Genomic DNA, 132,624 nt, shown 5'->3' with positions numbered 1-132,624 from the left:
GACACTTTTCTAAACTCCTCCTATGAGACAAAATTGATATTATTGATACTCCAACTGTAAAAGAATAGAGTAAAAAATGATAAATATACATAAATGTCACTAAGGAATATTGATGCAAAAATACCTTGTGAAATGGGCTACAGCAATATATCTAAAGTTATTCATTATAACAACACTATTCAAAACATGAAAATAGTTCAATTTAGGAAATCAGTAGGATAAAAATCATATTAATTACAGAACAATGCAACAAATTATTATAATAAATAAGAAAAAGACAAATAGATTTTAAGACCCATTTGCTTTTTCAAAAAACTTTAAAAATTAATGAACACATCTTACCTTAATGTAGCTTTGAAACTGTACTTTTCAAAAACCAAGTTCAAATATAATTTACAAGGAAGAAATTATTGAAGCTTTCTCAATAACATCAGGAATAAAAGATACCCACTACCATTGGTATTCTTTGCCTTAGTATTATAAATTTTGACTGGACCAAAAAAAAGTAAATTAAGGCAATGAACACGATCAAAAAGACAGGAATAACTACGTATCATGTTAAAATATATCTAAAAAACCTTAGATCAAACATTGTTTAAAGTAATAGGAATCACAATATGCTCTCAAAAATGTTACAGACAGGAAAATAGACAAAGAAATAACATTTTAGAATACAACAATATTTAGGAGTTAACCCATCAAGGAAAAATAAGAACTTATGTAAACACAACCATAAAATATAACACAAATCATATGGGGGAACAAAAGGTCAAGGATATCAAGGTAAGCAATTTTTAAAAATCAGGACAGAAGAGAGACTGGTAGCATAAACCGAGGTTACAAGACTTTCAACATAAAGTATGCTATTGGATTTTTTAATGACCAAAAAGTAAAAATTATACATACATACACGCACAGGGACACACACACACACACACACACACACACACACACACACATATTTGATGGGTAAGATCTACAAGCAAATTTGTGATGTTTACAATTTGATGGATCTAAGAACACAATTACTGAACAGTTCTTTATTCAATAAAAACCTTAAGGGAAAGTAGAAAGTTATTTATAGGGGCAAGTGGTCTTAGACCATATACTACAATAAAACCCCATTTCAAAAAAAAATATCAAAATATATACATTCACATCATACATGTACAAAAGATGGGAGATTATGTCTTTCAGAATTGTAGAAGAAGAATTCTAAACAAACGGATGGAATTTTTTTTTACAAAGTAGCATATTTTTATTTGTATAAAGTTTCCATTATATAAAACTTTAAACAAATAAAAATAGAACCAGATGAAGAAAAAGAAAAAAATGCTTACTGGAAAAATATTTGCATTAAACACATTTCATAAGTATGTGGCATCCAAAATTAATACATAATTTGCATAAATCTATAAGATTGACTTATTTTCTAAAGGGCCTTTGGTCGATGAATACAAAATGGAAGTTTTCAAAGGAAAAAACTCAAAGAATTAAAATGTATTCAAAGTGATAAACTGAGAAATGCAAATTCAAGCAACTTAAAACCATGATGAAGAGAGAAAAAAGATGGAAAAAATCAGAAATGCTGAAGATATAAGAAAGAGACATTAATTTACCACTGCTATAATTATGAATTGCCCTAACCATTTTGGAAATCAATATGAATTTAGGCAAGAAAAGTAATAAATTTATTCATACCATTAGAACCAGAAATCTCACTAATAGGTTCTTGCCTTGCTCACCTCTAAGCTAGTTTTTTTCTCTGAAAATACTTTCAATTTATCATGTATGTATGTATCTACACATGCATACTTGTATTTGCATATGTGTATATTTACATGTATGTATGCAAGTATGCGTGTATACTATCATGACTGATTTTTATATCAAAGAATGGGATATAAAGTATGTGCTAAATAAATGAAGATGGCAGTAATTGGCCAAATTATAATTAACTATGATGGAACACTGAAACTATTTTATTAAAATTAGAGCTTATAAAGTTTACAACCACCCTTTCTTTTAACAAATGATAAATTCATAATGTATATGGTTGCCTGATCTATAATGGCACATTTGTGTTCTTCTGATTAAATATTTGGGGGAGTATGTTTTATTCCTCATGATGTTTGTTAAAAAACAAACTTAGTAATGAAAATAATCCAAAGGCTAAATATGTTAACACTTACTGCACCAAAAAGAGGTCATATATATTAATGCATAGTTAAATATCATAAGTACAGACAGCATTTCTCAAGATTTATTCCATAATTTTCATCTGTAGTATTTAATTAAAGAAATCCTGGTGATTAACAAGGAAGAAAGAGTCTAATTATGCAGTCAGCCAACAGGTTAGTATAATCTAGCAATTCAGGGAATTTCCATTAATGCAAATGTTACACAACATTCCACTGTCCTCGATTTTTTTGTAGCTGGAGAGAAAATTGCTTCCCAGGGATGTTCAGAGATAGTCTTTTATCAGCATTCAAAGGTTTCTCCTATTCATGTTCTTGACTCCACCACCACCACCACCCCACTCTAAGTAAACAGATCATCTTACCAGTGTAGTGTACTGCATTTCCTTGAATCCATGTCTTGAAAAAGCCATGCAAAGGTGAATCAATTTGTTGGTCTTGTACATTGCTCAGCAGGTAATTTATGAAATTATAGAAATAATGGAATCTACCTAGGAAAATAAACAATTTTTTTCTCCAAGACCTGGTGGCTACTTGCTCTTAGCAAGTTGTTAGTCTGTTTAATTATGGATGATTATATCAATAATTTGTTTCCAGTGAGAATGTAGTTAAATGGTATAACTTTTGCACAACATGATTTTCCTTTTTTCTTAAATCAATTTCCAGGAAGCAAATTATTTTTAGTGAGTTATTCCATGTGTTAAAGTATTGGTCTGGATCATTTTTGCTCCATTTTTAACATGCAATTTTGTCAGGATGGATTCTAACAGTCCCTGGAAATAAAACAAAAATAATGCTGAATAACATCTGTAGTAGGCCTAGGAATTAGCCTGGAACAAATTTTCATTTCTTTTCCTTCTTCTGTACCTTTGTTTTCTGAAATGAGTGAATATTTCTACAGGGGATTATCAAACCTGGGCAATGACTAAATATATTGTTTAGCTTGTCACTAACTGATTCTTGAAGATTCACTCAGTTTTAAAAGTTTGAAAGTTTTCAACGAAGTTTCTCTTGTCTTTAAGAAGGTTATACTAGATGAGAGATAAGACGGATATTCTGGGAGTAGGTAAATTTGAGGTGATCAAAGAAAACTTCCTGTAGGAGGTATATGTAAACAATTTAAAACTTACTCTAGGAGAACTAAAATATTTATGTGAAGGATTTGAGGTATGTGAGAGGGTGAAATAAATAGCCATATGTATGTCTGGGTCTAATAGACGGTGTGGGGAGGTAGTTGGTATTGCATACTGAAATCCAAGGGACAAAATGTGCACTTTATGATTTTGGTGTCAGAGAAGTATTTATTGCAGGGATTTGAAAGGATGGTGACATAACCTAATGTGGTTCAGTGGAAAGAAGATCAAACTTGGAATCAGAAGACAAATATCTGTGTTGTAGAGAATGGAGAATAAGGTACTATTGAATCAAAGGGATCACAGGTTAAGAGGTAGAATAATTACTGTCATGAATTGCTTTGTTGTTCAGTTATTTCAGTTATGTCTGACTCTCTGTGACCCCATTTGGGGTTTTCTTGGCAAAGGTCATAGGGTGGTTTACCATTTCCTTCTCCAGCTCATTTTACATATGAGGAAATGAGGCAAACAAGGTTAAGTGACTTGTCCAAGGGTCACATGACTAGTAAGTATCCACCTATTTTCACTCCTGAGGCCAAGGCCAGCAACCTATCTACTTTACCACATAGCTACTCCAGTTATGAATTGTTCAATAGTGAGTATTTTATTAAGGAAGAGAATGCAAAATATTAGGGGACCAAGAACAAATCTCTCCGGATACTCATTATGAAAAAGATGGGTCATTCTAGTCAAAAGCTAATTGAATCCAAAATCTAGAACAGAAAGGGACACTTTTGAGTTCATTTGGTCCAATCTCAAATTTTCACAGTCAAACTGAGACCTAGGTCAGTTAAGTGACTTGGTGGCAGTCACAAAAGTACTAACGAGGCAGAACTCAAACTCAGATTTCCCAACTTGCTAACATATTACATTGCCTCTCCTGAGTGAAATGATCTGCCCCAAATAGTTAATTAAGTGACAAACTATAGATTCAAAAACTCAAGTAAGACACAAATCTCTTTGAAACTCAACCTCTTCATCTGTAAAATGGAGATAAACATGTTTGTAGCACAAATCACACAGCCTTCTTGGAAGGAAAGTAATTTACAAAATTTAAAACACTACTTAAATCTCAATTATTAAAGAAATTCAATCAAAATACTAATATGATGTATGAATCTGACAAAAATCCTATTGAGTATTAAGTGCTAATCAAAGAGCATGTTTTTCCAAAGGTTTAGATATTAGATTGATATACAACTGAGGAGAGAAAATGTTGGAGTGTGAGTAACTTGTTTGATATTGTCTCCTCACCTCCCAAACAACCTTCACAATTTATCATTCCATTCCTATAACTTATACTTTCCTATATTTATTTATTTGCTCGTACTGTTTCCACAACTTGAAATAGTTCCCTCTCTCTCTCTACTGACCGAAATCCTGCGCACAGTTTAGGGCATCGATCAAGTGCTCCCTCATCTACAAAGCTTTCCCTGAGCGTAGAATCAAGAACTTGAAGAGAACTCCCTCATTTGACAAATGTGGGAACTGAGGCACATACCAGCCAAAAGTGATCCCTCTCTCCTCTGAACTTCTAGAGCAATTTGTTTATATCTCCTCTATGCTGCATAGCACAGAATTGTATGTATCATGTTATAGTTGCCCAATTTAATTCATTTCAAAATGTTTACTAAGTGCCCACTATGAGCGAGGTAGGGCAGGTAGGTGGGACAGTGGATAGAGCACTGGGCTTGGAATGAAGAAGACTCATCTTCGTGAGTTCAAATCCAGCCTCAGATACTTGCTATCTGTGTGACTATGGGCAAGTTATTTAACCCTGTTTGCCTCAGTTTTCTCATCGGTGAAATGAGCTAGAGAAGTAAGTGACAAATCATTCCAGTATTTTTGCCAAGAAAACCCCAAACTGGGTCACAGAGAGTCAGACACATCTGAAAATGACTGAACTCAACAACAACATATGCAAAGTACTAAGATAGACAAGAGATACAAGGACAAAATCAAAATAGTTCCTGTTCTTTGAGGACCTTACATATTATTGACCAGGGATGACAGAGGTCCTATAGAGCAACCTCTTCATCTTACAAATAGATGAAGAGTCTGAAACCCAGTAATATTGGTGGTTTGCCCAAGGTAACACAGGAAGGAAGGAAATAGTGGAGCTGAAATGGTCTTAATCATATCCCCTGCTCTGTAATGTCAAGTGATTATTTGCATACATTTTTCTTCTCTATTAGGATACTGACAGAAACAGACTTTTATTGATTGTTGTATTCCATGAAAAGCAGTGCAGAGTCTCACACCTAGTAGCCATTCAATCAATATTATTTGAACAAATGAATGAATGAATGAATGAGCTTTTCCTCTATAAAGCCCTAGTGGGTTATGCTAGTCTTTTCTCAGAGTTTCTACAACCTTTAACTATCTGTACACATTTTAACATTTAAGTATGTTCTGTTTTGTACCATTCTCTTCCATTTTAATTTTATCTACCTTGTCTAGGAAATAGACTGTAAGATCCCTTTGACCAGAGAATCTGACATATCTCAGTACCACATGGTGTGTAACATAAGGTAGACATTTAATAATTGTTTATTGGTTACTCCCCTGTTGAGCCTAGCAAGGCTGAGCAACTGAGATCTTTGATGTTCTTTTCTTTCCTCTCTCTTCCCTTTGATTTTACTGGAAAGATAGTTTGTTCAGGCAACTGTGTTTACAATTACCAGAGACTTAGCCTATTCATAAAAATGAATGATCAAAATGGGAAGGAAATTGTTCCTGAACTGGGTTTACATGATTGAATAAGGGTGAATATATGCTAATGGTGTCAGCGATAAATAAATCTCCTAAAAACATGGGAAACTTTCCACTGTGGATAAATGACAAACATAAATGAAAATGTGATTCAACATTACAGAGAATATTATTTTCATTGGCAAATAGGGCTAATGTTGTCCTGAAACGTGGACAGCTCTGTCCGAAGAAAGCTTTAACTTCAGCTGATTTTTCCTATTATAATCCTGATATACATCTAAGAAGCTTTATTTCCTATATGCTGATAATTCCACACAATTTCCCAGGAGTCACACAGGATCTCGTTTCCTCTACTGCTGCCTAGAAGCAGACATCACCCCATTCAGCACTTCCCAGGTCTACACTTTTTATCTGTCCCTGACTTTTCCATGTTGGCAAATCTCCACCACAATGTCAAGATAAACCTATATTCCTATACTTGTACATTAAGTCTTAAGCTTACTATAGTACCTTGGGAAGCCAGTCAAATTTCTCAGAATTTCAAATTTTCTTTTCTCTCTTAGCAATATTGATAATTCTTAGTGTTTGATGCTCAGCACTCACCAGCGCACTCATGATCCCACAAAATTACATATACATATGCATGCATATTTGTATTCTCTTTCAATCATTTTCAATCAGATCTGACTCTTAGTGACCCCAACTGGGATTTTCTTGGTAAAGATGCTACAGCAATTTGTCTTTTCCTTCTCCAACTTATTTTCCAGATGAGGAAACTGAAGCAAAAAGTGACTTGCTTAGGATCATAGCTAGTGTCTGACACTGGATTCCAACTCAGGTCTTCCTGACTCTAAGTCTAATGTTCTATCATCCACTGCACCACTTAGCTTCTCACACATATATGTATTATATATAATATATACTTAACCTCTATATGTGCTGCCCTCATAGACCTTTAACTATGAGCTCTTTGCATTTTTTTCTGTGTATTCTTAGCTCCTATATGAGTGCTTGCACATATTTTGCCCTTAAAAATATGTTTTTCTTCATTATTTTTTCCTCATTTCTTACCTAGAGAAGTCAATGCTGCTTCCAGATAACTACTCATTAATTTTGGTTAAGTTTTCATAAACTATACCAAGCAAGGATTGGAGAAGACAGAAAAGAATTCAGAGATTATTCCAAGCTAGCATTGTATGCTGTATTTCCTTATATTTTTTATGTCTTAATAATTATGTAGTATTTGCTAAGGTCTACCTGCTTTAGTAGATCTACCCTTACTTTGATCTAGTCTAACCTATTGGCCATTATTGTATATTTTTGGTCTGAATATAAGTCTTACTCCCCACTCGCCAAAAAAAAAAAAAAAATGACGTATAAAACCTGAGTGTAGGTCATAATAAATATTATATTTTAATATGAATGTCTATTAACATTTCAAGCATACCTCAGTTTAGAACATGAATAAAGTGTTATCATGAAATCCCAAAAGGTAAGATACAGTATGTATCATGGACATCTATTTCCATAAATGATAAAAAAAAACCAAAGCATATATTTGAACATCAAACATTCCTTTTCTTAATCAAAATTACAGATTTCAAAGTAAACCCATAATTGTACAGAGGGGTAAAGTTTTCCTTTAAACTTAAAAAAAAGCTTTTAACAATACATAGTATATTTTATAAGTACTTAATAAATGTCTTCTAAAATATATTAAATTAAGCAAGTTGAGTTTCTTCCATTCCTTTCCATTTTTCTTTAATTAGTAAGAAATAGCACAACTTTGATACACAAAATTTATGTAGTTTAACATTGTGTCTGTAAGATAGAGGAGAAAATCAATTCACTGTAGAATTAATCTGTAGGCTTGCAAAGGAATGGTTTATAGGACATGTAAGTTTTGATATGAAGGTAGGGGGAGAAAAGATCATGAGCATGAAGCACTCCCCATCCTCTATGAAGAATGCTTGTGACAACCTTTGGGAGGTCAGAATCATCCTGGATTCTTGGGATAGAAGAATGAAAATTCAGGAAGGGGACATAAAGGTTCACATGGAGTGACACAGAAAATACCAAGAGATGAATTACGGTATAGTGGAAAGAGTCTTGAGCTTTGTTGCCACCTTAGTGCCCTTGTTTATTAACTATTGACTTTGGACGGATTGTTTAACCAATCTTTCTTCATCTTCCTGAGCTGAAATTCTTTCCTGTACAGAAAGGTAAGAAGCTTTATCACAACAGTGAAGCTCCAAATGATTCTCATTCATTAACAGGCAGAGCAATAACTAGAGTAGAATATTTTGGATTTTGACTCAAATGGTCTGAGGCCCATGACATTTGGAGGAATGACATATATCTTTGTCATGGAAGATACCATTCTCTACTCAGTTGTATAATCTCCTGCTATGTGTGGACCTCTTCCAGCCTGCCCATACTATGAGGCATTCCTTCCCTTTATCTAGACCCAGAGGTACCACCAAGAGTTCTCTTCCTCCAAAACTTAACCTTCCATTTCCTCTTGATTAAGTTAAGAAAAAGTTGACCATGCCACAAGTGTACGAATGACTATGAGCAGCATGTGCTATCCTTTTAATTGTACCTTTCCCTCCAGTGAATGTTTCTTAAATTTAAGAATTCCTAGTTGTAGCTCTGTTGGCAGTCACCAATGGTTAGAATAAAGGAAGGATGTTTTATTAATTCAAATAAAAATTTAGTTGAATGTACTAATTAATATTTTTTGCTATGTAAAATTCCTCTCTCTGTGTCTCTTTTTATCTTTGCCTGTCTCTGTGTCACTATCTCTGTCTCTATCTCTCTCTCCCTCTCTCTCCCCCACCCCATCTCTTCCTTTTTCTCCATTTCTCAGTCTTTCTCTCCCATTATTAAATTCATATTAAGAACATTCCATTTTGTCTATATATTTTAGGAACTGAAAGAAATATAGACAAGGATATAAGATACCAGGAAAAGTTACATGTCAAAACAACATTCATCAAAGAAAGCAGAATATTTCCTGAGTGAACCTTAATTTACATTTGAAACAGTATTCTAGAACTGTGAAATAGCTCCCAAATAGTCCTTTTCTATTAAAACAATTGTATAGTCCAAAATCCTTTTTATCCTTTTTTTAATGACAAAATACATGTTTAAAAATATGCTAAAATACTCCATTGTATTTAAACTCTGTGTTTTAATATGCCTCATGCAAAGAGTGTAATGCTAATCAGAATGGTAAGTGAATATCAAGTGGCCCAATGTTTGCCTGGGGTAAAATTTATTTTCATAAGAAATATAACATTTATATTCAAATGTGCCATCTGTTCCAAACTTCTCAGAAGATTAAAAGTTGAATATGATATTTTATTATTTTATTTTGGCCTCTTTTGCTCTCTTTTACCCATGGCAAGAATATACAAAAAGTTTTCATAGTTTTTCTTTGTCACAAATATGGCCACATTGTATTTCTTTGAGCAATATTTCTAGGTTTAGCCTTAAAAACCAAAGGTGGAAAATCATGCCAAGATCTCACAATATCTCTGGGGCTCTAACAGTTAGAAAATATCCTAATAAAGCAATAATTTTTTTCATTATTGCCTCATATCCACAAAAACCACAGACAAGTTGATGGTAGACAATTCAGATGATCATGTGGCAAACAGGCACAATTGAAAAGGTTACCAGATCCACAATACCTTAATTCAACTGCACAGAAATGATTTCTGATTCAAAGAAAGGAAAATTTAAATTTTTTCAAGATTACTTACAGAGGCTATAGTCAACATGATGGTATAGTGAATTCAGTTGAGCTCTTCCAACATTCCTTTCCAAACAACTTTAAAATAATGCCTCAAATCAAATTCTAGAGTGGCAGAGCCATAAAAAGGTTAGAGTGAGACATCCTTACAGTCCAATAGAACGTAGGAGGTCTGAAACAGAGATCTGTGACACAGAGGTGAAAGCTGAACTGGAATCTATGTGGATGAAACACCAGTAGTAAGACCAGATGATGGGACCAGAAGAAGCAGAATCTTCCACACTTCACAAATCACAGATGGTAAAGGGACCTGTCAATGGTCAAAAAGAGACTACAGGGTACCCCTGTGCTATCACTGATTGCAGGACCAGATGGCACTTGGAAACTCCTTTGCCTATGTCAACTTCAGGGTCATAGTTGAACAGCAGAGAGAAGCACTTCTACTCAAGTGCTGGGGGAGTCCTGAGGGGAAACTATTTGGCAACTCTATTGTTTCTACCCACTTCCAGAGTTAAAAAAGAAAAAGGTAGGACTAACAATCATGATCTCACACAAAATAAAAGCAAAAATACAACTAATTAAAAGGGAAAAGCAGAGGAGCTAGTTCTTGCTAAAAGGCTCCATAATGAAGTGATATCAATACTAAATATATATTTGCCAAATGACATATAATCCAAATTCTTAACAGAAGAGTCAAATGAATTACAGGAGGTAATATATAGTAAAACTATATTGGTAGGGAACTTTAACTTACCCCCTCAGAGACAGATAAATCTAACCATAAAATAAATTTGAAAAGTCAGGGAGATTAATAAAATCTTAGAAACGTTATATATGATAGACATCTGAAGAAAACCGAATGGGAATAGAAAAGAATATACACTTATCTCAACTGTTCATGGAACTTTGGCAAAAAATGACCATGCATTAGGGCATAAAAATCTCACAATCAAATTCAGAAAAGCAGAAATATTAAAGGCATTCTTTTCAGCTCATAATGCAATTATAAGTACATTTAATAAAGAACCATGGAAGCACAGAACAAAATGTATTTGAAAACTAATTCAATAATAAAAAATGATTGGATCAAAGAAAGACTCAAAGAAACAATAAATAATTTGATAAAAGAGAATGACAGCAATGAGATAACATTTATTTATGAGATTTATGAGATGCAGCCAAAGCAATAATTAGTGAAATACACACACACACACGCTCGCGCACACACATGCACACACACAGGTACATATATGTGTGTGTTTTACCCACACACACACATATATGTACCTGTGTGTATACATATATATGTATGTATACATACATATATATGTATGTATATATAAATGAATACATAAATAATAAAAAGTTGATCTATAAATTAGACATGAAGGTAAAAAACAAAAATGACAAAGAATAAATTAAAAATCTCAAATTAAATACTAAAATGGAAATTCTGAATATCAAAGGAGTAAATAAATAAAATTGAAAATAAGAAAACCATTAAACTAATAAATACAACTGGGACCTGCTTTCATTTTAAAAAACAATAAAATAGAGAGGCAGAGCCAAGATGGTGGAGTAGAAAGATGCATATACTCCAGCGCTTCCCCACAGCCCAAAAGATACATATAAAAATGACTCTCAACAAAGTCATCAGCAGAAGCCACAGAACAACAAAGTGAAAGAAGTTTCCAGCCAAAGGTGACCTGGAAGGCCAACAGGATAGGTATGAGCAGAGCAGAGCACAGCCCTGGCCATGCTCCACTGGGAGGAACAGGACCCAAGCAGAAGTCTGGGCAGAGTTCCTAGCATGGAAGGTCCCAGATACCTCAATCCACAAGCAATAAAGAAAGCTCCAAAGGTCAGTGGGGGAGAGCTTTCCCAGCTGGGCTAGAGAGAATGGGGTTTCTCCAGCAATAGGCCCCAGCTGACAGCAAAGGCTGTGGCAGCAGACTGCAGGCAGCTACTGAGGCTGGGAAGCAACCTGGATCCATTGTTCAGGCAGCTCAGTTTAAAGTTGCTGGAAGTAGGGAGCAGCTGATCTTAACCCCAGCCATGAGTGATGGCCCTACCCCCACCCAAAGCCCAGGGGAACCCAGCAGCTGAGTTGAATCTCTTGACAAAGGATTCAGAAGACAAATAACTAGCTGGGAAAATGCCTGAAAAAGGGGGAAAAAGTAAGACCATAGAAGGTTACTTTCTTGGTGAACAGGTGTCTCCTCCCATTCTTTCAGATGAGGAAAAACAAGGCATACTGTCACAGGAAGTTAAGATCCCTGCCTCCAGGGCATCAAAAGTGAACTTAAACTAGACTCAGGCAATGGAAGAGCTTGAAAAGCAAGTTATCAGCTTGCTAAAGGATAACCAAAAAAATGCTGAGGAAAATAATACCTTTAAAAAGAGGCTAACTCAATTGGGAAAAAAAGATCTGAAAAGCCAATGAGGAGAAGGAGGCATTAAAAAAGCAGAATTAGCCAAATGGAGGAGAAGGTTCAAAAGCTCACTGAACAAAACAGCCTCTGAAAGAGAGAATTGAGTTCAGGGAAATGAACAACTATGACATAAACCAAGCAGTTAGAAAACAAAACCAAAAGTTTGAAAAAACATAAGATAATGTGAAACATCTCATTGGAAAAACAACTGACCTGGAAAATAGATAAAGGAGAGACAATTTAAAAATTATGGGACTACCTAAAAGCCATGATCAAAAAAAGAGCCTAGACATTATCTTCCATGAAATTATCAAGGAAAACTGTCCTGATATTCTAGAACCAGAGGGCAAGATAAATATTAAAAGAATCCACCAATCACTTCTGGAAAGAGACCCAAAAAGAGAAATTCCTAGGAATATTGTGGCCAAATTCCAAAGTTCCAAGGTCAAGGAGAAAATACTGCAAGCAATTAGAAAGAAACAATTCGAGTATTATGGAAATACAATCAGGATAACACAGGAACTGGCAGCTTCAACATTAAGGGATCAAAGGGCTTGGAATAGGAATAGGCTTCCAGAAGTCAAAGGAACTGGGATTGAAATGAAGAATCTCCTACCCAGCAAAATTGAGTACAATATTTCAAGGGAATAAATGGTCATTCAATGACTTAGAGGACTTTCAAGCATTCATGTTGAAAAGATCAGAACTGTATAGAAAATTTGACTTTCAAACACAAGAATCAAGATAAGATTGAAAAGGTAAATAGGAAAGAAAAATCATAAAAGGCTTTCTAAAGCTGAACTGTTTACATTCCTATATGGAAAGAAAATATTTATAACTCTTGAGACTTATCTCAGTATTTGGGTAGGGGGAGGGATTGTACATACACACATACATATAGACATAGAGTACAGGCTGTGTTGAATCAGAAGAGATGATATTCACATAAAAAATATGTAAAATAAAAATTAAGGGATGAGGCAGGAAAATACTGGGAGGAGAAAGGGAGAAATGGAGTGGGGCAGGCTATAACTCATAAAAGAGATAAAGAAAAATCTTGATCAATGGAGGAGAAAAGGGAGAAGAGAGGGGAAAAGTGAAACTACTCTCTCCACATATGGCTTAAGGAGGGAATAATATACTCACTAAATTTGGTATGAAAATCTATCTTATACCAGAAGAAAGTAGGGGAGGAGGAGACAAGTGGGTTGAGGGGGATGATAGAAGGGAGGGCAAATGGGAGAAGGGAGTAACTAGAAATAAACACATTTGGGAAGGGACAAGATCAAATGGGGGAATAAAAAAATAAGGGGGGGTAGAGTAGGATAGAGGACAATACAGTTAATATTATACAACATGATTATTATGGAAGTCTTTTGCAAAATGACATATATATATATATATATATATATATATATATATATAGCCTGTATTGAATTACTTGTCTTCTCAGTGGGGATGGGTAGGGAGAGAGGGAGGGAAAAAAGATGGAATTCAAAGTCTTAGAAACAAATGTTGAGAATTACTATTGCATATAACCTGGAAATAAGAAACACAGATAATAGGGTATAGAAATTTATCTTGCCCTACAAGAAAAGAGAGAAGATGAGTACAAGGGAAGGGTGGGATATGATAGAAGAGAGGGCTCCTTGAAGAAAGGGGTAATCAGAATGCAAGGTATTAGGGGATAGGGGGAGGGAAGACATTGGGAGAAAAATTGGACATGTTACAAAGTGATGGAAAAGCAATTAATATTAAAACAATTGACTGAATTAATTACTGAGACTCAATCAGAGACATCTTTAGTTTGGGGAAATGAATTTTAGTCTAAATCTCCTAGAGGCAGGTAACTTCGGGTAAAATTTGGCATTGATGGAAAAGTTAAGGTTTTAATGGTAAATTTGATTTTATGATTGTTATTTGAGCAGGAACTAGAACAGGTATAGAAAGACATGTAAACCACTTAAGACTTGCCTCAAAAGATGTCCCTTAGCCAATGTGAAATTACAGTCATATCTGAAACCTGGTTATTGGAATTTGCTATTTTAAGATGCTGTGGGACTATTAAGTGACTGTTCTTCTGAGTCTAACTCCAGGCATGAATAGTGACAAAGGTGGTCTGAGCTTCCTATCCATGATGCCTGCACACCTGTGAGATGCTAGCATGAACTGCAAAAGGTGATCTCATGGGAAGGGTGGGAGAATGGCTGTTCAGCCTGGGCTGAGGTAGGATTCTCCTGACTCAATTTCTCCACTGACACATGGCAGACTGTAAGCCCCACTGAATGCAAGTTGACAATCTACCCCCGCCTGGAACTGACATGAAGTTGGGGAGATATTGTTTCCCTGCTCTTAGTGGCAATTCCCTATAGTCAAAAGGTTTGTAAGCTTAATACCAGATCTATTAAATTATAGATTGTTGGTAGGGGAACATCCGAGGTCAAGTCTAAAATTAAGCTATTAGGCTAAGAACTTTAGACCAACAACAATAAGTTAGGGTCCTTTAATTCTTAGTAATAATGTGGAGATAATTAGGTTAAGGGCTTATGAAATTAGCATACATAGTTATTATTTGTGTCTCACTTGGTTAATGTTAAAAAAAATTCATTTGTAGTCTATATTGTAAATGCTTTAAAAGAAATATCACCTGACCAAAAGTTGGAATTATGTTATGTGATATGAACTGTGCTAAAAATGAAAAATAAAAAACAATAAAATAGATAAAACACTGATTATTTTGATTTTAAAAAATTAAGAAAACCAAATTATTAATATCAAAAATGTAAAGCATAAATATACCACCAGTGAAAATGAAATTAAAGCAGTTACCATAAAACTTATAATCTTATAAAACTTATAATCTAAATGAAATAGATGAATATTTACAAAAATATAAGCTGTTGAAATTAACAGATAAAATAGAATACTTAAACAATCACATCTTAGAAAAAGAAGTGAGATGAATTAACGCCTAAAAAAATGTCCTCAGGACCAGATGGATTCACAAATGAATTGCACCAAACATGTAAAGAACAATTCATCTCAATACTATGTAAAGTATTTGAAAGAATAGACAAAGATGAAATCCTATCAAATTACTTTTATGACACAAATATGGTTTTAATACCTAAACCAAGGAGGATAAAAACAGAAAACTATAGACTAATTTCATTAATAAACTTTGATGAAAAATTTCAAATAAAATACTAGCAAAGAGATTACAGCAATGTATCACAAAGATGATACATTATGACCACTATGACAATATGGGATTTATTCCCTATACAAGACTGCTTCAGTATTAGGAAAACTGCCAGCATAGCTGACCATATAAATAACAACAAAAATCATATGATTATAACAATAAATGAAGAAAATCTTTGACAAAATACAGTACTCATTCACATTAAAAACCTGCTAGAAAGCATAAGAATCAACGGATCCTTTCTTAAAATGTTAAGCAGTATCTAAATCCAAGAGCAAGCAATATATATAATGGGAATATACATGAAGTCTTCACATAAGATCAGAAATGAAGCCAAGATGTCTATTATCATCATTATCATTCAAAAGTATACTAGAAATACTAGCTATAGGAATGAGAAGAAATGGAAAAGAAAAAATAGAAGAAGAGAAAAAGTGAGAGAAAAGAAAACTTAAGAAATAAAAATAGCCAGTGAGGAAATAAAACTATTACTCTTTCCAAATGACATAATGGTATATTTAGAGAAGCCTAGAAAATCAACTAGAAAACTAACTGAAAAATTAACTAAAGCAAAGTTGCAGGATAGAAAATAAACACACAATTCATTAGCATTTCTATATTTTGCAACAAATTCCAGTAGCAAGAATTAGAAAGCAATTCCACTTCAAAGAATAATAGAAAATATAAAATACTTGGGAGTCTACCTACCATGAAAACAAGCAAACAAAAAGGGATTATATGAACACAATTCCATAATACCTTTCACACAAATAAAGACACATCTAAACAACTGGAGAAATACTAATTGCTAATAAATCAAGTATATCAAAGGAATCAATGGGAAAAATGTTAAGGAGACAACCTAGCAGTTCTATATTTTAAACCGTACTACAAAGAGGTAATCATCAAACCAATCTGGTACTGCCTGGCTCAGTGGAGTAGATTCAATATGCGGTATACAGTAGTAAATCACCATAGAAATCTAGTGTTTGGTAAATCCAAGTTTCCAACATTTTGAGGTAAGTACTCAATATTTGACAAAAATTGCTGGGAAAACTGGAAAGCACTTTGGAAGAAACTTGGTATATATTAATCTCATATGATATTCCAAGGTCAAAATGGATAAATGATTTAGACATAAAAGGTGATATAATAAATAAATCAGGGGAGATTCATATTGTCTCAGATTTCATATGACTATAGACAGCTTTGATTACTTCTTCTGAAAACTGCCTGTTCATATCTTTTAACCATTTGTTGATTGAGGAATAACTCATTTCTGTAAATTTGACTTAGTTCTCTTTATCTTTGAAAAATGAGGTATTTTTCAGAGAAACTACTTTTTTCACAGTTTTGATTACTATGTAATTTCCTCCATCCCATCTTCCCATTTTTCCTATTCTCTCTCCTTTCATCCTGTCCATTTTCAAGTATTTTGCTACTGACTTTTACCACCTGCAATCTGCCTTCCATTCTATCAGCCTCCCAATTATATTACCCTTTTCCCCTCCTAATTTTCTGTATGGTAAGATAGATTTCTATACCCACTGAGTGTGCATATCATTCCCTCTTTGAGTCAATTCCAAGGAGAGTGAGTTTCATATGCTCCCCCTCCTACAAATACATTCCTCCCTCTATTGTAGAAGCTCTTTCATGTCTCTTTTATGTTAATTTACCCTATTCTACATATCCTTTTCCCCTTTTCCCAGTACATTCCTCTTCTCATCCCTTAAATTTATTTTATTTTTTGATAATCATCCCATCACATTCAACTCATACCAGTGCCCTCTGACTATGTAAATTCCTTCTAACTGCCCTAATAATGAGAAAGGTTTTAGAAATTCCAAGTATCACTTTCTTATGTAGGAATGTAAGCAAATTAACCTTATTGAATCCCTTATAATTTGTCTTTCTTTTTTACTTTTTTATGCCTCTCTTGAGTCTTATATTTGAAAGTTAAATTTCCTATTCAACTCCTGTCTTTTCATCAGGAATGCTTGAAATTCTTCTGTTTCAAGGCAACTAGGTGGCTCAGTGGAAAGAGGCCTGGTCTTGGAGTCAGGAAGATGCGAATTCAAATCCAGCCTCAGATACTTTCTAGCTGTGTGACTTAAGGCAAACCAATTAAACCCCAAATTCTATATTTCAATGAATATCCATTTTCCCCCTGCAGGATTATACTTAGTTCACTGGGTGGATAATTCTTGGTTGTAATCCTAGCTCTTTTGCCCTCTGATCCTTTAATGGATAGCTACAAAATCTTGTGTTGTCCTGACTGTGGCTCCATGATATTTGAATTGTTTCTTTTTGGCTGTTTGCAATATTTTCTCCTTGACCTGGGGGCTCTGGAATTTGTCTATAATATTCCTGGGAGTTCTCATTTTGGGATCTCTTTCAGGAGGTGATTAGTGGAGTCTTTCAATTTCCATTTTACCTTCTTGTTGTAAAATATCAACACAATTTTTCTTTGTAATTTCTTGAAAGATGATGTCTAGGCTCTCAGGTAACCTAATAATTCTTGAGTTATCTCTGCTGGATCTATTTTCTAGGTTAGTTGTTTCCCCAATTATGTATGTCACATTTAATTCTATTTTTTCATGCTTTTGATTTTGTTTTATTGTTTCTTGATGTCTCATAAAGACATTAGCTTCCACTTGCCCAGTTCTAACTTTTAAGGATTTATTTTCTTCAGTGAGCCTTTGTACATGTTTTTTTCATTTGACCAATTCTGCTTTTTTAAGGAGTTCTTGTCTTTAGCGAATTTTTGTGTATCTTCTCCCATTTGGCCAATTATGGTTGTCAAGGCATTCTTCTTTTCATTGGATTTTTGTGCCTCTTTTGCCATTTGACCTATTGTATTTTTAAGATACTGGTTTCTTCAGTATTTTTGGTTTCTGCTTTACCAAGCTATTGACACTTTTGCCTGCATTTTGATCTGTGAGTGACCACAAGTACTCTTTTCCATCCAGCAACTGTGACTAGGATCCCAGCTCCTCTGTGGCTATAAGCTCTGGGGTGCTAGTGCTCCTCCCTGCCCTGAGACTGAGACCCACAACCCAAATCCAAGCATGAGCAATGCAATAGAGTCCTACCTTTGCTACCAACAAAGAAATCCCTGCAACCTATTTCTGGTTGGTTGTCTGACCCCCTTGCCATCTGTGGGCTGAGACATCTAGAAACTGTTATTTCCACTACTTATTCATTCATTCCCAAGGGCTACTGATAGTTTTCTGGGCAGAGCCAATGCCAGATTGTGCTCCACTATCACCCCAGTGCAATAGACCTTTCCTGATGACCTTCTCGTTGGTCTTTGGCTGAAAACTGTTTCACTGAATCTTTTTGTGGGTTCTGCTACTCCAGAATTTGTTTTGAGGCATTATTTAAAGTTTATTGGAGGAGTTTGGGGGAGAGTTCACAGGAAGTTGACTCCACACGCAATGGAATACCATTGGGCTATAAGAAATGATGGGAAAGATGTTTTTCAGAAACCCTGGGAAGATTTTTATGAAATCATACAAAGTGAAGTGGGCAGAATGAGGAGAACATTGTACACAGTAATAACAGTATTATAAGGATCAACTGTCAAAGACTTATTTACTTTGACCAGATGATCATCCAAGACAATTTCCAAGGAAAAAAACGATGAAAAATGCTATCTACCTCCAGAGAGAGAACTGATGAACTCTGAATTCAGACTGAAGTATACCTTTAAAACTATTTTTATTGTTTTATTTTGTTTATATTTGACAATATGGCTAAAATGGAAATGTTTTTCATAACTTCATATGTATCACCAAAATCAGATTTTTTTGCCTTCTCAGTGATGGTAGAGTGGTGAAAGAGAGGGAAAGAATATGAATTTTTTCTATGACTGTTTAAAAAAATTCCATGTAATTGGAAAATATTTAGCAAAATAAATTTTTTTTTACAAAATTAACTATTTTTTCAAGATGAATTGGAGGGGAGACAATCTAGCTACTACTAAAAAATAGATTTAAAAGTACATTAATTATTTAGATTCATGTCTGCTGCTGCTGCTACTACTACTACTACCCTTACCATTACTATTATTAAAGTGAGGGTAGCAAGGGTATTACCATATCCTGATTTGTGTCCATTTATTTTTGAGAGAATTTGATGATATTTATCATCAACATGAAGTCCTCTAGTATAAAACCTCAAGGTTATACAAAAAAACTTTGGATCATCTGCTAACAGGTATGCTACATATTTGGGTAACTATCCAAAGGTGGTGCCTTTTAATGATCTCATAAAATAAACACATAAGTTTTACTTAAATGTAGATAACTATAAATTTGCATGTATTTCTAACAGAATATATACATTTGCATACACATTCACATAGATATAAATTTATATGTACATATATATGTGTGTGTCAATATTAAATATCCGTAGCTTCACTAGTATGGATACTCAATTCAACTCAGATCAACATTTTTAATTATCTACTCTGTGTAAGGCACCAATTTGGGATTTGCAGAGACAAAGACAAAAATCAACCCTGCCTTTGAAGACTTTATGTTCTACTAAAGCAAGGGTATTTAATATTACGCATGCCATGAACAACTTTGGCAGTGTAGTGAAACTTAGAGAATCTCAAAATGATGATCTCATCTACATATAGTAAAACACGTTAAATTACAAAGGTAACAAATTTAATTGCAATTCAGTTATCAAAAAAATTAAGTTCATAGATCCCAGGATTAGAACTTTGTAGTGCCAACACGACATTTACAGCACCTACAGTGGCTATGAATAAGCCAACACAGTTCTGAATCACAAAATGTAACAGACTCTCCATATAGAATGCAGAAGAAAAACATTTATTCAGACACCAGAAAGTCAAATTCCAACACCAGAAAGCCAAATCCATCATAGTAACAAAGAAATCTATATACAGTAGTAATGCAAGGGGCATTGCCATCCCCCCACCCAAGCTTTCCCTCTCTCAGGCTTCCCACAAACCAGATCCCTTAAAGAAATCCCAAACAGACTCCCTTAAATAAAATCACAAAATAGCTCTCTCAGCTAGTTGCTGTCCTAGCTGCCTACTTTCTCTGTCCTTCCCAGCTCTGACTAGTCTGACCCACTTTCTCTCAGCTCTGCTCCAGCTCTGCCTCTTCCTGTTCTATCCTTCCTATTCCACCCTTTCTTGCTCCACCCATTCTTCAAGCTCCTCCCACCACAGACTCATGTGACTCAGGCTTCAATGTGACTCAAGCTGGTCTCATGGGTCTATTAATAGGTGGGAAAGATCTTCCCATTTAGATTACCATTACAAATTTCTGGAGAAAAATGATACAATATACACATACGTAAGTAAATACAATATACTAAACAAGAGTAAAAGAATGTATCACATACTGTGCGTTCTCTTCAGTGAGCAGGATGTAATTTGCTCTAGCAAAGCACACATATAGACAGCTAGAAAAATAAATTAATAAATATATGCATACATAAATACTAAAATAAACAAGCAAAATAGAGTATGCAAATAAATGAACAAATAAAATACACTGACAGATGAACAAATAAATGGATAAATGAAAAATATATTTTAATAGCTACATAGTTTAAAAAGAGAAAAACTGTGATGGGAAAGAAATTGTCTCAGGCTTGTTACTGATATTAAGATAAGAAGAGAACACTACCCCCTTTTTCTATTGATTCCACATGAATACTCTTATCTTTCTACTTTGTTTTCTGCAAAATTTCATTTTTCCTTTGCTGCTTATATGTTCACATTCTTTATAAGGCTGCTATACTGATATTCAGGGCTTTCTGACCTTTTTGATACAGATGAGCCTACACTCTGAATAAAAAAGACCTGTAAATAAATATCTCTGCAGCTTTGATTCAGTTATTGACACCAATACTGGAATCTTAGATGAGTTTAACCACAATAGAAAGGCAGACAGACTGACAAACAGATAGATGCAGAGATACATAGATAGGCAGACATATCAAATAAAGATAAATAAAAAATAGCATTGTTCTCCTGGAAGTCAATGTTTTATTGATCAATCTCTTCATAACTTGGGACCATCGTTTATTGGTTAAGCATATTCTCTATTATAATCTAAATGTTTCTAGCTTAGTAATACCCACCACAGCATGTACTCAGTTGGTATAACCTTGGGGAAGGAAGGAAACATGAATTATTAAGCACCTTTCATGTGCCAGACTAGGGCAGCTGTATGGCATTGCAGTTAGAGGGCTGAGCCTGGGTTGAGGAAGATCTATGTTCAACTATAACTCCAGATATTTATTAGGTATGTGACTTTGGGTAAGTTACTTAACCCTGTTTGCCTCAGTTTCCTCATCTGGAAAATTAGCTGGAGAAGTGTAATGGCAATCAAAATAGGATCTTTTGCTGTTTATATTTTAGTATAATCAAGTGCCTTTGATTGAATCTTGCCTTTATCAATCAAGAGTCTTTACAAGGAGTAAAGTACAGAAAGAAAAGTTTCTCTAACTAGAAATAGTATATGTATTTGTATTGTTCATTATTTCAATGTGATTAAAGATCTTTCCCCACCCATTAATGGGCCTGTCCATTAAGGGGAGTTTCATTAGGGAAGATTAATGGGAAGGACCAAGCCTTTTGTTAATGAGGCACTGGTTCTCAAGGGTTGTGATGCCCTCTGACTCTAGAAGAGGTATAAATACTCTGAGTTGAGGTTTTACTGTGGTGCTTAGTTTTTGGTAAGAAGGTTTGAGTGGTAGATGAGGACTCTGGGAAGCCCCTGAGTATCCCCGCAACTTTGGAAACCCAGATGTTGTATTTCCCTCTCTGGTAACGATGGTCAGACAGCTGTAACTGTCTGTTGAGTTATGATCAGGCAGAGGAAGCCATGTCTGTCGATTACTTTGAGGCTTACTGACTGGAAGTGTTTGGCCCGATGAGGACTCTGGGAAGCCACTAAGGAGCCCTCCAGTTTTGAGAAACTGGATGTCATGCTTCACTCTCTGGTAATTATGGTCAGAGAGTTGGGGTCCAATTGTCTGTTGAATTCAGGCAGAGAAAGCCATGTCTGTTGATCTTTTGATTTCTCTGTATTTTCTTTGAAGTCCAGGGTGCTGACTCGCCTGAATTAGGTGAATGATATATGTACTTGGTTAAAGGAATGATACATGTACTTGTTCAAAATGATTGTTAACCCCTCAAAAGTTGCCTTTTCTTTTATGAATACAGATCTAAGAACCTGTGATACCAGGCCCCCCTGTGCATGATGGGGTGCTTACTGCTACAAGAAGGAAATGGCAAACCACTGAAGAATCCCAAATGTGGTCAGGAAGAGTCAGACACAATTGAAAAACTACTGAACAACAATATGCCAGATCAATGAGAGTTGATGTATCATTATGTTAAACATTTATGTCATTTGAGCCTCACAACCCTGGAAAGTAGGTGATATCATTACCCCCATTTTAGAGGTGAGGAAACCAAGGCAGATACCAATCAAATGGCTCATCAAGAGTCAAATAGCTAGTAAGTGTGTGAGTCTAAATCTGAACTCTGATCTTCCTGACTCCAAGCCGAGTTCTCTATCCACTGTGTCACCTAGCCTTTATCATCTCCTTACCATGATGAGATTGTTTTAATGTTATATTCCTTTTAATACAGTTCACTACCACCACTGACTTTTTTCTTATAACATAGGTCAGAAAACATAGTGGCAACATATCTTAAAGAAAAATTTCCAGATGTTCAGAGGATAATGGAAAATGTTGGTTTAGATGATGTTATCTCCATGGGAATAGCTAACCCTACTTGCCCTGAATCTTGTCATTGCAGATGAAAGTAGCCAATATTGACTCCAAGTTTCCAAACACATTCTCCTGGATGGATTTAAGAAATGTATGCATCTCTTGTTCTTGCAGACTTTTCCTAGGTCTTTTTTTTAACCTATTTTCTCAATAATCATAAAGGCCTTATAATTTTTCTGGAAGTCAGCATATTATCTTTCTTGCTCTGAATCTTGCCGATGCAACTGACAGCAGTCATTACCAGTTCCACCACAAAGACAATGGTGAGTCAGGATGGACTTTTATTTAACATTCTTGCAAGAGCAAGAGCCTAAGAAATAGGTGCACCCATTGCGACAAATACACAGATTTTTACCATGATGAATTTTTATAAAGTTCAACTTTAATAGGAGGTTAAAAACATCTCTTTGTCAAATATCATAACATTCAAAAGTTTTAAAGTCAATTATATTTGCTCACAGACCAGAAAGCAAATATCGATTTTTTTCTAAATTCTCTTTTTATTTCAAAAATATTTTTAGAGAAAAATGAACTTGAATCTGATTTGAACAAATCTGTGAACATCATTTTGTACAAATTCAGCATTGCAGGAAGGCACCAGATTTAGGGACAAGACCACCTGGGTTCAAAGCCCACTACTCATATACGAATATTGCATGACTGTAAGCAAGCCACTTAACTTCTCAATGCCCTCTAAAAACTAAGTCTATAAATTTTAGAACCTTGCTGATATGAATTGGTAGATGAGATTCTGTCACTTGAAATTCCTTGCACTTATCTACCCATTCCTTTCTAAATCACTTTGTGGGGTATCCACATTGACTCCTGGGTATGTCTTTTTCTAATTCCCTACATTGACCAGTGTATGTAAATGTGTACTCGATATTCTGGTAGTGGAATAACACTGCAATTATTGCCAATGAAGCAAAATTGAACTACAAAATCAAGAGACTTTGGTCTCACTTTGCTGTTACCTAACTTTTAACTGCCCAGTCTGTCTGTGTTTTGGTTTTCCTTTCTGTATTAAAATATTTAAATAAGTTTATGGTGCTATTGATTCAGGATTTTTCTCTAATGTTGTAGATGGCAACCTATTTATACAGCAAGCTTCTCTGACAGGAGCCTCATTTCTCAAATACAGCCAAATTTTAAAAAAAAGCCATGCCTCAGTTGATAAATGATCAAAGGATATGAAAAGGCAATTTTCAGAAGAAATAAATCAAAACTAGAAATAGTCATATGAAAGAATCATAAGGATTAGAGAAATGCAAAGTAAAAAAGAAAAAACACTGAGATACCACTTCAGACCAATAAGATTGGTTAATACAATAGAAAAAAAATGAAAAATGTTGGAATAAATATGGAAATACAGGTATATTAACATATTGTTGTTAGAGCTGTGAACTGATCCAACCATTCTGGAGAACAATCTGGAACTATGTCCAAAGGACTATGTAAATCTGGGCATAACCCTTGACTTAGCAATACCACTAGGTTTGTACTCCCAACAAGATCAAAGTAAAAGAAAAAGAAAAGGAACTCGTATTTACCAAAATACAGCAGCTCTTCTTGTGATGGCAAAGAATTGGAACCTGAGGAGATGCTAATCAATTCAGGAAATGGGTGGACAAGTTTTGGCATATGATTATGATGAATATTATTGTAGTACATGAACAGGAAGATTTCAGAGAGCCCTGGAAGGACTTATATGAACTGATGCTGAGCGAAAGGAGTAGAACCAGAAGATCATTGTACGCAATAGCAACCCCAGTGTGCGAGGAATTTTTCTGGTAGACTTAGTCCTTCACAGCACATGCAAGGACCTAAAACATTCCCAAAGGACTCTTGAGGCAAAATGTCATCCATATCCAGAGAAAGAACTATGGAATTGGAAAGCAGAATGAAGCAGAATATTTTCTCTTGTGTTGTGTTTTGTTTTGTTTGGGTTTTTCTCATGGTTTCTCCCATTCATTTTAATTCTTTCATCCAACATGACTAATGTGAAAATGTGTTTAATAAGAATGTATGTGTAGAATCCATATAAGATTGCATGCTGTCTCAGGGAGGGAGGGAGGAGGAGAAAATCTAAGACTTATGGAAGTGATTGCTTAAAACTGAAAACAAATAAATTAATAATAAATTTTGAAAAATTACTAGCAGATTAGTTTCTTGAAAACCTGGGAAGACATATAAAATAAAACAAGAACACTGTGTACATTAACAATATTTAAATGATAATCAACCTTAAAAGACAGCTACAATGATCTACAGGAATTCCAGAGGACTCATGATGAAAAATGTTATCCATCTCCAAAGAAAGAACTGATGGACTCAGTGAAGATTGAATTTTTTTCTCCATTTATTTTTCTTTCTTTTATTTCCCCACAAAGTACCTAACATGAAAATGTTTTAAATGACTTTATATGTATAATGAGCAATTTGATTGCTTTTTCAATGACTAGAGAAGGCATGGGGAGAGGAAAAAAAAGTGTAACTGAAACTAAAAATAAAAAAAAACTTTAAAATTAAAAAAAATTCATAGAATTTCTGTAATTAGCTGAGAGGTTAATTTATAAACCTCATCAGGAAATTTCAACAAGGTTATTCAGAGCAGTTTTACATTCCATCTCTATGCAGTACAGCCTGTGCCCATATGGGCTATTCTCTTCCCCAAGATTTTCTCTGTCTATGAGAAATCCTTTCTTGCTCTGACTTTCTGCCACTACCTGTTTCTGTTGCTTCCTCTAGCTATTACTATTTCCACCAACAGTCTGAAAGCTTATAATATCCCTAATCAATCATGTGCCTAGAAAGGAAGAACATGTTAACTGACGTTTTAGATCTCACAAAACCCTGTACTAAAGGAAGGAAGATACAAATAAAAGGCACCTCCATCCAAGAATCCATGCGCTCTTGGATCAGCCCACTGGGTAGAAGGGCGCACACACACACACACACGCATGCACACAGTGCTCAGAGAACCAAATTTACATCTTATGACCAACTGGATTCAGAGGCCTGATGGGTGAGTCTTCTCTCTTCAGTATATCCCAGAGTTCTGGCTCAGCAGCCAATTAAACAAGTCCTCAGGAAGGGCATCTCTATTGTGCATTTCCATGGGAGTACTACAGGGATAGATTATCTTGAAAGCATCATTGGTAAACCTGGAGGGAGAACAACAACCATGTGAAATGAAACAGATTGGCAGAAGATTCTGTACTGAGTAATTCTCATTACCCACAGTAGTGAAAATGAAAAATGTGAAATCTGTCCTGTCAGTGTTCTGTCTCAATGTATATATAAGGAAGTAGTAATGAGACTTAGCAAGGTGAAGTCATGAAAATGACTGGTTCTCACCAAATACAAACATTTAAAAAGTTTCAGATAGAAATGCATCAAAATTTTAAAGTTTTATTCATGTCTCTTTTACACTATATTTACTTTAAAGAAGGTTGTACACATATTTAAGAATCAGCAGAGTAGGGATGAAATCTGATCCTTTTTTTGTTAATATTGGTTAACGAATCCATCTCTCCTGTAATAGAAGAACTCTCCCATAGTCTCTAACCTTCCTTTTTTCTTCTCTTTGGTGACCATCATGCCCTGTGAATTTTATTATCTACTCTATACAAATGATACCCTAATATACATATGAGTGTACATAGTTGTATGTATGTGTGTATACATACACACACGTGCACATGTCATAATGTATGTATGTACAAAAATGTATGTCAAAATGGAAAATATTCTTTCTCCAAACTTTCCTATTCCTGTTAAGCATACCACCATGAACCTTTGACTGAGTTTCATAATCTTCAAGTTATCTTTGACTCCATTTTTTGCAAATCTCCATAAATAATTTTTCAGGATTCTCCACTTCTTTCCTTACTGCCATCTCCGAAACACCTATGATCTTCATCCTTTTCTATTTATTTACATCATAGAATAGGTGCTGATGTTCTCTTACATGAATTATTGTGAAAACCTCCCCATTGGTCTCTTTTTTTTCCACCTTCTTTGTTCTCCAATCCTTCCTAAAGTCAATGGGCAAAATAATACTACTTAGGCAATGGTCAGACTATACCATTCTCTTCATCAAAAATGGTTAGTCACTCCCTAATCCTCTATGACAAAGCAGAAGCTCCTGAGAAGGACATTTAAGACTCTTTACAATATGATTGCAAGTTATCTTTCCACATTTATTTGCCATTATTCCCCTTTATGTATTATATTTTTAACAATATTGTCCAGTTCCTATTCCATGAACTTAATATTACATTTATATGTTAGCTGCCATGTTTCCCCATAATTTTCATCCATCCTTATCTCCTTCAAGGTTTAGCTGAGAGATTAGCACTAGGAAAATAATTATATAAATAAATCAACAATTGAGAAAGTTTAGAGGAAGAAGAGGATAGGCTCAGGACAGAACTGTGTGACATCCACAGTTAACAGGGCTTGGTCTGGAAGAAGATTCAGATATGACAACATCTATTAAACCAGAGGGAAGTACAGAGATCTGCCCAGAGAGGTTCCCCAGATGTTTGCCTGCTGAGCATCTTTGCACAATATCCAAAGTAACAGAAGTTAGATTCAAGCCCAGATCCTCTGACTTCAAATCATGTGCTCTTTCCACTTGACTGATACCATATGAATATATGGTTATGACATTTTATTCCTCAGGGTTTTAAGTCTGTAAAGGACACCAGTGCTATTACTTACAGACATCTACACATTTGGCATCCTAAGCAGTCCCCAGCTTCTGTTCTCACAGCTGTCAATGTAATGATACACTGGATGTAACCATAGATAAATGAAACCTTTATTTGCCGAGAACTCACAGACTGACGTTCGGCAAAAATTGACTTGACTGAAAAATACATAAGGAAATAATACAAAGTTTTGCTTTTTGTCTGTTTTTTTTTTAAATAAGTGAGAATATTTTTCCTAATAAGCAAAAATTTTCAGTAAACTTTTCCATCAAAGCTGCATGTTTTGTAAATCACAAAGTTCTGGTTTATATTGTTTTCATAAAGTTCCTGTTTATTTTTACACTTTAATAACTTAAGTTGAACTCATAATAGCACTTTATCTACCTTTTACATATATATGATTTATTATTTTGTATTATATATATTTGTACTTTTGAGTTCTGTAACTGCAAAGAGTGACTTCGAGCAAGTCATTTCCCTTCTTTGTGCTTATTTTTCTCATATGGACAATGAGGGAATTAGACTGGATGACTTATCAGGGCCTTGTGGCATGGACTTCCCTTGCTATTTTAATCTGTAGAATTAAGACTTATGTTTTATTATAGAACCCACCCCTCTCAAGTCATGCTTCACCAAAGAAAGTCTCATCAAACTACTCCAAGCTTGCATTCATCTTTGACTCTGCCTTCCTGGAGTTCTTCAAATAAATTCCTCATAATGTAGTATTTGATTATATATTTTTTGTATTCTTGTTTCATGATAAGAATATATTGTTTCTGCAACTTGACATATATATATGTATATATATATACATATATATATATATGTATATATATATATATATATATAGAGAGAGAGAGAGAGAGAGAGAGAGAGAGAGAGAGCAGGGAATGTAAGATTATAGATAGATACACATGTGTGTATATGCAAGTAATGTACATGTGCAACTGTTATATTTATACATTTATCCATACATGAATGTAAGTATAAATACACATTAATATACATATATATGTATATATCATGTACATATACATCACAGCATCAATATCATCATTGTTACTCAATCAGTGCTCCATATATGTTGGGCAGGTACTATCATATAATTCTCTTTGTATTTTCAGTGCCTAATATAATACCTGACACATAACAGGTATTTTATACATTTATTCAATCATTTATCTTGCAACAAAAAAAAACTCACTATGGAATGCAAATTTCTTTTCTCTTTATGTGCCTTTGTCTAAATTTTTCCTCTCCCTATCTCTCTATGGTATCTATTGCTTTAAAAAAATGATGCCTTGACAGGGCTTTTTGTATGTTTTTTTTCTTCCATGGACCAAAATGGTACTAATAGGTACTTTTAGTAAAGCCATTCAAGCTTTCTGATTTATAAGACTATAAAATCAAATTTACTTGAGTTTGAGATGTGCCCTTCTGTTCACTGGAACTCATGTTATAAAGTTTTTCTTCATTTCTTGGAGTACTCTGTATACCCAGAATAAATCCAGTAAAGCACCACTTACATAGCTCTTTTATATACACTGTATCTCTTGCCTCTGAAACCAATAAAAACATATTAAGGAGAGAAAAAAATCATTATTTGCTCTTGGGAAAAATACCTGATTAACAGCACAATGGAGATCATGGTTATATAAGTTGCAAAGTCAAAGAATGTTAGAGCTAGAAGGGGTCTCAGAAGTTCTATGGTACAACTTGTATCTGAGCTATAAGTCAATGAAACAAATAAGACTTTATTAAACACCTACTATGTGACAAATTTTGTTAGTCTCTAGGAATAAAAAGACAAGAGAAAGAAAGAGAAAGAAAGAAAGAAAGAAAGAAAGGAAGAAAGAAAGAAAGAAAGAAAGAAAGAAAGAAAGAAAGAAAGAAAGAAAGAAAGAAAGAAAGAAAGAAAGAAAGATAGATTAATTGCCCTCCAGAAGCTTAAAAGAGCAATTCTTCCTATAACATTCCCAAGAAAAGCTCACTCAGACTCTGCTTGAAGACCTACAGTATTGGAAAACTTACTCCTTTATAAGACACCTTAAAAGCTAGAAGGTTTGGAAGACTGTGTTGGAAGATTTACAGCACACTATGCACTTCTTCTAGAAAAAAAAGGTTTATCTTTTATACCAGTATTCTATTTGTTAAGACGTATATACTTATTTCCAAAGAACTTAAAGTGAACATCATTTATAGTGAATGTAATTGATGAAGGCTCAAAAGAGATGGTGAGTCTGAGCAGGTCACAGTATACCAAAAATGAGGATCTTCAAAGAAACAAAAGAGAATTGAATGATGGGAAGAGAAAATGGGCTACTTGACAGACATAGCTGAAAAATAGCAAGTGGACAGCTCAAGTGTTTGACTGAGATGTTCTCAATGCACAGAGAAATCAAGGAAAGCCTCCAGTATGCTTTATGGACTCCCCAGTAGTAAACATATAGAAGGACATGAACAAGAGCTGCTCCAAATGGTCATTAGAGAATAGATTAAGATTTCTATCATTAGAAGAAACAGAAATCTATGAGATCATGATGGTGGAGAGACAGGAACTCAACTGAACTCTCTCAAAATACTCCTCTCAGCAATGGTAAAAGGTTGCCTCAAAGAGAATTCTGGGGCGGCAGAGCTAGCAAAACGTCAGGGTGAGATATTTTTTTCTAAATTAAGACAACTTAGAAAGTTAACGGAAGAGGTCTGTATCACCAGGGTGGGGACTGGCCCAGAGCACAATGCACTTGACAGCAAAACCAGCAATAGCTTTGGAGGTGGCTGCAACAGTGGCAGCAGCACCTTCAGAAGCTCTCAGACCAGAGATCTGTAAGAGGTGGGAAAACTGAAAGAGATTAGAGGGGAGCCTTTACTGGCACTAGGTGGAAGATCCTGTTGAAATGCCCAGAGACAGTTCCAGGTGACAGTTTCAGGGTGAAGAATATTGGGGAGCACAGGGGACACAGGTCCAGGGTGGAGAAAAGTGTTAGCAATCACTCACAAAGGAGCAAGGGTCATGGTCTCAGTTCTAAGGCAGGAGGAAGCCCTAGTAGCACTTGCAGCCACTAGAGAATAGGGGACCTGGTCACAGTTCCAGGGCCAAGAGGAGCACTAAAACTTGTCATTGTAGGAGAGTAAGGTCCCTTTCTGGGTAAAGATCTGAGTATAGGACAGGAGAGCAGTGACCACACTTTTTCTTGTATCATATCTCCTGGGAATCACTGAAAACTTACAGACCCCCAGGACTTACTTGGAAAATAACAGCATAAAATTCCCTTATACTTGGAACAGCGCCACTCCCTTCAGTCCCCCTCCAAGAGCAGAACCTGACTTTAATGAAAAGTTAAATTGGCTGGGAAAATGAGCAAACAACAAGAAAAAGACAAAGAAATGGCCACAAAAAGCTACTATGGTGACAAGGAAGATCAAGAGACCAACTCAGAAGACAAAAATGTCAAAACAGCCACCAGCAAAGCCTTAAAAGAAAAAAAATAGTTAATTCCACTCAAGTCCAACAAGAATTCTTGGAAGAGCTTTAAGAGGGATGTAAAATCAAGTAAGAAATATAGAGAAAAATTTGAGAAAAGAAATGAGAGTCTTAGAAGAAAATTATGAAAAGAGAGTCAATAGCTTTGTAAAAGAAGCACCAAAAAAGTGGGGGGAAATGACACTTAAAAAAGTAGTTTTCAACAAATGAAAAAATAGGTACAAAAAGTCACTAAAGAAAATAATTCCTTAAAAACTACTCGCAACAATTAACAACTTCAGAGAAGTTGCAGGATAAAAAATAAACCCACATAAATCATCAGCATTTCTGTATATTACCAACATCATCCAGCAGGAAGAGATAAAAAGAGAAATTCCATTTAAAATAATGGCAGAAAATATAAAAAGCTTGGGAATCTGCCTCCCGAGAAAATCCCTGGGATTATATGAACATAATATTACAAAACAATTTTTGTTAGGGGGAAGTGAGGCAATAGGGGTTTAGTGACTTGTGCAAGGTGACCCATCTAGTGTCAAGCATCTGAGGCCACCTTCAAACTCAGGTCCTCTTAGACTCTTTTACTTTTCTGGATATCATTGATGATACCTTTTTTTACACCTCCCATGCCCAAGTAATTGTTGTTTATATCCTGAAGTCTACTTACACCTACTATAAGTATTCTAGCATGTCTTTGGCCTTATGGGATGTTGATTCTTTTATATATGATTCGTCATGTTTTGCAGCCACACAGCATCACAGGGCGAGTCTTGGTGGGGCGGTCAATAACTTGGGTATATTAAAATGGTGACATGTACTTTCTTTTTTTAATTTTTATTTTAAACAAATTAAGTTTAAACTTTATAAACTTAAATATAAAAGAAAAAGAAAAAACATGTCATGTGCACAGCAAAACATAGGAGAGGATTCAGGATATACAGCAATAACTTGTCATTTCAAAAAAGCCTATTTACTGAATTCTCTGCTTTATGTTGAAGGCTGTCCATCTTTTCTTTGCTTTCCTATAGGCTTTCTTTTGTTCTCTGCTGTATACTTCTTACTTTGTTCTTTTTTTCCCCCTTCTTCCTCCTTCTTCCCCACTACCTGCCACCCCAAGGCTACCACTGAGCATGGATATATTTATATTTTGGTATTGCTCTATACATATACATACATAAACATATACTTTCCCCAAGAGATTCTACTCTTAATCTTGCTTTCATGTTTGTGCATATCTCTTTTCTCCTATCTCTCCTAACTCCTCTCCTTTACTTCTATTTGCTACCTTGCCCTTCTAATACTTAACCTACCCCAACTCCAGCAACCCCTCCCTTATTCTCCCGTTCCCCTAAATCTAAACACCCTTTTATACACTCCTTGACCTATTTTGTCCCCCTTGCCTTTAAAGCTCCCTCCCTTATAATCCCATTCCCTTAAATCTAAAGACCCTTCTATATCCCCCTTTTAACCTTTTCCCTCATCCCCCTCTAAAGATTCCTCCTTTATCCTCTCCCTCTCCCTAGAGTTTTATTTCTTTCTAAATTTAGAAAACTTTAATATTCTTCTAGATGTATATATTTTTTCTTTCTTAAACCCATTTCCAATGAAAGTAAGTTTCCAGAACTAATAGCCCCCTCTCCCAATCTAATTTCTCTTTATTAGTTCTTCCTTCTGTACCTCATTTATATAACCATTCTTTTATCTATTCTTGAATAGTTTTACTTTTCAAAGTTATATAATACTCAAGTCTACCCCAGTCTTTCTTATAAGCTACCTACTTACTACTAACAATCTTAGACATAGGTTTTACATTTTCCATACATAAAAGGTAAACATTCTATTCTTATTTAGTCATTGGAATGTACCTTATATTTCCTTTGACTCTTGCATGTCAAATCTTCCATTGAGTTCAGAGTTTTTTGTTTTTGTTTTTTTAACAGAGTCCTGAAAGTCTGACAGTTGATAAAATGTCCATTTTTTCATTCAGCATTATGCTTAGCTTTTCTGAGTATGATATTTCTGACAAGAGATCTAGTTTTCTTGCTCTTAGATACATATTGTTCCAAGACTTCCAATCTTTTTCAGTATTGCCAAATGCTAGGTCTTGTGTGATTCTAATAGTAGAACAGTTATATGCAAATTATTTTTTTTCTTGTTGCTCGGATTTTGTCCTTGATCTGAGGGGGTTCGGAATTTAACTATAATATTCCTGTGAGTTTTCCTTGTAGGATCTCTTTTAGATGGTGATCAGTGGATATTTTCCATTTCTAATTTCCCTTCTAGTTCTAATGCTTTAGGATAATTGTCTTGTGTCTTACATTATTGAATCAATTCTTTTTTTGATCAGAAGTTTCAGATGGCCCGATTACTGTTATGTTTTCTCTTCTTGATATATTCTCTAGGTCCACTCTTTTTCTTATGAGATGTTTAATATTCTCTTCTATTTTTTCATTACGTGTGTGTGTGTGTGTGTGTGTGTATCTTCATAACTTATAATTTTGCTGTCTTCCCCTTGCCCAATTCTGGTTTTCAAGGAGTTGTTTTCTTCCTTAAGATTCTGGATCTCCTTTTCTAATTGGCTTGAATTTCTTGTCATAATCTTATTTTTCTTGTATTATTCTTGTTTTTCTTTTTAAATTTTCTTCCATCTCTCTCCTTTGATTTTTAAAGCCTTTTTTTTAGTTCAACAATGAATTCTTTTTAGGCAGGTGACCATTTTGGGGGGGTAGAAGAGGATTTCTTTGCTTCAATATTCTCCTCTGAGGACCAACATTGGTCTCTATTCCCAAAGTAGCTCTATAAGGTTGGATTCTTTCTCCTTTGCCTGTGTATCTTTTTGTAATAATTTATTTTTTTTAGTCCTGGAATGTGGGAGATGGCGCCTCTGGCCAATGATGCTCTTCAGTTTTCCCCTCTCCCCTTGAACTCATAACAAGACCTTTAGCCTCCTGGAAGTGCCTGCAGTTAGAACCTTTCTGCCCCACTGCTTCTGCATTCACCTGGCTTGTGCTAGTTCCTTCTCACCTACACCTCTCACTGTAGCACAGCTAGGTCTTGTCAGCAGAGGTTCCCTAGATCTTCCCCAGGCCAGATGCCCCAGTCCAAGCACTTTCCCCTGGGGTAAAATTTTCTGTGGGCTGGTGAGTCAGCCTCTCAAACCAACTAATCCCAGGGCTTGCTGCTAGTAGTTAAAGCGGATCCTAGCCTGGAGGTGTTTACTCTTCACCTTGGAATTTTTCCTCAGGTCTTCTCTAATTGTCCCAAGAGAACTCTAGTTCCTCCCTCACTCTTCTTTGTTTTCACAGCTCTATGTTTGCCCAGAGGTGTTATTTCATCTTTTTTTTGTGAAGAAAAATCTTGAAAGCTTTAAATTTTTTGCTGTACTTCACCATCTTCCCAGAATCCTCTTCTACAAAATACTTTTCACACAAATAAAGACAGATCATTCAGAACCAGTTGTTCAAACTGGTGAAATCTTAATTGCTCATGGGTAGGCTAAGTATATTGGCTTAAAAAACTATTGTCATAAAAATGACAATTCTACCTAGATGAATTTATTTTTTCAGTGTCACACCAATCAAAAATACCAAAAATTATTTTATAGAGCTAAAAAAAATTCAACAGGAAGGACAAAAGTTCAAGAATATCAAGAGAATCAAGGGAGGGCAGGGGAGTAAAGGGGAAGTGTGAAAAAAGATGTCGTGTAATACACAATGGTAATCATCAAAACAATCTGACACTGGCTAAGAAATTGATTGCTGGATCATCAGAATAGATTAGGTACACAATAAACACCAGTGAATGACCACAGTAATCTGTTGGATAAACCCAAAGATCCAAATTTTGAGGAAAAGAGCTCACTAGTTAACAAAAATTGTTGGGAAAATTGGAAACCAGTTTGGCAGAAACTAGGCATAGACCCACATAAAAACCTGAAGTCATTTTCTGAAACAGAGTGAGGTTAGCAAAACCAGGAACTCATTTTACACAATAACAGCAATTGTGTACAACGATCAGCTGTGAATGACTTAGACATTCTGACCAATGCAATGATACAAGATAATTTCAAAGGATGTAAGAATAAAAAAAATGATCTCCACCTCCAGAGAGATAACTGATGGAATCTAAGTGCAAATTGAAGCATTTTTTTCTCCTTCTTCATTTTTCTTGGATTTGTTTTACTAATATTGAAATATTTTGCATGATTTCATATGTATAATGGATGAGACATTTCTGGCCTTCTCAATTTGTAGGGGAGATGCAGTAGAGATAGAGAGAATTCAGAACACAAAGAAAATTTTAAATGAATTTTTTAAAACAAAGAAAAAATTTATTTTTTGAAAAATCTATGAGATCATTAGAGTCATTGAATGTGATTAGGACATTTAAATTTTGTAATGCATGTGTTTATCAAATAACTACAATGTTTTCAATCTAGATTCCCTAATACCTGGCAAAGTCCTTCTGGAGACCTTCAAATAAAATGTCATATATTGCATTTTTTCTCAACTACATATATATATATAAGATTTAGATAACTTAAAAAAGGGTTCAATTTTTTATTCATGCTGTTGAGATTTTTATCATTAGCTCTCTGGATAGCTTAGTTGGTAAAGTCTGAAATGTTTAATCTCATAACCATATGCCTGAGACTCACATCCTATTTTGCCTTTATTAAGGTTATTAAGACCTAACATGGCAGATTTGCTTACTTCCAAATCATGAAAATGGTAACAATTATATAATCTTTCCACTTAGACTTACTAATATAAGTTTAACACTTGATTATTCCCCCCGAATCAGTGTGGTTTCAGTAAGAGTCAAGAAATGATCAATGTGATGATTGTTGCCCAGCAACTCCAAGAGAAATATCAGGAACAGAATAGAGTTCTATACACATAAATTGTAGTTGACCAAGGCCTTGGATACTGTCAGGCATGAGAGACTGTGGAAGATCATGGCAAAATTTGGTTGACCAGAGAAGTTCATCAGTATTGTAGGCCAGTTCCATGATGCCATACTTGCCCAGGTTCTGGATAAAGGATGATGTTCTCTCACTTTCCCAGTCAACGATAAAGTGAAACAGGACTGCGTGCCAGCTTCCATGCTTTTTAGCATGCTATTTTTAAGGTTGTTGTCAGACATTTTCAATGAGGATGGAACATGGCATCGAGGTCAGTTATAGCAAATATAGTAAATTATTTAACTTGAAAAGGATACAAGCCAAGACTAAAGTGGAGGGAGAGAGTTGGTGCATGACTTCTGTTCACAGACGATTATGCATTCAGTGCAGCCTGTAAGGCTGAAATGAAACAAAGTACGGATTGATTCTCTGCTGCTGGTGCTAATTTTGGCCTGATAATTAAGACTAAGAAAACAGATGGTCTCCACCAACCAGCAGAGCACCATCCATACATAGAATCATTGATTACAGCAAACGGAGACATTTTGAATATTCTGGATAAATTCACTTACATGGCCAGTACTCTTTCCAGGGATGTGGATATAGAAGATGAGGTTGATGCACACATTGCCAGAGCTAGTTCGGTGCTTGGGAGACTCTGAAGGAAAATGTGGTAAAGAAGAGGTATTAGACTACCTACCAAACTGAAGGTCTCAAGAGCATTATGATGGCCTCGTTGTATGTCTCTGAAACCTGGAAATTATACCAGGACTATAACAGTAAACTGAGTCATTTCCATTTGAATTATCTTAGGAAGATTGTAAATATTATCTGGAAAGATAAGGTACTGAACACTGAGATCCTTTCTGAAGCTGAACTGCCAAGTATTCAAACTCTACTGCAGAGAATGCAGCTTCAATGGATTTGCCACATTATTCAAATGCCAAACTTATGTTTGCCTGAAAGACTATTTTATGGAGAGCTCTCACAAGACAAGTGCTCACATAGATGTCCGAAGAAATTATATAAGGACATTCTTAAGTTCTCTCTGAAGAACTTTGAAATTGATTGTGAGACACAGAGACACTGGCAGAAAACCACTCAGCATGGTGTGCAAGCATCAAAGAAGACACTATCAGCAAAGCAAAATTGTGGTAGCTCAAAAGAAATGTGAGATGAGCAAATTTAGAAATATCTCCACATCATATGTTCATATGAACTGTTTTACCTGACCTGTGGTAGTGTCTTCCAAACTGATATTGGTCTGATCATAGTCAGACACACTGCACCTTGACCCCAAGATAATGATGTCATTTTGGTCATCTTCAAGCATGAAGATCAACAACCAATGATATGTGAAGCATAATTACATGTTAATGGTATTTTATTTTATGTTTTATTATATTAATATATTATAGCATTAATCATATTATTAATAAAACTATGTCATATTATAACATATTAATAATTCTATATACATAATATTACATATTATATTATACACTTGTACAATAATCGCAAAGACATTTGGAATAAAATTATTCATCTGTCACTTCCAGGAAGACCTGCAGGTCAAAACAGATCAAGGTTTTTTGAAAGGTCAGGTACCCTGGTTAATATAAACAGTGCACTGGCCTTGCCAAGCACATAATTTGTTTTCATTTAGTTTTCAAAGGATTATTTAGATTAGAAAGACCTTCTCAAAGGTCACATAGTGAACTCTCCTTGGGCTCTTAACTATATTTTGTGGTCCTAAATGTATTTAAACTTCAGGAGACTACTTGATAAAAGTCAGAAAGTAATATCCCTTCCACAACTGTCTCTTTCCTCACCTTCTATCCCTAAAAATAGTCATAATTTTTCCACTGCTATTGTGTGTGTTTGGATTCTGGCGGGAAAATCAAGTGTTAAATGTTATATCAGTAAGCCTATGTAAAAAGATCATTTCTCAGCAATACAATTCTTACCACACCCATGGTTTTGAACATCATAAAATCACAGGATTACAGCTGGATCAGAAATCAGAGTCTATCCAATCCAACCTCCTTACTTTATGGATGAGAAAACTGAGGTTGAATGGTTTACTAATATCAACCAAAGAGCCAATAGTCAATCCAAGATTTAAATTATGGTCCTCTGACTCAAAAGCTAGTATTGTTTTCCATGTGTAATAGTAACTAAGGATTTGGTCCTGAAAGTGACCTTACAGATCAAACAGTTTAATATCTTCATTTTATATATGAAGAAACTAAAGACTAAAGACAGCAAAAGAAATATCTAAGGCCTCCAACCAAGCCTGGAGTGTGTGTGTGTGTGTGTGTGTGTGTGTGTGTGTGTGTGTGTGTGTGTGTGTGTGTGTGTGTGTATGTGTGTAAGTAAGTGGAAGGAGAATCTAGATTGGTGGAGAATATGCTGATCAAAACATGATTCTGCATGCATGCATATGAGAAAAAGTTTGGGTCAACCTCTGGGAAAAGATACATGTGTGATTCCAGAGACACCTTGAGAGAGACATACATAGAGAAATATCAACATTTAAGAGAAGCTAGCTCCTCAACAAGTCCCTTAATTTCAGTTTGCCTTCTTAGAGATTTCGAAACTTGATCTTCTTGAGTGAGAAGGGGGCCTCTCTCCGGGATTAAGGTGACATCTCATCTTCTGTATCCATCTTTATATTCAAATATAAAGTTTCTTATTTGCTGTTTGCTTGGATAATGGAATTGCTGCCTATGCACTCTTTCTTATGATGTTTTCCATAGCCAGTATTTTGTGGGAGGGAGTTAGGCTAGTTGATGGAAGGAAGGTTGACTTTACCTTTTAAAAGTGACTAGGAAATTTAGTGACTAATGAATTTGGAATATATTTAAACAATACATGACAAAGAAACGTGGAGAAATTTTGTTCCTTTGAAAATATGCTTGTTGGCTTGTTTGTACCTGAAATAGGCTCAAATCTGGCAGCACTTTTGTTACTGTTCTTTTTTCCTTTGACATTTCGAAATATTTTTTGTCTTCAGCATCTGTTCAAAATTTCCAGTGGAAGTACTTATTTTGTCACAGTTTTAGATGGTTTTAGTGAGCTTACTGTTCCTTTCTCTTTCTCTCTCTCTGTCTCTCTCTGTCTCTCTGTCTCTCTGTCTCTCTCTGTCTCTCTCTCTCTCTCTCTCCCTCTCCCTCTCTCCCTCTCTCCCTCTCTCCCTCTCTCCCTCTCCTTCCCTTCCTCACTACCTCCCTCCACATCCACTTTCCCTGCCTCCGTTCACATTCTCTCTCTACCTAGAATTGTTATATCATACACCAGTGCACAGGTGGAACTCTCTTGGTGTGTTTGCATCATTACTAGGTCCGTCTTTCTTGTTTTTTGTAGTGTTCCTTTCCCCAAAACTGCCTCTTTTCATCTGGATTTACTGGCTACTTCTCTTGCTCAAAGATCAAGCCTCAAACCCAATTCACTCTGGAGCTCATAAACTGGACAACAGGTCTCCACCCACCTAGAACAGAGTGGATTTAAATACTAAATACAGATTTTTTTCTCTTTTACCCAGGAATCCTGAGGTTCTTCTCCCAAGACTGATTTTTTTTTTTTATTAAAGGGGCCATCCCTTGATGAACTACTTAAAGAAACCTATGCATTGAATGAGTGTATTTCACTCAAAGCAAGAATTCTATAAGACCTTAGCCTGAAAGGGCCAGAGTCTCACACGGCATCCTGGGCTATCTCTAGCCTTCCTGATGAATATCAGGTTACTGCATCCAGATGGTTCAGGAGAAGAAAGTAAGATTGGTGACTTTACACAGCTCTCCCTCATTCAAATCAAAGTCAACCGCAAGTCATGTCATCATCTTGATGTCATGGATCTCTTTGAGAATGAAGGACAAACACAACTATATGCATATTTAGTATTTATGTATACAAATATATATGCATACACACAAACATATATAGACATATGTGTATATGCATATTACACAGAAAGATATTATAAGGTAAATGGAAGATGAAAAAATAAATGAGAAATTAAAGAAATACAGAAGCAAACAATACCATTAAAGAAATGTATGATAAGAAGAGAAGATGGAATGTTCACAGGGAAGGAATGAGGTATAAAATATGGACAGATCAGCTTTGATCTGGGACCTTTGCCGTGTCAGCATAAATTGTGAAAGACTTTCCTTATTTTGAATGGATGTAATATAGTAAACACAGAAGAAGATATGCACAAGAGTCACAAAGAGAAAAGAAGTATGAATGAGAAGTCAGTTGTGATTTAGAGGACTAGAGAGAACTGCAAAATATGCAATCTCCATGAGTATGTATACATATGTATGAGAAATGCATGCATGTACACACATATATGTGCATATATATGTATATAATATGCATGTGTAATGTGTATAAATACAAATTATATACATATATGTAAATAAATATTGTATATACATAATACACATGAATATATTTTAAGTGTATACCGTATATAATGCATTTTCCTTTAGACATGCATACATGCATACATGTACGTGTATACACATGCTTTTAATAAACTCTAATTGAGGAAATTGGATTTTTAATGGGAAGTAAACTTGTGAGGATGCCTGAGCTACAGCTTTAGGAGTGGCTATCATATGGTTATCCCTAGATCATCTTTTCTTTCTTTTTTTTTAAATTTATTTTTAGTTTTCAAAATTCACTTTGACAAGATTTTGAGTTCCAAATATTCTCCCCATCTCTCCCCTCCTCCTCCAAGACAGGGTACACTCTGATTGCCCCTTCCATCTTGAAATTGGAAGAGACCTTAGAGGTTATCCAGTCTAACTCCCTCATTATATTGATGAGGAAACTGAGGTCTAGAAAGCCTGAAAAACTTTTCCCCAGTTTACACAGATAGTAAATGGAAAAGAAAGTATTCAAACTGAGATTCATTGATTCCAAATCCAACATAGATATAGAAATATGCCTAGGATATTAAGAAGTAAAGTAACTTGCCTAAGGTCAAATACCTGGTATATCCAAAGTAGAAATCTTCCCAGCTCCAAGTCCAGCTTGCTAAGCACTACACCTCGATGAATTTTTGAGCTAGACAATATGAATTTAACTTCAATGCACTGAATTAACTCTATAATCCACTATTTCCAAGGATCCTACTGATAGCAATTCTGGTAACCATTTACCCTGAGTCAGATAATTCAACATCTCACTGAGGGACAAAGGTTATTGTTCCTGCTGTATGTTTTGGAAGAAAACTAATCTTTTCAAAGGTTAATTTTGACTACCAAATTTGTGGCTCTGTGATTTTAATTCTGAAACATCATTGCTTATAAACTCACTAAAAAGAAATATAACAGTCTAATGGTAATCAATGTACTTGCATTCACAGGAAGAATACAGGCATACATTTTTAAAACCTAGCACAGAATTTCTGAGGTGATCAGGATTTTAGTGGCCATGTGCCAAACAAAATGTAAAAAAAAAAAAAAAAAAAAAAAAAGAATTCCCATACCCCACTCACGCAGCATAAATGAGAAAGATTCATACAGTTTCTGCTTAATAGCTTCCCATGAAGGGGAACCTACCAGTATGTCCCAAGGTATCCCAGTGAACCTTAGGATAGACGTGTTGGAAAAGGTTTTCTGATATCAAAGATCACATTAGCTTTTTTTTTAAATCTCTTGGCATTGTCCTCACAGGACATATTTCATGCCTTTTTCAGTTGTCTTGAGATCATAGATATAGATACTTGAGATCATAAGTATAGAGTGGGTAGAAAATTTAGAAGCCATCTAGTTAAACCTCCCTCATTTTACATAAAGGAGAATAATGACCAGAGAGATTAGGGGACTAAAACACACAGAAAATGAAAGTAGGCTTTGAACCATCATCTTCTAGTTCAAATCCATTACCCCATCCAGTGATTCATACAGGCCTCCTTGACTAAATGCCTAACTCTGGACAGCTCTTACGTCACCTCCAACTCCTTAAAAATTCACAGTTCTTTCAACCATTCCTCATGTACCATGAGTTTGAGGCCCTTCTGCATTTTGCCTGCCCTCCTTCGGATGTTCGCCAGCTAATCAATGCACCGAGGAAGAGCCCTGCGCATTGAGAAAAAAGGACCACTCCTAAAACAGCAATGATATCAGGTACTTGCTGACTGTTGAGTTTACTTGCATGGGAAGTGTGTGCTCCACAGCTTTTAAAGGCACACTTTAAAAGCTGATGCAGCAAAAGAGAAAAGAATTTGAACTGTTCTTTCAAGTAGCACTTGGCACAAATTATAATCACTTCAGATATGTACCTAGAGGTTGAAGAACCAAGAGCCATTATCTTGTGCCTTCAAGGAATTTGATTTTTTATAGCTACTTCTTTATCTGAGTGGCCATTGTTTGATGAAATTGGCAAGTCTAGGTAAAAGTACGTAAAGCAAAACAAACAAAAAAAAAAAATGTCAGTTCAATTCAGTAGGCCTTCACTTAAAGCTTGCCAGACATAGTACTAGATGCTCTAAGTAGGGTAATGGAAATAAAAATACAAAATATAAGCACTCCCTCCCCAGAGACCTTACATTTAATGGGAAGATATGACATGCAAACAAATAAATGCATGAAAGTGAAAGAGAGATGTGAGAGCAATGAGGAAGGATTTATGGAGAATATGGCACCTGAATTGAACCTTATAGGAAGACCAGAAATCTGAGAGGCAGAAATGAAGAGAGAAAGCTTTTCCAGCATGGGAGATTGTATGTGCAAGTGCAAAAAATACTAAGAAAAACCAGTCAAAAAAATGGGAAGAGATGAAGGACTTAGAAACAGTTATCAGATTTGCAATTAAAGAAAATCCTGAAGTCCTTGAAAAAAAAAAAAAAAAGAAAAGGACAGGGTGATAAAATAGGCTTACAAAATGACAATAGAGAGCAGGGTCTATACTCTTGGTCAAATCACCAGAAGACATTAGAAAAGGGGCAACCAGTGATAAAAAGAGAAATCAGCTGTGAGGCATCAGATGGAGAAAACTAGGTCTGTGGGAGTGCCAAAAAACAGTAAGGTGTTTTTAAAAAGATAGAGATCTAGGATGAAGGGAATTTTTTGCCAATTTCAAAATGGATTCCAGAATATAAAGTGAAGGATAAAGAAGAGAAAGATCAGTTGATGGTTGGGAGGCACTTGGGACATGGAGAATTCTTGACCAAAAAAGTGAAAGAGCAGAGAGAGATAGCAGGGCATTAACCTCTGTTTGCTTCAGTTTCCTCATGTGTAACGTGGGGATAACAACAGCACCTACCTCCCAGGGTTGTTGGAAGATAAAATGAGATAATAATTGTAAAATGCTTAGTACAGTGTCTGGCACATAGGAAGCACTCTAACAAATGTTACGTTTTTATGATGATGATGGGATTCACGTAAAAGGTGGCATTTGAGCTGAGCCTTGAAACTTGAGATTCTAAGAAGCAGGATTGTGGAAGGAGTATAGTCCAAACGCAGGAAACACATGATACATATATAGGGAGTTAGGATATGGAGAGTCATGTATGAGGCAATATAAGGAGAGTTTGGCTGGACAACCCTGTTCAAGAAGGTGAGTAATATGTAATAAAATAATGAAAGGCAGATTTGGGCCAGATCGTGATGGGCCTTAAATGTCACAAACAGGAACTTATATATGATTCTAGAGGTAGTAAGGAGCCATTTGGAGTTTATTAAGTAGGAAAATAACATGACCAGGAGTACAGTTGTGATGCTATGGTATCCCTGGAGACTCAACATATAGTTAAATGAATGATTCATGTGATTCCATAAATACCCAGAAAAGGATTAGAATTCCTATACTCTGTACTGGGAAGTTGCCATGCAATCAGGAGAAAATATTTTTCTTCTACTTAAGTCTATAGACAGACACTTGGACTTATATGTCAGAAGGCATATCCTAGGTATATGACCTTGAGTAAATCACTTAACTTCTGTCTACTTCAGCTATAAAATGAAGATGATACTTTTCCTATTTTCTTGGTGGGATTGTATTATCCAAGGTGTCATTTTCTTTTTCAAAACAACAAATAGAGCACGTGTGGAGCCAAAGAGAAAAGTAGGGCTCCGCTTCTTTTCTTTCCTCTCTCCCCTCCCCCTCTCTCCCCGCTTGTACTTCTACTTCCATTCCCTTAAGCTTAGCCTTCTTAGGAAATCTCCCCCTCTTCGTCCTAAGAAAGAAGAGCCCCTGCACTTGTAACCGAAACCCTGTAATAAAGCTCAACCCCTGTTTGACTCTGGAACGTCCTTTCTCTCATATGTGCATCCGGCGTGGCCAGCCGAAGACCTGGACAGGTAAGAAAGACTCGGGTAGCCCAATACAGGCCTCTAGGCTTGGCAGTTGTCGCCCCAACAGGGATTGGGAGCGTAGATAACCCTGGGTGCTTTTGGGGTACACCCGGAAGGGGCTGTGAAAGAAGCGAGTCCCGAATCCTAGATTCGGAAGGAGAGAAAGGGGAGAGAAGCTTCCCAAACCCCTGGGAAAAGGGCGGAGATGGGAAATCTATTGCCAGTAATAAAGCCAGAGGAACAGGAGATCTGGGCTGAGACACTTCACAGGGAATGCAGGAAGGCGGGGGTCACAATAGAGTTAGATGACCTCCGAGAATTTTGTGAAAGGATTTGGAAAGTTTCTCCTTGGCTCAAGCAGGCAGGAATATCAAGAGAAAAATGGGGAGCGGTCGGAGAGCAAATGACTGCTTACGAGCAACAATACCCTGGGGAGCTGGAGGATTTAGATTTCCTGATATTCGGTGTAATTAAAAGCCTGCTGGAAGGGCCGGAGAGGCCAGGGTGGGATTGGGATGAGAGTGGAAGCGGAGAGAGGGGAGGGGAGAACACGGGAGGGAGGGAGAGTCCAGGCAAGCAGAAAGTTAAGCGGAAAGTTAAGGAGCGTAAAGAAAAAATAGACCCGGAGCTCCATCTAGCGGATGGAAAAGGCGAGGCAGGGGAGAATACGCCGTGCCCTTCCCTCCGCGCCTCCTTATAACCTGCTCCATTGGTCAGACAGTTCAGGGCCACAGTCCAGTTTGGAAAAAGGAATAAGAAAGGCTATAGAGAATGGAGAAGATGTAGGGACATTTCCTGTGTTAGAAATAGCGGACCCCAGTGTCCCCGGTGGGGTTCGGAGGAGCCACATACCTATAGAGTGGAAGAGAGTGGCGACTCTTAAAGAGGCTTGTACCAAGCATGGCCCTAATTCACCCTTTGTTATAGCCATGCTTGAAACTCTCAGCGGTCAGTTCATTCTGACTCCTAATGACTGGAAGAGCTTAGCCAGAGCCTGCCTTACCCCTGGGCAGAAAGAAATAAGTACAGGGAGGGGCCAGGATCAGCTTCCCATAGCTATTGCCCTTCCCTTAAGGCACTGGAAGCTTAAAGAAAGCCAGAGACCAGTGTGGGGAATAGGAGGGTGCCAAAATACCTTAGAGACAATGCACCCAGTAAAGTGGGAGGCAGAGGATCGCCAAGGGACCGTATGGCCGTTGGTGATTCCAGGACTTAGTTTTAACATCTGGGGCAGGGACATTATGAGCCGCCTCGGGATGAAGCTATCAAATTTTTAGTAAGGGCCATTGCAATTGCACTGGAGTCCCCACCCTTGAATTGGAAGTCAGACACCCCGATTTGGGCCTTGACTCCAGAAAAACTCCAGGCACTACAACTATTGGTTAAGGAGCAATTAGCACCCTGGAATGCTCCTGTGTTTGTTAAAAAGAAAAAATTCTGGGAAAGTCAGGTTCCTTACAGATGTTAATGAAGCATTTGTAAGCACCTGGCAGCAGCTATACCTAAGTAAAGAGCCACTATGCATTCTTATCATCTTTACCTTAAAGGCGATCCTCGCTAAACAAAGAAGGGGAAAAGGTCGCCTAATACAATCAGAGCTAAGATCAAGAGGCCTAATACAATCAGAGCTTGATACAGCTGTCTCAAGGAGCGCACATACTACTCCAGCTATGAGACATTTTAAGATACTAATAGGGGGTCGAGGGTATGTTTGTGTCTCCACAGGAAAAGGTGATGCGTGGATTCCCATTAGAAGGATCCGTAGGTGGGAACCGAGGTCGGAGACGGCGGAGACGCAGGAGGCGGAGAGCCCGGAGACCCCGGAGAAGGATCATACACCACCTGAGCCTGCTGCTGACAGCTTTAACCTTGCTGCCCAGAGAGGAAGCAGCCCTCATCACAACCGCAGACACTGCTGCTGACAGCTTCCCATCTAGGCATCCTTTTTTCGCCAGCTGAATGAGGACTTTGATATCACAAACCCAGGACACTTGGGTGGGGAGGAGGTGACCAATTTTCCACCTGTATAGATCCATTTGCAAGATTAAGGGAGTGGTGACGTGTAAGGCGCCTACACCACCTGCTTCTCTTAAAATATGCTTTGGGATTTTAGTTGATTGCACTTCCCCTGTTGTAACTCAGCCATTTAGTTTCATCTTTGTTTTATTTGATGCCTCCCTTTGTCAGTTGTGCTAGCTGCAGATTTCTGTGTGAATGAAGTCTTGTTGTAAGGTACTCATATGCTAAAGGCCTTCCTTAATCCACTCAGCCTCCAGCCACTGTTTGCTCTAGAGCCAGGTGCGCTCCGCGCATAACAAAGAAGGGGATATGTTGGGACTGGAAGCTCAATTCCGTGTGGACAGTCTCGGGCAGGTAAAAGTGGGACTTCTAAATCTTAGAGTCTTACGAGGCCCTCCATGAACAGCGGGGGTTCGAGAAGGTCAGACCGAGCTAGCTCGGCTAGCTCGGGTATTTCCGCCTCTCCCCCGGAGATACCTGATGGGTGGAGTCTCCCTGCCCTCGAGGTCGTCCCGGATTGGAGCACACCTAGTTACCTAACAGCACGGTATTGAGATGCAAACTGTGTGGCTGAAGATTGAGTAGGATTGAGGAAGCCTAAAAGCGCTTAGCACGTGTGGAGCCAAAGAGAAAAGTAGGGCTCCGCTTCTTTTCTTTCCTCTCTCCCCTCCCCCTCTCTCCCCGCTTGTACTTCTACTTCCATTCCCTTAAGCTTAGCCTTCTTAGGAAATCTCCCCCTCTTCGTCCTAAGAAAGAAGACCCCCTGCACTTGTAACCGAAACCCTGTAATAAAGCTCAACCCCTATTTGACTCTGGAAAAAAAAAAAACAACAACAAATAAATGATCCCTTTATTAAGAGAGCCAACAAAGTGAGGAAATCCAGGCCTGGCTGAGATCAGCTTCACCCTGGAACTAAGAAAAGTAGTCAGAACCCAGGTCCTATGGTCCTTCTTCTTAGGTCGCTCAGGAGGTTAAGTGCCAGACCTTTTGAAATTATATTGCTACTGCAATTGATACTACAATCATATTGTATACGAGTCATTTTGTAAAGGTAAAGAAGTATACGCAAATGATTATTTGAAGAACAAGCATTATAAAGGATTAGGTACAAGGTTCTAGGCCAGGTACTGAGAATATAAAAGCAATGAGAGAACGTGGTAGAAAAGTCCGGGAGCCTCTCACTGCCTTTGACTTCCCAATCTTTTCAAGCATTTTCACAGCATCCTGTGGGTGTACCACAATGCACAGTTCCATCCAACTAGACAATTACCACAGAATGATTTATTTTGAAGTATTACCTACAGAACTCAGACAATTGTCTCTGTCATTATTCTCTCTGTGTACTAATCACAGCCCTGGGTTTTAAATGTCATTATGATCACACTGTAGTCCTAGATGTTTTCTTTCCCTTTCATTGTCCCAAATACAAAATTGACTAACTTCAAGGAGGAAACCTATCCTGCTACAGAGATTTGTGCACCTGTAAATCAGGTGGATGTCTCCGGAGGTTATTAGTTCCATTATGTGACTTTGTAGGTAGGAAGCAATTTGCTTTCTTTGTTGTTTTTTGATCCATGTTTATCATCTGCTCCAAGCTGAAGTTATTAATCCAAACAGTACAAGTAGGAACTAAGAAGGAGATAGATTAAAATAAAAAAGATGGTCCTTGTTGTTGTTGTTTTTTTAAACAAGACATCATCAGAATATATCTTTGGAGATGAAGTGAAGTAGTAGAAAATCTGGGCTAAAGAGGATTTAATTAAAACTCAGAATTAGGATGGGGAATTGAAAGGAAGTTTTATTATTAGTAATATTGTTGTGAACAGGCAGTGAACTGGAAAAGGACAAACATAAAGTTTAAACACTTTTATTTGGCCAGATGTGAAAACAACACAAAGTCCACCTTACAAGAGATTAATTAACACTTCAAACCATAGGTAGGTTAGAATTGAGAGTGCTTCAGAGATACATTTGAGAAATAGATATTTAACGACTAGCAGTGGTGAAAATTCACTTTTTTATACCCATGTTAAAGGCTTTAATACAAAATAAAGAACATCACCTTCTGTCTATACAGCATCAGAAGAATAGTAAGGAAGGCAAAGGAAATTAGTTATTTACACGGTTATCTCCAGACTATGACAACACTAGAGTTCTGGGGACCCTAGCTCTATTTAAGGATCCCTTGGACCTCAGCTTGAAGGCTTCATTCATCCACCGTCACCTGTGTTTTGTATATGTTAGTAATTGTTTCTGATTCCTATTAGCATAATATTCCAGTACAAGAAAATGATCTGATTATATTTTATTCACCAGATCAATTTACTCATACTTTAGAAAGGGGAATATTCAATTCAACAAAAAAATGTATCTACTGGTCTTGTACTAAGAAACAAAAGAAAAAAAAAACCCTACTACCTAGATTCTGGCACCCTCGAAAGAGATTTATTAGGAAGATATCTTAGAGATCTATTTTACAACAGGGTAACTGAGGCCCAGAGGGGGAAAATAAGTTGTCCACAATCTTACAAGAGAGGACAACAGGATTTGAACCCAAGTTTTATGATACCAAGTCTAAATCTAGGTCTCTTAATAAGATGCCATGCTGCCTCAACTCTTTATTTTCATTGTGATTCATTCATTGCCCCTTTTCACATTTTTTAATTGTGCCTAATACATGTGAATACTAAGAGAGAAATTACAAGAGATAGAACATTGATTATAAAGCGATCCCTTCACTGAACTTAAAGTCTAGCTAGGGACATAAAATATAATGTAAACTGTTCCTATTACTGATTATTTACTTCATGGGCAACTTTTATTTGCATTCATACGTCAGGTTCAAGAGGGTAATTGCTAGCAGACCCCTTCCAAGTTTCCAGGAGCATCTGTGAGCAACTGCAGGCTTTCTAGTACTGTGGCTAGTTAATTCCCATTGGCATGCTTCCTCCTTACTAGTTCTCAGACAGATAGCTTTAGAAAAGATATTCATTAAGTAAGCAAGGCAAGGAGTTGTTTTAAAAAATCTCTCTAAACTGGTAGCACACACTCTCTCCTTACACATACAACCTTCCAGGGAAGGGTGAGCAAAACCTTAAAGGGCACATGTGATCAAAAGCTAAAAAGTCAAAGCTCTTACTGTAAGTCCTTTTTCTTTCTTTGTAGAGTCCTCATTAAAGTGCTTTTATAGAATCTTTAAGGTGGCTTTACTCAGGGTGTCAAGCCTGTCCTCAGTGTCTCTCAGGTCTCAAAGCAGACACTGCTATCTACTGCTGCTGCTCTGGGACACTGTTGAGTAGTCTGATCAGTGCAGGGAGAGAAAGACAGAGAGACAGTGACAGAGAAAGACAGAGAAAGAGATACACAGAGACAAAGAGGCAGCAAGCAAAGAGACTCAGATAGAGAAGTACAGACACAGAGAGACAGATGGGTAGACAGACAGACCACCATTCAATTGTCTTGCTAATGGAATATGATTCCAAATTGATTTTCTTTGTTAAACATGGGTACCCAAATGTGCTCTATTAATTTTGCCAATCACAACATATTTCCTGTGTGACATTATCTGCTATTGTCCAGTGACCACCCCTGTGATATTTTTAAATTGTTTAAAGACTTATTTATCGTTAGTTTACTTTGATTGATTCCTTTGAGAAGACTGAACGTTCTGTAATTACATTAATTGGTATGGGAGCAAAGTAGTACATACACGTACTAGATAAATATCAAAGATAACAGGGTTTTAGGATGTCTAAGGAGGGAGGAGCTGCTGTGGACCATAGAGATAAGGGGAAAATGCAGGGAAACTGTTTGATCTGAGTTAGACTTTGAGAAATGGGAAAGATTTGAAGAGGTGTGGAGAGGGAAGCATTTTAACAGCTTTTATCCCATATGACATTCTGCCACCAGCAATTTACTTCAATTTATTTCAATAAGCTTTATTTAAAAACCTTGTATATATAAATCATTCTAGGTGTTAGAGTTATAAGGTCAAAGAATAAAATAAAATTCCCTGAATACAAGATGCTTAACGTTCTTCTACCAGAAACATTTACAAAGAGCACTAATTAGAGGCATCAGGAAAGGTCTCTTGAAGGATGTGGCACCTGAGATGAGGCTTAAATAAAACTAAGGATTTTAATAATCAGAGATAAGGAGGGACAGTGAGCCAGGTGTGAGACACAGACTAATCAAAGTCACAGAGGTGGGAAAGGGAATACTCAGGTCAGAAAACTGTACTTCTCCATATCATCTTCCAACTCTTCCAAATAAAGTAGAAGATTCAAAGAGCCAATTTGTCTTTTTCTATTTCTAGAAAATACATAAAAATGTATTATAATATTTATTTAACAATCTGAATTCTAATTCATGACATCTTCCTAGTACTTCATAATTTACAAGGTGGGGAATTTTCCTACAGCCTGACAAATAACAATTTATCATTTCCAAGTAGATCAATGAATTTGAACACAGAAACTGGAATTCAGAGGACAGCTTGAAGAATTTAGCTCCCCAAAGTATTTCAACTTCCCAAAAATATAAATGAATTCCTCATGTTTTCAAACAGAATGAATATTGATCTGTGCTACTATAAAGATAAGACTTTATAGTTCCTTACAGAGGGATAATTTTTTTCAGCTGTTAAAAAAACAGTTTAGGGAAAACAAACCTGTGAAAGGTATGATATATAAATGAATCCTGGGGTGGGGAGCAGGAGTGAGGGGGTTATATATACAGAGAGATATGAAGCAGCAGAGAACCTTGAGGTATCAGGAATATGTACAGTGGATATCCATGCCCTAGTACAAAACCCTGTTTGCCTTATGCTAGTTATATTATTTTGATACAAAGAATTAATTATTTCTTGGGTCAATTTCATACATTTTAATCATTTAATGCATTTAAATCAAGGGAGGAAGTCAGTCTAAATTCATATAAAATCAGAAAAACTAATATTAAAGTAACAAATATTTATTTGGACACTTGTTTGATGCAAAGAATATAAATGTATAAATTCCTCATAGGGATATTGTAAGGATTAATCAAATAACTTACTTTTTAAACATTAAAGCACCAGATAAATGCTCGTTGCATTGTTGTTGTTATGCATGGCTCCAAGCTCCAAGTAGCTTCAGGACGCAGTGCAGTTATTGTTGACTCTTCATGATCCAATTTAGAGTTTTCTTGGCAAAGATATTGGAGTGGCTTTCCATTTCCTTCTCCAGTTCATTTTACTGATGACAAACTGAGGCAAATAGGGTTGAATGACTTGCCAGGGTCACACAGCTAGTAAGCTTTTGAGGCCAGATTTGATCTCATGAAGATGAATCTTCCTGACTCCAGACCCTGACCTCTATCCACTGTGCCACTTAGTTGCCCCTTATGAGGCAACCAAAAAACATAAGCCTCTTATTTGCATTAAGACAGACATAGTAGTCCAAGCTAAAGAAGTTGACAGTCTTGCAGAAAGAACGTTGCCTCTGTCAAATTAAGATCTGGAAAACAGTGCTCTCTTTGAGACATAATATTTTAGAAAAATGACACACTGAAGAAACCAGAAAATGACCAAGATAATAAAGGACCTTGCAATCATGCCATAGGTGGAATGATTGAAGGAAGTGGAGATGTTTATCCCGAGGAAAGAAAACCTGAGAGAGGGAAGACTCAATTGATAACTCTCTTTAATCAGTGTAAGCGGTATTAGGTGGAACTAAATTTAGACTGGAAAAGGGGGGGGGGGTGCGTATTTCCTAACAAGTCTATCCAAAAAGAATCAAAGTGCTTTCTTTGTTAGTGGGTCTGCTTAGTTGATGTAATGGAGTTTGCTGGTGTAATGGGCAGGCACAGATCTGCTAGCATGGGTAGCTGTAGCCTTCCCATATGGGTAGCTGTAGCCTCCTTTAATTGGTTGCATGACCAGAACATGCCAACCATCTTTAAAAGTGGTCAGAATGAGATATGTATGGTCTGTTCCTTTCTAGAGTGAACTAGAGCTCACTCTCTTACTTGCATTCTCTTTCTTGCTTCTTGCAGACGGTAAAGATTCCAGTTTACACACAGCACAGACATCATTACATAAAATGAGATGGGGAGATACTTTCCCCCTCTGGATTTTACTCAGCTCCAAGAAAGGGGTCTGGAGTCTCTTTTCCATGTTATTTATTCCTTCTCTGTTGGAGACGCCTGGAGCAGACCAGAAGTTCAAACCATGGAAACTTTGGAGCAAGGATTCAGGCAGGATGCTGTAACCAGTCTGCCCAGAGAAGGTAGGGAGCCTGAGACTCAAGAGTGAAGGGGTTTTTAGACTTAGATCTAGGACTATTTGCTCTATAGGAATGGAGGTAAACTATGAAACTAATCCCCTTCTTCTCTTCAGAGGCAGTACAAGTAGGGAGGAAGATTAAGCCCCATGTGGTGGATAGTAAGTTTGTATATTTGTGATAATACTTTTTAAGTGAGTGCTCTTTGTAAAACCTAATCCAACTGTTGAGTGACTATATGGAATTTAGGTACAGAAGATCATCCCGATAATTGGAGAAACATCATCAGTAGGGACTGGAGATATTTACTGAGAGCCTAGATAACCCCAAATCCCTTAAGTGTACTGGAGAACCATGGAAGAGGAGAGATGTAATATATCTGACTTTCAGACAATGGGAGCCAGGGTAACAAATATTATACTAGAAGGTTTCATGAAAAGGCTGGATGACAACTCAGTATAGATGGAATAACAGTCCTAGCACAGAGTACACCCTTGATAAATACTGTTTTTTGATTTGACTTGATTAGTGATCTCTTTGAAAGCAAGGACTGCTGTTATGCTTTGCTTTCTATCCCTTGCACCTACCACAGTGCCTGGCACATAGTACATGCTTAATAAATGTTTCTTGATCGACCAACTAACTGTAGGAGATTCTCATTTAGATATGGGTTGATCTGGTCTTTAAGAATCCTTACAGTTCTGAGAATCCAAAATTTTGTGATTCTATTACAGACAGCATGGAGGAGGTACAATTTGCACAACTGAAGAGATTATTCACATCAGAGTTGACACAGTCAGGTAAGACTGGGAGAAAAGAAGAAAGATAACAGATGCAGCCAGAATAACTAATAAATCAAGGTGATGAACCACCGGGAGCCCAAGGAATTACAATAACCCAGGTTTTCAATATTATTGCTACAGTCTATATGAGATTTATAAAAATATATTCAAGGAGCTTAGTGACTTTGGAGTATAAGAGAAATGGAAATAAAGAAAAAGGGAGAGAAAATACAGAGTCATTCTTACCTTTTGGGCTGGTTAGCAGCTGGAGTTTTACTTTTGTGGTGCACCAGGTTTAGGTTAGTTCAAATTCTCACTCTGGCACTTACTTCTGATATGATTGGCAAATTACTTATCCTCTCTTACCTTCAAGTCAGCCTCCTTTTAGCTCTGAAGTCATCATCCCATGATCCTGTTTTACACATTCTAGTATCAGGACAAAAGGCTGGAGAGCAGCTTGACATGTGTCCTTGCGTTATCTTTGTGTTTGATCTCAATGTATAAAAAGCAAGTATGTTTCCTGAGTATGAACAGTCTGTCTCTTCCTTAGAATACAGAACAAACCATTAGAAAAATAGAAAAAGCCATTTCTACCTTTGTATCTCACTTCTTAGATTGACACTATAAAAGTTATTATGAAATGAGTGGAGAACACCCAGCATACCATGTAAGCTATTTACACTGTATTATGTACTGTGTACAGTTATATGAATCAGATATTAATTCCTGATGACAAGAAGATGGTGAAAACAATATTCTCTCAGGGAAACGGCTTATAATATTACAGTAAACCTTCATTAATATTGATGGAAATTTTGTATTTCATTCAGAGAGTTCACCTTAATCTGGCCATCAAAAGAATAGCTCTTACAGGTCATTTAATTTTTTGAGTTTTAAAATAAAGGTATTAGTTTTTTCTCATTACAAACTTAGGGGGGTAAAGTTGGGCAAACAAGGAAGAACAAAAGCAAAAATGCTGTATTAATTATTTGGCTACTTAAGAGTGACATAATTATAACAATTTGCCAAATGATATATACACAGTATTTCCAGTGTTTATTAAAAAAGGAATTACTCCACCAATTATATAATGAAACTAACCTGTTTATATTTGAGCAGAACATTTCTTGGTGAGTATAGTATTTTTATGTATTTTCTTTAATTTTCTTTAATTCATTTTCAGCTCTTAATTGTGCTTTCCACCACTTATTTCCGAGGTTTCATTTTAACTGGAGATCTGTATGAATAATTCGGGTGATGAAGTAGGCAATATCTTTAACGTATTAAGGACTTAAAAGAGACCGCAGAGAGTTTTATTTATTTTTAATTAAAAAGTATGCCATCATACAAACTCACTTGCATACATGAATACTTTCTGTTCAAAACTTTGGCTAACAACATCCAATTCTTTAAAATTGTGTCTGTATTAGAAACTCGAAGTCTTTTACACAGTATGGAAGGATGATCACAGATGACAGTTGTGTATGAAACTAAATATCTGAAAGACTTCATGAGCCTATGAGTCTAGAAATTTCTCTCAGTTAAAAAATATCTCATATCCTAGAGGGAATGTAGTCACTATCTCTTGCTCTACCTTGGAGTCTATAAAAGTCTAAGGGTACTAGGGAAAAGAGGAGAACATGCTTGGATGGAGAGAACTTGGATTCCATTTCCTTGAATAAACAAATAATCTTCTGGAAGTTCCCAGAGACATTAAAAAGGAACTGTAAGCCTTAGAACAAACACACTATTGACAAGAGACGCAATTAGACTCATAGGATTTAAAGCTGGAAGGAATGTCAGAGATCACATAATCCATCCAATTCATTTTACATATGAGCAAATGAAGGATCAGAAAGGGTCCATGACTTGTCAAAGATTACACAGAGAGCAGATTGAAGAACTAGGATTAAAATCTCATCCTCTGAATTCCAACCCAGAATAACAAAGAGAGACCTTAACAGGAGAGGTGGAATTGGCCTATTTGCTACTCCCCAAAGATTACATTCTATCCCTGTCCTCAAATGTTCGCATGTCACTAATATGCTAAGTAAAGGCATCATGATTTAGTGGCCTGGTTTCCAAAGATATTGGTTAAAATCTCCAGCCTCCTCTGAATAACTATTGTCTAATTACTTCTCTTCTCTGAACCTCAATTTCTTAAAACGAGAAGTTTGGATTCAATGGTCTTTAAGGACCCTTCCAAAAAAATTCCAGTATTCTAAGAGGCCAAAGTTTAAGGAGCTGGGCAAAGGAAGCAGCCTTAGTACCCTGAGCCAGTCACATGTTTCAGGGAAGTTTTGTTCTTTTTTGCCCAGGCTAACCTGTCTCTACATTCCCAGTAGTAAGTTACACATAAAAGACATTTTTAAAAAATGTTTGTTAGATTGATTTCTTCTCCCCACCCCCAACTCTTAGAGCCACTTGTTTTTTTCAAGATTCAGCTCAACTATTACCCTCAACAAGAGGTCATTTCTTATTCTCTCAGATATTAATATTTCCCACCAACACCATTCCCATATACCCCCAAATTAAACTGTATATATTTTGAACCTACTTTAAAGGCAGGGGATGTTTCTTATTTGGCTTGATCTCCCCAATACCTAGCACTGTGCCTGGCATGTAGTTGGCACTTAATGAATTCTCATTGAATTGAATTAAGACAAAGTTGAGTTCCCCATACTTCATATGTAGAACCAAGTTTACCTAAGATGTTTTTAAATTTATAAATTCCCTTTTATCTTAATATCCACTTGTGGCTCCAATGTAATAAAATTCTTCAGAACACATGAAATAAGGAAAACATGATATTTTCAGGAACAGGCAAGGGGAAAGGGAGAAGTCTGTCTTTTCCTTCACTATAATCTGAGTAATAAGAACCCAGGCCACAGAGGAGAAGTGATAGCAACAAAAATCTAGACAGGAACCTCTCTCCTGGAACTTGTTTCATACAAAAGAGCAGAATCATGAGTTGTTTCTGTTGTCAAAGGTAGTTCTAAAAACAGTCTCCAAATATGGTCTCTCAATACTCTACTTTCAGTACCTCAGGGTCACCAATTCACACTACTTTGTGTGAGAAATTTGGAATGGCAAAGATAGAAATCTTACTGTCTATAGTGGGCTCACCTAAATGGACTTCTTGTGAATGAATTATGTGACATTATTTTTTCTATTAATCATTAGCTTCTTTTGAATGAAACTTACAAGTTAGGCTAAATTAAATACAAGTTATCATCTGCTGTATTGTTTTCCACCTAGCAGTAGTGCTATCAGGTATAATAAATCTGCATTTTCTTAAGATGCATACCTCAATTCCTGCTCTATAAAAGCATTTAATTAGAATACTATCCTTCTAAATGGATGAGAATTTCCAGGTTTTCATTATCTATTAGAGTTGTTGGCAGTACAGACAATTGCTTTCTTTGCTACTCTTAAATATTGGCAATGTGAGTTATTTTTCTTTCCTCTGATCCTTATAATCTAAAAAGTCTTACCTTGTGACTATGAGCTAAATTTTCTGAAATAAGATATAAGATTAGGCATATAAATCAATATAGTAATACCTGTATTTCCTGAATGAGTATGAAATGCATAAAACTGGATCCCAGTACATAATGAAATGCCTACTATTATGTGTAATCCTTAAATCCCTCCAGTACACAGCATTTCAAAAAATTATAATAATAACTATGTATAAAAAGCTTACTTTAAAAAAATTATTTTAGGACAGAGTGTCAGGTTTTCCTTTTGCTTTGCTAAAGACCTATTGTCAGGCCAGTTTCTCTGCATGTGCACTTGATCTCGTCTTCCCTTCCGCTCCCATCTTTTTCAGCACTGAATGAATTTCAAAGTCATCTCTAAGCAAGGGCAGTGTGTACAGCTTTGTTCCACAAGTAAGGGGTGACTAATGGTAAACAATGTCAACATGTGATGCAGGAAAGAGAAACTACTCACATCTCAGACTCCATGAAACCTAGACACATCTTTGGGTATAAGGATTGGTTGAATGGACAATGCAGTTACTAAAAAAAAAAACAAAACACACACGGAGGAAAAGTAGAAGGGGAATGGAATAAACATTTATGTAGTGTTTTCTATGCGCCAAGTGCATTTTAAAGAAATACCTCGTTTGATCTTCAATCAATTTGATCAAATGAGGTGATATTTCTTAAAAAGCACTTAGCACAGTGCTTGGCATATAGTAGGCACTTAATATTAAATTATTGAATTGAATCTTTATTTTACAATTAAGAAAACTGAGGCAAACAGAGGTTAAGGGACTTGTCCAGGGTTATATAGCTAGTAGTGTTTGAGGCCACATCTGAACTCAGGCCTTCCTATATCCAGATCCAATGCTCTATCCTCTGCATCACCAGCTGTCCTCAGTATTATCAGGTCCAGAAAAACAATCTCTCAAAGTACTGAAATATCCCAAAGTGTTAAAAACACAGGCAGGTATGATTGCTAAACTACTGTTAGTGATCTTTGAAAAGTCTTGAAATAATAAATAGGTTAGATATGTGAAGGCAATTCTAGTTTTCAAAAAGAGGGAAGAGCTTTTTTCCCTTGAACTTGGGTCAGTAAGATTTTCTTAAATTCATGGAAAAAAATTTTAGAATGTATTATTAAATGGGCAGTTAGGTGGCACATCGGATAGAATGTGGGGCCTGAAGGCAGGAAAATTCATCTTCATGTGTTCAAATCTGGCTTCAGGCATTTTCTAGCTGTGACACCCTGGGCAAGTCACTTAACTCTGTTTGTCTCAGTTCCATGCCTGTAAAATGAACAGGGGATAGGACATGGCAAACTCTTCCAGTATCTCTGCCAAGAAAACCTCCAATGATGTCACAAAAAGATAAACACAATAAAAAAATATCTAAACAATTAAATCAGCAATGTGTGAGAAACATAAGGGAAAGTGACAATCAATAAGAGCCATCTATAACAATTCATGCCAGCCAAATATCATTTTTGTTTTTGATGGGGTAACTAGGCAAGGCAGAGAATTCCTGTATGTAATGAACTTGACAAAATCTCTCAAAATTCTTACAGAGAGGATGGACAGTATTAAGTTCCGTGATGTCTTAATTAGGTGGACTCAGAAACAGTTGAATGCCCAACTATTGATTCTAGGAAACCACAAAAAAATCAGCCTCCTTGCTGTCGCCTGTCCTTCTCCTTCCTATCTAAAATAGTGATTCTTGAGACTGGATCTCTAGAAACCATTCTCCCCCTTCCCCTTCAGGACCTCACTACCTTTCACCTGGTCTATGACCATAACATCTTGATTGGTTTCCCTGAATTGTCTTTTCCCCAAAAGAATTGATCCTTTATTTAAATGCAGATCTTAATGCAGATCTTACCATATTGCTCCCCTACTCAATTAACTCCAGTGACTCCCTAATCCTTCTAAGATAAAACAAAGTCTTCTGTTTAGTTTTTAAGGTTATTTAAAACCTGGCCCCAATGTATTTTTTCTATATTCCTGCTGTGTTAATCTCCTTTCCATAGTTTATGGTCTACCCAATTTGGTCAGTCTGTTCGACACTACTCCTATACTGAAATGTACTCATTTCTAATTTCTCTCTTTTATAATCCATTAGCTTTTGAGGAGATTTCCTGATCCAGCACTTTCCCCTATATCTCAGCCGATAATATCCACCAACTTAAAAATTAGCGTTCATTCTTTTTGTATGGTGGTTCAATGGATAGAGTGCTAGACCTGGAATTAGGAAGACAAGTTCAAATCTGGCCTTAGACACTTACTAACTGTGTGATTCTGGGCAGGCCACTTAGCCTCTATCTGAGCAAATTTATCTGTTAAATGAGGATAATAATGATCCCTACCTCTCCAAGTTGCTGTGAAGATGAAATGAAAAAAAAATTATAAATAATTTTGAAAACTGAAAGGTTATATGAATATTAGATGCTATTAACTGTTATTATTCTATGTATGTATATATATATATATATACAATATAAGCATTTATTAAGCACCTGCTATGTGTCAGTCACTGTGATAAGATACAGGAATATAAAGAAAGGGGAAAAGACAATCCCTGCTCTTGAAGAGCTCACAATCTATTGGAGGAGACAACAAACAAACACATTGGTACAGTAAGATAACCATACGCCCAATAAATAGGAAATAATTAACATAGAGAAGGCACTAGAATTAAGATGGAATGGAAAGAGATTCTTTTAAAAGAAAAGAACATAGGAAGATAAAAGATAAAAAGAAAGGAAGGAGGGGAGAGAAGAAGGGAGGAAAGGAGGAAAGAAAGGAAAAAGGATGGAAAAAAGAAATGAAGGAAGAAAATGGAAGGGAGGAATAAAAACATAAGAAGGAATGGAGAAAAGAAAAGGGGAGAAGAAAGGAGGAGAGAGAAAAGGAGGGAGGGAAGATGTTCAAATGGCAGTAGCAACAGAAATTATGGTGCAATATTCCATTTCCCCAGTCTGTCAGTGTGAAACGTTTTGCCTTTAGATGAGCAGGGAGGTGAGGGGAAAGGAAGGAGATATTGCCTGTGTTAGTACAGTACAGAGATATTATTCCAACAGGACAAGGTCATTACTTTTAATGAGATTTCTTGAAAAGAAGAATGATGGCTTAATTGACAAACTATATTAAAATGAGAATATTTGTTTGGGAATGATAATAATAAAAAGAAGGAGCACCTGTATTTACTCATCAGGAAGAAGACATACACACCACAGATTTAAAGTTTTTATTTGTTTTCTCAGTGTCTTTAGAAAGATCTAATGGTGGGCAATGAGTCAGGAGCCTGCACTTTAGCCCTAAGTCCGCCAGCGTTATCTCAACCTAAGTCAATAGCTTTACCTTTTTGAGACTCAGTTTAAAAAATCTGATTGGATGATCATTGAGGAATATATATTGTGTGTGTGCAAGTATGTATGTATATTCTTCACATATGTATATTTCTCAGTGATCATCCAACTAGATTTTTATATATTGTTTTATATTATTTTATATATTCTGAGCTGAAACAGTTCTAGGAAATAGGATTAAACAAATAATGTGTGAGAACTTAGGAAAAGAAGAGGTGACCATGATGAACCAGGATAGTTTCAATGGGATCAAGTCATACGGGACTAAATACCTAAACTATTTTGACAAATATGATAGTTTGTCTCTATATTTTTGTAGACAAATAGAAGAAATGTGGCTTAGATTGCTGATTAATGATTGTCTATCTGTTTTATGTATGATGAAGTATCCCAGAAATCTGTTTTTGGCTCCATTACGCATGTGTAATGACTTGGATAAAGGTATTTGTGGTATATTTATCAAATTTTCAGATGTCAGGAAACTGGGAAGGATAGATAATATGTTAGATGAGAGAATCAGTATCCAAAAACTTTATGGAAGATTAAAACTATCAGATAAATCTAATAAGATGATCTTTAAAAGAATTAAATGTAATGTCATAAGTTGAGATTCAGAAAAATCAATGTCATTCATGTTAACTCAAAAAAAAAAAAGAAGTTAACATCAAGACTTGTAGGACTTTAATGGCCTGAAAGCTCAATACTTTTATAGCAATAGTGTGACATGACAGAGAAAAATTAAAATGTTTACTAAATCCTACACTAATTGGCTCAAATATAGTGTCCAGAATGAGAGAGGCAATTATATTATATTCTCATTATATTCTGTATGGTCAGGTTGGATTCCACATTGGAAATACTATGTTCAATTCTAAGTGCCACATTGTGAGAAACAGATCAACAAGTCTGAACATACCCAAGGAAGGGAGGCCAAGACAGTCAGGAGATCCAAAACAATGCCACACAACTATCAATTAAAGAAATCCATCTGAGACTGCTGCTTTAACTTTAGGAAGTTGCTTCAGTGCCCAGATATAAGGTGGCAGATTGAGAAACTGAGAGAATTTCCACCAGAACTTCATCCTGAACCATCTGGATTTGAATTCATAACCTGAGTTGAACGATAAGTCATCCAATGTCTTTCAAGCTATAAATCTATTTCCCTTTTTCTTTCATTCATTATTTTGACCTAAGATTTTTTTATACTAATCTCATGGAGAAGTCATTCAAGGTAGCATCATCTAGAAGCTCCAAAGCAACTGGATAACCAGTGAAAAGACTACTGAGTATCTTGCATTTGAGAATGCAGGGAGAATTTCTGAGCAGCTGATTCCCAGCACTAAATTCCAAATTAAGACAATAAGATAAGTGGCCAAGTACAGGCAGTTTGTAGTATTGAAAAAAGTCTTATATATGCAGTCAGGAGACCTGGAAATAAATCTTAGATCTGCCATTTTATCAATCTCTAAATTAATCAGCAAGAATTCATTGCTTATCTGCTATGTGTCAGGCATTGTGCTTTGTTCTAGAAAAATAAATATAACAAAGGAAATTGTAAAAAATTTTTGTTTTAAATGGGGGGTAGGAGGAGAGAAAAATCAAGGGCATGTATAAGTAAATATGGTATACATAAGATGTTAACTACCAGACAGTTGAAGAGGGCAAGTTATGAGCAGTTAAAGGAATCAGGCGAGGATTCACATAGAATTGATTGATTTATATCTTGAAGGAAGAGAGGGATCCTCTGAGGCAGAAGTAAGAAGAGAATACTTTCTAGGCATAGGAATCTGTCAGTGTAAGGGCACAGATCTGGGAGATGTTGTCATGTGGAAGGAATAGATGAAGGAATAGGAATAAAGAAAGGTTGTTTTAGCTGGACCATAGAAAGCAGAAGGGAGTAAAATGTCCAATATAGCTAGAAAGATAGGTTGGAGCAAAGTTGTAAAGGACTTTAAAAACTAAAAGACCAATTCACTTAAACTTTCTTGCCCTTGTGGCTGGCAGTATAAAATAGAAGTTATACTCCTTAGTCTCTGAAATGCCTTTCAGGTCTAAATAGTGAGATCCTATGAAGACATTCTCCACAGAGTGGCCTGAAAGCAGTGATATTGTGTTTGACTAGAAAACATGCTTTAAAACCTTAATTTCAATTTACTTGCACCTATAACACTTTCACCCCACACCTCTCAGCACACTATTCTTTAGAACTCGAAAGAAGATAGGAACTTGTCTTATGCCCAAAGCCCTCTGCTCCAGAGACAGAGACATTTAAGAAACAATGAAAGGGAAAATGATCTATGATTTGCAAGGGAAGAATTAATATTTCAGTACTCTCCTGCCTTAGTTCAGAGTCTTATACATTGATCTTCCCTGTCAAATGAGACTAGATTCAGTGGACAGCCTTCCCTCTTTACATCAAGGCAATAAGAAGTAAGAGGGTAATGATACTGGGACTAGGAGGGGGAGCTGTGACAGATCAAGAACAAGAAAAATATAAAAAGAGTCAATGGAGAAACAAAGGATAAAGTTGCAGAGAGACTGCTTGTCTGCCTTGGTAGGGAGAGTTTCTGCATCAGGGGACTGCTTATATTGCTGAAATTAGATGCCTGCTCTACCACTTTCTACAGGACACATTCCCTAACCCTTTTTCATCTAGTGATTTCCCACTTTTAACTGTTTCTTATTTATCCTGTATAGAGCTTCTTTGAATATATTTGTGCAGATGTTGTCTCCCACCACTAGATTGTAAGGTCTTGAGAGCACAGACTATCTTTTGCCTCTTTTTATATCCCCAGAGTTTAGGACAGTCCCTGGCACATTGTAGATATTTAAAAATTATTTATTGATTGACTGATCAATTGACTGATATATCTATCTAGAGAGAGATATGTTCCACATAGATGGATATATAGACATCTATTCATACACGTGTTATGTATGATATGATAAATGCGTTATATGTGAGGCAACATGGTGTAATGGATACAAAAATAGCTTTAAAGCCAGGAAGATCTGGATATAGGTCCTCTTTCTGTTATATACTGACTGTGTGACCACTGAAAAAACATTTAACATTTTGTGCTTTAGGAAACTCTCTAAGACTCTAAGACTGTAAATCACAGTAAATCACTCTGAGTCAATGGGGGACATTTCTTTTGCCCAGGAGTTCTCTACACCAGAAGACCTCCAGATATAGTCTTTAATGCTATCCTCATATAATACTTATGCACATAAGTACATAATATATATAATATATACAAGTATATACATAGGTATATATCCATGTACACATGCATTTATATAAAGATATGCACTCTCCCCAAACATAGGTATATATATGTAAAGTGAATGAAACTTTACCTCCTTACTATATGCAAAGCACTGGGCTAAGTGCTGGGACTATAAATATAAAAGCCCAGGTAACCCTTGAGAAACTGACATTATAATATGGGAAGAAGACACATGTAGAAGAGTAATGGCCAGGAAATGGTATTTTAAGGAAAGACATAGAGACAGTTAACAAGCAAGAAGGCAGCAGATTCACATACTATATTCCTTAGCAGTAGCAATATTGATTTGATTATGATTGTAAAAATTGAAACTGGGGTGGGGGGAGCATTCAGTGGCAGGATGGTTACTGAGAAGATGACATAAATAAAGTGAAGCATAGCTAGGGCTACAAAGGTGTAGTGAGTCATGTGAGGTACTCACCATTGAAAACAGTGAGGGCTCAAGGCAAGATTTTGTGGTTAGAAGGAGGGAGGCAAAGAGGGGAAAAGGGAGAGAGGAAGACAAAGAGAGAGAGATAGAGAGAGAAGAGAGAACTTTTCAATCGCATATAACCTCAAAAGCTAAACTAATGGTTCTCTTGACCCACATGACCCATAAATGCATCCTTTTGTAATTTTTTACACATACATATATTTATTTTTCCCATCTAGTTTATAAATTCCTTGAGGGCAGTGATTGTCTTTTGTCTCCTTAATGACTAGCGTGGTGCTTTACACACTAAAAGAGTGAGACAATGGGAAAGAGCTCTGATTTTTGTTGTTTATTACTAATATGATCTTACCTAAGTTATTTCATATCTCTTGACCTCAATTTAATCATCTGTAAAAATAAAACCTAGATAAACTCTAAAGTCTCTCTTCAGTCATCTTTTAGTTGTGTCTGACCTTTTTTGACCCCATTTGGGGGTTTTCTTAGCAAATATATTGGAGTGGTTTGCTATTTCCTTCTCCAGCTCATTTTCCAGATAAGGAACTGGGGCAAATAGGTGCCCAGGGTCATATCTGAAGCCAGATTTGAGCTCATGAAGATGAATCTTCCTGACATCAAGCTTGGCACTCTATCCAAGTGCCACCTAGCTGCCCCAAGGTTTCTAGCCTTAAAACTGAAACCCAAATCTTTCAAAGAAAATATGAATTCGAAAGTAATCATCCCAATTCAAAGAACATCTAAGAGCCTATAAACTGTGTGCTCAGCACAGTTATGGTTGGTGGAGGAGAAAGAAGGGCGAGGTAGACATTACAGAAGTATAAGAGATTTTACTTGGCCTCTGGGAGATTATTATCTTATAAGGAAGCAAATTTGTGAGTATGTGAAGGAGATAATAAGAATATTTGATATTTACGTAGTTCTTCATTGTTACAAAAATCTTTACAAGCATCTCATACGATACTCACAACAACCCTGTAAGGCAGTGGTCCTAGAGCTCCTTGGTTTACTAAGACTCTGAGAGGTAAAGTGATAAGACCAGAGCCAGAATTAACAATGTGCACAACTCACTCTATGTCCAACCCCAGTACAAGGGACGTACCCATAAAAATAAAACAAAAACATGATGAAAGCACAAACTGCAGCCTAAATTCCACTGGGAGAGGAGACTTACAGAGGCCCCAGGAAACACAACCCTACTTGTAGGAGTCTATAATATAGTGACAGCAATAATAATAAAATATTTATATAGCACTTATTATGTGCCTGGCACTAAGAATGGTGCCAGTATTTAATATATTCCTATTTTAACCAATTATTCTTGCTATCTAGATAGTATGGTTACTTGTTTCTAAGCCACTAAAAGACAGAAATACTGGCACCATTCCCCTAAAACCCCCCACAAGTTTCTATGTTCTCAAACAAGTCATGGTTGCCCCGCCTTTGTTGGAGTTCTAGCTTGTACTCTCCCTATCTCTCAAAGAGAAATAGAGATAGAGAGACAGAGGGAGACAGAAGGGGGAGAAAGACAGACAGAGACAAAGAGAGAGAGGAAAGAGAGAAGAGGTAACTCTGATAACTATAGTTTCATCACTGGGAAATTGTTGGTGGAGAAACTCTTCCATAGATTCTAATCAATATAACTTATAGTCTTAAAGAGTTTCTTGGGACATTGATAAATTAAATCACTTGCAATGATCCCACAGCGAATACGTGGCAGGGGTAGAACTCAGTCTCAAGGTTTATTTGGTTTATTTGGTTTGTCTTTCAGTGTTATTTTTTTATTCATTGTCCATCTTGTCTAGATGCCTTTTATATGACACAGATTATTTCATCAGTAATCTTAAGAACTGTGATTTTTAAGAAGTTTGAGAGACATCGTTTCTGGGTAATTTAATCATTTTATTAATAAGGGTTGAATGTCATTAATAAAAGAGGACACTAGCACTCTCAAATGCCAAAGACCCCTCATGGTGGTGAGTTCACAGTTTATATGCCTTTGGGAGTGTGACTGTTCCTGGGGGTGGGCAATCAATTCTGACTGGTTAACAGTTAGTGAAAGAATGGATATTACAATGAGGGGTAAGTTATATTACAATGAGGGTCTTGAGGTACCTGACACTGGGCACCCAAATCTTGTTCAAAGAGACATTAATTTCCATAACACCTGTTTGACAAAAGGTAGAATTCATATTTTTCCAGACCTAACTTAGTAAACACAAGTAGGAATCTACCCATCAGCCTAAACTTAGAACTTATTTTACTGTCTTTGATTAGATCTTTAGCCTGGGTGAGTTTTTGAGAAAGATTTCCTACACTGGTAGACTTCTGGATGAGGACATACAAAAGGAGAAAAATTTTGGTTTTAATATCATAATTACTTACTAATGCAAGAGAGAAATAATCATTTCTTTCATAACCTTGGTGCCAATAAAATGTGCTAAATCTATTGGATATTCCAGGGTCTATTACTTCTCAATCTGTTAGCAGGGTAAGAAGAGTCATTTGTTTGTTTGTTTCAATAAATTCCTAAAGTTTTACTCTCATCACCTCTTCTGTTTGCTCCACTTCCACACTTAATGATAATTCATAGAATCAATCAATGCGATTTTAAAGTGAATATTTGTATAATGTGTAATAGCAGAAATGGAATGGCCCTTAACGGTTTTTGAGTCCAACTACCTCAAATAAACTGAGACCTAGAATATTGAAGAGATGTGATGCAGGGTGAGGGGTGTCAGAGGATTAATAAATGTAGCTTCAGAGACTCAAACCCAAACCTTGTGACTTAGCATTTAATATTCTTTTCACTTTAGCATATTGGTACCACTTCTTTTTCACAGATAGTATATACTCCTTGGGAAAAAACCAAGAGACAGTAGTTTCTTTCCATTTGATTCTAAGCCTCTTCAGAAACAACAGTTCATACAAATAGTTAAAGACATGGTTCAGTTTGGGGAAGTAAAAAAAAAGTTATTCCATATCTTGATTACTACTTGGTAATATTTGAAAGCTAGAAACCTCTTCAATATTTTTTGGATGAGGAAAAGAAAATTGTGTTGGAGTCCTAACTTTGTATCTCAGTCTAACCTTGTTTCAAAATCAGGAATAAAGAGGAAATTACCTGAAATGTGTTTAATATCTTCTTTATCAGGTTAACATAATTAAATCATCATTTCCATCCAGCAGCATAATTTGATGAAATTTTCAGTCTAAATTATTAATCACTGTACAGATTTGTTTCAATTGTAAACAGTTTATGATTCATTTATAAGAATTTTCCCTAAGTAAATACATAATGAATGTTGCTGGACTGTTTGGCAAAGACAATATATTATAACAGAGAGATTGTTGGATTTGGACTCAAAGGAACTAAGTTCATATCAAGAAGCATCTGTAAGTTAAGTACACTGTGACTTTTGGTTAAACAACTTGACCTCTGTCAACCTCATTTCCTTTATTTGTAAAATCATCAGGTTGGATTAGATCATATGAAAGTGTTTTCCAAGCTTTAAATCTATATACTTTAAGAAGATACTAGAGACTTTGTTCCTATTTGGGGATCCACGTTTCCCTAGTACCTCTGAGAACTTAGAGGAGCGAGTCTAGCCCATGGAAGAAAAAAAGCTTGCTCCATGTTAAACACCAGCCTTGCAGCCATGAGGACATCTCCCACTTATACAATTCCATCTATAACAGCTGCAGGATGCTTAACACCAGCCTGCAAATGCTACTTTATGCAGGACACATGTTTCTATGAGTGTGTATTGTTAATGTATGCTTAATTTAAAGATATTTCCCATCCATTGGTTAGGATCTATATACTCAAGGGAAAAGTTAGTTGAATTTCAAAGAGACATACATAGCAAAATTATAAGAATGAAAGAGTTTGATATACCTTCTTGCAGTTGTGGAAAAATCTAACAAAAAGATAAATGAGAATTAAGTTAATGACATGGATAGAACCTTAAGAAAGTTAGATATGATAGATGTCTAGTAATTATTAAATGACAAAAAGAAGCTTACATGTTTCTTATCTGGGCATGGAATCCTTACAAAACTTGACCATATATTGGCATAAAACCCAAAAAATAAATTCAGAAAAACAAAAATTAATGATGAATCAAGCCCTCTCAAGCCACTTGAGAAAATGGAACTAGGATGTAAGGGCTTTGAGTGCTCCATTTTTACCTCATAAGAGTATCAGATCTTGAAACCTATTTGCATATGAAAATGTCAGGAAGCAAGGTTAAGGAACTGAGACTTTCCTATGGACGTGTCTTTTTCTAGAAAAAGATATGTTCTATTGGTAATCTTTGCTATTTACGTTGCCAAAATGTTTACCTGTATCCTTCCTCCCTCATTTTACCCCAAAAAAAGAAAAACATAAATTATATCCACCCAAATATATACAAAAGACAGTTTGACTAACCTTTAGAAAGTAAAACTGGTGAAATTAATGAATATATTTGGAGAAATTGACTGACAAGTTAGCAAGAAAAATTTTGGATCCCTATCTTATAACATGTGTCCAATGAATTCCACCTAAATGAGAAATCTGACCTAAAAAATAGAAATAAAAATATGCTGAAGTATTAATTTCACTTGTTGAGAGCATGTATTTATATTTAATTTTAGTAAATGGAAGTAATTAAAAACCTAGATATGCTCAACTATATTAAAATAAAAGGGTGAATGATATATGTATATATAATATATATGTACATATATATAATTTAAAGAAAATAGATTGGGAGGATATTTATTGCAAATATGACAGAATAAAAAACAAACTTGAAAACATTCAGTATCCCATCTTCAAGCATTTAGGCTCAGTGCCTGTGTCTGAAATGCCTTCTCTCCTCACCTCTGCCTCTAGAAATCTGTGTTTTCCTTCAAGACTAAGCTGGATAGCTCTTAGATCAGTTTCTTTTTTCTCCTGGTTCTTCTAGATGAAGCGGTTTTCTCTCCCCCAAAGATTACCATGTGTAATCCTGGCTTTCAGTGAATGTCAATTGTAACTGTTTCTAGTGGAAACAACAACCCTGAGACTCCTGTTCCTCGGAGCTTGATTTATTTATTTATTTTATTTTCTATTTGAAAAGGCCATCCCCTAACTACTTTTTAAAGAGGCCTATTCACTGAATGGGTATTACTTCACTCTAAGTGAGTACCTGAAAAGGCCTTAACCTAAAAGGTCAAGATCTTCCATTGCATCCTGGGCCATTTCCAGTCATCCGGGTGAATATCTGGTCACTGGATTCAGATGGCTCTGGAGGAGAAGTGAGGCTGGTGACCTGCACAGCCCTCCCTCGTTCAAAATGAAGTCAAGTGCAAGTCACGTCATCATTTCTCTGATGTCATGGTTTTCTTTGGCAACAAAGGACAAACAACACAAACAATTTCCCTTCCATTAATAGGCCCACGTGTTGTGCCTAAATCACATGAAAACCTGAGAAACATGAATGTGTGGTAGGAGGAGCTTGCTGAACAGGTGGAACAGGAACAGGTAGAGCTGGAGCAGAGCTGAGAGGAAGTTGGTCAGACTAGTCCAAGCTGGTAAAGACAGAGGAAGCAGACAGCTAGGATAGTGAGTGTTTGTGGGAAGACCTGATAATGTGCATAGACTTCTTGGTTACTATGATGGATTTGGCTTTCTGGTGTTTGAATACATGTTTTGGTTCTGTCTTCTACGTGGAGAGTCTGTTGTATTTCCCAAGTCAGAATTGCACCAGGATATTCATGACTGCAGTACTGTGAACATAGCATTGGTGCTACAATATGGTAAGATTATATACAGGGATGCTTTGTTTTATTGTGTTTTGTGGATATGGTGACTTTTACAAATTAAAGGTTTGTAGGAACCACACCTCATCCCGGTGTGTCAGCTTCTTCCAACAGCATGGGCTCACACTGTGTCTCTGTGTCACATTTTGGTAATTCTCATAATATTTCAAACTTTTTCGTTATTATTATATCTGTTATGATGATCTGTGCTTAGTCATTTTGGATGTAACTACTTGTATTTGTTTTGAGGTGCCACAAACCACACCAATATAAGACAGTGAACTTAATAGAGAAATACATTGTGTGTGCTCTGACCACTCTACCAACTGGCCATTCTCTTGTCCCTCTTCTCCCTGGGCCTTCCTATTCCTTGAGATACAATGACATTGAAATTAGACCAATTAATAACCCTACAATAACCTCTAAGTGTCTGAGTGAGAGTAAGAGTCAGTCTTCTAAGTCTAAGACATTACCACAGCCACCCCAACCTTCAGCAACCACCACCTTAATCAGTTAACAGTCATCTACATTGAGGCAAGCAAGAACATCTACCCACCAAAAGATTGTGACTCCCTGAAGGCTCAGAAGATAGTTAGGATTTTTAGCAATAAAATATTTTTAATTAAGGTAAGTATATTGTTTTTAGACATAATACCATCACACACTTAATAAACTACAATTTAGTATAAACAAAATTTTTATATGCACTAGGAAATCAAAAAATTCATATGATTTATTTTATTACAATATTCACTTTATTGCAGTGGTCTAGAATTGAACCTGCAATGTTTCTGAGGTATGCCTGCATAATTATCTGTCAATGTTTTATCTTACCCAAGAGAACATGTGCTCTTGAAGAGAAATAAATGGTTTTTCTTTTTATCTCTAGCATCTAACTAGTATTTCTACCAGCTGGTAGGTATAGCTACTAAATAAATACTTTTGGATCCTTTATAAATATTTTTGCTTGATTAGAAATGTATATAACTAATTGTTGATCTATACAATGTTGCCAAAAGATTTTGAATTCGCAATTATGAATTATCATAAATGTTTACATTCATTGGAAAGGTTCATTAAAACTGGAATATAATGATAGCATTATAAATCCCATCATTATTTTTAACAGCATTGAAATATTTTCTAATTGTTTTATAGGAACAATGCATTTATAGCTGGAAGTTACCTTAGAGTTTAAATAGTCAGTCAATAAGCACGTAAGTGCTTACAGTGTCTCAGTCACTGTACTAAATTCTAAGAATACAAAGAAAGGCCAAAACACTATCACTGCCCTCAAGAAGCTCATAGAAGATACATAGCGTGCAAATGAAAAGTCACAAAATATAACCTTTCATTTTGCAGATGAGGAAACTGATGTCCAGGAAGCTAAGCTGATTTGTCAGAGGTGATGCAAACTCTAATCATTAAAACCTGGATTCAAATCTATATCTTTTGAGTCAGAATTCTGTGACTCAACCCAGCAGAAATTAAGTTCCTTGAGAGCAAGGACAACATCATTTTTATATCTATATATGCAATAATTTTCACAGTCCTCGACAGAGAATAGGCATTTAAGTATTTGTTGTTGCTCTACCACACCAGCATAGAAACCAAATATTTGCATTTTTAATATGTTCAATAACCTATATTTTGTTGTTGTTCATTCATTACAGATTGTATCTGGCTCTGTGACTCCGTTTGGGCTTTTTTTAATGGAAAGATACTAGAATGTCTTACCATTTCCTTCTCCTGCTCATTTTACAGATTGGGAAACTGAAGCAAATAGTGTTAAGTGAATTGCCCAGGGTCACACAGCTCAGAAGTGTCTGAAGCTGGATTTGAACTCAGGAAGATGAATTTTCCTGACTCCAGGCCTAGCACTCTATCCACTGTGCTACCTACTCTATATTTAGGTGACACTTTCTGGTTACAAAGCACAAAGTAGTTCACATATATGCATGCTTTACATGGGGCCCTGGTGTTATAATGTGGTACCAAGAGTACTATATGTGGAAACATGACAGATATGGATTTGAATCACATCTTTCTCATTATGTTGTATGATCTCAAACAATTCATTAAATTTCTCTAAGCTTCAGTTTTATCATCTGACAAATGAGAGTACTAATGAGATAGCAATTATCTCAGAGAATTATGGAGAGATCAAAAAACATAACATATGCAAATATGTTTTGCAAACCTTAAAGCACCATACGAAAGTCATTTTCATTCTTATATACTTCAAACATTTGATCCACTGAACAATTTCATGCCAACACTGTAGATTTAATTTCCCAGAAGAGGACACTGAGGCAGCTTAACTACTTTGTCCAAGTTCACATAGTTAGTAATGACAGAATAGGACTTGAAACCAAGGCTTCTGAACCCATGTCTGTTGCTTTTTCTTTTGCCGTTCAGTTGTTTTACTGTCATGTACCATTCCTTATGTGGGGTTTTCTTGGCAAAGATACGGAACATTTTACCATTTCATTCTCCCGCTCATTTTATAGATGAGAAAACTGAGGCAAACAAAGGAAAGTGACATATGCAGAGTCACACAGCTAGTTAGTGTTTGAGGCCAGATCTGAATTCAGGAAGATAAGTCTACCTGACCCTAGACCTAGTATTCTATCCACTGAGCTGCCCCCTTACTCTTTTTACTCCCTCAAAATTAATAGAAGAGAGTGGTAAATGACATAAAAATGCTAAATTAATATAATATCTTACTTTACATTTTATTTGAGAATATCTAAGGTCACCAAAATTCATTTAGATTGTCCGTGTTTCTTAAATGCAGAAAGTAGGATGGATGTGAATTGAAGGTTTTATATGAATGTATGTTTACTTGAGTGTTTGTTTTGATAAGTATTGCAGTGTTTTCTCTCATCATCATCATCTATTAACTTAATGGTAATTGAGATTGTTGAGAAAGAAAAAAATCAAGAAGGAAGCTTTTCAGATTAAGATCATTTTACTTCTTGAAGTACCCAAACAAAAAACAACATTGAGGTACTACTTGGTTTCAAAATTAATTTTGTCTCTCCAAAACTACTCTCCATCAAAAAACAAATTCTTGTTTAGTCTTAAGAAGTAAAATTATTTAGAGGAGACATTTATAACTCAACTTGAATGGGAATAGATACTGCAAGAAGAATTTTTTAAAAAGCAGAATACCCTTTGACTCAGTGTTCTCACTACTGTTAGGGTAAATCCAAAGAAGGTTAGTGGTAGAAATAAAAATTCAGAATTCTTCCTAGAATAACATTTACAATAGCCAAAGAATTGAAATATTTTCAAATATCCAAAGAATTGAAATTGCCCACTATTTAGGAATGACGCAAGATAAATTATGTCATACAACTCCAAAAATAACAACTAATGTAGAAATTTAAAGAAACAGAGGAATTTAGCAAGCAATTTAATTCTGTATAGCAAAACTTTGAGCTCACCCACCTAGCCCCAACTCCATACACCATATCTCTGCCTCGGGGGGTAAGGAGGGAGAAGGGGATTGAATAACAGTGGGTTTCTATTAATGACTCAAGTCCCCATACCCACATATGATTCCCAATATCAATTGCCAGTCATTGTTATCCTCCAAATCAACTAGCCAGGGCCAGATAGTATCTCCATAGTATCATTTCTCCAGTTAATATCATCTCTATATTATCATCATTCATAATCATTACCAGCTTAGTAGACAAAGAAAAGGTTTTTTTCATCACTCCGTAAGTATTCACAGAATGCTCTGAGTCTGGGATCAGGGCTTCTCCATCATATACCAACATGAACTTCCCATTAGCATCTTCACAAGACTGGTCCCACATTGGCCAGTCTGTTCATTATATTAACATTTATTAAGGTCCTGTTGTGATAAGTCACAAGAGATAAAACTACTGAAATGGAAAACAATTCCTGCCCTCAAGGAGCTTACATTCCAATCAAAGCTGCTATGTAAAGACAACAGAACCAAAAATAAAAATCACATTAATTATTACCTTGCAGTTAAGATAATAATAATATTATTAAATTTATAGTATCCACATGGTAGAGAAAGTCAAAAATGATCAGAAAATATAATGTCAGGATTTTGTTGTTGTTATTGTTAGTTGTTTTCCATTCATCTGTTTTTATTTTTTTTACTTTTTTTTCTTATGCTCTTGTTCATATATTTGAACACATATATTCTTCAAAAGGAGTTAAAATAAAATTTGTGGTTAAAAAATGCAGATGATGTAGGCTGCAGACATGCATCAAAGGGATTACTTTGAATTGATGTCTCCTAGGCTTGGGATCCTAAGTCTGGCTGAGGATCAGAGCCAAAGCCCAAGGCTAAGTTAATTCATTCAACTAATAGAATCTCAAGCAGAGAAATGTCAAAGACCACCTAGTCTATCCCTTTCATTTTATAGGGGAAAAAAAGTTCATGGAAATTAAATGATATGCCCTGGCTTACACAAGTATTACACATTTGAGAAAAGAATTGAACCCTGGATTCTCTCACTCTGAGCCACTGGTTATTATATTCCTTCACTCCTTTTGTATCGTCTCTGTTAATATTATCAAGAGCCTAGAGTTTGCAATGAACTATATTGATCATAGATGCAAAGATATATAACAAACAAGCCCTGTCATTAAAGATCTTAGAGACTCAGGAAAATAAGACTATATATAGATGAATATAATACAAATTAGAATAAGGTACGTATATAAGAGAATACTAAATTCTATTGGATCAGATGAGGGAAAAATCACTTGTACGTGGGACAGTCGGGAAAAGCTTCATTGAAGCAGTGGCAATTGTTCCAGGCCTTAAAATATAGGAAGCGGATGAGGGAAGAAAGAAAAGAGTTTTATAGGCATAAACTGCCAGGAGCAATAATGACCCAGAGATCAGAACCAGGAGCAATGAACGAAAGCTGCAAAGAAGCAAATTACAGCTCATAAGTAAAAATGTCTTAACAATTAAAGTTTTCCAAAGCTATGGGTTTGCCTCTAGAAGTAGTGGATCCTCCTCTCATTCAGGTGGGGATTCATTTAAGTATGGGTTCAACTAGATGACAACTAAGATTTCTTTTTACTCTCAAATTCTGTGATTCTACGACAAAAGGAGGAAAATTATATATTTAGGAAACAAATGTAAATACTAGTTTTGTTCATATAATTTTATTATGATTCATGATGGTGATGATAACTTACATTTATATGTTGTTTTCCATATGTTTTACAAAACTGATAACTGGGAGACAGAGAGTTATAAATTGGAACTAATGCCAACCATGGTATTCGTCAATTCCAAAAGTAATTTGTTCTCTGCAAAGCTATCAATTCTCAACAGAAAAATTTTCTTCAGCTCTGACATATAATATTGTCACCCTCCATTTTGTAATGTATTGACCATGTAATAGTGCCATCTCCATTTTAAAGATGAGAAGACAGAGGTTCCAAGATAACTTATCTAAAGGTTATCCCTAGGTAACCTAGTTCCCACTGGCTTCCCTAGGAAAAGTCAATACAAGAAACTCACTGTATGTAAGTGCTGACAATACAAATACAGACGCAAGCAGAAAGAAAGGTAGCGCTTGTCTTCAAAGAACTTGTATTCTAAAATGGGAAGACACACATAAAATGGAGCTGTAAGTAAGGGAGGGGCAGTTTGACATGGGTGAGGAGGATGATAAATAAAGTCCTATGGAGATGAGTCAGCAATGCAGCCTAGAGAGGCATCAGGGGTTAGTTTTTACATGCTTTAAGAAGAAAAGAGGAAGCTTTTTTGAGAAAAATTAAAACAAAGTTCTACTTGTTTATATCACTAAATGTATACTTAGCCTTATTTTAAGAACATACCAAATATATGGCTGAGCTAGCTTCTAGAATTTAGTTTGTACTTTACTCATTTATTTGAAAGAAAAGTACTATGAATAATATTTTTCTTATGATCTATTTTTTAATTTTTAAAATATTGGATTCATTTATAGAGTTATGGATCCAGTTTTAATGATGACCTCACTGATGGGAATAGCTCCTAGTACTTTCACAAATTACAACTTCTTTGTGACAGTTAGTCTTAAGACTTACTATTGTCAAAAATGTTATTGATCCAGCTAAAATTAAGAAATCATAAACAGAGATGAAAGGAATTTAGGCATTCTAGATTCAATTTAATAATTCTAGAGGCAACTAGTTGGCATAGTAATGCTCCAACTGCACTGTGGGAGACCTGAGTTTGAATTCTGCCTCAAATGTTTATAAACTACATGACTGTGCTAAGTCACAAAACCTTTTGTGGCCTCAGTTTCCTCATCTGTAAAATAGACAAAGTTATGGGTAAACTTGTCTCACAGGGCTATTATGAGGATCAAGTGAAATACTATACGAAAATAATTTTGGAGGGAGCTTTTTAAAGAGCTTTTTAAATGATAGCCAGTAGTAGTAGGCGGTGGTGGTGGTAGTGGTAGTGGTAGTGCTGATAGTGGTGGGGGTGGTGGTAGTAGTAGTAGTAGTAGTAGTAGTAGTAGTAGTAGTAGTAGTAGTAGTAGTAGTAGTAATATTACAACTGCTTCTAAACTAATGCCCATACCTAAAAATATAGTGAAACTAGATAAGTTTTGTTTGGGTTTTTCTTTTGTTCCTTGTTATCCATGAAGTAGCAGCGTATTTCACTTTGCATAAACTAGGTGAGGGAGTTCCACCCCGACATTACAATATATCTGCATCTTATAGACAAATATGTAAGCAGTTTCAATGACAGCCTCCTTTAGACCTATCTATTAACTACCAGGAAACTGATTTGGACCCAGGTTTTCTTAAGTTCAAGTGCAGAACTCTATCCATTAACTACACTACTTCTTATCTAAATCACAGATTTAAAACTACAAGAAACCTTAGTTGCCATCTAGTCTAACCCTCTCTAAAAAAAAAAAAAAATGCAAGAGGTACAATGGATAGAGCACTAGGTTTAGAATCAGGAAAATTCGTTTTCCTAAGGTCAAATCTGGCCTCAGACATTTATTAGCTGTATGACCTTGGGCAAGTCACTTAACCCCATCTCCCTCAGTTCTTCATCTGTAAAATTAGCCGGAGAAGGAAATGGCAAACCACTCCAGTATCTTTGCCAAGACAATACTAAATGAGGTCACAAAGAGTCAGGTTTAACTGAAAGAACTGAACAACAACAACCTCTGACTCCAAATCCAGTATTCTTTCCACTCAGCCAAGCTGCCTCTATATAGTAGATGTATTCATGAAAAGCTGTGTAGACCCTCTATTTTTTGGTCCAGTGTCACACTTTAATACTGTCTTACATTTGTACTATGCTTTGTACTCATGAGGCCAGGGTGAAGTAATTGGAAGAACACTAAATTTATAAGCAAACAGTCTTGGCCCGAATTCCCCTTCTATCTCCCAATTAGCTGAGTGACCCTGGACAATTCAATGAACCTCTCTGAACCTGCGACTCTTCATTTGCCCCCAATGAGCAGTTCTAGGGGAAGGAATTCACAGTAAACTAAATGGTGCAGACCTAAAGAGGTAATAAAGAGAAGACAAGTTGTGATGAGGTAGGGAAAAAGGAAAGATAAAGCTAAAGGGTGTACTTGGAGCAAAAATGAGCTAAACAAGAGATTAAATTTGGATTTACCGATCCTAATAAAGAAGAAAGTAAGCTCATTAATAGAGAGTTATTAAAGTCACTACCTCCAGATGCAAAGATCTTCACAAAAAATGTTTGAGATCAGGAGGTATATGTATACTGATTAAATGGGGATGTTATGGCCACAATGGAAAATTTTCCAGAAGATAATAATGAAAAAAACATTCATATTAAGGGATATAAATTGTTCTTAGAAGGGTAAAGCATTACAAAAATCCCCAGGTATTTGAGAAAGAGGGCATTTCAGGAGTGAGCTATGTCTAAATGACCTTGATGATTCTTCCCTGGAGGCCCTCCTCAGCTGGGAAGATCCTGGAAGAATCAGAGCAAAGCACAGCAGTGGAAAAAGAGTCTAGGGGTTACACCCAGTGAACTGAAACTTGCCTTTTCAGTTCAACAGACATTATGACTCAGAAGGAAAAGAAGCCAAGCAGGGGGAGAACAGGTTGCAATATTTTGTGAAGAATGAGAAACAATCACCTCTGATTGTATCTAGTCTATGGCTATTAAGAGTGGGTCTCCCAAAGGGAAGGAAATTAGATGTGGGCCCTGTTGGAAGCTGAGATTGTATTCTACCTCATCTATTAAATCCCCTGCTTAACCTCTTCTCTCTAACCTGAGCTCTAGGGAATAGTCACCTACTGGCTAAGAAACACTTTTGATTCCAATGAGATCCACAAGTTCTGTTATACTATTGTCTTCTGGAAGCCATATAGAAAAATTCATGAATATGATTTAAAGAAAAAAAATTGAAGGGAAAAAACTTTGGGCAGTTGTTGACTTTTAGGGATTTTTTTTTGTTTCTTTTAGAATGAGGTATAGTTGGGTCTTTTATAAAGAAAGGTGATTGGAAAAAGATTTTAAAGTGTGAGTAAGAAGCCCTTAGATTCAGTTCATACACCAGTTAGATTGACTGAACTGTCTCCCCTCTTTCTTTTTAATTCTGTGTCATAAGTGTTGTCTCTCTGTGTTGGGAAGAAACAGACAGACAGACAGAGACAGAGATAGAGAGACAGACAGAAAGAGACAGAGAGATTGGGAAATTAAAGCACTATAAAAACAAAAGTTATTAATAAAAAATTTAAAAAATAAAATGAGATTAAAGAGTCATGTTTGAGCATCTGGTTAGATTTTTTCCTAAATTCAGTTCTTTATCTTATGAAATAAAATTCCAGTGGCAAAATTCCCTCCTTTTTCATGCCCTGGGCCAGAAGGAGAGTTGTGGTGGAGAGGGGGATATGGAGGGAAGAAAGGATAAAAAGTTCCAAAATAATTCTTTGAACAGAAACTTTTTCTTGACTACCAGCACTTTTCATTCAAACTTTATAAAAGAAACATCATCCAGGGAATATAGTTCCCCATTCTAGAAATTACCATAGAAAAAGCTGCTTCTAGAGGGTCACTGGATCAATTTGTCTGATTGCCAACCAGACAAGCTCTCCCCATCCCACAATTCATACCTAGCCCCCACCATTACAATGCTACAGACAATTTGCTTTTTTATTCCACTGAAACTTTCTTGAAGTTTTCTTTCCTGCTGGATTCTGAGAACCCAACAATCCTAATCCTCCGGGCTTCTCATTCTTCTTTTATCTGACTCCCTCTCCTCTTTCATCTTTACATCCCAGAGAGTCTAAACTTTGATGTTCTTTTCAGTGTTTGCCTTTTTTATCCACCAGTTTTCTATTTTGTGACCTTGGCAACGCCAATATTGTGTGCTACACCTAAGGATAATAAAAACACACTGAGAAGCATTAGTATAATGGAATGCTATGGCATATTCAGTTAAATTCAGCATGAATTAATCTACTATGCAGAGGCAGTTTATTGAAAACTGGCTATAGAGGCAGCATGACCTAGGTTTAAGTATCATGTCATACACCTTAACTATATAACCCTGGACAAATCATTTGATGTTTTAGTATCCCAAGGCCATTCCCTAACCTATATAACAGTTGTATATCTGCATTGGTAAAGAGAGTTTCTACATGAGGACCTACACCAATGAAATCATAGGTCCAGACAAAACAAAAAATAATTCACAGTTGCCTGGGACTTTAAAATTCAGTCAGTATGGTATAATGGAATAAGCAGTGACTTTGAGGTGAGGTGACTTGAATTTAATCTTTACTTTGTCATTTACCGCATGACCTTGGAAAAGTCACTTGAACTCTGTGGCATTCAATCTCTTCATCAGTAATTGAGGGGTTCAGAATACAAGGAGACTTTCAGCTGTGAATATACGATCCTCAGAGTATGGAAATTTTTTTTGCCTTCTCATAACCACCTTGTGAGATAGGCATCATTATCTTCATTTTTCAGGTGAGGAAAAAGATAAAGAACTGAATTATTTACCCGAAATCACACGGCTAGCAGATAACAGGCTTAGAATTTAAACCCTAGCACAGTGCCTTGAAAATACTTCAATAATTCTTCATTAAATTAAATGAAATCCAGGTTTTCTGATTTCAAAATTAAGTGTTCTTTCCATTACACCATACTAGGAGCTCCACAAATTCTGATTGATTGAATGGTCAGATCATGGATCTATTGTGCAATTTTGGAGAGCAATATTTTTTTCTTGGCTGTACTTCTTCTATATTTTCTCTCTAGCCAATGACAGGATGCTTTGTCATAGTCAAAGATTTTATCGAGCACTCTGTGCCCATCACTCTTCTTATAATTGTAAGTAGAGACAAGAGAATTATAAAAATCTGTCTCTGCCCTGAAGAATCTTAAGATAAAATTAAAATTAGAGATGAATGTAGTCATAATATCTAATAAGAATATATATGTGATATATTGTATGTATATGTATATGTAACGTATTTAATAAACCTTAAAGACCTATTGAATATTAGCCTTCATGATTCTTTCAAGACATAATAGTAAATACAAGTCTATATGTGATTAAATGCCATGGATCAAAGTATCATAAAATATACCATTAAAAAGTGTATATGTGTGTATAATAAGTGTATGAATACATACAGAAAAGCAAACATAAACGTACATTAGTGAAATCGATTGTCATAGAGATTATAGGACTGTAGTGTCCATCTAAAACCAAAAGGGAACATTCAACTCCTTCATTTTATAAATTTGGAAACTGAGGTCCAGTGAAAGTAAGTGACTTGCCCAGGGTCACACAGGTAAAAATGTCCAGAGTGGGGTGGTGAAATATAAATTACTTTTGGACAATTAAAATAAAATGACCTCCACCTGCTATAAAATTAACAACTTTCTATGGTATAGAAAATATATTTGTAGCTGTCGCAGGACTGAGAGCTGCGGAGCAGGTCAGGTGGGCTCCCTTTATAATGAGGATTGCCTCAAATTTTAAGAAACTGGAGAGAAACCAAATAGTGATTTGTTGCTGAGATAAAGTGGAAAAAAAGTCACCAGTCATTTCTGTTTTTTCAAACCTTCCCAACCATCACAATTTGTCTAAGAAAGGAACAAAGATATTGTGGTACAGTAGGAGGAAAAAAAAGTTTTCTCATCACAGCTGGACTCAGTTTTTCCTTTAAAAAAAGATAAACCCTGGGAATTATTTGCATCAGCCAAGTAGGTATGATAAGAATTAAGAACTAAAATGAGTTCATAATCATAAATCAGGTAAACAGAGTCAGAGGACATAGTATTTAAAAAAAGAGATATGACACTACTCTGAGCATCTACTAACTTCTACTGTAGCTTAGTTGAAGGGAAGGATTCATATTTATTGGCTGAGGAAGCCATAGTCCTCCTCCTCCATCATAGAGAGGCTTCTTAACTACATTGCTTCCTGGGGCCTGTATACATAATAGCAGATGAAGATAATAATTTAGGATTATAAGATCAAAGATCTAGGTCTAGATCTGGATCTAGGCCTTGAAGGAACCTCAGAGGTCATCTAATGTGACTCCCTCATTCTACAGATGAGGAATTTCAAGCTATGAGGGGTTAAATAACTTGACAAGATCAAATATAATCTAATTCCAGACTTCATACCCTTTCCATCATACTTCACTAACTAAAGCCCAGCAGGAGCCAGAAAGTTCTATCTGAAAAGAGACCCTTGCCATATACTCTTAAGAACCAAAGTATCGTAGACAGTATAAAATACTTAGGAGTCTACCTGCCAAAACAAACCCAGGGACTATATGAACACAATTACAAGACACTTTTTGCACAAATAAAGTCAGATTTAAGTAAGTGGAAAAACATTAGTTGCTCATGGGTAGGCCGTGCTAATATAATAAAAATGACAATTCTACCCAAATTAATATACTTATTTAGTGCCATACCAATTAAACTATCAGAAAATTACTTTCTAGAGCTGGATAAAATAATATCAAAATTCATTTGGAAAAACAAAAGGTCCAGAATATCAAAGGGACTAATGAAAAGAAATGCTTGGGAAGGTGGCCTAGCGCTACCTGACCTTAAACTGTACTATAAAGCAGCAATTATCAAAGCCACTTGGTATTGGCTAAGAAACAGAGAGGTAGACAAGTGGAATAGACTTGGCACTCAAGATGCAGTAGGCAAGGAATATAGCAACCTTCTGTTTGATAAACCCAAGGACCCCAGCTTCTGGGATAAGAACTCATTGTTTGACAAAAATTGCTGGGAAAACTGGATAACAGTGTGGCGGAAATTAGGCATAGACCCATACCTGACACCGTACACAAGAATAAAGTCCAAATGGGTACATGATTTAGGTATAAAGATTGATACCATGAATAAACTGGAGAAGCAAGGAATAGTGTATTTATCAGATCTATGGAGAAGGGAAGAATTCTTTACTAAAGGAGAGATAGAATGCATTATGAAATGCAAAATGGATAACTTTGAGTACATTAAACTGAGAAGTTTTTGCACAACCAAACCCAATGCAACCAAAATCCGGAGGGATGTAGTAAATTGGGAAAAAATTTTTACAGCTAAGCTCGGGGATAAAGGCCTCATTTCTAGAATATATAGAGAACTGACCCAAATGTATAATCATACAAGTCATTCCCCAATTGATAAATGGTCAAAGGATATGAACAGGCAATTTTCAGAGGAAGAAATTAAAGCTATCTATAATCATATGAAAAAATGCTCTAAATCACTATTGGTTAGAGAGATGCAAATCAAAACAACTCTGAGGTACCACATCACACCTATAAGATTGGCAAACATGACAGAACAAGAAAATGATAAATGCTGGAGAGGATGTGGGAGAGTTGGAACACTAATTCATTGTTGGTGGAGCTGTGAGCGCATCCAACCATTCTGGAGAGCAATTTGGAACTATGCCCAAAGGGCTACAAAAATGTGCATACCCTTTGACCCAGCAACATCACTACTAGGACTATATCCCCAAGAGATCATAAAAATGGGAAAGGGTCCCACATGTACAAAAATATTTATAGCAGCACTCTATGTAGTTGCCAAAAACTGGAAGTCAAGGGGATGTCCATCAATTGGGGAATGGCTGAATAAATTATGGTATATGAATGTAATGGAGTACTATTGTGCCATAAGAAATGATGAACAAGAAGACTTCAGAGAGGCCTGGAAGGACTTATATGACCTGATGCTGAGTGAAAGGAGCAGAACCAGGAGAACTTTATGCACAGCAACAACCACAGTGTGTGAGAGTTTTTTCTGGTAGACTTAGATTTTTGTAATAACACAAGAACTTCTGAAAAAAAAAAAAATCCCAATGGTGGACCTCAAGGCAAAATGCCTTCCACACTCAGAGAGAGAAATATGGAAGTCACTCACATAATGTAGCAGATCATGTTTGTGTATGTGTATCTGTTTGTGTATCATGTTCTGATTTGTTATACGGATTCTTTCATTTATCTTAGTCTGACTACATAGCATGACTATAGTGAAAATATACTCAATAGGAAAGTATATGTAGAATCTATACAGAATTGTATGCAGTCGTGGGGAGGGAGGGAGGTAGTGGGAGGTGGGTGGGGAGGGATAAAATCGCAATTGTATGGCAGTGATTGTTAAACATTAAAAAAATAAAAAAATTAAAAAAAAAAAAAAGAACCAAAGTATCCCAGTGAGTGGTAACAGAGTATTAAGTGGTCCTGCCATTAGATATATCACTAAAACTAGTTGAAAGGTATAAAAGTCACAATAAAGGGCAAGAAAGAATGAAGTCTATAAATAAACAGTCTCAGTAGGGAGCAACACGATAACATTACCGGAAGAGTTTGGCAACAGCACCAAAGAAGTGATAATGAGCATGTAATACGTGTCCTCCAATATATGTATTCCCTGTGCATGTGTCCTTCCATTAGAGTTCCCCAGGTACATGTGTTATATATTTCATCTAATGTATGTACATCAAAATTCTAGAGCAGCAGAAGCCACAGAACAATGAAGTGGAGGAGATTTCTGTTCCAGAGAGACCTGAAAAACTGATGGGAAAGGTCTGGTGCACACCAGACTCAGAACAGAGCCCAGATCTGCCTTGGCCATGTGGCACCGAGTGGAGCAGATCTGAGCAGGCTTCAGGGACAGAATCTCCAGCAGCAACCCACAGGCACCAAAGGTCAGTGAGAGGGTATTTTTGACTGGCAAGGTGGGGAGCGGGGTGTCCCCATAACTCAGGCCCGTTCAGGAGGCAGCAGCAGAGGCAGCAGTGGACAAGGGCTCCCAAAGCAGGCAGGAGCCCACATCTATTGTTGAAGGTCTCCTCATAAACCCCCTGAGGGAACTGTGTGTGGTGGCCCTGCCACCACCTGAGCAGCTGAACGTAATCGCACACTGAATAGCAGCCCTGCCCCCACCATAAATCCCTAAGGTTTGGGAGCAGCTCATTTGAATCTTAGCCCCCAAGTGCTGGCTGGGCAGAACTGGAGGCAAGGTGGGTGTGGAGAGGAAACTCAGAAGTCAGGTAACTGGCTGGGAAAATGCCCAAAAAAGGGGAAAAAATAAGATCATAGAAGGTTACTTTCTGGGGGAACAAGTGTCTCCCCCCATCATTTCAGATGAGGAAGAACCAGGCATACTGTCAGAGGAAGTCAAGGCCTCTGCCTCCAAAGGGAACTTAAAATGGGCTCAGGCAATAGAAGACCTTAAAAAACAAGTTACCGGCTTACTAAAGGAGAACCAAAAAAATGCTGAGGAAAATAACAGCTTTAAAAAGAAGCTAACTTAATTGGAAAAAGAGGTCCAAAAAGCCAACGAAGAGAAGGAGGTTTAAAAAAGCAGAATTCACCAAATAAAGGAGAAGGTTCAAAAGCTCACTGAACAAAATAATTCGTTGAAAGAGAGAATTGAGTTCAGGGAAATGGATGACTGTGAGTTAAAACAAGAAGTTAGTAAACAAAACCAAAAATTTGAAAAAATAGAAGATAATGTGAAACATCTCATTGGAAAAACAACTGACCTAGAAAATAGATCCAGGAGAAATAATTTAAAAATTATTGGACTACCTGAAAGCCATGATCAAAAAAAGAGCCTAGACATTATATTCCATGAAATTATCAAGGAAAACCGCCCTGATGTTCTAGAATCAGAGGCAAAATGGATATTGAAAGAATTCATTGTTCACCTCCTGAAAGAAACCCAAACAGAGAAACTCCTAGGAATATTGTGGCCAAATTTCAGAGTTCTCAGATCAAGGAGAAAATACTGCAAGCAGCTAGAAAGAAACAATTTGAGTACTGTGGAAATGCAATCAGGATAACACAGAATCTGGCAGCTTCATCATTAAGGGATCTAAGGGCTTGGAGTGGGATATTTCAGAAATCAAAGGAACTGGGATTGAAGCCAAGAATCACCTACCCAGCAAATCTGAATATAATATTTCAAGGGAAAAAATGGTCATTCAGTGATATAGTTGAATTTCAAGGTTTCATGTTGAGGAAAAGACCAGATCTGACCCCCCCAAGACAAGAATCAAGAGAAACATGAAAAGGTAAACAGAAAAGAAAAATCATAAAAGACTCTCTAAAGCTGAACTGTTTGCATTACTACATGAAAAGAAAATATTTTTAACTGTTGAACCTTTTCTCAGTATTTGGGTAGTTGGAGAGATTGTACACACACACACACACACACACACCCCACATATACACATAGATAGATAGAGAGCATAGAGTGTGTTATATCAGAAAAGATGATACACACACACACACATGCACACATAATAAAATAAAATAAAATAAAAATTAAGGGGTGAAGGAGAAAAATTCCAGGAAGAGAAAGGGAGTAATGGAATGGGGCAGACTATAACTCATAAAAGAGATAAGAAAAATCTTATTCAATGGAGGAGATAAGGGAGAAGGGGAGAGGGGGAAAAATAAAGCTACTCTCCCCATGTGTGGCTGAAGGAGAGAATAACATGCTCACTACATTTGATATGAAAATTTATATACACCACAGGAAAGTAGGAGAGGAAGAGACAAGTGGAGAAAGGGGAATGTTAGAAGGGAGGGCAAATGGGAGAAGGGAGTCATTAGAAATAAACACTTTTGAGAAGGGACAATGTCAGTTGTAGGGGGGAAAAATAAGAGAGGATAGGGTAGGTCAAAGGGCTATATAATTAGTATTACATAACATGCTTACTATGGAAGTCTTTTGCAAAACAACATATATTTAGTCTGTATTGAATTGCTTGCCTTCTCAGTACGGCTAGGAAGGGAGGGGGGAGGGAGAGAAGTTGGAATTCAAAGTATTAGAAACGAATGTTGAGAATTTTTATTGCATATAATCAGGAAATAAGAACTCCAGGGATAGGGGTATGGAAATTTATCTTGCCCTGCAAGAAAAGAGAGAAGATGGGGATAAGAGAGGGGTGGGGTGTGATGGAGGGGAAGGTACATTGAGAGAAGGAGCAAGGTATTAGGAAGTAGAGGGAGGGGAGTGATGGAGAGAAAAACTGGACATGTTACAAAGTGAAGTAAAAGCAATTAGTATTAAAACAATAAACTGAATTAATTACTGAGAATAAACCAATGACATCTTTAGTTTGGAGAAAAGAATTTCAGTCTAAATTTCCTAGAGGAAGGTAACCTCAGGTAAAATTTGGCATTGATGGAAAAGTCAAGGTTTTGATGATAAATTTGATTTTATGACTGCCATTTAATCAGGAACTAGAACATGTATAGAAAGGCATGGAAGCCACTTAAGACTTGCCTCAAGAGATGTTCCTAGCCAAAGTGAAACTATAATCATATTTGAAACCTGGTTATTGGAACCTGCCATTTTTAGATGCTATGGGACTATTAAGTGACTTTTCTTCTGATTCTAACTCCAGGTATGGGTAGTAAGAAAGGAGATCTGAGCCTCCAATCCATGATGCCAGTAAGCTAATGAGATGCTGCTATGAACTGCATAGGTGATCTCAAGGGAAGGGTGGGAGAAAGGCCGTTCAGCCTGAGCTGAGGTGGAATTCTCCTGACTCAATTTCCCCACTGACACCTGGCAGACTTTAAGCCTGACAATGCAAGTGGATAATCTAATCCTGCTTGGAATTGACATGAAGTTGGGGAGATATTGTATCCCTGCAATGTCCTTACTATTGGTGGCAATTTCCTGTAGTCAAAAGGTTTGTAAGCTTAAGACCAGATCTATTCAACTATAGATTATGGGTAGGGAAACATCCTAGGTTGTCTAAAATTAAGCTTTTAGGCATAGAACTTTAGAAAAACAGCAATAAGTTAGGGTCCTTTAATTCTTAGTAATACTGTGGAGACAATTAGGTCAAGAGCTTGTGAAGTTGGCAACATAAATATTATTGGTCTCAATTGGTTAATGTTTAAAAAAAATTTCTTTTGTGGTCCATATTGTAAATGTTTTAAAAAGAAGTATCACCTGACCAAAAGTTGGAATTGCTTTATCTATTATAAACTGTGTTAAAAATAAATAATAAAAAAGGGAAAAAAGCAATAATATATGTGCATCTCATGTGTATAAGTATATCATCCATATATATAGCTTACCCAATTTGAGATCCAGGTACAAGTTCATACTTTTCACCATATATTTATGGGAGAGTAGACTCTAACCTGATGGAAAGAAAATCTTATTACCTTTCTTATCATATCACCTCTTTCATTGCCTTTGATGTGAAACGTGTGTTTTTGTCAAATATCTAAAACTGATTCTAGACCAAAGTCACAGGCATGCAGGAAAATCAATCTTTGCTTTTCTTTTCTATCCCATGTCTTTGCTATTTCATTTCTCATCAGAACGACCACCAGAGAATAGAGAAAAGATGGACCTTGAATCCAGCCAATTTTGCTGCCTGATTTATCACTTGTTGAATATTTACTTGACAAAGAGGTTAAAAAAGATCTTTAATGTTAGACATGTGAACACTTCGTGAGTTTCATTTCTCTATTTTATTCCAAAGTCCCATTAGCAGGACAATAGAGAGATGGCATTTTTGTTTTTACGTGATCAGATCATGTAAAGAGAAAATGTATATGTAGGTCAAGTATATCTCTATGAATATATTTTCAAAAAATGCTATAGCCCAAGATCATTTTGAGCAAACTAAGGCAGAAAATGGAGAACATTAATGAAGATATTTGCTAATTCATTATGGGAAATATTTATCAGAGAATTGAAAAAGAAGTCATTGTTCTGGTCTTAAAGAAAATCCTAGGAGAAAGAAGATTTGATTTGTCAATTTAAGAAAAAAACAACACTAAAACTGAAATTAAGAGACAGATTCATTTACAACTAGTTCAATAAAATGCACAGTATTAGAGATTTGCTATATCTCAGAAATATTCGTGAAGACCTCAGATATCACATGGCAGAGTATATACATCACTAGTAATGCTTTCAAAATACTTCTGACAATTAAAAAGCATCTGTATTTGAAAAATTATGCTTAATTGATCAGACACATTATTAAGTATATCAGAATGCTACTTAATAACAATAATTATGCATAGCCCATGAGAGGTGGTATGGCATAGTGCATAGAAAATTGGCCTCCAATGCAGTGATAAATTCATTATTAATAATTATTATTAATTTCTTCAATAAATTCGATAAATGGATGCAAATTCTGTCTCTGATATATACTCTGTGTGACCCTGGGAAAGTCATTGATACTCTCAGTGTCACAGATAACTCTCTAACACTATGTAATTACAAGTTCAGTTCAAAAAACACTGAATAATAATATTAATTCACATTTATGTCATGATGGAAGGCTTACAAAGTCTTAAATAACCTAATGCCAAGTAACATATTATTCTCCCAATTATGTCAATAAAGAAAATCAGCAAGATGAAGTGACTTGTTTCTAGCTCTGAAAAATGTTGGTTTTGGGGTTGGACTGGAACCGACTTTTGCTGCCTCTAGAGAGCTGACTTAAATTTTAGGAATTTTATGAATCTGATGTTAAACATAGTTAAAGCACAGGTCAATCAGCTTTTTTAATGATAATGTTGTTTATGCCTTAAAAGAATTTCTTGTCAACCATAGGAGAGTACATTTGCAATATTTTGTGGATTTTACTTGATTGTGATTGTGATATTAATAATTAATACCTGAAAGCAAACAATTGTATTTTTTTTCTGATCATGGTAATGCAATACTGGGGAAAAGATCTGCAACAGCTACAAAATCATCAGATAATTTCTCTAGAATTATTTTTGGCGTTGTTTAAAGTCAATTACAATTATCATAAGGATACAAAATCTGAAATAAATCATCCAAATATAATAATTTAACATATATCTGGATACAATTTATGCTCCTAATAAGTAATCTAGCAAAAATCAACCAAGCTAGAAATGTGAGCTAAAGAACTTGAAACTGAACATTGTAAACTGGTCAAGTACTGGAACCAAGGTGAGCAGTAAGTTGTTGAGAAGCTGTTACTACTGCACAGTAGGCACATCCTTCATTATATGGACATTACTCTTATTGAGCATTTTTCTTGTTCTGGTTTGGCAAAGGAGTTAACTAACAATTACTTCTTGCAAGATTCGATGTTAATGATTAACGTTGAGAAATTTTTATTAATTTCAACTACATTTTATTTAAGATCAACAAACATTCAGAAAGTGCAAAATTCATTAAATGCACTGAGATTACAAAAACTTTAAAACTGGGACTAGAAAGCATGAATGTCAAGTTAAAGTTTTGATTGTCACATGGGTTTAAAGATATTCTATTCAATAAAAGTAATATAATGATCTTCCCAGGAATATGTTACTAAAAATAGAACTCAGTGCAAGAATTTATGTTATCAGACAGATACAAGGATGAAAGTATTTTTAGTTATTTTGACTTACTATAATTTAGTTACATGACCTTGTAAACTACTAACATCACTATGGCAACCTGGTTTAAAACACTGTAGCATTAAAGTGAAATTTTAAAACATAAAATTGATTTAAATGATTTTCAGGATTTCATGGATAACAATGTAGAATAAAGCAATATTTTGGTCCTTGCAGCTATTTAAAAAGTTAAAAAGATAGCTAGCATAACTACAATCAGTAGTGCTGAAGGTGAAAAGAGGTTTCAGTTTAATGAAGATAATTTATATGAAGATAAGAAATATTTAACAGATCACATATTAAACTTAATGACAATTTACAGAGAAAAAAGAGAATTGTGATGCAATTCAATTAATCAAATCATTATTGAATCGCAGTGATAGGTTGGCTATGTATATAACAATATATGCATATGCATATAATTTTGCAAAAATCATTGAAAATATTCTGTGAGAATAAATTAGTTACATGGAATTTACATTAAAGAATATTACATATTTTGGTAGCAGTAGCAACTTATGTACTATATAATCCTTTATATCAGTAGGATTTATAATAAACATATATGTGCATGTACGTAAGTAAACATTTTTTTTTGAGAGAAAGTTAATAAACATTTACCAGCTGGTTGGCAATCAGGGAGAACTTGTTTTTATAAAGTACATTAGTTAAGAAATATATGGGGAATCATTGGTCACAAAGCCATTTTTTGGTCAAATTAGTTGAAGTTAGGTATAGAAATGTGATTTGCTGCTTTTAAATATTAATTACTATAAAAAATGGATTAACTAACCTCTTTTACAAGGTCAATGACCAGGGTGCTGACTCCCTGGCACATTCAGTTCATGTCACAGCTAGATTAATGTAGTCACTCCAATACATCATAGAAGAAACTTGGCCTAGTTATTTGAGGTAAATATTAGGTCAGTAAAATCCAATGCATTTTGAGCTTGGATGGAAAGTTTAGAGAAAATTCCATTGAATTTCTTGACAATTCTCATAGAAGGGAAGGATGGAATAATGGAATAGAGGAGTCTAGACTGGGAAATCAGGCATCTAATTCCAAGATTATGCCAATAATTATTGCTCTGACCTTAAGCAGGTCACTTAACATGTCTGTGCCTCAGTTTCTTCAATAGCCCAATGTACATAGAAATACCCTCATAAGGCTTTTAGTGCAGCTCAATCTATATTTATTTTCTTTTTGGTAGGAAGGGGTACTCTGGGACTATACTTTCATACCTAGATTGGAAACACACTTTAACAAAGTTTGTTCCACAGCTTATAGTCTTCCAATGTTCCTTAGAGCCCTAGGAGGTCAAATAATGTTCCCAGAGTCATGTAACCAGTGTGGGTCAGAAGTAGGACTCAAACCCAGGTTTTACCTGTTGCTAAGGTCAGTTCTTAATTAACAAGGCCACATCCAAAAAAGATCCTATGGAAAGAACTGTAGGTTTTGTTCTTCCTGCCTTATTTACTTCCTATCACCACTTCTCACATTGTGGGAAACAGGAAGTTGCCAAGCACAGACAGAAATCTCAAAAATAAGTCAATAAAAGAAAAACTAGGAAGAGCTGGCCAGAGAGATTAAGTAATTTGCCTAAGGTCACACAGTTAGTTAATGGTGAAGGAAAGATTTGAACTCTAACATCTCTTTGCTCCCCATCCAGGGTCCTTCATATTACACCACACTAATGAAAACTGTAGGGATAAGCAAGAGGATTTTCTAGGGATTTATGAGTTAACTTGGAGCACTTTTTTTCAAAGCAGAGCACATAAAAGTAGAGATCAAGGACATAGCCCATTTCCTGACACAAACGATGAGGAAGCAGCAAGAGGCTTCTGCCTAGAAAACTTCATCCTTTTGATGTTCATTCTCTTTGTCAGTAATTTTTTTTAAAAGAAAATAACCCTTTGGTTAGTTTCCCATGAGAATAGTGTAATTTTAACTCTGAGCTTCTTTAGACTTAGTGACTTTAGCCACTTCTGTCAGATAAAGGGCCTAACCCTCCAAAACATGTATGCATTCGTCATGTCTTAATCAGATCATGCAAGTATTTATTGTCTAAGAGGAAGTTTTGGTTGGGTTTTCTACTGTGGTATTTATTGGTATTAGACATGGGGCCAAATTTCAGTTCCATTATTGATCAGCTTATTTTCTGGTCTCAAAATAAAGGATTTTCTGCTAGTGTATCTAAGAATAGTCAGTACTGAGTCCAGAGAAAAGTTCAAGTTCAAAGTCAGCTTAGATTTCAGAATGCAGGGGATAGTCTCTACTTCCCCTTCTATGCAATTTGCCCCACCATTTTCAGAGAAGAGATGTAGAGATAATGAGGCATATGGGTCAAAAATATAGTCACAAAAAGAAAAAAATTTAAATATTTGTGGGTAAAAATGAAATTTTAGAAAACTGATTTATTAATCCAAAAGCATTTAGTGAGAGCTTGCATGTGCTGTTCTAATGTGCTAAGCGTACAGTCAAAAAGTATAATGGTCCTTATCTCAAGGAGATTTCAATCTTCGCAAAGAGAAATGATATAAATGCAGATGAATAAATATAAAAACATAGAGAGTAAATAACAAATAATTTTGGGGGGAATACTAAAAACTGATGTGTGAAGAAAGATTTCTTACAGTAGGAAACTCTTAGGATCCCAGTAATGTCAAGCCTGTACAAAGACAAAAATGAGATGGAATGGAATGTATGAGAAAGAGCAAATGGGCCAATTTGGCTGAAATTTAAAGAGCACATGGAGAATCATGTCCAATTAAGTCTACATATTTCTTTCTAAAAGTCATGGATCATAGGATTTATAATTAGGAAAAATAATAGCAATAACTTTTATATAACACATAAGGTTTAGAAAATGCTTTACATATGTTATTTCATTTGATAATGGACTCCATCCCATTTATCCATTAATTTTATAAAGGAAGAAACTAAGATTGATATGAAAGGAACAACCTGTACAATGTAACATAGTTAAGTGAATTCAATCAACTAGGAATTTTTGACTCAAAATCCAGAAAGGGATCTCCCTCATATGCTAGAAGCCTTCTTCTGATTCCTCAAAGTTATCCAAAGAATCTGACCCATTCAACCACATATAAAATACGTTTAACACTATCATCAAAAATTTTTTAAAAATATGAAGTGCCTAAAACATATCTTGCGATTTAAATTTCAAATTTCAATTAAAGGAATAATTTTCAAAGTTGTGAGGTAGAGTAAGACACCTTTAATTATAATTGCATGCTATTCTTTTGAACATCGATGTAGATAAATTATCAAATTTTCTATCGTGTTAATCAAGATTTGATATGGCTGATTTCTAATTAGTGACTAGTATCAGAAGTTTTTTAGAAAAGCTCTAATAAGGTTTATAAAGTTTTAATCAAAGAGGGAGTTTAATCAACATGCATCTACTCTCTACTCTGTTAAATCAAGAATTATCATATGCTCAGAATAAATGGGTCAATAAATTCTACTAATAAATGCATCACTGAGATTCCAAACTAAAAGTGAGGGCTCGAGTCATTATAGTTTATCTTTCTCTTATTTTCTTTATTACAGGTTGGAACAAGTGTAATTGTGATGCTCTGGTATTGTTATAAAATCCAAGACAAGAAGAGAACATGTTATTTTTTTATTGCTTCTTTCATCAAACTTTTTTTCTTTTTACTGCATCTTCTCTCTGTCTCTACATATATATGTATATATACATGTATATATGCACACACACATATATATATATATACATATATACATATGTGTATATTCATACTTCTCCACCCAAAAATCTTGAAAGCCTTATAACAGATATTAAAAGAAAAGAAAAAAATTTTATCAAAACCAATCAAGGATGAGCCAAGATGGTGGAAAGAAGCTAGAAAAATGCCTGAGCTCTTCCCACTGTCTCTCAGAAACAACAATCTAAATGGATTCTGGAGTGACAGTACCCACAAAAAGACAAAAGGAAACATTTTCCAGCTTAGGTTAATTTAAAAGGACTTGAGGAAAAGTCTGTCTCACCTGGGTAAAAGATGAGTGCAGCCTAGTGCAGACAATGTCTGGACAAGCCAGCAGGAAGCTCTTAGGCATAGCACAGATCAGCAACCCAGACTCTCAGTCCTGGCTCAGCATAACAGTGGCAAAGCAGGCCAGTTGTTTAGGCCTCCAGTCTCAGTGCAAAAGGCAAACTGCCAGCCCCAGAATAACAGGCATAACTAGACTTAACCACCCAGAACTGCAGGTAAGCCACCAGCACCTAAGGCTCCAGCTCAGAGAGCCAGTGATCAGGCTCCTGACCCCCATTGCAAGGAGCTGGGAACAGAACCTCCTGTGCATCAGGAGCAGAGTTCAACTTTAAAAGCCATTAAACAGACTTTAAAAATGAGTAAAAAGAAACAGAAAAGATCCATGACCATAGAAAGCTACTATGGATACAGGGGAGATCAAAAGAAAAACTCAGAAGAGATGAACAACAGCAAAATGCCTACATGTGAAGCCCCAAAGAGTAATATGAATTGTTCTCAAGCTCAAAAAGGCTTAGAAGAACTCAAAAAGGATTCAGATAAGTGAGGTGAGAGAAAAATTGGGAAAAGAGTTACACAAGAGAGAGTCAACAGTTTGGAAAAGTAAGGACAAAAATTAACTGAAGAAAACAATTCCTTAAATATATATAATTGACCAAATTAAAAAAAAAAACATTGAAAAAAATTACTCTTTCCCACATGTACATATTTACAGTATTTCTTTTGGTGGTGGCCAAGAACTGGACATTGAAGGGATGGCTTCAACTGGGGAATGACTGAACAGGTTGTGGTATATAAATGTAATGGAACACTATTATTTCACAAGAAATAATGAGCAGGTTTTTCCAGAAAAACCTGGAAAGACATGAACTGATTCTGACTAAAGTGAATGGAACCAGGAGAACACTGAACACAGTAACAGCAACACTGTGAGATGATGAACTCTGAAAGAAATAACTCTTCTCAGCAATACAAGGATCTAAGATGATTCCAAAATATTCATGATGGAAAATGCTATCCATATCCAACAAAAGATTTATGGAGTCTGAACGCAGATCAGAGCTTAGTATTTATGCTCTTTTTTGTTGTTTTTATTGTTTCTTCTTTCTCATGGTTTTTCTCTCTGGTTCTAATTCTTCTTTACAACATAACTAATGTAGAAATATGTTTAATATGATGGTACATGTATACTCCCTATCAGATTACACGTTATTTTGGGAAGTGGGGCACAAAGGGAGAGAGAGAAAATTTAGTACTCAAAATCTTATAGAAGTGAATGATAAAAACTAAAACCAAATAAATAAATACAATTTTAAAAAAGAAAATGACTCCTTAAAAAGTAGAATTGGCCAAATAGAGGTACAAAAGCTAGCTAAAGAAAATAATTATTTAAAAATTATAATTGGGCAACTGGTAGCTAATGACTATGAGACATCAAGACTCAGTCAAGTTACTCAGCACAGCAACAACCCTTCTTTCCCCACAGTGGTCAACAACATCACATGAAGAGGCAAAAAAACATATCGTCATAGAGGGAAAGAAGGGAAGGAGATGAGCGTTGAGTTTTACTCTCATCAAATTTGGTTCAAGGAGAGAATAACATACTCATTTAAGCATAGAAATCTAACTAACCTTACAGGAAGTAGGAGGGGGAAGAGGAAAGAAAAGAAAGGGGATGGCTAGAAGGGAGGAAAAAGGTAGTAAGGGAAAAGGAATAGAAAAGGGAAGGTAGCTGACATAAGAGAGGGGAAATTGAGAGAGAAAGTGGTAAAAAGTAAAATTCTTTTGAGGAAGGGAAGGGAAAAGGGAGAAATAAAAGCTTAAATTGTGTGTGGGAGAAATAAGATGTAGAGAAAGACACAGATTGTAATCATAATGGTGAATGTGAGGGGGATTAATATGGATTAAATAAGAATGGATTAAAACCATAATCCTACAATATGTTGCTTACAAGAAACACATTTGAAACAGGGGGATACACATAGGATAAAGGTAAAAGGCTGAAGTAGTATATACTATCCTTCAACTGAAGCAAAAAAGAAAACAGGGGTAACAATCCTAATCTCAGACAAAACAAAAGCAAAAATAGATCTAATCAAAAGACATAAGGAAAGAAACTATATTCTGCCAAAAGGCATGGTACACCAGGAAGTAATGTCATTACTAAACGTATTTGTACCAAGTAGTATAGCATCTAAATTGTTAGAGAAGTTAAGGGAGTTACAGAAAGAAATAGACAGCAAAACTATACTAGTGGGGGACCTCAACCTTTCCCTCTCTAAGCTTGATAAATCTAACCTCAAAATGAACAAGAAAGAAGTTAAGGAGGTGAATAGATCTAGAAAAGGTAGGTATGATGGACCTCTGGAAAAAACTGAATGGGGATAGAAAGGAATATACCTTTTGTTCTCAGTGATACATGGCACATACACAAAAACTGACATGCTAGGGCACAAAAACCTCACAATCCAGTGCCAAAAGGCAGAAACAATCGATGCATCCTTTTCAGATAGTAATGTAATAAAAATGATATGTAATAAAGGGCCATGGAAAAATAGATCAAAAATTAATTGGAAACTAAATAATTTAATCCTGAAGAATGAGTAGGACAAGCAACAAATCATAGAAATAATAACTTCATTCAAGAGAATGACAATAATGAGACAACCTAACAAAACTGATGGGATGCAGTGAAAGCAGTTCTTAGCGGAAGTTTTTTACCTCTGAATGCTTACATGAATAAAATAGAGAAAGAGAAAATAAGTGAATTGGGCATGCAACTGGAAAACTAGTAAAAGAACAAATTGAAAATCATCAATTAAATACCAAGTTAGAAATACTGAAAACCAAAGGAGAGATTACTAAAATTGAAATTAAGAAAACTATTGAACTAATAAATAAAACTAAAATCTGGTTTAAGAAAAAAATAATAAAACTGATAAGCATTTGGTAAATTGATTTTTAAAAAAAAGAAAGAAGAAAACCAATTTCCCAGTATCGAAAAGGAATAGAGTGAATTCTCCTCCAATGAAGAGGAAATTAAAATAATAATTACAAATTATTTCACCCAATTATATGCCCATAGATTTGACAATCTAAGTGAAAGGGATGCATATTTTAAAAAATATAATTGCCCAGAATAACAGAAGAGGAAGTAAAATATTTAAACAATTCTATCTCAAAAAAATTAATTGAACAAGCCATCAGTGAACTCCCCAGGAAAAAAATCTCCAGGGCCAGACAGATTTAGAAGTAAATTCTATCAAACTGTTAAAGAATACTTAATTCCAATACTATATGAACTATTGGGGGAAATTGATGAAGAAGGAATCTTACCAAATTCTTTTAATGATACAAATATGGTGCTGAAATATAAACTAAGAGTCAAAACACAGAAAAAAAATTATAGATCAATTTTCCTAATGAATATAGATGTAAAAATTTTAAATAAGATATTAGCAAAAAGAATACAGGAACTAATTGAAAAAATAGTACATTTTGATCAGGTAGGATTTATATCAGGAATGCAGGGCTGTTTCAATATTAGGAAAACTATCAGCATTATTGACCATATCAACAACAAAACTAACAGAAGCATATGATTATCTCAATAGATGCAGAAAAGGCTTTTGAGAAAATACAACACCCATTCCTACTGAAAACACTAGAGAGCACAGGAATAAATGAAACTTTCCTTAAAATAATTAACATCTATTCGAAACCATCAGCAAAGATTATATGTAATGGAGATAAGCTAGATGCATTTCCTATAAGATCTAGGGTGAAACAAGGATGTCCATTATCACCACAGTTATACAATACAGTAGTAGAAATGTTAATTTTAGCAATAAGAGAAGAAAAAAGAATAGAAGAAATTAGAAGAGGCAAAGAAGAGAGTTATCGCTCTTTGCAGACAATATGATATACTTAGAGAATTCTAGAGAATCAAGTAAAAAACTACTTGAAATAATAAAGTTGCAGAACATAAAATAAATCCACATAAATTATCTGCTTTTCTATATATTACTAACAATTTCTATATATTACTATTTTATATATATAATCACATATATAATTATTTTTATATATTTACACATGTGCATATATAAATATATTCATGTATTATATTGTATATACATAAGATATATTATACATAATATATATTATTATATATTATTAAGGATTACTAACAATAATTACCAACAATTACTAACTATATATTGTGAACAAAGGCCAACAGCAAGAGAGAGAAAGAGAAATCTCATTCAAAGTTACCACAGACATTATAAAATATTTGGGAGTCTACCTGTCAAAACAAACCCAGGGACTATATGAGCACAATTACAAAACACTTTTTGCACAAATAAAGTCAGATCTAAATAATTGGAAAAACATCAGCTGCTCATGAATAGGCTGAGCTAATAAAATAAAAAAGGCAATTCTGTCTAAATTAATTTATTTATTCAGTGCCATACCAATCAAACTAACAAAAATTATTTTATAGAGCTAGAAAAAATAGTATCCAAATTTATGTGGAACAGCAAAAGTTCCAGAATATCATGGGAATTAATTAAAAGAAATACTAGGGAAGGTAGCCTGGCATACCAGATCTTAAATTGTATTATAAAGCAACAATCATCAAAATCACTGGTATTAGCTAAGAAATAGAGGGGTACATCAGTGGAATAAGTTAGGTATACAAGACTCAGTAGTCAATGATTATAACAGTCTGCTGTTTGATAAACCCAAGGACCCCAGCTTCTGGGATAAGAACTCACTGTTTCACAAAAACTGCTGGGAAAACAGGAAAACAGTGTGATGGAAACTGGACATAGACCAACACCTGATACTGTATACCATAATAAAGTCCAAATGGGTACATGATCTAGGTATAAATCTGATACTATAAAGAAATTAGGGGAGCAAGGAATAATGTATTTTTTAGATTTATGGAAAATGGAGGAATTTATGACCAAACAAGAGATAGAGAGTATTATGAAATGCAAAATGGATAATTTTGATTACATTAGATTGAAAATCTTTTTGCACAAAGTCAATGCAACCAAGATTAGAAGAGATGTAGAAAACTGGGAAAGAATTTTTACAGCTAGTATCTGTGATAAAGGCCTCATTTCAAAAATATGTAGAGAACTGAGTCAAATTTACAAGAATACAAGTCATTCCCCAATTGACAAAAGGTCAAAAGACATGAATAGGCAATTTTCAGAGGAAGAAATTAAAGCTATTTATAGTCATATGAAAAAATATTCTAAATCACTATTGATTACAGAGATATAAATCAAAACATCTCTGAGCTACCACATTATACCTATCAGACTGGCTAAGATGACAACACAGGAAAATGATAAATGTTGGAAAAGATGTGGGAGAGTTGAGACACTAATTCCTTGTTGGTGGAGCTTTGAGCTGATCCAACCATTCTGGAGAGCAATTTGGAACTATGCTCAAAGGGCTATAAAAATGTGCATACCCTTTGACTCAGCAATACTTCTCCTAGAGTTGTACACCAAAGAGATCATAAAAATGGGGAAAGGACTCACATGTACAAAAATATTTATGGCAGCTCTTTTTGTGGTGGCCAAGAATTGGAAATCAAGGGGATGCCCATACGTTGGGGAAAGGCTGAACAGTGGCTGAACAACAAGCTGAACAAGTACATTCATATGAATGTTATGGAATACTATTGTGCTATAAGAAATGACAAAAAATTAGACTTCAGAAAAACCTGAAAAGACATATGAACTGATGCCGAGTGAAATGAACAGAACCAGAAGACTATACGTAGTAACAGCCACAGTGTGCGAGGACTGTTTCTGATAGACTAAGCCCTTCACAGCAATGCAGGGACCTAAAAAGGACTTTTGCAGCAAAATGCCATCCACATCTGGAGAAAGAACTGTGGAATCAGAAGACAGAACGAAGCAGACTATTTTCTCCTATGTTATTGTTTTGTTTTGGTTTGGTTTTTCTCATGATTTCTCCCATTTGTTGCAATTCTTCTATGCAACACTGCTCATGTGAAAATGTGTTTTATAAGAATGAAAGTGTAGAACACCCATATAAGACTGCATGCCATCTCGGAGAGGGAAGGGAGAAGGCAGCGGAAAAAATTTAAGACTTATGAAAGTGATTGTTGAAAACTTAAAATAGATAAATTAATTAAATGTTTGGAAAAAAAGAATCAAACAAAATCAAATGTTTTTTCCTCATTGGATAAACTGAAATAGAAAATAGATTCAGAAGAGATAATTTAAGAATTATTAGACTACCTGAAAGCCATGATCAAAAAAGAGCCTAGACAGCAGTCATTGAAAGAATCCACAAATCACTTCCTGAAAGATTCCAAAATAAAAACTCCAAGGAATATTGTAGCTAAATTCCAGAATTATCAAGTCAAAGAGAAAATACTGCAAACAGCCGGAAAGAAACAATTCAAGTATCAAGTAGCCACAGTCAGGATTACACAAGACTTAACAACTTCTACATTAAAGAATCAGAGGTCTTGGAATATGATATTACAAGAAGGCAAAGGAGCTTGGATTACAACCAAGACAGACATTAAATGAAAGGGTGGACTTTTAGGCTCTGAAAATTTCAGAGCTGAGCAGAGAATTTGATTTTCAAATCCAAGACTCAAGAGAAGCATAAAAAGGTAAACAGGAAAGAAAAAAAACATGTTATTTAATAAGATCAAACTGTTTGCATCCCCACATGAGAAGATAATCTTCATAACTCTAGAGAACTGTATTTCTATTAGGGCAGTTTATACATAAAAAGAGGATGTGAGTATAAGTTCCTAAACTATAGAACTAAAAGAACAATACCTTATACTCTCAAGGTCCTTGCCCCAAGTGGATAAGTAGCCAACCTTGTTTTGGAGAACTAATCTGTTCCTGCAAAATGAGTTGGGATGGTAATTCTAGAGTTCACATACATTAAAATCCATAGAATTAGTGAAATAAGAAAAAAGCAATGAAAAATGTGCATGACATGAAATTTGGCATTCAATGGACAGAAAGCTAAATAATGTTGTCTTTCCCAACCTTGTCCAGTTTCAACATTCTGAATACACATAGGGCTATTATATATACCTGTTGCTGTTACAAAATAAGACCCTCTCAAAATCACTGTTTGTCCCAATCGACGTTTAAACCACCAGAGCTGGCAATCAACTTAGACTCATAGAGCCATGTCCAATCAAGTATTTAAAAGCACTTTACTTAGAATGCTGGCTCTTATATTATTTTCTTTTATGATCTTGCAGACTCAGTTTCCTCACTTGCAAAATGAAGGGAATTAGACCAGATATTCTCCAAGATTCCTTCCACTGACAAATATTATGATGTTATTTATTTGAAACTATTAAACACTTTGTTGGAAAGGTTCATTTTTTTCTTGTTACAGTTGTCCCAATCAGTCCTCTAGGTGAATTATAAGTAGATTAATAACCTTTTCAATCTCTGCAGTTGGAGAAGTTATTTTCACCTAGCGATTTTTTTCTTCTTTCTCCATTGAATACCAAGGTTACTTACTGGATAAGCAAAAGAGATATTATTGATGAAATGCTCTTGTACTACATCAGCTTGAGTTTGTCAGCTCAATCAATAATTTATGCTCTGGGGCCAAATAAAAAGAGAGAAATTTTCAAGTTTTCATAGACTATCAAACTTCAAACTGTCAGCAACTCCAGTTGTAAATCTATTTTAATTTCCCTTTCCTCTGAGCCGCTTAGCTTCCCAACTGCTGCATTTAAAGCCTTAAAAGAGAATAAAAGGCTAGAAGCAGACCTCAAATACAGAATAGATATTTCAGAAACTCTGAATATTATAAAATTACTGGCATGAGTATGTTTACTATTTCTCACTTTTCAATTGATACATTTTTAAGATCTACAAACCATAGACTTTAGTATCTCTCCACTACTTAATCAACAGAACTAAAGGCTTTTAATATTGCCTGACAAGACCACAGTATGAAAGACAAATTTCATACTCCTAGGCACTTAATAAAAGACATTTAATACCATTTAGAAAGCTTGGCATTTGCATTGTTCAAACACAGTATAGGTTAAATTATTCTCTTCTCTAATGATCATTGAATTGAATGTTTGCATATAAAATTGCATATTTATGTATGCATGCATAAATGTACATATCTGCAATTAATTAACTCAATGGCCAGAGAGTAGTAAGAGTAAGGACAAAGGCAAGGATTCAGTACTCCTGTTCTCAGTTTCTTTGATACAAGCATTCATAATATTTGCTTGTTATCTTGTATGAAGTTGTTTACAAAGAAGACTAAGAATATTAATAACCCTGGATAAATCTACCTGAAAAAAATAACCATAGAAATAATGCCTACTCTCAATATAATATCTCTATACCAACAGTCATTCAGTCAACAAGCATTTTTAAAGCAGTTTAAACATCTTCTTAGAGGGCACCTCCCTTCAAGTCTGCCTGTAACGTTTCTTCATTGTACAGAAATGATCTTTTGTCCTTATGCACTATACTATGAAACCTTAATCTCTGTCTGGTTTCATGAAGTTTGGAAATCTCTTAGGATCAACCTAGTTAAATTGGGAGAGGTTTTGCCTAGCCAAATGAGAGGTGTGGTTTAGTGGAAAAGAAAATACTACACAGGTGTAACAGTTTGAAATATTTCATTGCTTCTCTCAAAACAGAACAGACACCCATGCAGAATGATATTCTGCCTCCACTGCCTCCACAGACTATACTTCCATAAGCAGCACACAGTGGGTACCTCGGATGGGCAGCTGGACGTATATTCCCTCAAACAAAGGACCAGAGCTACTCAGGACTCAAACTGGTCCAGAATTTTTGAACAAAGAATAGATGCGGCACTAATAGGAGACAGACCCTTTGCCAGTGAGACAGTGTGGACCAGTAAAATGAAGGTATTATAACAATTGGCTAATAAGGAATGAAGGGAAGGTAGTCAAGAAACTTAACTCTAACCATGCCATAACATGAAAGCATCCACTGGGTGGGCAAGAGGAGACATTCAGTCACTGGGGCAGTGAAGGTGTAGTATATACGCATCTTGGTGACTAGGGCTAAATGAGTTAAACCAAGTTTCACTGGCTTCTTATCAGAGATTTAGCCAGATAATGACATAGATGAAAGCAAGAAACTATACCCCAACTAACTGCAACAAAAGAATAAGATGTCTTCAGATTTAGTTTCATTTATTGGCAAAAATTTAGGTGATTTACAAAATTACAAATAATGTAGAAAAGAGGATGACTAAGGAAAAAGTTAAAGCCAAGTCACATTCAGAACCTTCCATCTCTCAAGGAGGCAAGATGTTGCAGTGAAAAGAGTGCTAGAAATGGAATTGCGAACTTGGGTACAAATCCAACTTCTGATTCTTACTACGTGTGTGAATATGGGCAAGTCCCTTCACCTGCTTGGTTCTCTTGGAGGGTTGGAACAAAAGTCTTATGATCTTGGAGGAAGTGTTAATGATTTAGAAACGTGAGATAATATGGAAGTGTGAGGCTTCCAAGAAGTCTACAATAGAGGTGACAAACACATGGCCCATGGCCTATAGCATTCTCGAGGGCTGCCTAAATCAGATTAAAATGTCATTGAGAAATATTTAATAAAGACATAAAATATAATAAAACACAGATACTGATAAAATTTGTTTTTCTAAGTCAATAGTAAGGATCCTTGTGTGTGTTGTAGTGGCCCCAGTTCCCATTTGAGGTTCATAGCACTGGTCTACAAACCATTGCCTTCTTTCGTTTACTAATCCTGAGATATAATTTCATGGTATAGAAATGTAAATTGACAGCTTGAATGAACCACTCCCATCTTATATGATGCAAATCCCTTGAGGGCAAGAACTATTTCAGTTTTTACTTTGTATAAACAGCATAACACAGTCTTTGTATAGCAAGTGCTTTAAAAAATACTGATTAATTGATTTATAGAATGTATCTACTTATATATTTTAGCAGTTGCTTCATGGGGGTCTAATTACTATTATTCATCATGAGCACTGAAAGGTGATGATGACTAAATGGCAGGTGAAATCAGTGTTTCTTATCCTTTGAGAGGCATAATAAAACAAATTTCGTTAATTGCTTTATTTGCCTTCTCTAAGGAGATCCTATAAATCATCCTTCCATTTAATTTCAATTCTTTTATGTCTTTTGGTTTAAATTATATAGAGAATATAAATATTGATGTTGTTCAATTTCTTTGGAAAGGGATTAATTTATTGGTCATCATAAAAAGATGTCCCAGATTGTCGTTCTTCAGTTGTTTTTTCAGTCATATCCTCCTCTTTGTGACTCTGTTTGGGGTTTTTTGATAAAGATAGTGGGATGGTTTGCCATTTCCTTCTCCAGCTCTTTTTAAAGATGAGGAAACTGAGGCAAACAAAATTAAGTGATTTGTCCAAGGTCACACAGGTAGTAAATGCCTGAGGCTGGATTTGAACATAGGAAGATGAATCTTTCTGACTCCAGGCCTGTGCTCTATTCACTTCACCATCTAGCTACTCTCTATTCCAGGTTACGGACAGTTAAATGAACACTTATAGATGCTCTAAAAACAGTGTTATTCTTAAAATTTTCTGTCCTTCTGTTTCCACCACTTTGTCACTGTCACTGCAGAAGCTTACAGGACTACTGCAGAAAAATGTTTTATTGTTATTTGCATCATGAATCATCATGGCCCCAGGGCTCATCACCTAGTGGCTTGCCTACCACTGATATAAATTCCTGTTTTGTATTTCAGAATCTAACAGTATTAGAAGAGATACCACAACAAGAATCTTCTCTAGAACATCCATCACATATGGTCATTCAGTCCTGCTTACAAACCTCACATGCAAGGAAATCCTTTATCTTTTGAGGCAGCCAATTCCATTTTGAGACACTTCTAAATATTAAGAAATTGTTGTTTTATTTTCCTCCATAGATGAGGCTGAAAAATCTGCCCCTGTAATTTCCATTCACTGCTCATAATTTTGCCCTATGGAGTCTAGCAGAATAATTGTCATCTTTCTTCAACATGAAGGCTGATCAAATACTTGAAGATACTTATCTTCCCCATCCTGTCTTCTCTTCTCTACTTCTCTTTTCTAATTGAGCCTCATATAGCAGGATTCACTATCCTGAGACCTCTCCTCAGAATGCTGTCCATTTAACAATGTCTTCCTAAACTGATTTACCCAGAAGTGAATGTAGTACTCTAGATACTGTCTGATCAGAACAGATAGCAATAGAACTATCACCTCTCTAGTCTTGGACTCCATACCTCTCCTTGTTAGGTTGATTCAAGAATAACAGACACTTTCTACCTTAGAGATTTTGCTATAAGTCTTTCCAACCTGGTTAACCTTGATAGAAGCTGAACTTTGCTGGCATAGGATTCATTTGCATAAGGTCACCTCCATAGAACATGGTGAAGCATTGTAGGAGGATTTCTTTGTAGACAACCCAATGAAATATTGGTTGAACATCTACTATGGGCAAAGAATTGTTCTAGGGCTGAGGAAGATATAGATAACTTATACATTTTCTTATTCTGCAAGAACTTAAATCTACTACCAGAGATAAGAAATATGCACAAAATAAAATTTACGAAGAGGCAGATCATGTCAGTCTTGATATAAGGAAAAACTTCCTAATAATAAGTTATCCAAAAATAGAATAATCTGCTTTAGGAGGGAAGGAGCTCCCTCCCCCACACTTGACGACTTTAAGAAAGTTGTAAATGACAATTCAAATGAGATATCTAAAATGTTAATTTTTTATCAGGTTCAACATCAAGAGATGTTCTTTATGCTCCCTTCAAACTTTCAAAGTTTGGGATTCTGTGAAATAATGTAATGCAAAATAGCTTTAGGCACTGTGGTACAGTGGGAAGTGGAACTTGAGTTAGAGGATCTGGATTTCAATCCTGCCCTGTTATTTATTACCAGTGTGACCTTGAGCAAGTTAGTTAACCTTTCAGAGACTCTCCATCGGTAAAATGAGAGAGCTGTAGTAAATGATATATACAAGGTTTCTTCCATTTCTAAATCTATTTTCCCATGATTACATTATGTTACAAAAGTACATTATATCACGTGACCCTCAGAAAGTCATCTAACCTTTCAGTGTCCTAGGCAGTTCTCTAACACTGTAACTTGTAGAATCCAAATAGGAATAAAAGGAGTCTCCTCACTGTTCTCTACCAATAGTTCCAGGTTGAGAGTAACCAATAGGCCCCAAACCCATCAGTGAGTTAAGGGGACATCTACCCCAAACAAGGAAATGGGCAAATGAGAACGATTTGTTCCAAAAGTCATGAAGATTGCTGAAGCGGGTGCTGTGGAGCTCTTAGAGCTTGGTCAGACAACCAATGCACTGAAGTCATCCATCTAGGTCATCCCCAATCATCCTGACTTTTATTTTGCTCCTGGACTTCAATGACTCTGGGAGAGACAGTGAAGCTGATCACTTTCTGCAACTTTGCCTCACTTACATCCAATTCAGGAGCAAGTCAAGAAATCACCCTCATGATATCATTAGTTTTCTTTGAAAATGAGGGACAAAAGACAGTTCCCTACATGAATAAAATCGCTGCTCCATCCCACTACCATCATTACCACCACCCTGAAAGGATATTATATTTATAATATAAATATTATAAAGAGAGCATATCCCCTGACAGAGAAGATTTCATGAAGCAAATTGCATTTCAACTTGTCCTTGAATGATATCAACATTGAGGAATGGACAGTAAGGGTGGGGAGAGGGGAGAATGAAGATACTGCAGTGTAGAGAATGACATAAACAAGGACAAAAATAGTGAGAAAGTGTATGATGGTACGATGAATAATCAGGAGTGTAGGATATGTAAAGGCAAGTAGTAGAAGGAAGAGATGAAAAGGAAAATTTTCTAGGGTCTATGATGCCAGGTATATTTTATTTTAATTTATAGAATAAAATGAGAATTTCCATAACATAGTATAATAAAAATGATTGCACATGGAACTGCACATCTGCAGTACATAACTTGTTATTCCTTCCAAACATACAATAAAATTATCATGCGATCATTTTTCTTTTTTCTTTTTTTGGTAGGCACTTGAACCGGCACATTGCAGTTATAAAATCAGTAGTTTGGGTAGAAGTCTTCCAATTGGATTTGATGTAGAAACCTCTCCCCAATATATTAATTGTCAACTAAATCATGCTTCAGCTGTTCATTATCATCTTGGTAAAAGAATGTCAATGTAATTCAAATTCCCATCCATACACCCTGTACATTTGCATATCTCTTTCACTCCTGAGGTTCCTCATCATTCATTCAGAATTGATGGCTTCACAGAACCAAAATAGATGAGTATGCCAAAGAGAATAGAAATCAAGACCATCAAAAATGCTACCCATATCTCCTTCAAGTCTGAAGTAGTTTTCATTTTGCCTGTGCTAAGATACTCTGACTTCATGATTGAAGACAGCCTAATAAATATTTCATAGCCTTTCCAATTTTTTTTTTCTTTTGCTTTAAAAAACTACCTTGTATGCACCTGGGGATTTGTTTACCTATATATCAAAGATATAAGCCCCTACTTTTCAAGACCTCAGGCACAGAAACTTTGAAAGACCCTTTGTGACAAAGTAGGGAGCAGACCATTGGGCAGTTGGAACATGTCTCCAAAATTTCTGGAGCTACCAAATGACACGGGACTTCATACCAGCTACAAGGTTGGAACAGTCCCTATAACAGGCATGGGGATCTTTCTGTAGTCAGGAAAGCTGTATCCACTGAGGAGGGAAACACTGATAGCACAAAATGGTGATATGGATTCATAGATGCTCTCAGCAATAGAGTCAGTCAGTGTGGATCAGAGGAAGGAGAGGCTGTAGTGGTAGTGAAGAGGGTGTCATATTGAAGGACACAAGCCAAGGGTGGAATGGAGAGCCTTTCAAGACTTTCAAACTGGATGATCCTTATCCATTTTTTGGGTAATGTTCATGGGGATAATTTCTACTACCATGAGAAACCAACAAACAAAAAAGATCAGTTAAGATAATTTTAGGGCCTCAGGTGATAATATGGTCACTGATAATGGTTAAAGATAGGAGCACTGGAAGAGAAAGGCATATCTGGGAAGTGAACAGCTAGTTATGATTATGACATTAAAGAACAGGTTTAGAATTTTTGGACCATGATTTAAAACTTGAGAATAAATGATGAGATATTCCCCAAAGATGGAGTATACTAAGCAAGAACTGGCTTAAAAATACAAATGGATAGACAGACAGATAGATAGATGGACAGAGCTAGGTTGCAAATTTCACTGTTGAACATCCACAGTGGTGAAATTAGAGACCAATATGAATATTTAAAAATAGAGAAATAACATGAAATGGGAAAAGGACCCACATGTACAAAAATATTTACAGTAGTATTTTTGTGGCAGTCAGGAATTAGAAATTGAGGGGATGTCCATCAATTGGGGAATGACTGAACAAACTGTGGTATATGAATGTAATGGAATACTATTGTGCTAGAAGAAATGATGAGCAGGTGGGTTTCAGAAAGACTTACATGAACCGATGTTGAGTGAAGTGAACAGAACCAGGAGAATATTGTACACAGTAATAGCAAATGTGCAAAGACTGACTTTAATAGACTTAGCTCTTCTCAGCAATGCAAGGATCTAAGCCAACTCCCAAAAACTCATGATGGAAATTGCTATCCACATCCAGAAAAAGGACTGTGGAGTCTGAATGCAGATGGAAGCAGACTATTTGTCTTCTTTTTTGTTTGTTTCTTCTTCCTCATAGTTCCTTCCATTGGTTCTAATTCTTCTTTATAACGTGACTAATGAGAAAATATGTTTTATATGAATGAACATGTAGAGCCTATATCAGATTGCAACCTGTCTTAGGGTGGGGGAAGGGGAGAGATGAAGGGAAAATTTGGAACTCAATATCTTAAATATCTTATGGAAGAGAATGTTGAAAATGAAAAAATCAATAAATAAATTAATATATTTTTTAAAACTAACATGGCATAATATATAGAAATCTAATCTTGGAGTCAAGAAGGCCTAGGTTCCAACTCTGTTTCTGACACATACTAGGTGTGTAACCATAGGCATAAATATTATAAACTTTACCTCTCATACCACTAAGATTATATATTCAAGAGAAGTTACTATCTCTGTTAGGTGGAGGGAGCTTCCAACAAAGGAAATTCTTTACCAATGCAATCATAAGTTGGGGCTAAAATAAATGTTATATATGTATTAATGTGTGTAGCCATATATAACCTTAGCTAACATATATTTGGATTTGATATGAGAATAGAGTCCATTCAAAGTAAAGTCAAGTTGTATTATAGAAAGGGCATTGATTTAGTAGAAAATATGCCTGTATTCTATTACTAGCCTTGTCAATAGTTTGGTGTCTTTGGGTGAGGCAGTTCCACTCCCTGAGCCTCATTTTCCTGCTCTGTAAAATAAAGATGATCTCTAGTATCTTTGTCCAGTGCAAAGACTCTATGACTTTAAATGTACCCTTATAAGGCATGGAGATTTTATGTTTGCTCAGTTTTCCTAGAACAAGGTGGGATTGCTCTTGGATAAAAGTAAAACTAGATCTTTATTTTCAGTAACCTCTAAGTAAAGTTTAGTATTTCCTTCAGTTAAAATTTTTTTAGCTATTCTTAGAATGAATCAAGGTCCAAGACACACTCTTATCCTAGAGTGATAGCCATAGAATAACTACAGAAAAGCCATGGAGTTTAAATAGGGGCATGTCTAATCAGATCCAAGTCTGTGCAAAATTATAGACCACTTTTTCATTTGCAAAATTCTCTCTTTCCTCTCATATGTCTTTTTCATCTTTGCAGCCATCCCTCATCTTAGTCTCATGTTCTCAGTGTCTTGGTGCTGGCTCTAGACTTTAATGTGGAACTTCACCCATCTATTCTACACAGGAAGTGCATGCCCCAAGTTCCCAAATAACCTTTTATTCTCCATCCCCAAATAATCTGCTCTCAAGAGATAAGTGCACAGAACCACTAGCAGGATCAAGGGTCTTTTGAACAACAATTGAACATTCTACCACTTCCAGTGTTATATAACTAAGGGGGTCTTGTAGTGGAATAGATGATACTGTAAGAAGGATGCCATAATCCTAAAGAAATGAGTCTTTCAAATGACAAAAATTTCAGATACTATGAGAAATAGTGGGCATCTGAGTTTCCTCAAGTGTAAAACCAGTTTCTTAGAATAGGAAATTGACATCTAAGGTCCCTTCCAGTTCTAAATCTATGAACCTATCTACCAAATGATCTCTAAGGCCTTTTCTACCCCATAATCCTGTAACCCTCTGAATTTGTTCTCAACACCCTCTTATCATCGCCTTCCAAAAACCAGTCAGCTCCTTATTGTTTCTACACAACAAAGGAACAAGATGAGCTAAAAGTCAGACTTCAAATAAAAACAATTTTATTAACAACCACAATATTATAAGGGATGGGGAGGCTTGGAGGGGTGGAGGGGGGCATGATGCATTGAATTTGTGTCAGAGGAGAGACCCAAAAGAATTGGTAGTTTCATTAATGTGCAAAATGTGAGTTCACTGATGTTCATCTGAAATGTTACTAATCCTCTGTCTATGTTTTAATGAAGTTACAATACACAAACACACAGTGCCAAGGATTACACACTGCAAAGGGAAGTTAGTAATCTCACTGACACTTGTATTGAATGCATGTTTGTTTATCAGCATGAAGCAGCCTTTAATCTTCCTTATAGCCAAAAACAATCTGAGTTAGCATTTAATTAGAATTTTCAGGGTCTAAACCTATTGAGGGTTTTGTCTTCAAGTGATTTTATGCTCTACAACAAGCAGAAACAGATAGGTCTTTCCCAAATCAATTGACCCTCTGTAGCAATTGCTCTTATTGGGAGAAGGGGAAAGGAGGTAAAATGGAGGACAGCTCCTAAGGAGTAAAGAGTATCGATTTTGGAGTCAGAGGACCTAATCCAAACCCTGGTCCTGACACTACTTGCACAACCTTGGAAAGTCAATTCATATCTCTGGGTCTTAGTTTCCTCATTTATAAAATGAGAGAAATGGACTAGATGATCTCTAAGATCCCTTCCATCTCTAAATCTGTGAAATTTTGAATGGAGTAAGGCCATGCTATCATACATATGTATTTTAATTGTCGGTGAAACTCAATACCAGGAAATTCAGAAATAGATGCTGATGAGGTTTGGGGTGCTGAGGACCTCAAAATACCAACAATCCAGGTACTATTCGAATGAATTCGACATAATTTAATTCTTCTTAAAGCCAAAGAAAAACAAAGTTTATTAAGGATTCACTATAGTGGGTTGACTCTTAAGGAGCCTAAGCATTTGTAATTCTTGTATTCACAAGTGGGCCAGATAGGCTCTCAGCTACACAGAGTCTGAGCTGGATTGAATCTGAGTGCCTTCATGAAGGCAAGATGGACCTTAAATACAGAAAAAGACTCAGGGAAGCATCCAGGTGTTGCCAGACAGTTTTGGGGTCCTAGGGATGGTCTTCATAGATCAACCCCAGGGAGGATCCTGATGGGAGTGGCTGGTAGTCCAGACAATCCACAGACAAGGCTGGACAACTTGGACTTCAAGAGAATGCTAAGTAGTCGGGAATATCAAAAGGATGCTAGGGTCAAAGGAAGAGAATGCTAAATGGTGATCAGATAGGGAGTATCCAGGCTGATGGATGGAGATGGAAGGAGAATCCAAGGACCCCCCCCCCCACCAAAGGCCAGACTTTCTGGGGGCCCTTCAGACAAATGGGGCAAAAGCCATCCCAATTCAAGGGAAAAAGTTTTTGGCTTGGGCTTGTACCTCATCATTACCTCTCCACTAAGCCAATATTGTGAAGTAAGAAGATGTATATACCACCTCCTAAGACCTCTCTTTCAATATGTCTTCCCTCAATCTTGATATCCCTTCTCCATCACAAACACTTTTACTCTGCCCCTTTCAGAGACTCATAGACATAAGTGGAGCAGACTCAAAGGTCCTTAGAGAAAGAGAGGGACTTCCTTAAGGTGCAGAGTTTATTGCAGATTCTTAATGTATTTGTTTTCAAGACAAAAAGTGATATTTATGAAGTTCTGCTACATACTAATCCAAATATCACAAGACTGATATTTCTCTCCCCATGGGAATCTTGAAGGTATTGAAGTTTCCATTTGGTGAAAGGGAAAAGTTAGTGAGTCTAGTGAAAAGATTTCCATACTTTGGTTCATTTTTTTAATCCAGATGTATAATTTCATTGATGAGGGTAATTGAGATAAGCAAATTATAGTCTTAGAGAGTTGCCTTGGTCCCCAAGATGCTGAACACTTTATTCATTTTGTGTCAAAGACAAGACTCGAACTCTAAGGACTTCCCTCTAACCACTAAACCATTGATTGTCAAAATAACTCTCAAAAAAAAAAATCATTAGGACTTTTAGTCCTAAAATAATTAACCAGCTACTCACCATTTTCCATCTGCAGCTCTGCTTGGTTTGAACTCTGTGATATCCCTCAGCCCATAGACATCCCCCTCCTTCCAGTTTTTTTTTTTCTGTGTTGTCTTTTCCCACTAGATTGCAAACTCCTTGAGGGTAGCAAGTATCTTTTTTTCTTATCTGTATCCCCATCACTCAGTACAGTGTCTGGTATATAGTAGATGTTTAAGAGTTATTTATAGAACTGAATTGAAGACTGGGATAGCCTACTGTCCTGCATATTACAGAGGGATTCCTGCTTCAAGTACTGCTTGTCTCTGAGCTCCCTTCAGGTTTGATATTCTAGAGTTGCATGGAACTGGAAAAAAGGTAGTATGGTATAGTGGAAAGGCATTAAATACATGGTCCATAATCCCAAGTGGTCATGAACCAGATTAAAATATAACGAGGAAATATTTAACAAAATCAATAAAAATTCAATAAAACATAGATAATATTAATTTATGGTTTTTTAGGTCTAGATGATGCCCACAAAGATCCTTATATATAGTTTAGTGGCCCCTGTTTCTATTTCACTTTGGTACCACAGGTGTAGCTGATAAAAGAAATATAGGCTCAGTATTAGGAAGATCTGGGTTCAAGTTCCACCTTTGACATCAATTAAATTCCTTAATCCCAGAGCAGCTAGGCAGTTCTCTAAGGCTAAATTGCAAAGCAGTTCCAAAATGAGTTACTTTACTTGGAGCTCCCTGTATGAATTAAATCACATATTTGGAAAAATAAACACTACAGATCTTCAAAAGATAAAAGCTTGTCCTTCTGTAGTGCCATACTATATCATCTGATTAATTACATTTAGTCTTTCTTATTTAATTATTTAAACATATGGGAGGGAGTTTGGTATGTTGGGAAGAATAATAGACTAAGGATCTAGAGATGTGGGTTCCAGTTCTACCTCTGCCATTAAGGAATTATGTTACTTTGTGCAAGTCATGTGACTTGTCCAAGCCCAAGTTGAATGATCCCCAACAGTTTTACCTCTCAAATAAGGGAATAGATAATCTCCAAACCCACTTTTAGCTCTGAAACTTTATGCATCATGTTAAGCTTAGAATTGAAGTATGTAGGCTTAACTGAAAAGAATTATTTTTATAGCATTAGTAGTGGGACTTAGAACTAATACTTATATCAGTTTTACCATAACATGGCAGCCATCAAATTTAATGTTACACTGCATGATTGGACTAAGGTTCCATCCCTGTCTATGCAACTAGTCAAGTAGCACTACAGATCATAGAATCTTAGATTTTTAAGAGTCCTCAGGGATCAATTCACATCTGAAGAACACACATCCCTGACAAATGTTAATCCAGTCGGTCAGTTATTCCATAAACACTTGCTAGGCATTTACTATGTACCAAGCACTGGATATAGAAAGAAAAACATGAAATAAGAAGGAAATAGAAAGGGGAGGTGGGAGGAGGGCAAATGTCAAGAATTAGACCAGGTAAGATATGCTCCCATCTGAATTCTGACTTTTCTACAAGTACCCATGCAGCTTTCACTCTAGAACAGAAGTACTTAATTTGTCATGGTTGTATCATGGACCACTTAGGCAGTCTAATGCAGCCTATGGACCCATTCAAAGAATAATGTCTGTTGCTGGGGGTTTTTTTTAATTCATAACTGAAGAAAATTTTAAATTTTAGATAGAGGTTAGTGAACGTAAAGATGTGTTTTTCCCTATCCAAATTCATCCATCCTTTGTTCTCTGAAGACCTTGAACAAACAGAATCTCTCTGTCTTTGCCCTTCTGGAGCTCAAATTCTTGAAGAGATAGAATTATTTTCCTTTTTGAGCGTCAGAATAATTTGAAAAGAGCACTAGAAGATTTTAGTTTGAATTTAGTTCTGCCACTTATGAGTTGTGTAACTGAAGGCAGCTAGATGGCACCATGAATAGAGTGCTAGGTCTGGAGTCAGGAATACTCGAGTTCAAATCCAGCCTCAGACATTTACTAGCTATGTGTCCCTGTACAAGTCACTTAACCCTGTTTGCCTTAGTGTTCTTATGTCTGTAAATGGAAATGGAAAACCACTCCAGTATCATTGTGATGAAAACCCCAAACTGGGTCAGGAAGAGTCAGACGCAACTGAAACAACTGAATAACAATAGTCACTGTAGACAAAATGTCTGAACTTCAATTTTCTCATCTCTAAAATGGGCACAACAGAGTACTTGTATTATGTAACTTATAGTGCTGCTATGAAGGAAAGTGTTCTATAAACCTAAAAATACTAGATAAAGGCGATTTATTTGTGGAGGTTTTTTTAAAGCAAAATATAAATACATGGCACCAGGAGAAGTTGATAGAAGTAGCAGAAAGAGTTTTTGTTGATGAATGAGGGTTTTCTGTAAATTGCGAAAGGGTGGAAATGAATTCTATATTCAAACATACTAAGCCTAGTTTGCTTTCTCTAAAAGGAGGAAGGGAAAAGTAAAAAAGATGCTGAATAAGGATTTTAAGATATTGGTGATATTTAGACTCCAATTTTAGAAAGCTATACTTAGTGCTCTCCTGATGTTTACATTGTTTCTACCTACATTAAAATACATTTCAAACTGTTTGGGAATTTCAGTAATCCTCACAAATAAACTCTACAGCTCAGAAAACTCATTTCAGGTGAAATAACCCAAGCAGGTTGCCTCCATAGGGCTCTGTGTAGGAATTACCTTAAAATTTAAAACACAAGGAGACAGTTTAGTACCTGTGAAAGCCATGTACTCAATTAAGGCATGAGAGAGAGAAATTGAACTTAGTCCTACTTAAATACAAGAATATAATACATAAATTCTTTTTTTATTAATTCTATAAGTGTAGAGTCGGCTTAATGTAGTCAAGATCTGAGATGAAAAGAAATGCTCCCAAGCTCTAGCAGAGGGCAGCTGATGATAAAGCCACAGGAGCTAGATAATGGGCTATAACAATTCCCTGAATTCTCAGAAAAAAATGCCCAGGCCTAGAAGTTAAGTGAATGTGAGATTTTATTTAGTGGTCAGAATGAACCAGGCACTCATCTCCTGCTGGTCCCTGCTGGGGTAGAGCCGAACAGCAGACAGGATGCCCAGTGCCAATAAGTATACCATGAGGAGTGTAATAGCTTGGCTACCCTTCATACAGCGGATGGCTGACTTGGGTTTTCCAGTAGATGAAAAAAATTCTCATTTTGTATAGCACCAACAGATATCAACAGCAGTTTGCAGCTGGTTCTGGATATGATCCCTTTATGAACATGATAATTGCAAATGACAGTGGAAGGTCATTGTAATCACAGCCTATTTGTTTCCTTATTTGTTCATTCCTCTCCCCTACCACCACTGACAAGACTTTCACTCTATCAGATCCTTAGGCACATCTTACAAACCTTCCAGGAAATCTGCCATGATGCACCGTAGACTCCTAAAAAGGGATAGCCCTAAATTTCTCTTTGACCTCCAAATTTGGTGATTTAGAGTTTCCACATATAGAATGGCCTAAACTCTAGTGATTTTTGCTAGCCACATGATGAGCACTTGGGGGAAATGATCACTGGGGTAGACTGTGATTTCTATGTATGACTCTACCTTGAGGATTTTTTCCTTAGCTTTCCAAAAGTATTAGGCTGAGGGAAAGCTGGGATATCTCAGATCCATGTAATGCTTATGGCGTTTATTTTACAAAGTCTTCCTTCTACCACCAAAATTGGTTTAGGGACTCAAGAAGCCTATTAGGTAATAGAATGAGAATGATTATGAAACAGGGGCTTTGGATAAAGACCTTGATCTTAGGGAATAAATAGGAGAATGTTCTAAGACAGATTTAATGTCTTCAGCAATACATAGCTGTGTTCCAAAAGAGATTAACCCCTAGAGTTGAAGATTTTTCTGAGAAAAGGATGGCCACAGCCAAGACTCTAGAGAAGTAATATTGTGCAGGGCTTTGGAGTCAAAGGAACTGCTTTTATATCCTCCTCCTTTTGTCATTCAATCATTTTCTCAGTTGTGTCTGGCTCTTCGTGACCCCATTTGGGGTTTTCTTGGCAAAGATACTGGAGTGCTTTGCCATTTCTTTCTCCAGCTCATTTTACAGAGGAGTTTAAGTGACTTGTCCATAGTCACACAACTAGTAAGTGTCTGAGGCAAGATTTTCACTCAGGAAGTTAACTTCCTAACTACAGGCTTGGTACTATATCCACTGCACCACTTAGCTGCCTCTATCTTACTTCTACCTTACACTTAATGGATGAGCCACTCATCTTCCCAGTACAGCATCTCATAAAATGAAAGGTTGGACTAGATAGGCTTTAAGATCTTTCCAAGTTCCAAGTCTTTGATCCTATGATTCTATGATTCTCTGATAGACACTATATAAAAAGGGTATCTCTCTAAGTGAGCTGAATGTTAAGCTTAAGTGCTCTAAGTTAAATGAGAGCCCATACTTTGTCTTATGGAGAAGAGGTAAGAACCTCAGTTGAAGACTCTGGCTAACACAGGAAGCTAGAAGCATAGATAAGTTCCATTATCACACGACCCTTGAAGGCATGGATGCCATTGAGCATGAAATCAATGGATTTCTGATTGGTAGAGAATACATGCCAGATTCAACCAGTAGACAACAAGCCAAGCAGGAACAGTGGGTAATGTGACCAGAAGAAGGAGCACCAAGGTGATATTCACAGCACCTATGGCAGCTATGAATATGCCAGCACAGTTCTGAATTGCAAAATATAACAGACTCTCTACATGGAAGACAGAACCAAAACATTTATTCAAACATCAGAAAGCCAAATTCATCTTAGCAACAAAGAAATCCATCACAGTAGCCAAGAAGTCTATATACATGGTCAGACCTTCCAACAAACACTCACAGTCCTAACTGCCTGCTTCCTCAGCCCTTCCCAGCTGACTGGTCTGACCAACTTTCTCTCAGCTCTGCTTCAGCTCTGCCTCTTCCTGCTGTACTCATTCAGCAAGCTCCTCCAACCACCTGTGATTTAGGCTTCCATGTGATTTAAGCAAGCCACATGGGCCTATTAATGGGTGGGAAAGATGTTCAAATTCAGCAAAAAATACATTGACAATACAGAAGTTAGTGGCCTTGCAGAATCGTGTTTTTTATTTGAGGAAGAACCAGAGTGGCATTAAACTGAGTAGTCTGTCAAGGGGAAAACCTACATGTGAGTGGAAAATGTCCCAATATAGTTTAAAACAGTGGTGTTGTTAAACCCAAACAGAAACATTGGCTACTAAACTCATAAAAATCTCTGTGGGTCACATATTAATGTAATCTTAAAATTTAACATTATATGTGTTTTACAAATATATTTAATCTGGTTCAGGTCTCACTCAGAAATGCAGAGAGACAAATGTGTCCTGTGTTCTACATCTCTGGTGTGAAAGTATTCCAGCTTCAAATTCATTCTCCACTCAGCAATCAAAGTACAGATATGGCCAGAGTGGCAGGGGTCACTCTCACAATCAGAAGATTGCAGCGTCTCTCTTTCTCCAGGAGAATTAAATTTAGCTTTTAAAGTGCATCATAATCTGGTGTCCTTTCTTAAGTCTTCTTAGACTTTCTCCTACAAATTATTTTAGTCATGCCTAACTCTTTGTTACCCCATTTGGGGTTTTCTTGGCAAATATACTGGTATAGTTTGCCATTTCCTTCTCCAACTCATTTCCAGTGAGGAACTGAAGCGAACAAGCTTAAGTGACTTGCCCAGGTTCACATAGTTGGTGAGCGTCTGAGGCTGGATTTGAACTCAGGTCCAAAATTCTATCTACTGCACCACCTAGCTGCCCCTCTTAAACCTTATTCCTCTCAATATACTCTACAATCCAGTGACTCTAGCTTTCTCTCAGACACTCTGCCTCCAGACTCCATGCATCTTCACTGACTATATCCCATGCCTGAAGTTCTCTTTCTCATTTCTAACACATAGCTTCCTTGAATTCATCAGTATTTCAGCTAAAATCTCACTTTCTGTAAGAAGCCTCTTTCCAGTCCTCCTCAAGTTAGTGCTTTCCCTCTGAGATTATCTCCAATTTATCTTCCATAGGTCTATACTTACATATTTTCATATTGTCTCTCCCGTTAGACTGTGAGGTCTGTATGGGCAGAGTTTTGCCTTATCTCCCATGACTAGCATGTAGTAGATACTTACTAAATGATTGCTGAGTTGATTTGTGGACTTGGGAAAATTTACAAATTTTTATCATAGCATATAGTTTTCAAAGGAAATATGATATAGTAGATAGACTAATAAACATGGAAGCAAGAATATCTAAGTTTAACTTTTAGGGGCAGAGTCAAGTTAGCAGAGTAGAGAAGGCACTCAGATGAGCACCCCCAATATTATCTTCCAAACAACGTTAAAATAAACCTCAATTCTGAAGTGGGAACAGCCAACAAAAGGTCCGAGTCAGACCTTCTTCCAGGTCAAGGCAACATAGGAGACTGGAAAAAGAGATCTATGACACAGGGTTGAAGACTGATCTGGAGTCCATGTGAATGAAACACCAGTGCAGGGACTAGGTGGTGGTGACAGAAGCAACAACAGTTTCAGGAGCTTTCATGCCAGAGACAGTAAGGGGTCCTAGAAATAAGGGGTCCTGGAAACTGATCAGAAAGAGATTACAAGGTACCAAGGTGCCAGCCTTGGATGCAATTCAAGGACAGAGACGAGCACTTGCAGTCAAAAGGGAGTGAGAGTCCTGAGGAGCAACTGTTTTGACAACTCCATTGTTTCTACCCACTTCTGGGTCATAGTTCAAGAACAGATAGAAGCATTTTTGGTGAAAAGGGAGTGGAATCCTTGACAGGCAGTATCACTGTCAGCCCCAAGAAAGCAAAGACTCTGAAGATCAGAACTGTTTCCAGTTCCAAGGGAGCTGGGGCCCAAAGGAGGAGTATCAACTGCAATTCCAAAAGATCAGGGGCCTTTCCTGCATAAAGGCCAGAGTATAAAACAAGATAGCAGTGACCACACCTCTCCCCAGATCATACCACCTCAAAAGCACTGAAAACTTCTACACTCCCAGAACTAGCTTTGAAAACATCAGTGTAAAAAAGACCCAGGTTTGAGAGAATGCCCCACCTCTCACACATGATGGAAGCAGAGCCCAACTTTAACAAAATTCCAAAACAAGAAATTGTGTTTAAAAATGAGAAAAGGAATAAAGAACCTGTACATAAAAAGACACAAACTCAGAAGACAATGAATTCGAAACAGTGACAAGCAAAGCCTAATGAAAAAAATGTGAATTGTATACAAAAAAATTTAATAATTATTTTTAAAAAGTTAACATGTAATTAGAAAATATTTAACTAAATAAATATAAATTTGAAAAAAAAGAATACCTAAGTTTAAATTCCACTCTGTTATGGTGGCCAAGTCATTTAACTTTTATGTCCCTGTGGAAATTCTTAGGACTTATCTACAGAACCATAGGAAGCTTTCAATCTGCTTTGGTGAAGAAAATTCCTATACCAACTATTTTTCGTGATGATAGAAATCCCATGTCTTTTGACTATTTGTCTACATGGCTTCTATACAGTAAATTGTGAATAGTAATAGTGCAATAAGCCAATGTTCTATGCAAGGCAATATGGTATAGTGGGAAAAATACTGAGTCTGGATCATAGGACAAAGGTTTAAACCATAGACCTGCCACTTAAGACCTGGATGACCCTGAGCAAGTCACTTAGCCATTTTACAACTCAATTTTTCACCTGTAAAATGGTCGAGTTATATTAGCTGACCTTTAAAATCCATTCCAGATTGAAATCTCTAAGCCTATGATGTAACATAATTTCTAAGCCGGAAAGTTCCTCTCCAAACATACCAGTTTCTGAGTTATACCAGTACCCTATAGGGAGAATTAAATTTGATAGATTTTTATGTACTTATGCACTTATGTAAGCCAGGCCACAGCACTAGGTACTGAGCATACAAAGATGATAAAAACACAGATCCTGTCCTTAAGGTACTTAAAATTTAACCAGAAGACAATTGTATCCAGTACATTACTATTCTAAACAAAATATTTTTTACTACTGCAAATGTAGCTATTCATCATATCCATGAAAATGAGATGTATTCACTGGGTTAAAAATCCACTTTCTACTTCTGTGATATAGCACCCATGTTCCAACCCTAAAAGTGGTCAGATCTGTGGACAAAGTTCAGGCTCCCCTGAATCATGTTAACTACTTCATAGGGTTATTTTGAGGATCACTTAAGATCATAGATTCATATAAACTAGATTTTAGAGTTGAGAAGAACCTCAGTAGTCTGAATCCTTCATTTAGCAGATAGCCAAAACCAGACCCTGTGAGGCTAGGCAAAGTAGGATCTTTTACTGTTTTTTGTTTTAGTGTAATCCAGAAGTATAATGCCTCTATTTGAATGTGATTAAAGAAGATCTTCCTCACCCACTGATGGGCCTGCCCATTGAGGGAAGCTTGTTTAGGGGAGTTATTTTGTAGAAGGGTCCCAAGTACCTTTTGTTTTTTCTATTAAAGTACTGGGTCAGAGAGTCATGCCTTGTGTCTCTGAAAAGTGTATAAATACTCTGAGGGTAAAGTTTTACTTTGGGATTTAGGTTTTGGAAGAAGCTTTGTGTGGCAAAGGAGACTCTGGGAAGTTGCCAAGGACCCCCCCAGCTTTGAAACCCCAGATGTTGGTACTTCCCTCTCTGGTAAAGATGTATATATGTTAATGATCAGGCAGTTTGGAAGTGCTGTTGATTTTTTATTTCTCTGAAATTTTGATTTTGATTTTCCCTGATGCCTGTGCTTGATTAAAGTGATTGTTAACCCCTCAAAAGTTGCCTTACCTTTTAGAGAAAAAGATCAAAGAACCTGCGGTAGCAGGCCCCACTGTGTATGTTGGGGGGCTTACTGATAACAGGCCCTCAGAGGTAAAAGAGACTTGCTTAATGTCACAGGCAATCAATAAAAGAGGTAGGATTAAAATTTCAGTTTGTCTAAATCTGTTATTCTTTGCACTGTATGACATCATCCAAGAAATTATTCTGTAAACAAGAAATGATGTCATGATAGTCAAACCAAAAGATTGCAGAAAAAACAAACAATCATGTAAAATCAGGTAGAATCAGGCTAAATGCTGATGTGACCACAAACTTTGTAGAAAAAAAATCAAAATACCAAGTGCAAACAGCTAGGTCTTAAAGAATTTCTTTCAGTTCCTGTTTACTATTTATATATGTTAGGATCACAGTGTCTCAGAACTGGAAGGAACTTTAGAGATTCCTTTGTTTTATAGACAATGAATTCAAATTCACACCAATACCACCCAGCTAGTTATAAAGAATGCAGCCCTCAAAGCTCACTGTAATTCCAAAGCATAATTTTCATATTATTGAGCTTATTTCATTTTACAAATGTGCTAACTGTATGTGAGACCCAGTGCTGAGTTCTAAGGCTATAAAGATGAGTTCCTATCCGCTAGGACTGCCCCTATACCAGAGATAAGGCCAATCAGATGTGTGACATATATGTAAACAAGCATATACTAAAGTGTGCTGGAGGCATACAGACAGCATGGTGCAGTGAAGACTGTTGGGCTTGCACTTAGGAAGGTGTGGGTTCAAACCCTGCTTCAGACACTAATAGCTATGTAACCCTGGCAAATCAGTTAACCTCTCTGAGGCTCCGGTTAATTCTTAGATCTCAGCTACATAGTCGTGGACAGATTGTGATCTGTGTAAGCCATGGGAATTCTCATATCTAAAAGTTCCTTAGGCTAAAATGATCACATATCCTTCCGTATTCACACAGGAAATCAGCAGAAGAGAATTCAAAGGACACTAGAAATCAGTTTTTTAAAAAATCTGTGAGTTTAGGAGATCTTTGAGGTTAAAAAATGATGTTTTCCATAGTCTATCTGCTTTATGAAGGAATTTCTGGTCCTAAATGACTGAGATAATATGCAGGGAGCAAAGTTCTTTCCAGAGGTATTCGGGGTCTTTTTTGTCTGTTTGTTTTTTGACAGATGCTGAGTGCTTCCCATAAAGCAGTGAGAAAACTTATAACAATAATAACAAATAATGAAGGTGCCATTTATAACCTGAACATATGGTCAGCTCAGAATGCATGGGGAGAAGTAGAATGTTGAGGCCAAGCCACCTGTCATTTTCTGAATATTTTATCATAGACATTCAACCTGAACCTTCTCTCTCTGTGCCATCAATGGTGAAAGTCATATTCCAGAGGTCTATGTGGGACAGTTACACCAAGAGTAAAATCACAAAGGAGTGAAAGATATATTTGGGGCATGAAACACAATTTGTGAAGACATAAGAATGAGATATCATAGGTCTAACTGTAGCTGAGCTGCATTAGATTCCCAACCATTGTGCCTCAAGAGACAATAATAATAACTGATGATGGTAATGATGATATATTAATAATTAATTTATAAAGCCCTTGAAAGTCTATAAAATTATATATATATATGTGTATATATGTATATATACATAGTTATAATCTCTTGTTTCTCACAACAACTATACAAGCTCTCAACTGCCAGAGAGCTTTAAATTCTTGTCATTATTATCATTTCTTGGAATAAGACACTTTTTTCCAAGTGCCTCTATTTAAATGTTATATATATTGCCAAGGAGGGGCAACTCATCCAGAACCTAGGTGGATCAATTACAAATCTCTCCCCATCTCAACTCAACCTCTACTCAGCTACTAAAGTGATTTTTCTAATTCGTAGATCTTAACCGTGTCTCCTTGCAATTCCACAAGTGTTAATAATGCCCTCTTACCTCCAAGAGTGAAGATTTCGCATTTAAAGATCTCCACAATCCAGCCTGTTTCTATTTTCTTCTTAGACTTTCCATTCCTCTACATACACAATGATCCAGCTGCACTTCCCTAGTTGCTGCACCTCATGTATATCTCTCCATTTCCCATCATTTGTGTTTCTAAACTGGCTGGCGCCAGTGCCTGTAATACTCTGCCTTTTAGTTGTCTTGGCTATCTTTGAAATGGAACTCAAATCAAACATTCTGTAGGAAGCTTTTCCAGCCCACCCACACCCACTCTTGTTAGTGCTTTCAGCTGTGATTGCCTTCCACCTACTCTGTATACCTTGTATTACCTAGGTTCATAAACTGTCTCCCCATTAGAATGTGAGTTCCTTGAGGGCAAGAATATTTGGGGAGGACAGAAGGGTAGTTTCCTTTTATCTCTCGAATCTGACATAGACTATGCCTTTGGGAAATGCCTGTTGACTGACTGATTGGTAACACCTAGCTGAGAACAGAACCCTTAACTAGAATGAACTATCCCTGACATCGATTGACTGCGGTTGTCTTCTGACTGAAAACAGAGCCCTCGAAGACAATGGAGAACACAAAAGTTAAGTTTTGAATGGGAGAGGGAATCCAAACTATAGGTTCTTACAGTAAAGTAGGCCAAGATAGAACTTTAGTCTATACAGTCAGAGGTTATTGAGTAGCTGAAGATATCAAAAGAAGAAAGGATTCTTTCAAATGGAGGGAAGTTCAAGGGAGTCCCAAAGAAGCTTCATTTGTTTCATAATCAGATTCCCTTTGCATGTAAGAGCCAATAAGTGAAGAAAATACATGTAATAATAACTTCCATTTATATGATGTTTAGCAATGTAAAAAGTGATGTCCTATAGATTATCTCATTTGATATTCATACCATCTCTTTCAGAAAAGTAGCACAATTATTTTCCTGTTTCACAGATGAGGACACAGGTTTTAAGTATTGCAGAAAGACCCAGGTCTTTGTACTAGCCTGAACTACTATTTCCCACATCCATGTATTATTCATATATAAAAATGCCATGGGAAAATTGTTAAGAAAACATAAATAGAGATGATCATGAAAGATAAAATACATGATTTAAATTCCATAAAATTGAAAAGCTTTTTATGAACAAAATTAATGTGACTACAATAAAAAGGGGAAAATCAATTAGGGGGAAAACACTTTGCATCGCATCTCAATTCTAAGTACTCAAGATATATAGGGAACTAACACAAATAAAAAAGATGAGGAGCCATTCCCCAATATGTAAGTGGTCAAAAGATATTAGCAAAGTTTTCTAAAGAAGAATTTTAATCTATTAGCAACCATTAATCATCAATAAAATGAGTGCAAATCAAAACAACTCTAATGTGTCTTTCAGCTCACATTCAGAAAGTTGCCAAAGATAATAAAATGTCTCTCCTATTAAAATGTAAGATAATTGTAAAAAGTATTGTTATAGTCTTTGTACTTGTATTCAGAGAATTTACCACAGTACCTGGCATCAAGAGGTAATCATGAGAAGGAATATATAAAATTATGGAAAGTAAAATAAACAGAACCAAGAAAACAATAATACACAGAAACTACAATAAGATAAATTGAAAGGAAAACCAACCCCCAAAGCTCCTAAATTATGTATATTTATAATGATTCTAAAACTTGGCTGCAAAGAAGATATGTGAAAAAGCATTATCTTTCCCTTTTAGAGAGGTGTGAGATGCTGCCTGTAACTCCAAACTTGGTTGATACCTTGTTTACTTTTATTGTTATTTGAATAATAACAATACTCCTCAGTTACTATTTGAATAAGAACAACATTCCTCAGCAACGAGAGGGACAGAAATGCATTGAAAGTTTTAGATTATGTAAGAACAAAATATGTCAATATTTTTTAAAAAGAAAAGAAAGAGCTGAAATTCATGGCCTATGTATCTCCTCCTTTTGATAACATACTCTTCCTTCAAGGCTTGTCTCATGAATAACATAACCAGTCCATGAACCTACAAGGTGAAAGTCTTCTGAACTTTTCAAAGAGAACTTTTCCTGAATCTCCTCATCAGTTATATTGAACCATTCTAATTTGTGTAGGTGGGACAACACCCATAGTAGTCAGTGATTTCTGTGAAGGCAAAGAATGTGTCTTATCTGTATTTTGTGTCTCCCACAATTCTTAGCACATGTCCTGCAAGCAGAAGGCACTAAACAAATGTTTTCTGAATAAATGAAGGAATGAGGACAGGGAACTATGTCATTTATCATGTTTGTCTTCCTAGCACTATGGTCAGTGCCTTAGGCTCATTAAATGCTCAATACATGTTTATTAAATTACACTTCACTATCTCAGATGTTTACTGAAGCAGACAACTTTTTGACCAATGTGGTTATTTCTATTCCTACCAGAATAGAGCCTTTTGAAATGGTTCACCAACTAACCATTATTCTCCCTCCCTCCCTTTATGATTCATCCAAATTGCCCTTCTTTCTCTAGAGTACTACTGATTGACATCCCATCTATTATTTCCATATTTTTGTACTGTCCATCCTTTATGCCTGGAATGTGCTTGCTTGCTCCCCAAATGTACCTCATGGAACTCAACCTCTGCATTCAATATGGAAATCAAGGAACACCTGCTATATTAAGACATTTTTTTCCTGATTCCCCAACAACTAGTGCTCTTTTTTACCAACTACCTTATATTTAACTATTACATATTTTTAAACTGAATATTTACTTCATGTTTATTTTGTATATTATTCTATATATAGTTCTTATAGTCACTTTTACAAGGCAAGTTCTTTATTGGTAAGTAGGATTTTTTTTCAGTCTTTGTACTTGTATCCTCAGAACCCAAAAGAGTGTTGGCACAAAATAGGCATCTGATAAATGCATAGTGATTAATAGATTCATTCATTCATTCATTCATCAAATTGCCCTATGGTGGAATCTAAAAGTTAAGGGAAAGTTAGGATGAATATTTTCTAAGTTATTGACATGTCTTTATGTCAGCACAATCTAATCTAAAAAATGAAAAAGAAATGTGAAAAATGTATATTATGTCCTGCATTTAATAATGTTTGACTGCTTTAATCAGGAGGTAGGCTAAGTGGTACAATGATGAGTGATGGGCCTAGAGTCAAGAAGACAGTTCAAATCTGGTGTCGGACAATTACTAGCTGTGTCTTTCTAGACAAGTCACTTAACCCTGCTTGCCTCAGTTTCCTCACCTATAAAATGATCTGGAAAAAGAAATGGCAAACCACTCCAGTATCTTCGCAAGAAAATCCCAAATGGAGTCACAAAGAGTTAGAGCTCTTCCATGGCCTGAGCCCATTGAATATTTATTTTGGATGTTTGAGATACAGAAGCCTTGACTTTTATGTCTTTCCCTGATGGTAAGCATTGTTTTTCGTCATCAAATGGGAGGAGATATCTGTTCACCAAGAAAGTAACCTTCTATAGTCTTATTTTTTTTCCTTTTTTTGGGCATTTTTCCCAACCAGTTACTTGACTTTTTGGTCCTTTGTCAAGAGTAGGGTATACTCTGGGAATCTGTGAGATCTCAGTTCCTCCAAGGTGGCACAATCAAGCATGTACTGGTCTGGAAGCAGAGAGGGATTTTTATGCCCAGAATCTTAGCAGATACCTCTCCACAGCCACTTGGCCTCCAGTTCCCAAGTCAGCACTGGGGGCTGATTTTCAGATAAGCTGGATGGGCAGGGCCGCCATTCAGTGTGAGACAAAGACAGACTCCACCAGGGCCTCCACCCAGCAGGGAGGCAAGACTCAGCTCTTCAATGCCCCCAGGTGTTTTTACGCTCCACCAATGGAGCTTCTGTATGGGCTGCTGTGCAGGCTCTGTGGCTGCTGTCTGCTGTTGGAGCTATGGGAAAGCCCTTTTCCCTTCCTGGCCTGCTGATTAAACCCCGTCACTGACCTTTGGCGCCTGTGGGCTGAGGGATCTGAGGCCCCCGCTACTGCTACTGGAGATTCCCCCCTCAGGTGTCTTCCTCCCAGAGTCTCATTGTGCCAAGCCACTCAGCCAAGGCTGGGTTGGGCTCTGCACTTGGCTCCACGTCCAGTGCAACCAACGTTTCCATGGGCCTGTCAGGTCACCATGGGCTGCAAATCTCCTCCACTCTGTTCTCCACTTCTGCTGCTCCAGAATTTGTTGAGAGTCCCTCTCTGAAGGTATTTTATGGGCTGTGGGGAGAACCCTGTGTAAGTGTGTCTTTCTAGTCTGCCATCTTAGCTCTGCTCTCCCATTTTAAAATTGTTTTATAAGTTTTATTGATGCATTTTTATTTTAAAACCCAGTCATTCCCAGATACCATCATCTCAAATTCTACCACAGACACTACCTCCACAAACTTGACAAAATGAAACCTCCCTCATAATAATAGAAACAGAAAGAAACCCAGGTAGCATAGATATTATATCTAGAGTTGTATGCTAAATTATGTATTCACAGCCCCTACCTCTGTACTGAAAGAAAGAAGACATTTCCTCACCTAAACACCAGGATATAATGTGGAAATTATAGTTGTTAGCATCCAGAATCATTTATTGCTGAATTAGATTTTACTTTAAAAGTAGTCTACAATTCCAAGTTTTCACCAGTTCAGATGCAAGTTATACCAAGGTCATGCAGCTTCATCATGACTGAGTTTAACTTGGTACCTCTTCAACAACCATATATATAATTCTAATACTCTTTTGAAATAGAAAAATCTGCAAAAATATAATACACCAATGCAAAATTTTACACTGGTATTAATGACTGATTTTTTGAACAGTTACATACAGGAGTATCTATTGCAAGTATGGTACAAAAAACTTTCATAAAATTAGGAGCAGTAAAACTTAGGAATCAGTTAGTCCATGAACTTCATCTTACAGAAGAAGATACTGTGACTCAGGTAAGGCAAAGAACTCACAGGAGGTCTCACACCTCATAAGCAAGTGGTAGAATTGGAATTCAAACTCAGGGCTATTAATGCCAATTCAGTTTTGGTTTGGGGTTCCCCCCCACCCTTACCCGTATTGGCTGACTTATTTTGGAAACAAAGGAACCACTGGATCCTTAATTTGGAATCTAATAATTTTATATATAATAAAATTATTAAGGATAACTGATAATGATCATATGGATACTAATCAAATGCAAAATAAAACAAAATATTCTGGGTCATTCTAAGCATCTAGGACCATTAGGTATCTTTAAACATTAGATAAACAGAATAAATATATACCTGTTAAAATGAGAGCTATTTTTTGTTCTCCTATCTGTACCTCAAATCAAGTGCCACTCTGCAAGATGAATGGGGAAGAAGTGAAGCTAGTTGTAGATAAGAAAAACTAAGCTGAAATCCCAGGCTACATTTGCCACCTATATGGATATGAGCATATAGTTTAACCAATTTAGATCTATGTCTCCCTTTACAGAATGAGTAGGTTGGACAAGTGTAGAATAATAGAATGAACTCTGGTTTACCCTGAAGTTAGTGGGCCTTAAATACATCACTTAATTTCTCTGCATCATATTTTCCTCATCACAAATTAGGGAGTTGAACTAAATGGTCTTGAAGTCCTTTCCATCCCTAGAGCTGTGATCCTATGACTAGATCTCAAAGGTGCTCATCATTTATTAATATTATGACTGTATAAACCAAACCAAGTTCTAGTAATGAACACCTACTACTGGTCTTTTTATTTAATTTATTATTCTGACTAAAATACTGAGGAAACCTATCTTTGCATTGAAATTGTCTTTCAGAATGTATTGATACTTTAAAAGACTTTAATGATTCCCAAAATCTCTCTCCAGTCAGGCAAAGAAGATTTGGTCATTCACAAACTGGAAAGCTAAATGGCAAGTAAGCATATGGTCCATAATATAAACATTAAAATTAAGCTTATTTCTACTTACTATCATTGTACTGTGAAAACATTCATGTATTTAGAATGCTTAAAAATTAATCATCTCAGTAATGCTCACTCCAATGAAATAACTCATTAAAATCAGACCTGATATGGATGCTGATAGAGGGAAAGAATGAGAGGAGAAAGGAAGGAAGGAAGAAATGGAAGGAAGAAAGGAAGGAAGGAAGGAAGGAAAAAAGAAGAAATGAGAAGAAAGGAAAGAGGGAGGAAGGATGAGGGAAACAAGGGAGGAAGTATGGGAAAAAGAAAGGAAGGAAAGAAAGGACTGGCCATGTCTATCTCCTATTAGATCAACTTCAATAGCTCATGATTGCTTCTCTATGCTCTAAGCTCCGTTTAACTTTTAAAGCCCTACAGCTAGCCTGGCCCTGGTCTTACTTTCTGGCTTTATTGGTGCATTGCTCCCTTTCCTATGGTCTCTGGTGCAGCCAAACAGGTTTTCTTGCCATTCCTAAAAGTAGAACTCCATCTCCAATCTTCATTCTTTTTCCTTTACACCTCATGCTATCTCTTGTTTCTTTCAAACTCTCCTCAAGCAAAACGTCTATAAAGTGTTTACTGATCTTCAAACTCTGCCCTCTGTCAGAACTCATCATTTCACCATTTTTTCCATGTTTTTATCTTGTAAATTGTGGTCATCTCATTGAAGGCAAGAATTATTTATTTTTTGCGTTAGTATCCCCAGAGCCTAGCACATTGTCTAGAGCACAGCAAGCACTTTTGAGTGCGAGATAGACAAGCCGGCCTGGAATCAGTAAGACCTAAATTCAAATTTAGTCTTAGATCTTTACTAGCTGGGTGACCCTGGGCAAATCATTGAACCTCTCTCAGCTTAAGTTTTCTTAAATGCAAAATCTAGGTAAAAATATCATGACCTCCCAGGACTGTTGTGAGAGTCAAGTAAGACAACTTCTGTGAAGTGCTTAGCACAATTCCTTAGCACAATTCTCCTTTATAAAATACTTGCCAGTTGATTGAATAATTGATTAATTATTGCAACATGGCCAAGCACAAAAGTCAAAGTCCTGGCCAGACTAATTAGTCTCTCTGTATGCCATATGGTTAAATTAACAATGAAACCAACCAGACTTGTAGTTAAATTGGCCAGTAGCATGCTAGACTACAATGACAAATTTTTCCTTGCTACCTAGTACACTTTTCAAATGACTGTGTATAACTGTGTCTTTTCTGACACAAAAGAAACCTAGAAACCTTGTTCGTTGTCAAAGGAATCTACAAAATAAAATATCTGAAATAACAGGAAATACCCCCAAGAAATTTAACTGGTTTAATATTCAGTGTTACATTTTCTCAAAGTATTCAATTACTATTTCTTGAATGACCAAATGAATGAATGAATTATAAAAGTAATATCATATGAGTTCAGAAAAGGAACAAATCAGTCTGACTTGTGGTAATCTTGAGAGACTGTCTTTAACTAATATTTGAAAATATGCCAGTTACAAGTTGTATGACCTTGGACAAGTCATTTCACATTTTAGGGAGTATTTATTTCTTCATCCAAAAAATCACTATATAAAAAAAATCGTTATTGTGACTTACTAGATTTCCAGGACCTACAATTATTCTTTTGTTTTGTATTGAAGCGGGTCTTCTAGCTTTCTTTCTGAAAGGTATTACTTAGAAACAGAATATAAGGATATTCTTCACATGACAACTGTTTCTCTTGTACCAAGAGGGCTATGGAAATTGTTTTAGAAAATTTATATCCTCTAATTCTCAGATTCAATTCCCTCTGCATCCTATCTATTCTCCAAATCAAGACTATAGTGAAATAAATATCAACCTATGTCATTCTTAGGAAAATCACTGTTCCTTCATGATATTATAATTCACCAAAGAAAGGTTTCTACAGACTGTTTGACGGCGATGAAAATGCCTTCTTAGTCTTGAGACTAGTGTCTAGCAATTGCTGGGTCACCCAACTGACTCATAAATTTTAGAATTCTTAATCTAAAATTTGGTGATTATTCATATTTATTCAAAATGTGTAGAATATTCTTCAACACAGTTTAAAATATATTGAGAGAGTTTCTATTTAAAGAGTCATCACATTGGTAGTAGATTTGGACAAATGCATTTGAAATTTCCTGTTCCCAGTATTGATTGTACCACTATATAAGTTCAGTTCAGTTAGAATAAGGGAATTTCAGAGACCACCTAGTTTGATCCCATCATTTGATAGATGAAGAGAACAAGAATCAAAGAGACATGTCCAAAGTTATGTAATGAGTGATGTGGATACGAGGCATAGACTACAATTAATCTAAAGGACATTACATATATATATATATATATTAGTGTACTGAAGGTAGATTTGAACAAGTACGGTACTTGGGGGTCAGAAGAGTTGTGTTCTAACTGATATTTACCACTAATCTTCCATGTGACCTTGGAATTACATACCCTTCAAGTCATAAGAAACCTTAGAGGTCATCCAATTTAACTTTGCCTTTTCTTGAATGCTTTCATTAAGGAGAGCTCACCATTCTGTGGACTGGCATTCCTTGGAAGTTGTGCATTCCCATTGAGAGAATGTTTTCAAGCAGGGATTGAATGACTAATTTGGGGGCAGTTTCATAATTCATATACCTGAATCTGCTCAGGTATATATTAGTTACCCTGTGAGATCCTATGATTCTGTGAGGCAGCCCATTCCATTTTTTATAACTTTAATCACTGGGAAGTTTTTCTTTACATGAAACATCAACTGATTTTTATATGTCATCGATGCATAGGTTTTAGTAATGCCCTTTAGGTTCAAGCAAAACATGTTAGTTATCCCTCCACTTGTCAGACATAAATACATAAGGAGAGCTACCATGCCCCACACCTAAATTGTTTCTCAAGGCTAAAAATTCCCTGTTCCCTAAAATAATGTTTACATGGTTTCCTGACATGTCATATACTTGTGGAAGTGCCTCAACTTTCCAGTTTCTTTCCCAAATTTTGGTGACCAGAACTGAACACACTACTACAAATGTGTCTGACTAAGGCAGAGTACATTACGATTATTACCTTTGAATGATGGCTCACTTAACACAACTTAAGATAATACTAACTTCCTGTGTTGTATTTTGAACAGCTCAATCACTTAAATAGGACCCAGTTTTCTCATCTATCAATTACACTTGCTCTATAGTCCTTGTAGCTCTTCCATTTTACGATGTAGCATGATTATCCTTTCCCACAGCTGGCCCCTCTCCATCCAGAATCCTAGAATAATAAATCATAGAATTTAGTAGCTGAAAGAAGGCTTGACAGTCATCTAACCCAGCCCATTTACAAAAAAGAAATCCCTTCTA

At 36.1% G+C, this 132,624-nt stretch overlaps 1 long non-coding RNA gene across 1 annotated transcript; it reads right to left on the bottom strand.

Annotated features, from left to right (window-relative positions):
- Positions 1–35,735: 35,735 nt before the first annotated feature.
- LOC140527672 (uncharacterized) lies at positions 35,736–123,583 on the bottom strand. The gene is made up of 3 exons (XR_011974890.1): positions 123,342–123,583; positions 36,903–36,988; positions 35,736–36,729 (listed from the first exon to the last, which is right to left on the bottom strand). It is a non-coding gene; the product is annotated as an uncharacterized lncRNA (long non-coding RNA).
- Between the last annotated feature and the right edge of the window lie 9,041 nt (positions 123,584–132,624).

This window comes from Notamacropus eugenii, chromosome 1 (assembly GCF_028372415.1).
Source record: "Notamacropus eugenii isolate mMacEug1 chromosome 1, mMacEug1.pri_v2, whole genome shotgun sequence".
NCBI classification, from domain to species: Eukaryota; Metazoa; Chordata; class Mammalia; order Diprotodontia; family Macropodidae; genus Notamacropus; species Notamacropus eugenii.
Note: the sequence above shows the minus strand (reverse complement) of the source record. Positions and strands in the feature narration are given on the sequence as shown.